We start from the raw sequence: 144,179 nt of genomic DNA, 5'->3' as shown, positions 1-144,179 counted from the left end.
CATCAGTCCATAACCCTCAAGAGGCGTACAATCTAAGGTCCCTAACCTACATTCATACATACACATACTAGGGCCAATTTAGACAGGAGTACCCAGAGGAACCCAGACACAGGGAGAACATGCAAACTTCAGGCAGGTGGTGCCGTGGTTGGGATTCAAACCAACAACCCTAGTACTGCCAGGCAGAAATGCTAACAATTTAGCCACTGTGCTGCCCATTACAACACACACTGCAGTCACATTGTTTTCTAATAGAAATATTTTCCTTGGCCAGCAGTAAAGTGATATTAAAGCTGGAAGTCTACTTTAATGCTGATGGTTCTAAGGCAAAGAATCAGGATGATAGCCCAGGGGCTTTCACCTTTTTTTTTAAAAGCAAGCCAGAAATGACAGCCCATATTTCGGTGTTTAGGAACTTCTGCAGACCAGGAATTACTAGCTCTGCCCCCCAAAACAACCTTTTGCTTGGACTAATTATGAATGTCTAGGCCATGTGCACTGTAAACTATGCTAAGCCATAGTCATTCAGAAAAAATAGACCCCCCCCCCCCCTTCCTTAGTCTCCTGAGATTATTTCTCAGTAAAGAGACTGCAAAGATTGTTTGACTCTGCAGTCCTGTAGGGAGCGGTGCTTGAAAGCCTTCCCAATTTGATTGAACAAAATTATATATGTTGAAACCTTAAAGGCTCAGTTTACCTTTTAATAAATAAATGCATGTTTTTACAGGAAATGTGTTTTTTTTTGTTTTTTTGTTTTTTATACACAGGAGCCTTTAAAGCATTGCACCCCATGATCAGTGTATTGTGGGTACATTTGTCAGGCTCCTGCAGACATCTCTATTGCTGGAACATGTTATACCCTAAATATGGGTAAAGCACTATGCAAACTGTTGGCGATATATAAATCCTGAATAATAATAATGAGTATAGCATCTTCCTATAGGTTAACTTTGCCTTTTTAAGCTCACCATTCGCATCACAAACGAACTACACAACCTTTGTAAAATCTCCCTTAGGCTCATCACATGCATTAAAATCTGATCATACAATCATCTTGTGTAGTACAAGGGCCTGCCTGATTGGATAGATTAGGTAGATCGTAAAGTGTTACTAAACTCAGGACCCTGCATTCACTTTGCCTGGTCTCCCACAGTACACAGAACATTGAAATGCAATTATTTTAGTAAATATAAACTGCAAAATACCTTTTCTCATCAGCAGTATAAAGCAGTCTTGTGACTTCTCTCAGTGTCCAGCAGTGCACTGGATAAAGCTTGTAGGAGGAGTTTTCTTTCTGCTCTGATTGTCCTATGAGATTGCATAACCCCTGACCCTCTGTGATAACATGCACCTTCCCAAGAAAAAGAAAAACTCTCTAGCAGTACACACCAAACTCAGCAAGTGCAGAGTGTCTCCGAGCCTTTGTTCTATCAGGAGATGAAATGGGGAACATGGAGGGAGGGGAGGATCAGAGAAGACAGGATCAAACATCCTTTTTACACAATGCAGAGGATTAACCCCTTAGGTTCCACCGTGAGTATAACAAGCATGCGTTACTGCATATACAGACTGATTTTACTGTTGTGGGTTTAGTAACACTTTAATATTCCCTAGTTTTGATAAATCTCAAGTTGATTATATGGTCAGGTTGTAACTTGGTGACTCCAAAGTTTATCAAAAATCTGTAATTAGGACCTACCTAACCTATGCAATAAAACGGGTCCCTGCAGTACACAGTTGGTAGATCTAAAGAAGTTCGTTCAGTAAGATTGTAACATGCATTGTGAACTGGATGGACATTCTAGCTCGTAGCACAGTTCAAATGTTGGTATTAGCAGTTAACCACTTGATTTGTTTCCTGGATATTGGTATAAAGGAGGATCTGGGTTTTGTTTTTTGTTTTTTTTTATTTAAAATTTTTTATTTCACTCTTCAACACAGTACAGATTACAACATCAAGGCAAACAATCCACCCAGCATGGTGGGACAACGGCAAACATTATAAGCATCGGTTACAGCCATAATGTACAAAAACCGTGCCTCACTGCAGCACACATGAAGCAGAGGGTAGACAGATGAAATGTCAGTACGACCAAAGGTCCGTTACCAGGCAAGGGACATGGTACAGGCTCCTTCCATCTCTCCCAAACGTTAACCTGAGTCCCAGCCATGTAGGTTTGGTCCTCTAGAGCCAATTATTTTTTTTTTTTTGCAAAAACCATAAGTAGGCAAAAGATAGCGACAGGAGAAAAGGGCGAGAGAAGGAACACAGGATGAGAGAGCGCAGAAAGGAGGGAGAGAGAAAGAGGACTTGTTGCTTTTTTAAAATCATTGTTTTTTTCAGTTTGGTACAAGTTGTGACACTTTTTTAATATGTATTTTATTTCAGCTATTTGCAGAGATGCTTTTTTCTATTAAAACCGTTATCCTGTTTTTGTGAATTAGTCCAAAACTTTCCTAGTCACCCTCTCTGCTCTTTCTTCATAGTTTCATATAGTTACATAGTTAGTCTGGCTGAGAAAAGACAAAAGTCCATCCAGTTCAACCATTAAAAAAAAAAAGTTATAATCCTATACCCACAGTTGATCCAGAGGAAGGCAAAATAACCCAGCAAAGCATGAGCTAATTTGCCCCTGCAAGGAAAAAAATTCTTTCCTGATCCCCGAGAGGCATTTGGGTATTCCCTGTATCAACTTTACCCACATGCAGTTGATCCAGAGGAAGGTAAAAAAAAAACCAAAGCATGATCCAATTTGCTCCTGCTAGGAAAATAATTATTTCCTGATCCCCCGAGAGGCAATCAGATATTCCCTGTATCAACTTTACCTATAAATGTTATAACCAGTTATATTCTGTGTATCTAAGAAAGAATCCAGGACTTTTCTAAAGCAATCCACTGAGCTGGTCAGAACCAACTCTTGGAGTCTATTTTCACAGCTCTTACTGTGAAGAAACCTTTCCGTGTTTGGAGATTACATTTCTTTTCCTCCAGACATAAAGAGTGCCCCCTTGTCCTCTGTGATGACCTCAGGTTGAATAACTACACCGAGTTCACTATATGAACCACTGATGTATTTATACATGGAGATCATATCCCCCCTTATGTATTATACATGGAGATCATATCCCCCCTTATATATTATACATGGAGATCATATCCCCCCTTATGTATTATACATGGAGATCATATCCCCCCTTATGTATTATACATGGAGATCATATCCCCCCTTATGTATTATACATGGAGATCATATCCCCCCCTTATGTATTATACATGGAGATCATATCCCCCCCTTATGTATTATACATGGAGATCATATCACCCTTATGTATTATACATGGAGATCATACCCCCCTTATGTATTATACATGGAGATCATATCCCCCCTTATGTATTATACATGGAGATCATATCCCCCCTTATGTAATATACATGGAGATCATATCCCCCCCTTATGTATTATACATGGAGATCATATCCCCCCTTATGTATTATACATGGAGATCATATCCCCCCTTAATCTCCTCTTCTCAAGAGAGAATAAATTCAGTTCCTCTAATCTTTCCTCATAGCTGAGCTCCTCCATGCCTCTTATCAGTTTGGTTGCCCTTCTCTGTACTTTCTCCAGTTCCCCAATGTTCTTTTTCTGAATTGGCGCCCAAAACTGAACTGCATATTCCAGATGAGGTCTTACTAATGATTTGTACCGGGGAAATGATATCTCTCTCTCTGGAGTCTATACCTCTTCTAATACAAGAGAGGATTTTGCTCGCCAGTTGACAATGCTCTTATTTTGGGGGCAGGTGTGTGATCTTGGGGTCCGTATCCAGGGAGGTTAATTTTCTCTGACTTTGATGAGAGGAGCTGGAGCAGACAGTATATATTCGAGTTGGTCTAGAAAAATGTTTGCGGCTCCTCATTCTGACACATCTGTCTGTTTGTCTAAATTTACCTAAAATGTCATTGCATAGTTTGAATAAATCGTGTACCTGTTAAAGAAAAAAAAAAAATGACCTAAAATGTCACCCAGTATATGCATGGGTAGTCACAATAAAAAAAAATTGAAGCCGTATAAATGCTATTACTATTAAATGAAACTTATAGAAGTACAGCCAAAGCTATTTTAGTCGTACTTCTCCTGTGGACCACAGTTTGTTCTGCACTCCTGTGACCTGTTTCAGCCCGCTGTTGGCTGATGTCACTCAGCTAGTCCAGCCTTGGGAAAGATCCACCCCAGAGTCTGGAGCGACACCTTGCTCAGCCTCTCGGTGATCTGTTTTGAACCTGAGCCAGCCGCTCCCTCCTCCTCCACAGCCCAACTCTCCAGTAAGCTGGGGCAGAGCAGACAGTGGCTCAGAGATCATCAACATCTCTGCTTAGAGCGGCTGTGAGAACTCAACGATCAGCAGTCATGTGATTGCTGAATTCTCACCCTTAGAGCCGCCATGGGACCGATGCTGCATCCACCTAGGTAAGTATGGGTTTTGATTTAAAAAAAAAAAGAAATACCATAATTCTTTTTTTTTTTTCTTTTTTTTTTTTTAATGTAGTTTTGACTTTAACCATTTTCTAATGTTGATATTTATTAAATTTTTGAAGGGACAGAATAAATGACAGTATAAATATTTTTCTTTTTCAGATGGCATCGCGGAATCTTACGAACGGTTTGGAAGAATATATTCGCGAGAGCTTTGTAAGGGATGCCTTGTGGCTTTTTTTTTTTCTACTTATCCCACACCTGTATCTCTTAAGTCCATGGCTTCCTCTGGCTGAAGGAGGAGATCTTAACATCATCCGTCTACCTCTCCACCTCAGGCCAATCAAAGGAAGCCTTGCATTCCCTGATTAAAAATACTAGGCTTCCTCTGAATGGCTGAGAAGCACTCAGCCCAACTCAGTTTTGTTCCAGTAGCAGACGGGATGTTGCCTGTGAGTGTGCTAGGATACAGCACTGCATACTGTACAGGGTGGATTTGATTTAATCAAACTGATTTAAATCACGATATAAATCACTAGTCAGTAAGGCTTGATTTAAATCCTAGTTTTCTACATAAAGACTAATTCTTGCTGGTATAACTTTAATATGCAAGTAGATGATTTTTAGAATAACAACTTTTCATATTAGTTTTTTTATCCCCAGTTTAATAGGTTAATCATTCATATTTGGACAACTTTTCTGTTGTACTTAGGAAGGAGAAAAATAATCATTACCTTAATAATAACAATTTAAATAGATTTATTCAACTGAAACAATAACATTCCAGCATATGTGATTTGCTTAAACATCCATGTTTGTTAACTAATTTGGCTAAACAAAATATATATATTTTAAGAAACTTAGACTGTCAGCCCCTTCCTCCTCACACTTAGTTTCACTTTCTTCTTGTGCAGATCTATTCTACTCTAAACAATCAGAAAAATATTGTTTCTATTCTATTCACTGAACTTCTTGAAACTTAGCAGTGAAGGGGTTGATTCTGTAGTCCTAGGTTTGTAGAAGTTAGGATGAAGGTCTTTTTCTTAACTCTGTTTATGTTATAACATTTTTGCTGTGAAGAAGAGGCATGTGATCTCCGCTGAGTCAAATTCAGTTTTGAGAACTGCAAAAGTAAACCGAGCATCTGTGATAATATCTTGTAGGCAGAGAAACTGCCCAATAATCTTACAAAAACCTCTGGAAGAGCATGACATTGTGAATGGATTCATGGAATTTTTTTACCAAAAAAATTAAACATATATAGCCTTATTCTACATAATTAAAAAACTAATCTTTATTTCATGATGGAATAACCTTTGGATGGTAATATATTTTCCTCAAAAAGCATTTTATACAAAAAAATCCGATTAAAAATCAAAAACATCCGATTTAAATAAAAAAAAATCTGATTTTTTTTTTTTTTATTTTTTTAAGAAAATCATTGATTTTTATCCACCCTGATACTGTATATAGCCAATTCTGATACAGTGCCGACAGCAGCAGATTTACTTTGTTATAGAAGTAGTTCATCTGAGCCAACTTGACCCAAACAAACTATTTAAAGTGAACAGAAACATGGACTTGGGCTTTAGTTCCTCATCACTTTGTCCCTTCATATGCAGGCCACCGCCCCTGTTCGCGAAGATGTCGACATAACAAGAACTAATCTGGAATTCCTGCAGGAGCAGTTTAATAGGATCACAACACACATCCTACATTGTGCAGGTAAATAACAAACGACAGGAAGAGCAGAGAAAGGTTAGTGTCTTGCTCTTTCCTTCCTTAACCACCTGAGCCCTGGTACACACCATAATAGTTGATGGCAGCATTGGCATATGAGTAATATTTTGATCCTTTTCTCACCTCTGTTGTGTTGAAATTAATTTAGGCCTGAGGGAAGGGATATTTTCCTATGATTAGACAATCTCTCTGTGCCAGTGTTTTTCAACCACCTTTCAGTCAAGGCACCCTTTGAAACTCTGCACAATCTTGGGGCACACCAGCCTGAGGACTCGTTTTTTTGCTTGTTCCACTGCGTCAAGTTTTTTAATGGGTTGCTTCATGTACGTGAAATAGGCACTGGCATAATTTTTAAAATCAAGCCACACCAAAACTCATGGTTCTGCGGTACTACGTGTTTTAGCAGGTGCAGATACACTCACATTTACTAGATGTGTGGGGGTGCTATTAACAAAATCATGGCATCTGCACATGGCAGTGCATTATTGTGTGATGTGAGAACGCACAAATACCCCCATATTCCCTCTCCTGGCATAAGTCTCCCCTCACCAATTCCCTTCTCCTGGCACCAAATCCCCCCCCCCCCCTCCCAGAGATGGGGGCGGTAATAAAATCTGTAAACTTCGACGATCTACTAGCACCCTGCAATACAGACTGGAGTGAGAGCATACCCTGCACCTACTCCCCGCTTTCTCCCCCTTTCTACTTCTATCTGTACTCCTACCGGCAGCTCAGAATGCTGGGCGAGCCGTCCAACCTGTCCCTAGCAACTGATGAACATCATCGTTTGGTGAGATGCAGGTGGGCCGCCCACAAAACATTCAGAGTGCCGACGGGGTACAGATAGGAGCAGAGAGGAGATGCGGAGTCTGTATTACAGGAGTTGGCATATAGCAACTGGTCCTTTTGCAACAGCACCCTGGTTGAAAAATGCTGCTCTGTGCAATGAGGATTTCCACCTGCTAGAGGCTTCTGTTATTACCACCAAGATGTCAGGAATTGCTAGATAATTGTGAGTAATGCTTGAGTCTCTGCAAGTGATGCACCATTAAAGACACACTGGGCGTTAGTTACTAAAACTGGAGAGTGCAAAATCTGGTGCAACTCTGCACAGAAGCCAATCAGGGTTTGTCAAAGCTTAATTGAACAAGCTGAAGTAAGAAGCTGATTGGCTACCATACACAGCTGCACCTGATTCTGAGTGCTCCAGTTTTAGTCAATCTACCCCTCTGTCTCCATACCATTCCTTTTAAACCACAATCTTGCTATAGCATTCTAGGTGAATTCAATAGGTTTTTTCTAAATCTACCTGTAAATTCTCCCTCGTGTAGACATTCAGAATCCCAGAGACTGTTGCTGGGTGCTGCCGTCTAGAATGTGATGTCAGCAGCCACAGAGCTATATGCACTATTTTATTCCTCTCTTTTGTGTGCTCTCCTGGAAGTTAGAAAAAAGGGTTATGTAGGGAGATGAGGGGATGGGTGGAGGAGATGGGCTAGCACAGACAATATTTAGACAATCCCAGAAGAGGAAAAGGGCTATGACGTGCAAGGAGATAGGGGGTTGTGCTGGTAATGGACTCGTCCTTGAAGTCATATTTGATAGGTTCATAGGCACATTGTGAGTGAATAAAACATTGTTTATGGAATGGTGGAAAAAACATTTAGGATACTTGATTTTCTTTATTGTACATCACGGGCCACAGAGCAGGCTATAATCAGGACTATTTGGGTTATAGGCCACCTATAGGTGAATGGATACTGGCAGATCAAACAGGAAGTCCTCTCCTATATAATCCCTCCTACACAGGAAGTACTTCAGGTTTTGTGCCAGCTTTTGTAAGGTGGATGGTCATTGATGTACTTGCATGTGCTCTTGGAGCACACCTTGAGGTTCAGAACAGAGAATCAAAGACTTCAATTGGATCCATTCAAAAAGCTGTTAGCCAAAATGGATGGTACCAAAGCCTCGCTTAATAAGGAGACAAGTCCTTCAGATTTTGCTTGTATTGCAGCCTTCTGGTGCTGGACCCTGTGTAACGGAACCCTGTGCAGTACATGGCTGACAAGGCGCTTTCTGGCAGGGTGCTGTACAGGTCCAAGGCAGTGGCGCCCATTTCAAGGTTGGCCCACTGTGGTGGTTGGTGAAGGTCCTAGTCCACAGTCAGCAGTGGAAAGATCGCTGTGTACTCTGAATGTAGTTCAGGTGGTCAGAATTTACTTGCGTTTGGCAGCACACATCAGGAATTCCTGTTGTGTGCTGTCAGAAGGGCAGGCGGCATCCAGGTCAACTATTTCTCATTGGATCCACCAGTTAATCATTCAAGCCTATGGTTTGAAGGGCAAGGTTCCACCCTTTTGGGTGAGAGAACACTCTACCAGGGGTGTGGGGGCATCTTGGGCTATCTGCCATCAGGTGTCTGATGCTCAAGTTTGCAAGGCCACTACATGGTTTTCGATTCATACTTTCACAAGGTTTTACCAGGTGGATGTCAGAGCCACGGAGGATTCTGCTTTTGGCCAAAGCATATTACAAACGGCTGAGCAAGTCCTTTGAGATTAATGGGGGGGTGGTTATTATGGTGTCACCCACCCTGAGATTTTTTTTTTATTGCTTTGGGACATCCCACATAGTCATGATCCTAGCCTCCTCCTGTCACGTGATGTACGATAAAGAAAACTATTTTTTTTTTTTCTTCATACTTGCCTGTAAAATCCATTTCTTGGAGAACAGAGGTCCCCCCCTCTTTCTGGAAAGTCATTGTGTGCTACAAAACTGAAGTACTTCCTGTGCAGGAGAGGTCCTATCGGGGAGGACTTCCTGTTTGATTGATCTGCCAGTGTTCCTTCACCTATAGGTGGCGCATAACCCACAGTCATTATTATTGCCTGCTCTGTGTCCTGTGATGTAATCCAAGAAATGGATTTTACAGGTATGTAGAAAAAAATCCAATTTTTCTCAGTTTATACCTGTTTATTTAAGTAAGTGACAGGGTCTGTTTAAACGCTTCTCTGCTAATGATGCACCATTATACTTTGCCACTGGACCCCACCCCTAAGTTATTTTATTGCTTTCTCAGGAAGGTAGAAGCAGAAGTAAAGCAATTATGGCTAGAAGAGCAGAGAAACAATGATGTGATCTGAAGCAGGCTTCAGGTGGCCATAGACCTACCTTTCTAAAACAGGGTGCCTTGAAGTCTCTTCAGGGGTGCCTTTGCAAAATGTCTAAAAATTGGCCAAAACTCGTATACAAGCCAGCGGATGGAGCAAGCCTGCCATTTAGTTATACAAAGCCACAGGTGTTCATTGTGTGCCATTACAACCTTCTAGCTGTCGGCATCCTGACAACCAATGACATCATCAGGTGATAAGAAGGATGTCAGCTGCCTTCACAGCATCCTAGCTTGACCGTCCCCTGCCCCTCTCCATCAGTGCTGGGGTCACATTAGCTCAGTGATAGAGAAAAACTGAGGGAGAAGAGAAACATTGGTATACTAGTCAGTACCAGTATGCAAAAGTGTATTCGCTTCGGAAGAAGAATAAATCACCTCTAATGTTGGGTGTCCTACATGTGTGGATGTTGCTGCTATTAGAATAGTATTTCACATTTTATAATGGGGTGCCTCAGGACTGTCCATAATTTTAAAGGGTGCCTTCACTGAAACAAAGTTGAGAAACCCTGCCATAGACGATGCAAACACCGAGCGAAAATGTTCGCATTTTTTTCATCATTAGCGTGCCAACTGCGACACACGATTTATGTGTGACAATAGAAAGTGCCTGATCCATCATGGTGGATTTTTATTAGAAAGACAAAACAATTGAAGACACAATCGTATGAGCTATTTTTGTTTTTCACTCAATAGAACTTTTGGATTTCCACTCGTCTATGGCCTAGCTGAGTTTGCCGTGGAAAATAGTCAAATGTTTTGTATTGTCTTGTAGACTCCACGTTCGGGCAGCGTCTTCTGGAGATGTGTAACCAATCACTGTTTGAATGGCTTGCCCTCAATCTGTACTGTCTGCGAGGAGACCAGCACGCTCTCACATCCGTCATTAATGAGAGAATCGTAAGTAGTGTCCTACACATGTACGGGTCACTTCGTTCATTCCAGTGATTTAACTCATTCCAGCTCATCCATTCAGTTGAAATGTATTTTTATCACAGTAGAGAAGACAAAGTTAGGGATTTCCAGCATCTGGTGCAGGAAGGGGTAACAGAATCTTTGCACCAGTCAGTTGATAAGAATGCAACAGCTTGTGGCTTTTGTGGATTCCTTCCTCTGGTGCACAGAAGTAGCATTGCTGAGCTTTGTGAGGAACATGGCATAAAAGTTGATGTACAGTGAAGGAAATAAGTATTTGATCCTCTGCTGATTTTGAATGCTTGCCCACTCACAAAGAAATGATCAGTCTAAAAATTGAATGAGATGTGTGCAAACCTGGTGGCCAACTACAGGAAACGTCTGACCTGACATTAAGGTCCTAGAGTGGCCTAGCGAGTCTGCAGACCTTAGTCCAATTGCAAATCTGTGGAGGGAGCTGAAAGTTTGAGTTGCCAAACGTCAGCCACCAAACCTTCATGACTTTGAGAGGATCTGCCAAGAGGAGTGGGCCAAAATCCCTCCTGAGACGTGTGCAAACCTGGTGGCCAACTACAGGAAACGTCTGACCTCTGTGATTGCCAACAAGGGATTTGCTACCAAGTACTGTCATGTTTTGTGAAGGGGATCAAATACTTATTTTCCTCATGAACATGCAAGTCAGTGCGTCATTTGTTAGATATGCATTTCTTCTGAATTTTTTGTTGCTATTCTGTCTCTCAGTGTTACAATACACCTACCATTCGATTTGTAGACCGATCATTTCTTTGTGAGTGGGCAAACATTCAAAATCAGCAGGGGATCAAATACGCATTTCCTTCACTGTATGTTAAGCCAAAATCTTTTCCTTCTTTTGCCTTGAGTATGGATGGATTAGAGAACCCCTCTCTGTAAATGAAGATGGCAATAAAAGGTATAGATTTCCCCCCACATTCTGTCCAAGGGACACAGAAATCTGTAAGCGTTTCTAGTCTTCCCCTACTCTGCTAAAGGAAAGTTTTTTGTTTTTTAGTTTTGTTTTCTTTTCTCTTTTACTGTGTTGCTGTTGGAAATCACAACTCCCTTCCTGTCTGTTAAACCAGCTGGACAGGAAGTAAAGGGAAATCTCTGTAATGGAGATAGTCGTAAACCTGATGGATTTTCTTTCTGCCCCACTATACAAAACTAAAACAATTGTGACTGGACATATACAGTACTTTTAACATAAAGGAAAAACCGTTAAACTCAAAAGCACAAATGGCAAATCAACACCAATCTTGATGCATGTATTCACAGAACATGCCGTGTTTGACTCTATAACTGGATACAAGATTCGATGGCCACGGGTCTTCATTTTATGATTAGCGGTAGCCCCAACATGATGGAAACATACAAAGCGTGAGGATGAATTTTCAGGACTATCCACCACCATGTGCTTTTTCCTAGCCTTGGGGAAGGATTATTGAATTATTTATTGGATAACCATCACAGTGAACATTTTCTTGCAGGGGATTGGTTATTCATGTTCCAGGCCTGTGACATGTCAGTTTGCTTTTACCATAAACCAACATCCCTCTTTTTTTTTTTTTCTTTACAGAGGAGACTGTCCACAGATGTTTCTCCTGCATTAGTTTCTTGGGTGACTTCTGTCTTGTCCCTGCGACTGCAAGCTCTTCTGGGCCAAATGCCGGTGACGGAAGGAGAGGTGCAGAGGCATGTCCGCAGAGTGGGAGACCCTCCTCGAGTGAGTTGGAACATTCAATAACAGACCAGATTCCTCCTTTCATGTTTAAAGCTAACGTGTTTTGCCCTTGCTGGCCCAACCAGCTGAACATCCACTTATTTTCCCTTCTCTTTCTGTATTTACTGGAGAGTTAAGGGGGTTGTAAACTCTTGCATAGAAAAAAAAAAATAATACATTTCTCCCTGCAAGTTAAAGCGGAGTTCCAGCCGTTTTGGGAGTTTATTAAAAGTCAGCAGATACAAAAAACTTTTAATAAGCACACACTTACCTGTCCCAGGGTCTGGCGATGTTCTCACCCGCGCTGTCCCTTCTCTCCATGGCGCCAGCATCTCATCTGTGGGCACCCAACGGTGACAGCTTGCGGCTTCACAGCCGGGTGCTTACTGCGCATGCGCTGGTCACGGTGCATATCCTGATTGGTCCAGCAGTCTTCTGGGACCTGTGAAGGTTCCCAGGAGACTGTGGGAGGAAGAAGGGGGCAGAACTTCCAGCTCACTTCCCCACGGCTCCCCTCCCCCCCAAAAGGTGTCATATATGGCGGGGGGGGGGGGGGGTGGCAAACAAGCGGAGCTTCCACTTTTGGGTGGAACTCCGCTTTAAGCACATGATGTGCTAATATGCATCACATACTAGCACATTATGAAAGAGTTTCCTTACAATGAAGCCCTTCAGCAGCACCGGGCTCTTATGCATGTGCATGCCGTCCCTTCAGAGCCCATGTTACAATGACGTCACTGGCTGCAGAAACGGTGAGTAATTTCCTAAATGGTGCACGTCTAGGAGATATTCCTTGTACCTACTGGTAAGCTTTACTATAAGTTTGCCTGTAGGCACAAGTGTCCGAGCAGTGTTTAACACCAACACATCATTAAAGCGGTAGTAAAGTGGTTGTAAACGCAAATATAAAAAAAAGTGCTTTTTGTCATAAATGAATACATTTTAATGTAAACCTACATACAGCTGTGAGTGTACCTCAGAAAAATACCCCCTTAGCTTTTCTCAGCCCTCTAAAAACTGCTGGTTTGTGGCCGTGACTTAGGAACAGAGAATAGTAGGCGGAGATGTGGTGTCACACAATCCCTCAGTTTCACATCCTCTATCCTCTGCTCAAGACCGTGAGCTATCTGACATCTCTATGTCTGCGATCATGTCTCCTGAGTGCCATTAGGGCAATACATAGGTGCCAGTGACTGTCAGCTCTGCTTACAGCACAAGATCTGTGCTAATCAGGAGAAAGCTGGTAGGAAGGGGTTAATGTTAAAATTCCTAGGAGTCCTGCAGCCTAAAGTGACAATGTGGACCAAGCAGGGGCGGACTGACCATTTGGGAACTCTGGCAGTGCCCAAGGGCCCGGGGTCAGAAGGGGGCCCCATGAGACGCCCCTGGTACCTTTCATAGGCTTTTTTGGGTGTGGTTTGAGTGTGGGCAAAGGACACAGGGGCCCCATAATCCCTATTGCCTGGGTGCCCCATGAGTTGTCAGCCCAAGGGCCCGGGGTCAGAAGGGGGCCCTATGAGATGCCCCTGGTACTTTTCATAGGCTTTTTTGAGTGTGGGCAAGGACACGGGCCCCATGATCCCCTATTGCCTGGGTGCCCCATGAGTTGTCAGTCCGCCCCTGGGAACAAGAAACATGTAAAACTCTGTAAACAGCAATTCACAAGCTAGGTGCTGTGAATAGAGCAGGACAATAATCAGCTGTCAGCAGACTTGCCTAGATAAATACAGCATTATTTATTTATTTCAGGTACTTATATAGCGCTGTCAATTTACGCAGCACTTTACACATATATATATATTGAACATTCACATCAGTCCCTAACTGAAGTGATGCCGATCTATGTCATAAATCACTGTTGCTGAGTTCTCGATCTTGTGAAGGCAGAGACCAGCAGGGAGAGGACACCCGCTCCCCCACCCCTTTGCAGTGTATTCCATGGAGGCTCAGGCTGGTCTCGTTTTCGGCACAGCCTGTCACTCACTGGAGAAGGGGAGTGGCGACACCATATTTCTGCTTGTCAGATTTATTTTGTTCAGTAGAGCAGGGGGGATTTCTGGAGAAGGGGCTTGCTTCAAGATACCAAACAAAGCTCAAATGCTTAGAAAAGGTAAAATCTGTTCAACTGTAGGATTAGATTGATTTTTTTTTTTTTTAGGTTTACAACCACTTTAAGCGATGATCTGGAGCTTACAAAAAGCTGGACACTGTCCCGCTGCTTCTATATGACCGCACTGGGTGCTGGAGTAGCCAAACACCAGCACTGTCACATGGGCACAAAGGAAATGAATGATGTGCATCTCCATACTTAGACGTGCCAGGTATTTTTTCTCTCCCAATGATGGAGGAATGAAAGGAAGGGTGCGCATTGGGTTGCCACTATTAAAGTGGACCTGTTGTTTTGCCCTGAATGGACAAAGCAATGGTTTATTTTCAGTAATATTATACGGTTGTGCTCTTAATTACTTGGGGCTGCAAGAATGGTTATTCTTCCAGATATAAACCACAGGAACATCTTTATGTCATGGCTTTCTTACATGGCCTCTTATTGTGTCCTCCTCTTCTGTTCTTGTCTCCTTAGGATACAGAGCTGTCCCCACAGGAGCAGCCAATGGAGACCTCTCCTGCTGAGGCTCAGGTATTACTAGCAAGGTCCTCTTCTGTGTGTCTTAGGGCCCAAATGCATTTCAGTCAGTATCTAGATTGTGCAGCACTTTTAATACTTTGCTCCAAAAAAGGCCATGCATCTCAGTTACCTTGAAGTTTGCATATCACAGATTATTTTACAACTAACGTAAAAAAAAGTACATTTGGATAATGTAGATTAATTTGTTCTTTTGATATGAATGGTGTGTGGCATACTTGGTAAAGTTGAATAAACACTAATCCATCCAGTTCAAACTGTATGCATGGGTGTGTTTTTCATGTCAAAAATCTTTCCCATATCCCTTTATACTGTGTTCGTCAAGATGCCCATCCAAGAGTTTTTTTTTTTTTTTGTTTTTTTTTTTTAGCGATCAATAATTCCCGCATAATCAGTTATCTATTTTTTTTTTTTGCAGTTATATTTTGCAAATGATAGAAACATTTTTTTTGCCTCTGCTTTGAACAAATTCAGATTGTATTGAAAGGCCTTTTAGGTGTTTGTGTGTGTGTGTGTTTGTGTATGTTTTTCAGTTGAATTTACAATACTCTGTTCAGAATTGTGTGTGAGGCTTACATTATTCCGGACACAAGTTGTGTGTTCACTGATACTAGTTTGGTGGGCAGCGACGACTCCAGTCTCTCACTCTGTTTCAGCGTTAAAGTAAAACTTCATCCTATTCCCTCCCCCCCCCAACAAAAACTGATGTTTTTATTTTTCCTGGGAGGGGGTACCTTTTTTTTTTTTTTGACAGGTATCTGCTCTCACTTCCAAAGTTCACACCTAGACAAGAATGACATCAGCTTGGCCAGCCCTCTTACCCACCCGCAACCTCCTGGGACATGTCCCAGAAGGCTGCAGGACCAGTCTGAAAGCACAGCGCGATCATGCATACACAGTGGAGAGCTGGCTGTAAAACAGCAGGAAGTCACAACTGGCTGTCACGTTCAGGATGCTGGCATCGAGGATCCCAAACCCGGTGAGGGATCTGCTCCAGTGAAGACACCGACTGTCAGAAGTCGGCAGCTGCAGTATTTTTGTAGCTGTTTACTTTTTTCATTTTTTTTTTTGTTCTAAACAAAACCAAAGTTCCTCTTAAGCTCTCTTCACATCTGTGCAGTCCGCGTTTTGTGCGGGCATGAGAGCCCATTCATTTGAATGGACTCCCGTGCCCTGGGACACGCAGGGAAGAAGTCCCTGCACTACTTTGGAAATCGTAGCCTGCATGGGAACCGAGGTTCCCAGTACAGTTGTGATTTCCAGTGTGGGCAGCATGCCATTAGAATTAATGGCACCCGCTTTCCTCTGTGTGGGTGGTGCAGCTGCAGGCATTTGTGCGGGTCCCACAGGGGCACCACCCACACAGATGTGAACCAGGGGTTAAGGTTGCCACTTTAATCTGACCCTACAGTATATAATTTTAGCGTACTTTTTAAAATTTTGTTCCCTTTATAATTGCCACATAAATGTGGAGGTGGGTAAGAGGGTGCTGAAAACTGAATGCTGAAACCCAGACGAACAGATAATGTGTAAATGCAGGAGCCACGTTCTTTTGGTATACACAAAATACATTTACAGGCGTACTTCGATTTACAAATTTAATGCGTTCTCCAGGACATTTCGTATTGCAAAAAAATTTGTAAACCGAAACGCGGAATGCATTGAAAACCAATTAATCCGTTCTGGAGGTCAGAAAAAAGTAAAAAAAAAAAAAAAAGTCTTTTATCTGTTCAAAACTCTTTATAAAGTGCACTTTAAAGGCATAAATACTGTACAGGGACATGATTAAAAAAAAATTAGTAAATGCATTGAAAATCAATTAATCCATTCTGGAGGTCAGAAAAAAGTGTTATCTGTTCAAAACTGTTTATAAAGTGCACTTTAAAGTCACGGGACCGGCGCTATAAACCTCCCAGGCGCAATGCATCCTGGGGAAACTTACTTCGTATTGCGAAAAAAAATTGTAAACCGAAGCATTATTTTCAATAGATTTTCATTCGTAAACCAGAAATTACGTTACCCGCGGTGTTCATAAACCGAGGTATTACTGTATGTCCTTTTTGTGGTTATTGAGGTTTATATTTATATGTAAAGCTTTTTATGCCTGGAGTTCTGCGTAATGTTGTTTAGATTGCGATGTTTGTGCCGCCATTTCCAGTAGCATTATATTACACAGTGATACTTTCCCTTTTATTCTGTCTGCTTCTTTGTCTCCACCCATGTCGTTCTATCTGTCCCACAGCCGGGTGCTTCTTCTCCAGCCCCTGCCACCACAGTGGAAGAGGTCCTCTTCATGCCCACTCAGGCTTCAGCACCAGCTCTATGTCCGGACTCAGAGCTCCCTCAACAAGAAGAGGCTGGGTCTGAGCCATGGGCAGCAGCAGTGCCACCAGTGAGTGCCATATGGTCCTTGCCAGTCATTTACTCTTCTGTCCCTTTTTTTTCCCCTACATTCCCATCTCCTGTGAAATTCTCGCTTTTTTCTGTTTTTGGCTCATGTTTTGGCATGTCACTGTCCTCTGCCTCTGCTTATGGCTGTTGCTTCTCCTTCTTATCCAGGAGTGGGTCCCTGTCATTAGGCAGGACATTCAGACCCAAAGGAAGCTAAAGCAGCAACCGCCACTGAGTGATGCCTACCTGAGCGGGATGCCCGCCAAGAGACGCAAGGTAGGATTCATTCGGCTGGAGCAATGTGTGTGCCTTTTGTTGTATTGTACTGGGATTCATTATGGCTTCTCTTTCAGACAATGCAAGGAGAAGGACCTCACCTCTCCCTCTCGGAGGCTGTGAATCGGGCCGTGAAGTGTACGGGAGCCAAACCAGAGACCAGTATGGAGAGTCTGAAGAGAGAGTTGGACAACAGCGAGGTACAAGGCCGATACAGAGAACAGGTGAGCGGATTTAATGGGTTCACAGTGAAGAGCAAAAACAGAGCTGGAAGTGCTGAGAACTGATTTTGATGGAGTGCATGGAAAGTGAAGAGCTCTTAAAATGGAACTTAACCCCTTCACGCCTAAGGGTAAAACCAAATCTAAATGCCTAAGCACAATTTTGCAACGTTGACCTGTGTTAGTAAAACCATACATATCATCACAACTACTTTGTACATCCAGGTGAATTATACCGTGTTTATTTCAGGACAAATTGGGATTTCATTTGGTGGTAAATGGTAATGAATATCTCCTGATTTTTTTTTTTTTTTTTTTTTTTAATCAAAGGAAAATGGCCCAAAATAGTAAAAAAAAATATTATTTTTTTATTTAGCTGTGTTTCTTGTTACCATAACCTACCACCAAAGAACAACCCAAAATACATTCTCCAGATCTTGACAATCGCAGCGATACCATATATGTGTATGTTTGTACCCGTAGTACAGCCCAGAAACAATAGTGCGCATTTTGTTTGTCTTTTTTTTTTTTTCTACCTAAATCACACTGACACTGATACCAAATTTTTTTTTTTTATTATAAATCCTGACCTTGACCCAAACACTAACCCTGGCACTGAACTAGATCAAACCTGATCTAGGTATTTATTCTTTGTTTTATTTTTTTTTAATATTTATTTTTTTTTTAAACAAACATTTTTTTTCCCTCTATGCCAAGAGTTAGGCTACGTTCACACTAGCCTTGTGTGCAGGCGGCAGAGAGGCGTTTGGGAAGCGTTTTTACCGCTTCCCAAACGCCTCTGCCAATTCTGCACATTACAGCACATGGTGCTGTTCTAACAGGAGCGTTTGCGTTGCGTCGCGTCGCGGCAAAACTGACGCCTCTGGTCGAGTCAGGAGGCTTTGAAGCCTCTTATTCTCGTCTATGGTGCCGCTCCGCAAACGCCCGGCTGGCGTTTGCGGTGAGGTTGCGGGGTGTTTGCGGAGTGGTAACACCACTCAAATGCATTATAGGCGTTTGTGGGGCGTTATTAACGCTCGGCAAACGCCTAGCAACCGCCGCTAAACCGCGCATGCGGCGTTTGCGGTGCATTTGCCGAGCGTTAAAAACGCTCCGCAAACACCGGACCAACGCTTGCCAAACGCTATAGGGGCGTTTGGCAAGCGTTGGCAAAACAGCCTAGTGTGAACGAGCCCTTAGAGAGATACAATGTATCTCTCTCCTCCATTCATAGAGAGAAAAAAAAAACAAGGGGGCCGGGCTGTACAGTGACTGATCACTGTGATAGCCAATCAGAGGCTATCACAGCGATCATGTGACCTGGAATCGGGAGTCCCGGGTCCCGATCATTAAAATGGGACACGGGGCTCTCAGTGACACCGCGGTCTTTGTGCCGGGAGCACGCCACCAGCAGAAAAACAGGTACGCAAATATGCGGCCCCACGGAGAAAAGCCCAGTTCTGTGAGGCCGCTCATGTTGGCGTCAAGGGGTTAAGCTAGCATACTGGTTTAATATTCACCTCCTGTCATCTATTGCATAGCTATTCTTAGACTGGGGGATGGGGGGCAGCACTTTGAATCGATCAGGTGAGAGCAGAGCTGATGACTGTCCAATCAGCAGGCTGTGGGCAGAAAAGTGACATCACTATATTTTTTAACTTAAAGTGGATGTAAAGGTTAAAGGATTTTTTACCATCATGAATTATATGCATGAAGGTAAAAAAAAAAACCTGTGTGCAGTAGTGCCCCCTTTTAAAACTTAACTCAACCCCCTCCGATCCGGCAATGTGCATACGAGCCTTGGCTCTCCCCTGTCTTTCCCTCTTCATTGGCCGAGACAGCAGTGGTAGTTATTGGCTCCCGCTACTGTCAATCACAGCCAGCTGAATTGATACAGCAGTGGCTCAGGAGCGAGCCTGCTCAGTGGCCCCATAGCAAGCTGCTTGTTATGAGGACAGGATGGAGGGGCCTGGAGTGCCAGCAGGGAACCCAAGAACTGCTCTGTGCAGTGGTTTTGGGAAGTATAACATGTTTGTTAGTTAAGGTCTGGTCTTTTTTTTTTTTTTAAATATCACTTTAAACAGAGAAAGTCGTGTCACCCTCCTGGCTGTGCTGTCTGGAGGAGGTGTATAAATCACAATAGTGACTGGATAGAATTACTACTTCTGGCAGATAGGTTCACCGGATTCTCCTTCACTTTCTGTCTCGGTGACCACCATCACTGGAGCAGGAAGCGATGATCCCCTTTTCCGCAGCAAGAAAAAAAGACTGCTCCACATTATACTTTATTTCAGGTACTTATATAGCGCCATCAATTTACACAGCGCTTTACATATATATTGTACATTCACATCAGTCCCTAACCCTCAAGGGGTGTACAATCTAAGGTCCCTAACTCACATTCATACATACACATATTAGGGCCAATTTAGACAGGATCCAATTAACCTACCAGCATGTCTTTGGAGTGTGGGAGGAATCCGAAGTACCCAGAGGAAACCCACGCAGGCACAGGGAGAACATGCAAACTCCAGGCAGGTGGTGCCGTGGTTGGGATTTGAACCAGTGACCCTAGTACTGCCAGGTGGAAGTGCTAACCATTTTATCCACTTGTGCTGCCCATTTATAAAACAAATTCTTCTTTAGCGTAAACTGTTCCCATGAGAAACACATGGACTGTCATTAGTGACGTTGTTCGGGAAATGCTAATTTGCTGTTTATGCTGATCCTCTGCCTGTGACTTGGAGGAAGTACGCAGATCAGGAACGTCAGGAAGTCTTCATTTGTATACTCCTGGATGAGTGTCGTAAAATACTGAAGCAAGAATATCAACATGACATACAGGCAGTACCTGAACAGCAGCGATGGCTTCTCTATGAAAGATTTTACTGAAAAGGTCCAGTCTGGTGACTACCGACTTTGGGACAGGAAGTGAAGAAAAATCTCAGCGGGAGATAGAAGGCAATAAAAACTTCACAATGAACAGCCTGTTTGCCTTTAGTAAATATGTGAAGGAGAAGTTGCACTTGCAAGGAAATTGGCCCCAGAGCTTATTGAATGAGGTGAAGCTCTGCTGACTTCTATCATCCAATCACATGTAAGCAGAAATCCGTTTTTTTTTTCTTGCATATGATTGGCTATACTTTTCAAAGTGCAATGTCAAAACATTTGCTAAGCTGTGGACACAATTCCTTTGCAGAGTGCAGCTTCCTTTGTAGAATAAACAACCTATTTGTTTTGTAGTAAATCAACAACAAGATCTCAGCCCCCAAAACTATTTTTGGCTGAAGTTTTACTTTAACCCCTTGCCTACCAGGCACTTATACCCCCTTCCTGATGGGCACTGATAGGTGGCACTGACTGGCGGCACTGCTAGGCAGCACAGGTGAGTGGCACTGCTGGGTACAGGTGGGCGGCACTGCTGGACACTGATCATCAGTGCCGATCCATCCTCTGACAATTGCCGGTTATCAGCAGTACTTTCCTCACGCTGTGACAGTGTGAGGAAAGTGCTGCCGATAACGGCAACTGCATTTACCGGTGATATGCTGTGTCATTGGACACAGCTGATCACATGGTAAAAGGCCGCTGTGATTGGCCTTTTTACCACATCACGTGATGAGCTGTGTCAGTAGGACACAGCAATCATGGAGATCGCCGGGTGCACGCCCACAGGAGGGTGTGCTCAGGGACATCGTTATGACGCCCTCTCAGAACTGGACAACTGTGCTGTAGCTGTCATTCGGTTGGCAAGTGGTTAAAGGAGATCTCTGGGCCATATGCTAGCATACGAGGGGCGTCTAAGTCAAACTGGAACTTTTGAGTTTATATAATAAAAGAAAAAATTGAAAGGAGTGGAAACTGCATTTATTTTTCCACATACTCCCCTGCTACATTTATACACTTATCCCAGCGTATAACTAATGCCTGGAAAGTGTCGGCATAGAAAGACTTGTCAGTACACCTGAACCATCCTAGGACAGCCTGCTTCACTTTGTCATTGTGTTCACCGTTCCCACAGGAAGATTCGCCTCTTGTGCAATTTCACGACGGGTTATGCATCGATTATCCAGGATCAGGCGTTCCACGTGCTGAATGTTTACAGGAATGACTGCTGTGGGCTGGGAACCACCATGACCTCCCACATGGAAGGAAAATATATTTGAAATGCTACAATTTTGGCCAAAGTGTGTGTGTGTGTGTGTGTGTGTGTGTGTGTGTGTGTGTGTGTGTAAAATATACATACAGTTGTGTTCAAAATAATAGCAGTCAGACATCACTAACCTGATCAATCACTGTTTTTGGTAGAAATGATATTTCTACATGGCAAATAATTTACTAGCAGGTGTAGTAGAGTAATAGAAATCCAACAGACCCAACAGTCATGACATGCATGCTGCTGATTCTGTGTAATTGAATCACTAATTGAAAGGGGCATGTTCAAAATAATAGCAGTGTGGAGTTCTATTAGTGAGGTCATTCATTCTTTGAAAAACAGGTGACAATTATTGCCCTTGTTTAAGGAAGGAAGGCAGCAAATGTTGTACATGCTGGTTACAGTGCATTTCTCTCTGAAATTCTGAGGAAAATGGGTCGTTCCAGACATTGTTCAGAAGAACAGCGTACCTTGATTAAAAAGTTGATTGGAGAGGGGAAAACATATAAAGAAGTGCAGAAAATGATAGGCTGCTCAGCTAAAATGATCGCAAATTATTTAAAATGGCAACCAAAACCTGAAAGACGTGGAAGAAAGTGAAAAACTACCATTCGAATGGATAGAAGAATAGCCAAAATGGCAAGGACTCAGCCAACAATCAGCTCCAGGAGGATGTAAAGTTCTCTGTGAGTACTGTTACAATTAGAAGACGCCTATGTGAAGCCAAGCTATCTGCAAGAAGCCCCCGCAAAGTCCCACTGTTGAGAAAAAGACATGTGCTGAAGAGGTTACAATTTGCCAAAGAGCACATTGACTGGCCTAAAGAGAAATGGCGCAACATTTTGTGGCCTGATGAAAGTAAGATTGTTCTTTTTGGGTCTAGTGGCCGGAGACAGTTTGTCAGACGACCCCCAAACACTGAATTCAAGCCACAGTACACTGTGAAGACAGTGAAGCATGGTGGTGCAAGCATCATGATATGGGGATGTTTCTCATACTACGGTGTTGGGCCTATTTATCGCATACCAGGGATCATGGATCAGTTTGAATACATCAGAATACTTGAAGAGGTCATGCTGCCTTATGCTGAAGAGGAAATGCCCTTGAAATGGGTGTTCCAACAAGACAACGACCCCAAACACACCAGTAAACGTGCAACATCTTGGTTCCAGACCAACAAGATTGACGTTATGGAGTGGCCAGCCCAATCCCAGGATCTTAATCCAATAGAAAACTTGTGGGGTGACATGAAAAATGCAGTTTCTGAGGCAAAACCAAGAAATAGAGAAGAACTGTGGAATGTAGTCCAATCATCCTGGGCTGGAATACCTGATCACAGGGGCCAGAAGTTGGTTGACTCCATGCAACACAGATGTACAGCAGTTCTCAGAAACAGTGCTTATACAACCAAATATTCATTAAGTGATTCAAAGGAAAGCAAAATCTTCAAACATTTTTCAGTTTATATAATGAATGTTTGAGTTTGTAAAGAAGAATAAAAACACTGCTATTTTTTGAACCGTCTAATATTCACTTTTCTTCAATTTTTTTAGAGGAACAACACAAATTTGATATATTTTCTTCATGTTTTGATTTGGAATAGAATGTGTAGTGTTCCCAATGCATTTGTGTGTATGGAAATAAAAGCTATTAGAAGGATTTTGAGGTTTATTCACTTTTTTCAACACACTGCTATTATTTTGAACACAACTGTGTGTGTGTGTGTGTGTATGTAGATCGATAGATAGATTATAGATAGATAGATTTAATATATATATATATATATATATATATATATATATATATATATATATATATATATATATATATATATATTAAATCTGTTCTTTAGATTTATTTTAACCTATAAAAAAGTCATATATTTGTAAAATTTGTAAATGCATTCCAAAAATGTAATTTTAATATATACTGCATGTTGAAATGCGTTTTTATTACAAAATATATGAAAAATATTTTTAAAAATAGTTTCAAATATACTGTATGTCTTATAGTTTTACATATATTTTGTAAATGCATTCCAAAAATGTAGATTTGTAATATTAAAGACAGCATATTTGAAATTGTATTTTTAAAAATATTTTTCGGATATTTTGTAATAAAAACGCATTTCAACATGCAGTGCATGTACAGTTGCAAGAAAAAGTATGTGAACCCCTTGGGATTATGTGGAGTTTTGCATGAGTTGGGCATAAAATGTGCTCTGAACGTCATCTGAGTCACAACAATAGAAGAACACAGTCTGCTGAACATAATACTACACAAACATTAGATGTTGCCATGGTTTAATTGCACATAACATGTAAACATTCACAGTGCAGGGAGGAAAAAGTATGTGAACCTTTGGACTTAATAACTGGTTGACCCTCCTTTGGCAGCAATAACCTCAACCAAACGTTTCCTGTAGTTGCAGATCAGACCCGCACAACGATCTGGAGTAATTTTGGACCACTCCTCTTCACAAAACTGTTTCAGTGTAGCAATAGTCTTGGAATGTCTGGTTTGAATTTCTCTCTTAAGGTCATGCCACAGCATTTCAATCGGGTTGAGGTCAGGACTCTGACTGGGCCACTCCAGAAGGCGTATTCTGTGCTGTTGCAGCCATTGTTTTGTTGAATTACTTGTATGCTTTGGGTCATTGTCCTGTTGCATCACCCATCCTCTGCGGAGCTTCAGTTGGCGGACAGATGGTCGTACGTTTTCCTGCAAAAGTCTTGATAAACTCTGGAATTCATTTTCCCATCAATGACAACAATCCGTCCAGGCCCTGAGGCAGCAAAGCAGCCCCAAACCATGATGCTCCCTCCGCCATGTTTTACAGTGGGGATGAGGTTTTGATGTTGGTGTGCTGTGCCTTTTTTTCTCCACACATAGTGTTGTGTGTTCTTCCCAAACAACTCAATCTTGGTTTCATCTGTCCACAGTATATTTTGCCAGTAGTGCTGTGGAACATCCAGGCGCTCTTTTGCAAACTTCAAACGTGCTGCAATATTCTTTTTGGACAGCAATGGCTTCCTCCGTGGTGTCCTCCCATGTACTCCTCCCATGTACTCCATTCTTGTTTAATGTTTTCCTTATTGTAGATGTGTCAACAAAAATGTTAGCATGTGCCAGAGATTTCTGTAGGTCTTTAGCTGACACTCTGGGATTCTTCTTTACCTCATGCAGCATTCTGAGCTGTGCTCTTGCAGTCATTTTTACAGGACGACCAGGCCTAGGGAGAGTAGCAACAGTGCTAAACTCTCTCCATTTGTAGACAATCTGTCTTACCGTGGACACATGAACATCAAGGCTTTTGGAGATACTTTTGTAACCCTTTCCAGCTTCATGCAAGTCAACAATTCTTGATCGTAGGTCTTCTGAGAGCTCTTTTCTGTGAGGCATGGTTCACATCAGACAGTGGTTCTTGAAACCAGTAAAGCCAAAACAGGTGTGTGTTTTTTAAAGGCAGGACAGCTGTCAGCAACACATCCAATATCATCACACTGATTGGAGTCAAGGTTGGCTCACTCCTGGCTCCAATTAGCTCTGGGAGAAGTCATTAAGCTAGGGCCTCACATACTTTTTCCTCCCTGCACTGTGAATGTTTACGTGTTATGTGCAATTAAACCATGGCAACATCTAATGTTTGTGTAGTATTATGTTCAGCAGACTGTGTTCTTCTATTGTTGTGACTTAGATGACGTTCAGAGCACATTTTATGCCCAATTCATGCAAAACTCCACGTAATCCCAAGGGGTTCACATACTTTTTCTTGCAACTGTATGTGTGTGTGTATGTATGTATGTATGTGTGTGTGTGTGTGTGTGTGTGTGTATATATATATGTATGTATATATATGTGTGTATATATATATATATATATATATATTAAAATTACAAATTACATTTTTGGAATGCATTTACAAATATATGTAAAAATATGTTAAAATGACTGTGTTAAAATAAATCTGAAGATTATATTTAAAAAATATATATATTTAAAATATATTCATATTTTTATATGTATTTATTGAAATATATTGAATATGGCCAAAATTGTAGCATTTCAAATACATGGCAATAATAGGACACACTACTACTGCATGTAGTACCCCCACGCTAGCATCCCTTTTTATACCTGGAAAATGAACAGTGTTGCTTTTGACATGAATGCTTCTTGTCGTAATACTGTAGTGAAATGTTCATAGTAATATTTTATTTTTACATTTCAGCTGTGTCAAGATATCCAGAAAATTCTACAAGACAACGAGTCATATAATCCTCAGAGATTCCCGAACACGCAGAGAGCATTCAAGGGAGACCCTTAGACCCCGGAGGCTGGGAAGACCCCTCTCCTGTGTATTCCTATATAATTGTCCTACGTGTACCTCACTTCTGTTGTATGGATATGGCTTACATGACTTTTACCCCAGTATCAAGACTCCTACTTGTTCACTGTGTCCCCTGACCCCCCCACCCCGTGTACCAAACCTATTGTGCTACAAGACTCACAAAGCTTTTATATGGAACTCTGTATCTGCATCATGAAACTCGCCAGGCTCCGTCAGACACCGGAAATCAGGACTTCATGTCAGTACGCTGAGATTCACCTGGAAACAGAATGCATATTTCTTACTGCTATGAATGGGACGACTTTCACAGTGTGTAATGGCTGCTCTACTTCCCTTTTAAAAGCAACGCACAGTTCCCCCCCCCCCTTCCCCCCACAAGTTCATTACCCTTTAAATAAAAGTCTTCTGAGACAAAACTGAAACGTGTGTTACATCTTAAGGTTGATACTTGTCACCTTGGTTTGTTTGAACATCAATTTTTCCTGGCCGAAATTCCTTTAATTTATTTTGCACATATTTATGCGTATTTGCGCACGAATTTCGGAGTATGCGTGTACACGAGTAAAATACATTCTAGCTCTCAGAATGCAATTCTAAACTCTTCAGATTACCAATTCATGGGCGTATTTGCAAGTGTACCTGTGTAAAATACTGACTGGCAACACAGATTTTTTTTTTAACTCTTCTATACTCACTTGTTAATGCTCATGTGTGTACAGGCACATTGAAAACAATAAGCTGCTTTTAGATTAGTAAAAAAAATCCTGTATGCCTGAGTTTTTAGGCAACAATGTGCAACAGACCTAAAATCTTAGAAATCTTTGGCAAAAATCAGCAAGGATCAAAATGCCCTTCAATGGGGACATAATTCCCACTAGATTAGCTAGATCAGTGGTCTCCAAACTGCAGTCCTTTTGCTTCTATCCTCCCACTGCCACCATTGAAGGGGCACAATTCCTCCCAATGATGCAAAAAATGTGAAACCGGTCCACTGACACCAACGATGGGGAACAATTCCTCACACTGACGCCAAGGGTGGGGTGCAATTCCTCCCACTGACACCAATGAAGTGGCAAAATTCCTTCCAATGACCACAACAATAAGGCATTGTTTATTCCCACTGGCATTAGTCCGGCCCCTCTACAATCTGAAGGAAAGTATACTGGCAGTTTCTCTACAAAGTTTGGAAACCTCCTAATCTAGATATATGGATGTCACATTGAGTATTGCTTCACGAATGTAATCCTCCTGGGGAGCAATCTTAATGGAAATAATCAATTTAAGTGCTAGCTTAAGTTTGATTAAAAAGTGTTCCTTAATGTTTTTCATTATACACGGCTCAAAAAAAAAAATCAGACTCTAGCATCAAGTCAATGAAACTCCTGGGATATTGATCTGGTCAGTTAAGTAGTAGAGAGGGTTGTTAATCAGTTTCAGCTGCTTTGGTGTTAATGAAATTAATAACAGGTTCACTAGATGGGCAACAGTGAGACCACCAGGGGCGGACTGACCATTTGGAAACTCGGGCACTGCCCGAAGGCCCGGGGTCAGTAGGAGGCCCCATGAGATGCCCCTGGTACCTTCTTTTTTTCATAGGCTTTTCTTTTGAGTTTGGGCAAGGACACAGGGGCCCTATGATCCCCTATTGCCCGGGGGCCCCATGAGTTGTCAGTCTGCCCCTGGAGACGACCTTCAAAACAGGAATGGTTTTACAGGTGAAGGCCATTATTTCCCTACTTATCTTTTCTGACCGTTTTTCACTAGTTTTGCATTTGGCTAGGGTCAGTGTCACTACTGGTAGCATGAGGCAATATCTGGACCCTACAGAGGTTGCACAGAAATCAATACGTGCCATTGCCAGAAGGTTTGCTGTGTCTCCCAGCACAGTCTCAAGAGCATGGAGGATATTCCAGGAGACAGGGAGTTACTCTAGGAGAGCTGGTCAGGGCCATAGAAGATCCATCTGTAGGACCGGTATCTGCTCCTTTGTGCAAGGAAGAACAGGATGAGTACTGCCAGAGCTCTCCAAAATGACCTCCAGCAGGCCACTGGTGTGAATGTCTCTGACCAATCAGAAACAGACTTCATGAGGGTGGCCTGAGGACCCGACATCCTCTAGTTGGCCCTGTGATCACTGCCCGGCACCATAGAGCTCGATTGGCATTTGCCATTGAACACCAGAATTGGCAGGTCCACCACCGGCGTCCTGTGCTTTTCACAGATGAGAGCAGGTTCACCCTGAGCACATGTGACAGACGTGAAAGGGTCTGGAGAAGCCATGGAGAATGTTATGCTGTCTGTAACATCGTTCAGCATGAATATTTTGGTGGTGGATCAGTGATGGTCTGGGGAGGCATATCCATGGAGGGATGCACAGACCTCTACAGGCTAGACAATGGAACCCTGACTGCATTAGGTATCGGGATGAAATCCTTGGACCCATTGTCAGATCCTACGCTGGTGCGGTGGGTCCTGGGTTCCTCCTGGTCCACGACAATGCCCGGCCTCATGTGGGGAGAGTATGCAGGCAGTTCCTGGGGGCTGAAGAATTGATACCATTGAATGGCCCCCCACGATTGCCTGACCTAAATCCAATAGAACACATCTGGGATATCAGGTTTCAGTTATCCGACGCCGCCAGGTTGTACCTCAGACTGTCCAGGAGCTCAGTGATGCCCTAGTCCAGATCTGGGAGGAAATACCCCAGGACACCATCCGTCGTTTCATTAGGAGCATGCCCTGCCCCTGGGGGGGGAGATAGAGATCTGATGTGTTTTCAGAGTGTTCCTTTAATTTTTTTTTGAGCAGTGTGTGTTTTTACAGTATGAGTGTTATCAGGTCACTAGTCACCTTTACCATTATAATCATTTAAAAGTAAAAGGTTCCGCTAAAGTACAGACGCTGTATCGCCAAATGTGTGTGGACATGTGACCATCGCATCTGCTATATGTCCAAAAGTATGTGGACTGTCCTTGAAATTGAGTTCAGGTGTTTGCAATGAAGAGTACTGTTAATGCTGCAGCATATAAAAAAAACCTATGTGAGTTCTTCCAACCTTGGGCAGCAGTTTGGATTAGATTGCATCTCTTTTGTCCACTGAGGGACAAAGCTTGTTAATAATAGGCAACATAGGGTTATACTGCTGCCCACAGGAGACATAGACACTAGCCTCATAGAAAACTGAAGGTCGGCCAGCTCATCCTCCTTAAAGTGTTACTGAACTCTGGACCCTGCACTCACTATATCTGGTCTCCCAGGGCCCTGCACTCACTAGGTCTCCCAGGACCCGGCATTCACTATATCTGGTCTCCCACAGTACACAGAACATGGAAATGACATTATTTTAGTAAATATAAACAGCTAAATACCTTTTCTTATCAGCAGTTATAGCAGTCTTGTGACTGCTATCAGTGTCCAGCTGAGCACTGGTTAAAGCTTGTAGGAAGAGTTTTCAGTCTGCTCTAGGAAGATGCAGAACCCCTGACCTCTGGACAGTGCTGATTGGTTCTGTGCTGATCACGTGCACTCCCAAGAAAAAAAAAACATTGCACATGCTCAGTTTAGTGTATATGTCTTATGAAGAGATAAGAGGGGGGACACTGGAAGAAGGGGAGGATCAGAGAAGTCAGAATCAAACAGCATTTTTAAACACTGCAGAGGATTAACCCTTTAGGCTCCACAGTGAGTATAACAAGCATGCTTTATTGCATATACAGACTGACATTATTGTTGTGGGTTTAGTAATACTTTAAGGCTATAACCCCTCCCTTGAATAGGAGGGACATAGGGTATCTTCATCTCTATTTTGATAGGCGATGCAGCCACTTTCAGGTGACTGGTAAAAAGACAGGCAATCCCCTCCTAGGCATAACTCCTCCCAGTTAAGCAGTTTTTCTTTTTTCCAGTGCCTTGGGTAATAGCTAGATTTTTGTGCAGAGACTGCACAGACATTACTATCTTCTTAACAGTTCCATCTGGGATTAGGAGATTAGTTCTTTCCAGATCCATGTCCTACGGCTTTTCCACACTCTGAGGAATGGTACCTGGACCCTGCTCTGATCATGCAGGGATGGCCTGTAGTGTTGCCGGTCACCACTGAACCTTGCGGAATCATATATTGCCTTGCAAACCAGTAGCATGCTTTACAGGTCCAGGGCAGTGATCCCCAGCTGGGGAGTCCCTGAAAGCCTTTGTGCTTATTGCTAGCCATGGTGGGTGAAGACTGGACCCCATAGCGGGTCCTGCGGCATGGACTAGTGAGTGTGCTGTGGTAGTCCCTGCTGGTACCCTCCTTTTTGTGACCCCCCCCCCACCCCCCTTCTTAGGGAACAGGACAGGAAAAGTGTCTATGAGTTTATTAGTTTTGAATACACTTTATGTCAGGGGATTAGCAGCCAAGCTATAATTAAAATGACCGGTTTAAAGTGGTTGTAAACACTTACATATACCCATTAAAAGTGATTGGCCTCAGGCGATACACAGAGATGAAACAAATCATCCTACAAAAGTTGTACCTGTTTATCTGAGTCTTCTCTACCTCTGTTCAAAGTGCTGAATTTATAAAGCTTGAGTGAGCTGTCAAAAAAAGGGGGAGGAAGCTGAAGTTACACTCTGCAGAGCTCAGTGAAGAGAGCTCAGAGAGCGGATTGGATGGAAGTTACACACCCCCACCTTCACACAGCTTACAGGAACAGAGATGAGGCTGTCAATCTGCTGGCGATTCCTCCTGTCACCATTTTTCTCTGAGGAAAATGTGTCAGAAAAGATTCATACTGATAGCAGAGGAATGAAGCAGCAGACAAAAATGACACTTAGTGCTCTTAATTGAGGCAAGTACATACTATAGAGGGAAGTGATTTGTTCATATTCCTTGTCTGGGTTTACAGCTGCTTGCAATTCACAATACATGAGTGTGTTATTGTAACATAATGGTGTGAAAGGGCTCCTTGGCCTTATTTGTATAGACATTTGCTTTCTGATATTGAAACTTTCCAAAAGCTTTGCAAGCCCAATGCCAGTTTTTTTTAACAAAAACTGAACAATCTACACATAAAATTCAAAAAGCATTTGCATCACCTTTATTCTTGCCAGCAATGGTTTGCAAGTATTGACAACTTAAAAAGATTCAAGTCAGTGTCCGCACACCCTAAATGTTTCTAGAAAAAGCATGTAGGCAGTAACATCATACCTACCCTTGCTGGCTGGCATTCAGGTGAAACTCAAAAAATTTGAATATCGTGCAAAACTTCATCTATTTCAGTAATGCAAGATGACCAGAGGCTGGAGAGGATTGTCAGGAAAAGGCCATTCAAAAGTGTTGGGGACTTTCACAAGGAGTGGACTGAGGCTGGAGTTAGTGCATCAAGAGCCACCACCCACAGACGGATCCTGGATATGGTCTTCAAATGTTGTATTCCTCCTGAACAACAAACAATGTCAGAAGCGTCTTACCTGGGCTAAAGAAAAACAGACCTGGTCTGTTGCTCAGTTGTCCAAAGTCCTCTTTTCTGATGAGAGCAACTTTTGCATCTCATTTGGAAACCAAGGACCCCGAGTATGGAGGAAGAATGGAGAGGCACACACTGCAAGATGCTTGAAGTCCAGTGTGAAGTTTCCAGTCTGTGTTGATTTGGGGAGCCATGTCATCTGCTGGTGTTGGTCCACTGTGCTTCATTAAGTCCAGGGTCAATGCAGCCGTCTACCAGGAGATTTTGGAGCACTTCATGCTTCCTTCCGCAGACGAGCTTTATGGGGATGCTGACTTCATTTTCCAGCAGGACTTGGCACCTGCCCACACTGCCAAAAGCACCAAAACCTGGTTCAATGACCGTGGGATTACTGTGCTTGATTGGCTAGCAAACTCGCCTGACCTAAACCCCATAGAGAAAGATGAGAGACATGAGACCGAACAATGCAGAAGAGCTGAAGGCCGCTATTGAAGCATCCTGGTCTTCCATAACACCTCAGCAGTGCCACAGGCTGATAGCTTCCATGCCATGCCGCATTGAGGCAGTAATTGCTGCAAAAGGGGCCCAAACCAAGTACTGAGTACATATGCATGCTTATACTTTTCAGAGGTCCGATATTGTTCTATGTACAATCCTTGTTTTATTGATTGCATGTAATATTCTAATTTTCTGAGATTGTGGATTTGGGGTTTTCATGAGCTGTAAGCCATAATCATCACCATAATCATCACAATTATGACAAATCACGGCTTGAACTATCTTGCTTTGCATGTAATGAGTATATTAGTTTCACCTTTTAGGTTGCATTACTGAAGTAAATTAACTTTTGCACGATATTCTAATTTTTCGAGTTTCACCTGTACTGAGAAGTGGAGTAATTTAGGCCATACATGGTTCGAATGGCAAACAATTTTTCGTCCGAAAATCGAAAACATCTATCGCTCGGTAATCTGATGGTAATATCAATCATTTTGAAAATCGGCCAACCAAGTCATTTTCAGAAAGATGATTGTACGATTTGACCATCATTGAGTTGAAAATCAGTCGTTTTTCACAAATTTTCCAGCATGCCCGATCACCGAAAAGGGGAGGAAGCACAAAAATCGGCCGGTGCCATTGACCCACTAACAGCGAATATCAGCCGATTATTCTTAGTTCCAATTTTTGGACGGAAAAAATCGGTCAGATTTCAACCCATGTAGGGCCAGCCTAAGCCTTCTACAAAAGCTTTCCCGAAGACCAGGGTCCAAGTACACCAAAATCACCAATTTTACAAATTCAAGTTCTGCTGGACTGGTGAGCTCCTGGAAAGCACTGACCACTTTTTATGACTTTTACAGATATTAATTAAAAACTTGTCACCTATATGTCAGTCATGTTCTTCTACTTACGGAAAATGAGGACACAGTCTAACAGCTGAATGACTTCATTTGTCATCTTTGAATTCTCTCGGTTTGGCTATCATGCTGGAAAATCTTCATCTTTCCTAACAAGATGTTACTCAAGTAGCTTAATTCCTAAGGATATATTTATTCCATTGGTCTAGTTTGCAATTGTTTTTTTTCTTGAGATGAATTCGAAGCATGTCTCAGCTACTAAACCCAGCAACCTCACCAATATTCCTTCTCACACTGAGATGGTGTCAGAGGGGGAGTAGACAATTTCAAAGGTCCAATATCCCAATCTTGCACTTGACACCTCTTCTGTTTCCCATAAAATGGCCCGGGGGTGAAGCTGGCACTAGAGAGGCTTCCCAGCCTTTACACAAAATTGGATGTGCTGTGTGACTGGGTGTCCTCTGGAAGTGGGTGGTGTGGGCACTGTTAGGCCCCTGTCACATGGGCATTCCCTTTGTCTGTTTTTCATCTGTCCGTTTACAGATGAAAAACAGTCAACCATGTATTTCTATGGACTAGTGCACACATGTCAAACTGGCGGCCCTCCAGCTGTTGCCAAACTACAAGACCCATGAGGCATTGCAAGGCTGGCAATTACAAGCATGACTCCCAAAGGTAGAGGCATGATGGGACTTGTAGTTTCACAACAGCTGGAAGGCTGCCAGTTTGACACCCCTGGACTAGTAGATGTAAACAGATGTTCATCTTTTTACACCCATTAAAAAAAAAAGCAAAAAAGAAAAAAAACATGTTAACAGAAGAAAACCCTATTTTTTCCTCCATTAAAAAAAAAAAACAGAACGTACAAAAAAACAGATGTAAATAGACAAAAAAAAAAATGTAAATGAATGAAACACGGATGTCAATGAATGAAAAACAGACAAAAAACAGATGTAAACTGATCCATTTTTTTTCTTGGAAAAACATGACTGATGAAAAAAAAAAATGGAACGCCCATGTGAAAGGGGCCATACCTGCAGCAGTGCTGCTGGAAATTTCCCATGATGCGCCCCCCAGTCTGAGGACCATTGCTCTAGCCTAGTGCAGATACTACCAGCAAGAGCTTAAAATTGCTGGTATGGTTCTAGGCCAATCCTTCATTCATTTACAGTGAAGGAAATGCGTATTTGCGCCCCTGCTAATTTTGAATGTTTGCCCACTCACAAAGAAATGATCAGTCTAACAATTGAATGGTAGGTGTATTGTAACACTGAGAGACAGAATAGCAACAAAAAATTCAAAAGAAATGCATGTCTAACAAATGATGCACTGATTTGCATGTTCATGAGGGAAATAAGTATTTAATCCCCTATCATTCAGCAGGATTTCTGGCTCCCAGGTGTCTTTTAGACAGGTAACAAGCTGAGATTAGAAGCAGTCTCTTAAAGGGAGTGCTGCTAGTTACCTGTATGAAAGACACCTGGTAGCCAGAAATCCTGCTGAATATGAGGGAAATAAGTATTTAATCCCCAATCAAACATGCAAATCAGTGCATCATTTGTTAGACATGCATTTCTTTTGAATTTGTTGTTGCTATTCTGTCTCTCAGTGTTACAATACACCTACCATTCGATTTTTAGACTGATCATTTCTTTGTGAGTGGGCAAACATTCAAAATCAGCCAGGGATCAAATACTTATTTCCTTCACTGTATCTGTGGTTTTCAAACTGTGATGATAAAACAGAAGATTGTGTCAAATACTGTCATTTTCCTCTCCTGGCACTGATCCATGGCAGCAAACTAGCTCATGTATGATGGTGTCAGGAAAGTGCCTTCAGGACATGTCGATTGCATGCGTGTCTCCATCACATGGCACAGATATCAGATCCAAACGATCATCTACAACAGAATAGAAACATATTCCCCAATTCTATTTGCTGAGCAGACATGATAATCCTAAGATGTGGAGGGTTCCAAGCCTCGGGAAATGTCATTTTCTAGTTATGGAGAGATTTTACTATTTGTAGTATGCTAAAAATCAGTTTGCTGCAAGAGTGATGAACAGAAGGCAATGAGGAGATTTCATTGTCCATGCAGCCCTTGGGTTTTAGCTGCTAATGCCTACTTCAGATTAATGATCCTGTTACTGCCAGCAATTTACCAACAATAACTTTAACCCTTTTACTGTCAGGTCCATACGCCATACAGACCCGATTCTATCAGCTCAGGTGACCATGAACTTATAGCAGAACTGTTCAACAGACTCTGCTAAACAAAATAGCTCTGATCAGTTGGATTGTCATCTGCTGATCAGAGCTATTCAACTACACTGCTCCAAAAAAAAAAAAAAAGTAAAGGACCACTTTTGAAAACACATCAGATCTCATGAAGTTTGTTTCTGATTGTTGGGTCAGAGACATTCACACCAGTGGCCTGCTGGAGGTCATTTTGTAGGACTCTGGCAGTGCTCATCCTGTTCCTCCTTGAACAAAGAAGCAGATACCAGTCCTGCTGATGGGTTAAGGACCTTATACAGCCCTATCCAGCTCTCCTAAAGTAACTGTCCATCTCCTGGAATCTCCTCCATGCTTTTGAGACTGTGCTGGGAGGCACAGAAGACCTTCTGACAATGGCAAGTATTGATGTGCCACCCTGTAGGTGTTGGACTGCCTGTGCAACCTCTGTAGGGTCCAGGTATCGCCTCATGCTACCAGTAGTGACACTGACCCTAGCCAAATGCAAAACTAGTGAAAAACAGTCAGGAAAGATGAGTAGGGAAAAAAATGTCAGTGGCCTCCACCTGTAAAATCATTCCTGTTTTGGGGGTCATCTCATTGTTGCCCATCTAATGCGCCTCTTGCTAATTCCATTAACACCAAAGCAGCTGAAACTGATTAACAACCCCCTCTACTACTTAACTGAGCAGATCAATATCCCAGGAGTTTCATTGACTTGATGCTAGACTCTGATTAAAAAAAATTAAAGGAACACTTTTTAATCAGTGTATAATGTGACACACACCGCTGCTGCCTGCCTGTTACTTACCATGCTCTGTCCCTCCACCTAATCTGCTGCCCTGGCTACTAAAATGCCCTCACCCCTTCTTCTGGCATGGATCCTTCCCCCCTCCCAACACCATTCTCCCACCAACATAAGCTATTCCCTACCCCCCCCGATCTCTGTGGCTGGATGCAACTGTCTGCCCCCACTGCCTTTCCCAACTGTGCACAACAATGTGATAAATGTTCAAATAAAGCCCCTAGGCTGTGACATCCCTTCAACCCGGGTCCCCTCCCCCCCCCCTCACCGATCCCCTAGCAGTCCCATCTATGCAGCTCTGCTAGCTGGCTCTCTCTCCTGCCGGCTACAGCTGCTGTGTCCCGTTCTGTCAGTCCAGGCAGTGAAGTGCCAGGATGGAGATTGGGGGGGGGGGGGGGGCTGGTAATGTGTGTACCAGCCCCCTTTCTTTCCTGAATGAACAGAGCAATTGGTACCCATCACTTTCTTTCCTTCATTACCGAATTACAGTAAACAGTTCAATTTGTGAATGAATAGGAGTCTCAATGTAGACTGTAGACTCCTATCTCATTCACCTACAGTGCAGCTCAAGCTGCAGACAAAGTGACTGTCTTCAATCCCTTCCTCTATCTCAAAAAAAGAGCCATTAGGGGTCTATAATCTCTAAAATACATAAATTTATGCCTATTAAGAAAAAAATAAAATAAATAACCCATAGTAACACCTCTTTCATATGGGTAGACCAATTGTGTCCGCCTGTCAGTTTTTTAGGTGAACCAATGAGACCCTCCGTTAACATCCGCTGCGCTATAGAGGATAATGGACTTACAGTTGTGTTCAAAATAATAGCAGTGTGTTGAAAAAAGTGAATAAAGCTCAAAATCCTTCTAATAGCTTTTATTTCCATACACACAAATGCATTGGGAACGCGACACATTCTATTCCAAATCAAAACATGAAGAAAAATAGATCAAATTTGTGTTGTTCCTCTAAAAAAATTGAAGAAAAGTGAATATTAGACGGTTCAAAAAAATAGCAGTGTTTGTATTCTTCTTTACAAACTCAAACATTCACTATATAAACTGAAAAATGTTTGAAGATTTTGCTTTCCTTTGAATCACTTAATGAATATTTGGTTGTAGTCGCACTGTTTCTGAGAACTGCTGTACATCTGTGTTGCATGGAGACACCCAACTTCTGGCCCCTGTGATCAGGTATTCCAGCCCAGGATGATTGGACGACATTCCACAGTTCTTCTCTATTTCTTGGTTTTCCCTCAGTAACGGCATTTTTGATGTCACCCCACAAGTTTTCTATTGGATTAAGATTCGGGGATTGGGCTGGCCACTCCATAACGTCAATCTTGTTGGTCTGGAACCAAGATGTTGCACGTTTACTGGTGTGTTTGGGGTCGTTGTCTTGTTGGAACACCCATTTCAAGGGCATTTCCTCTTCAGCATAAGGCAGCATGACCTCTTCAAGTATTCTGATGTATTCAAACTGATCCATGATCCCTGGTATGCGATAAATAGGCCCAACACCGTAGTATGAGAAACATCCCCATATCATGATGCTTGCACCACCATGCTTCACTGTCTTCACAGTGTACTGTGGCTTGAATTCAGTGTTTGGGGGTCGTCTGACAAACTGTCTCCGGCCACTAGACCCAAAAAGAACAATCTTACTTCCATCAGTCCACAAAATGTTGCGCCATTTCTCTTTAGGCCAGTCAATGTGCTCTTTGGCAAATTGTAACCTCTTCAGCACGTCTTTTTTTCCAACAGTGGGACTTTGCGGGGGCTTCTTGCAGATAGCTTGGCTTCACATAGGCGTCTTCTAATTGTAACAGTACTCACAGAGAACTTTACACCTTCTTTCATCTTCCTGGAGCTGATTGTTGGCCGAGTCCGCGCCATTTTGGCTATTCTAATATCCATTCGAATGGTAGTTTTTCACTTTCTTCCACGTCTTTCAGGTTTTGGTTGCCATTTTAAATAATTTGCAATCATTTTAGCTGAGCAACCTATCATTTTCTGCACTTCTTTATATGTTTTCCCTTCTCCAATCAACTTTTTAATCAAGGTACGCTTTTCTTCTGAACAATGTCTGGAACGACCCATTTTCCTCAGAATTCCAGAGAGAAATGCACTGTAACCAGCATGTACAACATTTGCTGCCTTCCTTCCTTAAATAAGGGCAATAATTGCCACCTGTTTTTCAAAGAATGAATGACCTCACTAATAGAACTCCACACTGCTATTATTTTGAACATGCCCCTTTCAATTAGTGATTCAATTACACAGAATCAGCAGCATGCATGTCAGGACTGTTGGATTTCTATTACTCTACTACACCTGCCAGTAAATGATTTGCCATGTAGAAATATTATTTCTACCAAAAACAGTGATTGATCAGGTTAGTGATGTCTGACTGCTATTATTTTGAACACAACTGTATGTCCCAATCCGTATAGCAGTCAGGTGTAAGCGGACATGCAGTCTGTTTACATCCCACCGCCCATAGAGGACAGTGGGCTGTGTCTGTTCTGCATAGGTGGAGCAGACACAGACCAGCCATGCGCCTGCTTCAGCAGGGATCAGCAAACAGATTCCCCACATCTAAGTCTCCCTCGCCTGCGCAGCCCAATCCGTATTAAGTTCACACTCCAGCAGCTACTCACAGGCAGCGAGGAAGCGATGCGCCTGTTTTATTCCCATTTATGCTGACAAATGTGATGCAACCACATGTATTGCACGCAGTTAGTGTTCGTGGGTGCAAAGCAAAGCAACTTTGCCGTGGGCTCAAAGTGAAACATTGCAGCTGTAGCATGTAAACACCCCCATCTGCTGCCTATTGCACCTTAAGGGGGGGTGGTTTGGCGTGTGGCAGAAACGCAGCTCAACAGCATATTTTTGCCCCCCCACCGCAAGTCTAAACAAGGCCTAAGGGCCCCATTCACGTGGGACATACTACAACAAGGCTGTGTTTAATTGCACAGCAATGCACAAGTGTTCTGTGCATCCCCATTCATGTCAATTAGGACACAGCGGCTGCATGGACACGGAGTACAGGGACATGCACCCACAGGGATGTCAAGTTGGGAGCACACTGTCTGCGTTTTGGGGCCATGCACCTACACAGATGTCAGATCTGTCCTTGCAGCCACTGCATCCCAATTTACATGAATAGGACCGCCTGCACAGGAATGCACCGAGCGCCTGTGCAGGTAAACATGGCCCTCCATACAGCCTTCCATGGCCTTAAGTACACCCCATATGAATGAGGCCTTAGTAGGAGTTTGTAAGTTATGTATGCTAGTAAGGATATTAGTGTTTTTTTGAGATAAAACAGTGATTTCATAAGCATTTGCATTGCGCAACTACTACGGGGCCTAAAAAAATCAGTAGCATCTTCTTTTTATTCTACTGGTCATGTGCTTTCAAAAAATGTAAAAGACCCCCCTGCCCACCTCAAAACCACAAACTCTAAAAGCTGCATGTAAAAAAATGAAAGCCTCCAGATTTATATAAAAATATGCTTGTTTACAGTTTTGCATATATTCGATTTTCACCATTTCGCAAAAAGGTGCATTTTTAAATTTACAAATATTCAAATATGCATTTGTTATCTCAATACAATTTAGTGGAAACCTAGCAGGAATTTTGTAAAAATTGCTAGTAATGATTTTAGTGTACTAGCGAAAATATTGTTTTGATAAACATTTGCACAAATATCATAGGGTCCTAAGATTCAGTATCACCTTTTTATTCTACTGGCCATGTGCTTTCGGAAAATATATGGTTTGGGGGGGAGGGGGGTCTTCTACAAACTCTGAAAGCTATAAGTGAAAAATGAAAACCGCCAGATCTTTAGAAAAAATTGGATATTTACAGGTTTTGTGTAAAGTTGATTTTCACCACTTAAATATTTGGAAATTTTAAATTGCGCTTTTTTGCAATTTAATAACTCAATATAGGTTAAGCTTTTATGTTCATTAGGAATGTAGTAAAATTTGCTGATTTTTATCTGCTAAAAAGTTTAGAATATTTTTTAGCAAAAATATTGTTTTGATAAACATTTGCACAAATATCATAGGGCCCTAAAAATCAGTAGCACCTTTTTTTTTATACTGGTTATGTACTTTCAGAAAATATATGGTTTAGGGGGTCTTTTACAAACTCTGAAAGCTGTAAGGGAAAAATAAAAAAGCAATGGAAAAATTGCAAAAATGGCCCAGCCAGCTGAGTTTAAAAGTGGAGCGCGGGACCAGCTAGCAAGGAGTTGCACCACAGAAGCAGTTGAGTGATGTGTTTAGTTGTGATCCTACTCTTGGTGAATTCTAAAAATCGCCAATGTATTGCAGGTCTAAAAGGACCATGGTTGCCATAAAAAAACAAACAAACCTCTCATTGACAGTTGCTTGCTACAAGGTCCAGAAGTGACAAATACATTAGCAATGCCCATCGCTGTGCTTGATAAATGTGTATTTATTTATTTATTTTTTAACAGCCGTATGTCTTTGGTAAGGGATTTTTTGCTGCTTTAGGACCAAGCCCTCAAGTGGCCATTTTTTCTGTTTGTTTGGAGAGGGTTATCAGTCCACCAACTAGATTTTCTTTTTTCCCCTGTATCTGCCATTCCAAGAAAGTTTGTCCTTAACTACTTCCATACTGGGCACTTATACCCCCTTCCTGCCCAGGCCAATTTTCAGCTTTCAGTGCTGTCACACTTTGAATGACAATTGCACGGTCCTGCAACACTGTACCCATATAAATTTTTTTTATATTTTTCACACAAATAGAGCTTTCTTTTGGTTGTATTTAATCACTGAGTTTTTTATTTTTTGCTAAATAAAACAAAAAGCACCTTAAACTTTTGAAAAAAAACGCACTTTTCTGTTTTGGTTATAAAATTTTGCAAATAACATTTCTTCAAAAATTTAGGTCAAAATGTATTCTGCTACATTTCTTTGGTGAAAATAATATTAACTGAATTTGTATTTTTTTTCAAATGTTTGTTATTTATTACATTTTTTCTTTTTTTTACTATTTTATTTTTCAGCACACTGTGACCAAAGCAATACAATGTTACCATGATAAACAAAAACAAACAAGGGCGCACTCCCATCGTGCATTAACGTGGTATACCACGTATTTATTGAAAAATTGTAGATATATACTCACAAACCAAAAAGGGATAAAAACAGAATAGGTGATCCGTAAGGACAGTCCAATGGATTCAAACACCCTATAAGGGATAGGCTAACGCGTTTCGGGGTACGAACCCCCTTCCTCAGAGCCACGTTAATGCAGGATGGGAGTGCGCCCTTGTTTGTTTTTGTTCACCATTACCTAGATTTCCAGATCTCTGAAGGGTTGCACCTCAACGTTTGGAATTCAGAATTTCCTTTAGTCTGCATGAAGATTTGAGCCCTGGTTTTGTTTTGTTCTTTTACAATGTACTACTCTGGGCAAGTGATCAGGATTTTTAAATTTTTTTTTAACACATTATGATTGCTAATACCAATGTATTTAATTGATATTGCAATCATTGTTACTGAATGAAACTGATTCATTCAGTCTTTTGTTGTGATTAGCTGTGATTGGGCAAAGCTGATCACATGATACAGATGGGCTGTGATTGGCCCTGTCTGTATCATGTGACTGCCTTGACCAGTCACAGCTAACAATTCCTTTATTTTCTTATTCTGGAAAAATGAAGAGTAGATTGGCTGCTATATACCACAATCAATACTTCTTTTAGACACTGGGACATGTGACCTACTGTTTTTCCATTGGACTATTATAGCAGGGACCAAATTACACACGTTGATGTACTGGTTTCCGGTGGCCAAATGTTTCCTGACCATAGCACCCATCCTTCTCTATATTAGGTCACACAAGAAGATGATTTTAAAAAAGTAACAGAGCGGGAGAAAATACTCTTTATTTATCAGAAAAAGGGGACAAAAAACAAAACAAAAAAAACAAAATATAAATTTGTTGAGGAGCTTCTGGATGTGGGAAAAATGGAGCAAAACTCTGATGGTAAGAACTGGACAGGGACTTCTATTGTCAGTCATGAGCCTCTCAACAATCGTTCCCCTTAACAACTGGGCAAGGGGACATGATTTTAAGTGACAAGGACCATATTATGAGGTGAAAAGAGAGTCAAGGTGCCGCTTTTCCCTCTGTGTGGGAATCTCTTGTATTCTGAGTTTCACTATCCTGGGTCGGTGGTCTTTCCCAAGATCTGAGGGTCCAGCGGGAAGCATCTGGAGGAAGCACCTATAGAACAAAATTATAAAAAAAAAATTAAATAAAATTTTAATAAAAAAAATAATAAAAAAAAGAAAAAAGTAATTTCCAAGTCACTACAGCTTGATAATGGAGGCAATTTTAAAAAAAATCATGACACCAGACCATTCATTTCAACAACAATCTTTCTGTAAGATACTGGGGACAATTCACAAAGCAGTATTGTACTGCATCTAAGTATGCAGCAAGTTACTGCACAGTGTTTAAAAAAAAAAAAAAAAAAAAAAAAGTCACTCACTAAAAAAACTCTACTAAAATATTGCATTAGTTAGTCGTGGTATTTTAGTAGTGAAAACACGTGCCAATGTAATGAGTCATCAGCTGTCAGCAGGTTTCTCGCTGACTGCTGAATGTAAAAAGAAGAATTTCTGACAATTAAAAATTAAAGGAAAAAAAAAAACAAAAAACAAAAAAAACCGGTGTGGGCCCCCTGATCCATACCAAGCCCTTTGAGTCCACCCCCTTGTGACGTCTTCGACCAGGCCGCCCCTTTATTATTTATAAACTGTCAGATGGCGGGAAGTGGTTTGGGAGTTGTCGGCAGTGGGCATTGTGACCAACGATGGATCTACACTGGGAGACATATACACTACACTTTTTTTTGGTGAATGAGTAGGGGTACCATGTATCCCATACATATTCACACTGGGGATGGGGAGGGGAGCTGTGGCAGGATCTGGGGCCCCCCTTGTAAAAGGAGTCTTCCAGATTCCGATAAGCCCCTCCACCCACAGACCCCCACAACCATCGGCCAGGGTTGTAAGGTAAAGCCCCTTATCCCCCATCAACATGCAACTCTTGGTTTGGTTGAGGAGGGGTGGGTGTTTGCGCTTGCTTGTCCCTCCCTTTCCTGACTTGCATGCTCAGATAAGAGTCTGGTGTGTATTTTGTTATTAGAAGGGCTTGGTATACACACCAAGACAGGAAGGACTTGATATGGATGGGGGGGACCCCACGCTGGTTTTTTTTCTTAAGTTTTTTTTATATGATCATAAACCCCACCCCCACTTCCCAGGAGCAGAAACCCCTTAAATGATAAGTTCGCCTTTGGAACATAGTACACGTTTCACCAGTTTTTAGGGCCAGCAGTGCCCGCCCTCCCCCTCCCTCTGACAGATAGTATGGGGAGAAGTTTCCCTGTACTATCTGTCAGATTCCTCCCACACTCCAAAAACATGCTGGTAGGTTAATAGGATCCTGTTTAAATTGTCCCTAGTATGTGTATGTATGAATGTGAGTTAGGGACCTTAGATTGTACACCCCTTGAGGGTTAGGGACTGATGTGAATGTACAATATATATGTAAAGCTAGATTGTAAGCTCTAAGGAGCAGGGCCCTCTGTTTCCTCTTGTACCAAATTGTATTGTAACTGTCATGTCTGCCTTCATTTTGTAAAGCGCTGCGCAAACTGTTGGTGCTATATAAATCCTGAATAATAATTACAATTCTACTATATGGCAGGTCCACCCTCACTCCCATGTATACAGGGTCTTGCTGCTGTGGAATTACATAAAATGAAGTGCAGAGAAATATAATCAGCACTATTTAGGATGAGATATGGGTCTTGGAGGGCCATATTCCTCACTAGCAGCACTGCATGAGGAGTATATGGAAGGGATGATGGACTAACCTGCTGATAAACATCTAGGCGCTGATTTCGGGCAGCTCCATAGCTTGAGTGTGATGATTTTGTCCTAAACACAATAAAGAAATGTGAGAGATAACGAAATAATACCTGCATAAAGGATAAGGGGAACTAAAAAAAAAGGTAAATCACTAGATCCTGAATCATGACTATAGAAAGTAAACCTTTCCGGTACCTGCAAGCAAACAACTTCAGCTGAACTTCAAATAAAAAAACAAAATAGTTTCAACTGCAATGTCCTTCTTATACTAGAAAATCCCCTAAAAAAACAAGACTTTGTGCCGGTTCACATTGATGTGGTGCGGAATTTGCACCGATGCCCACACCGCATCAAACTTGCACCCCGTTCATGCAAACCATTGAGGGTGTGTATGTTAAGTTAATGACACCCCAAAATCAGTTTGCCCATGCGATCTGATTCTGGTGTAGACAAAAAAAAAAAAGAAAGGAGGGTCCTGCACGATTTTGGTGCTGTTTGAGCCATACAAGATGTATGGCTCAAATTGCACCGCACAGAAATCGTGTGCGATTTGCACCAGAATGCGGTGCGGTTCCTGTGTGAAGCAATGCGATGTGCAGTGGGAACCGGCACTAACACAGCTGGTAAAGCTTCCTTCCCTTAGCTCTGGACAACCTCCGATTCATGTAACGTGCGGCCACTTCTACTGGCACTTGTTCCACATGTCCTGCCCCCACGGCTTTGCTCCTGCATTATGACAGATGGAGCCAGTAGAAGCTGCGTTTTCCAGCCCCCACCTACTGTTTTTTTTTGCTTTTTTTTGATCAGTTTTACATTACACAGGCTGGGGGATGCAGTCCAGATTTGTTTATTCTACAATTCGTCCCTGTTTAAATAACCACAGAATCCTTGGTATTCACATGACAACTAGTCTGAGTCGCTGCTGATGCTTTTCATGGAACAATGTCCAAGTCCTGATAAAAGGTATCGGGAATGTTCAATAAACAGAGCTGTATAAATAAAAATGGGGGAAAAAGTAACTCACACCTCATCTAGAAGCACTAAGCACTTCGTCAAGAGTACTGTATGTAGCAGCTTTTTCATTTATTTATGGACTTTTGAATGCAGATTTAAATATGCCTAGGCATTACCCCAATTTACTTCCAAATCTCCCTTCCCCCCTCTAGAGCATGTTTCTGTTATAATTTTTCTTTTACCTTGTTTTTGTAGATGAAACAGCTGTCCGGGCAGTATCCCAATAACACCATCAACATGCTTTAAAAATGTTTGTAGAGGCAGGTGCAGGAAGGTCAGTTCCTAATGACTTGGGCACACCACCAGAACTACATTTCACAAGAGCCTTTTCCCTACATGGAGTATGTGGGGAAGCTCCTGGGAGTCAAGGCAGCAGCATAATTTTGCTGGAAAAGAAATCAAAGTATGCATGTGGAGAGGGGCAAGGATGGGAAGGGATTTCTAGTCCAGCAGGCAGAGTGGACATCACCTTTTGAGATTTCAAAGCAGAAATTATACGGTGTGGTCAGGCCCTGACGGGATATTTGGAGCTCACTGGATTTCTGGCAGATCATCAGGTATATTTCTGTATTTGCAGTGTTTTTAAGGAATACAGCGCCTTGAAAAAGTATTCATACCCCTTGACATTTTCCACATTTTGTCATGTTACAACCAAAACCGTCAGTGTATTTTATTGGGATTTTATGTGATAGACCAACACAAAGTGGCACATCATTGTGAAGTGGAAGGGAAATGATAAAATGATTTTCCAAATTTTTTACAAATAAATATCTGAAAAGCATGCATTTGTATTCAGCCCCTTTACTCTGATACCCCTTACTAAAATCTAGTGGAACCAACTGCCTTCAGAAGTCACCAAATTAGTAAACAAGAGGCCACCTGTGTGTAATTTAATCTCAGTATATATACAGCTGTTCTGTGAAGCCCTCAGAGGTTTGTTACATAGTTAGTCTGGCTGAAAAAAGTCAAAAGTCCATCCAGTTCAACCATAGAAAAAAAAAAGTTATAATCCTATACCCACAGTTGATCCAGAGGAAGGCAAAAAAACCCCAGCAAAGCATGATCCAATTTGCACCTGCTGGGAAAACAATTCCTTCCTGATCCCCCGAGAGGCAATCGGATATTCCCTGGATCAACTTTACCTATAAATGTTAGTATCCAGTTATATTCTGTGTATCTAAGAGAGAATTCAGGACTTTTTTGAAGCAATCCACTGAGCTGGCCAGAACCAACTCTTGAGGGAGTCTATTCCACATTTTCAAAGCTCTTACTGTGAAGAAACCTTTCCATGTTTGGAGATTAAATTTTAAACTGTCACCCCTCTGTCCAAGTATACCACGTCCACCACCACCCCTCTGTCCAAGTATACCACGTCCACCCCTCTGTCCAACTATACCACGTCCACCCCTCTGTCCAACTATACCACGTCCACTGCCACCCCTCTGTCCAACTATACCACCGCCACCCCTCTGTCCAACTATACCACGTCCACCGCCACCCCTCTGTCCAAGTATACCACGTCCACCCCTCTGTCCAACTATACCACGTCCACTGCCACCCCTCTGTGCAAGTATACCATGTCCACTGCCACCCCTCTGTCCAAGGTATTGCTCACCTCCTCATAAAAAGAAATCAGATTTGTTTGACAACTTCTGTCTTTCATGAATCCATGCTGTCTTTTGCTTAAAATATTTTCTTCCAGCAAGAACTCATCTATGTGGTCTTTTATTAAACTCTCCAGTATCTTCCCAACTATAGAAGTTAAACTAACAGGTCTATAATTACTTGGTAAAGATTTTGACCCCTTTTTAAACATTGGCACCACATTGGCCTTACACCAATCCAATGGTACTATGCCAGTCATTAAAGAGTCCCTAAAAATTAGAAACAATGGCTTTGAAATGACAGAGCTCAATTCTTTAAGGACCAGTGGGTGTATGCCATCTGGTCCAGGTGCTTTATTCACTTTTATTCTGTCTACATATTTTTGAATTGTGAGCCAATGTGGACCATCTGGAGCTGTGCCAATACCTCGCACATTATGGACAAGAGCTCCCCCATGCTCCTTTGTATACACAGAGCTGAAGAAGGTATTTCATAAATTTGCCTTCTCTTTGTACCCAGTCACCCACTCTAGATAATTTTGTAAAGGGCCTACATGCTCAGACCGGACCTTTTTACTATTAATATATTTGAAGAATTTTTTGGGGTTGGTCCTTCTATCTTTTGCAATATGTCGTTCATTTTCAATTTTTACGCCTTTATTTCCCTTTTGCATATTCTGTTATATGCTTTGTTATGTTTAAACAATGATACCGTTCCTTCATTTTTATACTAAATAAAAGCTCTTTTCTTATCCATAGCTTTTCTAACTTTGGTCGTAAGCCACATAGGTTTGATTTTTAGCCTTTTAAACTTGTTGCCCATGGGAATATATTTTGCAGTGTGTTCACATACAGACTTTTTGAAGAACTGCCATTTCTGTGTTGTGTTCATCAGTGTCAATATTCCCTCCCAGTCTAAGTCTTGGAGAGCAGCTCTCAGCCTTGGAAAATTACCTCTCTTGAAGTTGAGCATTTTTATTTTTCCCGTATGTGCTCGCTGTTTACAGCTAACAATAAATGAAATCATGTTATGGTCACTGCTACCTAGGTGTTCTTTTATATGGACATTCATAATAAGCTCTGCATGGTTTGAGATTACCAGGTCCAGCAGAGCATCATTCCTAGCTGGGGCCTCTATGAACTGTACCATAAAATTGTCCTGTAGTAGGTTTAAAAATGTTTGCCCTTTAACTGTTCCTGCAGTGCCATTACTCCAGTCAATTTCCAGGTAGTTAAAATCCCCCATTATTATCATCATTGTCCCAGCCCTTTTGATTTGTGCAAGGAGCTGAGTTTCCATCTCCTCATTAACACTGGGAGACCTATAACAAACTCCAATGATTACCTTTGTAGTACGCACCCCCATGTGCAGTTCCACCAATAATACTTCAGCCTCATCACACTCTCCATCAACTAGGTCCTCTTTCACACTCGCTCTGAGATCACTTCTCACATAGAGACAGACACCACCACCTTTCCCATTTACCCTGTCTCTCCGAAAGAGAACATAGCCAGGAATACTAATGGCCCAGTCATACGAAGAATGAAGCCAAGATTCAGCAATACCAATTAAATCATAGTTCTGTTCATGCAACAAAGCTTCCAAGTCACCTATTTTGCTTGGTAGACTTCTGGCATTGGTGAACAAAACACTTTAATTGATTGACACCTTGTTCACACATATTGTGCATATTTTTTATTTTCATACAAATGGTACCAATTCCACTGGTTGTTTGTAACATGGAAACCTTCTTCTCATCTGCCATAGCCTTCCCCCCATCTTTCCCCATTCCACCCACCAATAAGTACTGACCCCTATCTGATCTGTCTACCCTGTTATAATCTAATTCTCCCTCCCCCCTCGATCCTAGTTTAAATACTCCTCCAGCCTTCCCATAAACCTCTACCCCCTGAGGACGTGTTATTACACGAAATGCGTTCGGTGGAACCCCATTGCTGAAGTCTAGCCGCTGCTACAGAGGAGCAGCGGCCATCTTGGTACTCTATTTTATTGATTTTTGTTATCCCAAGTGGATACTTTTATGTTACTTGCTATCATTACTATAATAAAATACTACACTATAAGCACCAGTCTGGGTCCTGTGGCTGAGCCGATTCCTCCCCAGGACCACCAGGCACCCACCCTGACGGATGGATGACCCTGTAGCTGCCAGCATACCGCTGCACCCCCAGATGTGCGATGTAGTATATCTCATGCGCATTATTATTTATGGTCTGGTGAGCGTACATCTGTCCCAAGGGTGGATTTCCTTTCACAAGTTCTTGCACCATTGTTCTTCACGGATAACTACACGTGCCAAACATAGGCACTACTTCACCCGATATCTTTGCACAAAAGACATTTTAATATTCACGAATAAGTCTACGAACTCCTTTTATTGCTTTTTACATCATTTTCATTTATATTGATATTGAACTTTATTCACATATACGCTCAATTCACATGCGTTTATGAAATTGTGACATGCATAGTTAGCGCTGCACTGCGCTGAATACAAATGCTGCCACTCTTTTCACATATTTGTAAAAAATGTTGAAAACCATTTATCATTTTCCTTCCATTTCACAATTATGTGCCACTTTGTGTTGGTCTATCATGTAAAATCCCAATAAAATACATTCATATTTTTGGTTGTAACATGACAAAATGTGGAACATTTCAAGGGGTATGAAAACTTTTTCAAGGCGCTGTAAAAACAAATTGGGGAATGTGCATTTTTTCCACAGACTTTATTTTTGTTGTTTTCTTTGCATGCAGTTGCACTACATGACTCCAGACGTATTTACTGATGTTTGCTGGCACCAAAAAAATGTCCTATTTATTTTACTTTTCAAGATAATTCAGTTGAAATATGGAAATATATAAAAGACCCCATTCCCCCACAAATGACCAGATCAACATCGTTACCTTCGTCCTGCTGCATGGATACCAGCTCCGATTCCTGGAACACTCTGTAGATTATCTGGCTGCTTCACATCCAGTGAATGGCTCTGGTACTGCAAACGAACAAACAAATGTATGTGATTATACAGTAAATATGCTACAAGTTATACATTTGGTGCATAATATTCACTTTGGAGAAGAGTGGCAGTGATCAGGTGTATATAATGTTCAACGGACTAAGGCAGCCCATAAATGAGTCGATTCTCCCCCATTAACGCAGTCAGTGCTGATGGGGGGAAAACCCTCCCACAGCACTATTGTGTTCTGCCTGCAGGGGGCACACGGAGCCTTCCCAGCCACCAGAGCACGATTACTGGTAGCGGCTATAGCTGCTGGCACTGATCAAAAGTAAAATAAAATCTGAAAGGCTGGATGCACCAAAGTCAATCCATCGATCAGCTTGGGTACAATCCGCTGCCAATACATGGATCGAAATTCAGCTGGTCCCTGCTGAAAAGGCCAAATTTTAATCCATGTATGGCTGGCTTAAGCCACGGAATCTTGTCACTTACAGTCCCACCTGATTCAGGATTTGTACAATTCGGCTACAGAGCATAAAAGGGAAAAGCGATTGTCCAATTCCCAGGATAACCCCTAAGGTTATCAAGCCACCAATAGCAAACCAACCAAAGCCTTAACAGATAAGCTCACCTCATTTCTGACATTGTGCGATATCGGGCGGCCTGTAGCAGAAAGTTGGTGAAGTGGAGGCAATGTCTGACCTAGAGTGACAAGTGAAGGCTGCTGGGTTGCAGATGATAAGGAACCAAATCCCATGACTGGAAGAGGAGCGTCCATCATAGACAGAAGAACCTGAACAAAGAGCAAAAATTCAATAATATAGCAAGAGGAAGGGCAGACATGTCCTCCTCAACATGTACACACAGCACAACAGTGTCACCTCCTCCTCCTCAAACACTGTTACCAATACACTCTGCATGAAGCTGAACACACATGTGCCTGTTGTGTAGGAGCTGTAGGTAGGTATCCACTCTGACCAGCGTGAAGAGAAGAAAAATAATCAGATGCAGATGTCATATCCTGCCGGACCTGCAGCGGGAGAAACAAACATTACAGTCCACTCTATCTGTGCTCAAACCGAATACTTCTAATCTGTCCCTAAGTGATAAAAACTGCTTGTCAGTATTCAAAACACTAAAATAATAAGGAATCTATAAGTGTGGCTGACAAACTTCTCATCTAATATGATCAACCAACCAATGGCTACACAGGTCTTTTTTTATCTCGGAAATTTGTTTCTACCGCAGGAGATTGTTAGACCATTAGTCCAATGAGATTATCATCCTGGGGTACACTTAAACTGCCCATAGATGGTTAGAATCTCAAACGGTTCAGCAGGAAACGGCCAAGATTTGATCCATGTATGGGCAAGCCGATCGTACCCAAGTTAAACATTGATCGACTTGGGCACAACCATCATGTCGGATTCCTAGAGTGCAATGATCGCCAGTGGCTATAGCCGCTAGTAACCACTGTTCTCCTGGCAGGGAAGGCTCACCAGGCGTCCATTAACATCATCTATGGCCTGCATTAAATAGTACAAATTGCACAAGAATCCTTTAAATGGGGGAATGTTAAATTAAGTAATCTCCTGCTCCAACTGAAGTTCATGGAGAAGAGAAAAGATTGAGTAATAGTTTCTGCTACATAACTGATCTGCAGCACTGCGGAAAGGTGGGAGACCAAGTGCACTCTTATGTACCATCGCACGTTAAAGAAGATCTACAGTGTACATACTGTGCCCAAAAAAAGTCAGGGAGAGGAAAAAATAATCACTAGTATTAGCTGCAAGATCCTAACAGCTGATCTTTTCCCCCATTCCGACTTCTCATGCCTTATTTTACACCCAGTCTCTGTTAGGAGGTGGCCATCTTGCTACCTCTTTTCAGAGTTCCCCCCTTATACTGGTGATCTGATGAATTATGGCGGAAGGAGGAATAATCAAGCAGAAGCAGGAGAGAGAATAAATGAAGCAGATCCTTTGACTACAGATCCTATGTACAGGTTCCTTTCCAGCAAGAATTGTCAGCAGAATAGTGACATCACCAGATCCCACCCCAAATCTTATGCGACTAGCAGTCAGATGCAGCGGAGTCTTATATCTCATTGTGGATATGCAGTACACACTGGCATTTCAGAAGTGCTCTTCTATTTTTTCAGTAATTATTCAAGACACACACACACATACGTACATACAATATATATATTTGTCATTAGATTGAAACTAAATTGAGATCCAAAAATCTTCCACATACATCCAGTACCTAATAGCCCTGTAATCCATTTTTCATTCATTCATCTCTTACGGTGTTCTTTGCCCTCCCTGTAATGGCCTCCATGAGCTCCACACCTTTTCTGAGTATTTAGCTATTCAGTTTTTAGTTCATGTTGAACTCCAGCCAAAGTTTGTGTGCTATTCCTGACTCACTTGTAACAGTTGCTGTTGTTGGTCAGTGCTGACTTGGGCCGGACAGTAGGGACCGCTGTAGAGGAAGGCGGGTGCCTGATACAGTAAGCTGCCGGCGGACACCTTACCCAGGTCACTAAATTCCAAGTACTGGCCTTTCAGGGCGATGCCAGAAAGAAGAGCAGACGTCGGCAGCAGAGCCGGGGATGAGCCCGGGGTTGGTGCGGTGTGCAGGTACAGAGGCTGCGATCTGCCATAAAGCAAGACACAATGTTACTTTACAGGCCGACAGTCTCATAGGAGACATAGACTTTGTACATACAAGCCTCAGCTTGTATAAGAGAAGTGTGTACAGCAGACGTTTACAAAGTATTCAACCAGTTTAGTGGAAGCCTGTAAGAAATCTTTAGCTCTAGTATGGAAATGTTAAACACAGAACTGAATGAGTGTCACTCAATAACTTAAAACAAGCTACTAGCTTCTGTGTACTGTAAAATACATACCTTCATTCATGCCAGATAGTACTTCCGGCCAGCTGGGGCTCTCATACAGGAAAGCAGCAGTGTAATTTATCTGCTCTTCCTCTACATTTTCCCATTAACATTCCTTGGACAGAGGGGTGGCGGTGGACATGGTATACTTGGACAGCGGGGTGGCGGTGGATGTGGTATACTTGGACAGAGGGGTGGCGGTGGACGTGGTATACTTGGACAGAGGGGTGGCGGTGAACGTGGTATACTTGGACAGAGGGGTGGCGGTGAACGTGGTATACTTGGACAGAGGGGTGGCGGTGAACGTGGTATACTTGGATTTTGCAAAAGCGTTTGACACAGTTCCCCACACACGGCTAATGTGTAAGGTAAAGTCTACAGGCTTGGAAAAATCTGTATGTAAATGGATAGAAAACTGGCTAAAAGATGGTATTCAGAGAGTAGTGGTTAATGATTCATACTCTGAATGGTCTGGGGTCATCAGTGGTGTACCCCAAGGTTCAGTGTTGGGACCCTTACTTTTTAATATATTTATAAACAATATAGGGTCTGAGATTATAAATCCCATTTCAGTCTTTGCAGATGACACCAAGCTGTGCAGTGGAATAACGTCCTCACAGGATATCTCCAATTTACAAGCCGACCTCAATGCTCTGTGTAATTGGGCAACTATGTGGCAAATGAGGTTTAATGTTGATAAATGTAAGGTTCTGCACTTGGGGGCCAAGAATATGTATGCATCATACATACTAGGGGGGGTACAACTGGGGGAATCAATGGTGGAGAAGGATCTGGGAGTTCTGGTAGATCACGAGCTTAATAATGTCATGCAATGCCAAGCTGCGGGTTCTAAAGCGAGCAAAATCCTCTCTTGTATTAAAAGAGGTATAGACTCCAGAGAGAGAGATATCATTTCCCCCAATACAAATCATTAGTAAGACCTCATCTGGAATATGCAGCTCAGTTTTAGGCACCAATTCACAAAAAGAACATTGGGGAACTGGAGAAAGTACAGAGAAGGGCAACCAAACTGATACGAGGCATGGAGGAGCTCAGCTATGAGGAAGGATTAGAGGAACTGAATTTATTCTCTCTTGAGAAGAGGAGATTAAGGGGGGATATGATCACCATGTATAATACATAAGGGGGGATATGATCTCCATGTATAATACATAAGGGGGGATATGATCTCCATGTATAATATATAAGGGGGGATATGATCTCCATGTATAATACATAAGGGGGGATATGATCTCCATGTATAATACATAAGGGGGATATGATCTCCATGTATAATATATAAGGGGGATATGATCACCATGTATAATACATAAGGGGGGGGGGTATGATCTCCATGTAGAATACATAAGGGGGGATATGATCTCCATGTATAATACATAAGGGGGGGATATGATCTCCATGTATAATACATAAGGGGGGATATGATCTCCATGTATAATACATAAGGGGGGATATGATCTCCATGTATAATACATAAGGGGGGATATGATCACCATGTATAATACATAAGGGGGGGGATATGATCTCCATGTATAATACATAAGGGGGGGATATGATCTCCATGTATAATACATAAGGGGGGATATGATCTCCATGTATAATACATAAGGGGGGATATGATCACCATGTATAATACATAAGGGGGGATATGATCACCATGTATAATACATAAGGGGGGGATATGATCTCCATGTATAATACATAAGGGGGGATATGATCTCCATGTATAATACATAAGGGGGGATATGATCTCCACGTATAATACATAAGGAGGGATATGATCTCCATGTATAATACATAAGGGGGGATATGATCTCCATGTATAATACATAAGGGGGATATGATCACCATGTATAATACATAAAGGGGGATATGATCACCATGTATAATACATAAAGGGGGATATGATCACCATGTATAATACATAAGGGGGATATGATCACCATGTATAATACATAAAGGGGGATATGATCACCATGTATAATACATAAGGGGGATATGATCACCATGTATAATACATAAGGGGGGGATATGATCTCCATGTATAATATATAAGGGGGGATATGATCACCATGTATAATACATAAAGGGGGATATGATCACCATGTATAATACATAAAGGGGGATATGATCAACATGTATAAATACATATAGTGAACTCGGTGTAGAGTTATTCACCCTGAGGTCATCACAGAGGACAAGGGGGCACTCTTTATGTCTGGAGGAAAAGAAATGTAATCTCCAAACACAGAAAGGTTTCTTCACAGTAAGAGCTGTGAAAATGTGGAATAGACTCCCTCAAGAGTTGGTTCTGGCCAGCTCAGTGGATTGCTATAAAAAAAGGCCTGGATTCTTTCTTGGATACACAGAATATAACTGGATACTAACATTTATAGGTAAAGTTGATCCAGGGAAAATCCGATTGCCTCTCGGGGGATCAGGAAAGAATTTATTTCCCTGCAGGAGCAAATTGGATCATGCTTTGCTGGGGTTTTATTGCCTTCCTCTGGATCAACTGTATGTGGGTATAGGAATATAACTTTCTTTTAATGGTTGAACTGGATGGACTTTTGTCTTTTTTCAGCCAGACTAACTATGTGACTATATTAACAGAAAACCTTGTTTTCTGTGAACTATAAACAGAATACAAGGCATACAGTGAATGGATTGGAAGAGAGGAGGGGCAGATAAACAACACTACTGTTCCCCTGTATGAGAGCAGTAGCTGGCCAGAAGTACAGCGAGACCATTACCTGGCATGAATGAATGTATGAATTTTACACTACACAGAAGAAAACCAGACGTGGCATAAACATCAGCAGAGGTAACATGCCCCCTCCTTCTTTCCCCCAACAGATATGACCAAAAGCTCTCCCCTCTGCCTGGGGTTCCACTCAAAATATCTCCATAGCAAATTAAAGTTTGCTTTAAGGGGTTCTAAAGGCTCAAGGTTTCTTTTTACCTTCATGCATTCTATGCATGAAGGTACAAAACCTTCTGTGTGTAGCAGCCCCTTCAGCCCTCCCAACATTTACCTGAGCTGAATCCCGATACAGCAATGTCCACAAGAGCCTCAGTTCTCCAGGGACCTTCACTCTTGATTAGTTTAGGCAGCAGCGGGAGCCATCCTGCTGTGGTCAAATCACAGCCAGTGAGCAAATCAGGAGAAAGAGGGGGCAGGAGAGCGCCTGCTCAGGTGCCCTTCTTAGCAAGCTGCTTGCTGTGGGGGCACCCAACAGGAGAGAGGGGCCATGAGCGTTAGTGGGGGACCCGAGAAGAGAAGGATCGGGGCTGCTCTGTGCAAAACCATTAAACAGAGCAGGTAAGTATAACATGTTATTTAAAAAAACAAAAACCAAGACTTTAGTATCATTTTAAGGGCTTCAACAGCTGCTAATGGGCCTGTGTTGACAAGCTTTTACTTATGTTAGAGCTGCTTATGTCCCCTACAGAAATGTATGGGAATACAAAAGCAGCCTGAAGCATGTCAAATGGATGGCAGAGGTCAACTGACTGAAGACGCTCCCGACGGAGGCAGAACACTGAAATATGTGGCATCATTACGCACTCTGCGCAGCATGGTGTACCACTGGCTCTCTGCAAGCTGGTGGAAGGATGAGATGGATATACACACTCTGGTGGCTAGAAGTTGTGTTTTTTTCATGAGCTGTAATGGCCATATTGCAATGCCTATGGATAAGATGTGCTGGTTAGAAATTGACATAGAATGTGACTGCATAATTGGTTGTTTTTAAAGCGAAACTAAAAGGTTCATTTTTTTTTTTTGTGTAAAAATAACATGTCTATACTTGCTAGCACTGTGTATCGGTTTTGCACACAGCAGTCTGGATCCTTCTTCTCGGGTCCCCTGCAGGCTCTCCTGGCTACTGTCAGGTGCCCCCATAGCAAGCAGCTTGCATAGGGGGCACCCACTGCTCCATGTATCCATTCACACACAGAGCCGTTGCTTTCCCCCCACCACTGGCTGACTTGCTGTGACTGACAGCAGCGGGAGCTAACGGCTCCCGCTTGCTGTCTCAGCCAATGAGGAGGCAGAGACCCGGAAAAACCAAGGCTGTCATGCACATCGCTGGCTCAAGATGAGGCTTAGGTAAGTATTGAGGGGGCTGTGGGGATGCTACACACAGGTTTTTACCTTCATGCATAGAATGCATGAAGGTAAAAACCTTGAGCCTTTACAACAACCACTTTAATACTTTTAATCAAAAGTATTATACTATATGTGGTCTGTTCTATTTCTGATACCTCCGTGACTTCACTGTGATGCTGAGGAGACAGGGGACAAATCCCCATGGTTTTACATTGCCTTTGATGACTTATTTTGACCTACCTATAATCTGGAGGTGACAAATATCGGCGAGTACGGTTCTGATGAGTGATGGATTGCACAGACTGAAGTTGTGCAGAGGATTTTCTCACATATAAAATTGGGACTTTTGTACATTGAGACTTTGAGGACACTGAATATAGTTCTATTCTCTTTGGGGTATAAGCAGTTAAAATGTACCTCTAATGCATTGTGAGCTCTCCGAAGCATCTCAAACTGTCAAAAGCAAGCTCGCCGATACAGCTCAAAGCCTGCTAACAGGCTCTAGAGCTGACTAAAAGCATTGCACATACTTTACAAAGGCCTGCTCTACACATTTCTCATGTCACAAGCTGAAGCCAGTATATGTTAGGCCTAATACTTAAGGTGGTACTTCAGCCAAATTTTTCTTTATGGAGGGACTAGATCCTCTGTCAGGGTTATACTATTGTCTAAGTCCCTGTGGAAGTTTCCCCCGATTTCGCAGCTAGGAAACAAAACAGCAATTAAAGCTTAATTGGGGTTCTAATCCCTTCACTTTATCCAACAAGGTTTTGGCTGGAGTTCCACCTTAAGGAACAAAAGGAGTAAAAAACAGGAATATTTAGTGTGGGCGAAAAAAATGGTCACCTGTAGGGCTGCAGGGAAGGAGTTCCAGGTCTGTAGCCACTGCCTGTACTTGTGACGTGGACGTCCACCTGATACAGAATACAACAATCAAGCAGAGCGGAGGAGCACAGACTTGCCACAAGCCAACAAAGCTTGTACAACAGGTCTCTTGCATGGGACATTACCGAAGGGAAAGAAAGTCACCTTACTTACCTGATAGTACTGGTTTGCATACGCCCTTTGGCTCAGATCCTCTACAAAGAGAAAACCACAAAAAACATGATTTGTATGCTATACAGCCAAAAGCACGTGGACACCCTTCCAAATTACTGTGTTCAAGTGTTTCCAGTGAAGGGTACTGTTAATACTACATTATACAGAGACAATTTAGACAACTGTGGGATTCCGACCTAGTGACAACAGTTTGGGGAAGGCTCTTTTCTGTTCCAGCATGACTGTGCCATGTACAAAGCCAGCTCCATAAAGACATGGTTTGATGTGTTTGGGGTGAGAGAACCTGAGTTGCCTGTACAATGCCCTGACCTCAACATTACTGAACACTTTTGAGCTGTACTGAAATACCAATTGCAAGCCAGGTCTTTTCGTCCAACACCTGACCTCACTAATGGGTTTTTGGCTAAGGCCACTTTACTCAGCAGGGAATCTGTCCACTGATGCCCTGCTGAGCAGAGCAGGCGGAAGACAGGTCCATGCCAGCTAAAGTTTGTGCAGAGCAGTCACAGACAAAGCCCAGTCTGCTCTATGGGCTGTCGGGTGTAAACAAACAATCTGTCCGTTTAAACCCGACTCCCCTATGATCTGATCTGCCTAGATGGATGGTTGAACAGATCCCCCATCTGTCTGTTTTTAGCAGATCGGATGTAGGCAGACGTAAACGCTCACATGTCCATTTACATTTGCTGCTCCAAAGAGGGCGATGGATGGATGGATTGGAGATAGGCAGGTGTAAAAACAAGTCCGTTTATACCTGCAGGTCCATAGGAATACAATGGCCATCTGACGAGATCCCCCTGACAGGTGTATACAAACGTTTGGCCATCCTAGTGCATATAATACCTACAAGAACGTTTGTATTGCATAAGGCAGGATTAAAAGCTTTCTGCAAACACATACCTGGCAGCTGAGATCTCGCCCCCTCAGACAGAGCAGGGGACTGGCTGATCTGCAGAGGATCCATGGAGGGGCCAGTGGAGGTTGAATGCGCTTGGAGATCCCAGGACTGAGTGGAGGGGCCAGTCTGCAAGTTAACAGGGAACTTTTGAGGAGGAAAGTCAAAAATATTATTAAAAATTTAACTAAAGGCAAAAGTGATATTTTTAGTTTTGTTTCGAATGGAGAGGAATTAGAATACCTGTGTGTTTTTCCTATACAAAAGAGCTTATTAGCAGAATTAGGAAAAAAAATGTACATTCAAAATGCAACAGAACATTTCGCACAATGGTAAAGATTGTGGTCTATAAACCTCAACATAAAAAAAAAATGTAATCAGGATATACAGCTTACCAAGCAGGGGAGGCTCAGAAAACTAGCTTATGTAAACTGTAATGGTGATCAGAACCCCTGTCAGTTTTTATTGCTGTCTGTACTCCTGTTAGGGAGCTTCACTCTCCCTATTTGTCCTGTTTACCATTGCCATTGAAAGTGAAAAAAATTCCCAAATTTTGGGTTTACATCAAAACACTAATGGACGGGAAGTCTTCCAATGGGGACATTAGTTTTGGTGACACTCCAGGATTCCCTCACTTCCTTTTTTTGGTTATGGACAGGAAGTGAAGGGAAATATCCCCAAAGGGACAAAGATGGAAAAACAAAAAACTGATGGGGATTATAACCCTCCCTTACTCTATTCAAAATTAAAAAAAAAAAAAAAAAATTAAACAATTTTGCCTTTAGTTACACTTTAGGCTGCAAAGGGGAGGAATATGCTGAAATAACTGAAACATAAAATGGGAAATGTAAGTAGGCTGTAAAACAGACAGCATGGCTGGATCCTTCTGAGATTCCCCTAATGTTTGGGATAGCAGAGGAACCACCTCCCCAGCTCACAATACAGCACTAAGCCAATAAATGTAAAGCATTGTTAGTGCAAATCCTGATAGAAGGTAAACGGCTGCATGAGAACCATAAAAGTCCAGGAGAGCTGTCTGCAGGCATACTGTAACATGTACAGTACAATCTGGCCTCAGGTGGTCTACTATTCATCAATAGTTTTGGTAATTTTTTGCCACTACAGGTCTAAACACATGAGATGCCAGGGGACAAGAGGAACAGCAATATTACAAGAGCAACAGGTCACAGCAAAATCCTTAAAGACTTACCATGCCAGAATACCGGCTTGCAGTGCCTTGTGTGTGTCTGCCATGCTTGGCACCTTCAGCGGGAGCACGCTGGTCCTTTTGATGTGCCAAGAAATAAGAAATTGCAGGTCAGATAAAAAGGAGATGAAGTCAGGCACATGGCACAGACCTTAGGAGGTGCGCCACGTGGAAGAAAAATATATTTTAAAAATATTCTTCCCAAATATATTGACATATATTTGAAATGCTAAAATTGTGGCCATATTCTATATATATATATATATATATATATATATATATATATATATACACACACACACACATATATATATATATATATATACATATACACACATACATACACACACACACACACACACACACACACACACATATATATATACACACATACATACATATACATACATACACACACACACAAACACTGCATGTTGAAATATTACAAAGTATATATACATTTCAAATATACTGTGTCTTTAAAAATACAAATCTACATTTTTGGAATGCATTTGCACATATATGTTAAATGACTTTTTTATATGTTAAAAAAAAATATGAAGAAAATATTTGTAAAAATGTTTTTCATATATTTTATTTTATATATATATATATATATATATATATATATATATATATATATATATATATATAATGTTGCTTTTTTTATATATATATATTTTTAATTATATTCTTCAGATTTGTTTAAACATATAAAAAAAAGTCATTTTTACATAGATTCGTAAATGCATTCCAAAAATTTAGAATTGTATTTTTAAAGACACACAGTATATTTGAAATGTACTTTTAAAATTATTTTTCATATACTTTGTAATAAAAACACATTCGTGTGTGTGTGTGTTAAAATTGTAGCATTTCAAATATACGTCAATATATTTTGGAAGAATATTTTTAACATATATTTTAAATATATTTTTCTTCCATATGGGGAATCAGGCCAGTGCACAAGAAACTGGGGCAATTTATAAATAGCAACGTAAATATTTTAGTCCCTACCTTAGGATTTGGAGACTGAGGAGCCGAGCAGAGAGAAGAGGGTGTGCTGGGTCCTCGTGGACATTCTGATGCAGGTTTCTGGGCACGCTCCATCCCGATTGGATCAGGAGGCATTCCTGCTAACTATAAACACATGGCAAAGATTTGTTAAGAGTAGTTTAGGAACATCTGAGGAACAGCAGACAAATAATCAACAGGTACAGGGGTAAAGACACTACAGGGGCAGAACCCTCATCCCATAGATAGGAATATACCCAAATACATGTGCAAACCTAGGGTGCTGTGTTCCTCAATGAACAAAGGAGAAAACGGTCTTCTGTAACTAGGTAAATACGTTCTGACACACAGGGGGTCAGTGATCAGCTTGCATATGTCGAAACTTTGTGTGCACTAAAAATGAAAATTGTCCTTCATAATCCAAAAGTCCATATTAATAATGATCATCAGCACCGGTACCAGCAGCAGCCATCCTATGAGTCTGGCTGTGTGTGTGTGTGGCTACCTAAGTGCAGTATTGAAATTAGGCGTTTATTCACAAAAGATTAAAAGACACTCACAAGATGTGTGATATAAATTCACTTATAAAGGCCAGTAAGGCATTGGCTGGTCACTCCTATCCTGCAGGCTCTGCCGCCGCAGAACAGATGCTTAGATGGAACTGAAGGGGCTAGGACGCCCTGTGTACATCAGGAAGTCCACCGGAACCATCGTGGAACACATGACATCATCGGAAAACAACTGACAGGCTATGTGCTTGAAGCCTCCTGCTCCTTCTACAGGCCTGGGGCTGTATTGCTATTAGTAACTAGAAAACAGAAGACCGTGGCCTTGTAGTTCCATCTAAGCATCTGGATTACGGCAGTGGAGCCTGCAGGATAGGAGTGAGCAGCCCATGCCATACTATCTTTTGATGAGCGATCAAATATCACACATCTTGTGAGTGTCTTTTAATCTTCTGTGAATAAACACCTAATTTCAATATTGCACATAGGTGGCACCTCCCCCCATCTTCTTTTCATTTGGAACCCCAGCCCCAGGGAGAAAAAGCAGCCAGATCTGTCAGTAAAAGCACATTACACCTGGTAGGCACACAGCTAACCCATTGATTTGCCCCGATGTTAACCCTTTCCCAGCCAGTGTCATTAGTACAGTATTATCACTGATCACTGTATTGGTGTCACTAACTATGTCAATGTCAGTCAGTTTGTGTCACTGTCAGCCAGTGTCTGTTAACGCCAGATTGCCTGCCACACTATGAAGTCACACTAAAGTCACTCATCACCGCCATTACTATATACTATAGTGTCTATAGCTGTGTAAATTCCAGTATCTATACCATAGTTTGTAGATGCTGTAACTTTCACACAAAATTAATTACACTTATTGGGATTTTTGCCGTGTAGCATAATACATTGTGGACTAAATTTATAAAGAAATTTAATTTTATTAAGTATAAAATATCTTTACTCAAAATTTTTTGTCTTTTTTCCGTTACATAATAAAAAAGAAAAACCCAGTGGTGATCAAATACCATAACAGAAAGCTTTATTTGTGTGAAAAAATTGATACAAATTTAATTTGGGCACAGTGTTGCATGACTGAGCAATTGCCAGTAGGATAGTGCGGAATAGCAAAAAATGCCCAGGTCATGAAGGGGGTAAAACCTTCCCAATCTCAAGTGGTTACATTACACCCGTATTTAGAGACCACTGTTGACCTCCCAGGTACCTACGCTGACCTGTTGCTTTGCCCAGTCTGGCTCACTGACCTGCAGTAAGCATGCAGAACAGGAAAGTTCAGATCCTTAACCTCCCTAGCTGTCTGATTATGTCAGTATTTCTGTGCTCAAAGCTGTAAATTTTTTTGCATGGAAATATGTAGTTTTTTTTATTGTAGGCCTGTAATTTTTAGGAATAACTCACTGAAATCTGTCCAAACAAGAGTCTAGTAAACATTCCGGGTATGTTAAAATTTGAAACACGAAATCATAAATTATAATTTAATAAATAATCATAAATAATATAATAATAATAAATTTAATTCAATAAAATAATATATCAAACCAAAAACACTGAAATTTGAATTATAGCGCCAAGTTCGCACATCGCTGAGCAAAGTCGCAAAATCGTTTTCAGTGTCTGATGATGAATTTCCCCCACGAATCATTATCACTCAATTCTGCAAGTGGTTCTGATTTACTATCGCTGTTCTCTAGCCGGTCTAAAACCGATTTTGACCTAAAGGGACGCTTTTTGGACGCCATGGACGTTTCTCAGTTTCCAGGCAGAAAGAACAGACAAAATGTAGGCAGGGCACAGGACAAAGCACTCGGGACAAAACGTATGTGAAATGTTTCATACAGTAATGTTTTACTATGTGATTTTAGTGAATTTAGTGAATGTCACTTTTAAAATGTTCAAATTTCCCGCCAGTTCCGTCCCCCGTACATCCCGACATCGCAGGGAACAGAACCCGGAAGACAGATGCTGGCATCGGCCGGAGGACATTACAGGGGACACTGCAGGAGGGACATCGCGGGAGCGCAGGACAAGGTAAGTGCAGAAGGGATCCCAGAGCAGCGCTGCAAGGTATTCCCGAGTGTAGCTCGGGGTTACTGCTTGTGGTACTGAAACTTTACCCCGAGCTACACTCAGGAATACCTCCAGGGAGGTTCATTTACACAGGTCAACGGCTCAATGTACTGACCCAACATGGCCAGCATCATGAAGAGGCAACTAGCATCTTCATGCTGCATTGTCAGAAACCAGAACCTTCAAGTTTCTTTTAAAACTCCGTTCATTTTGCAAATAGCGCAGCAAAGAGGTAAGTACGGTTGCAGAACACTCAATGGTCTTGTATTTACCAGAATGTGTCCATGCGGAGGAGGAACGGAGGATCCTGGGCGCACTGCTCTCTTGCCCATTTCAGGCTTCATACCACCATCAGGAGAGCTGCGCTGACTACAACTACTGGAAGAGAGCTGTGAATCACTACTCAGATCAACGCCACTGTCCGACTGGCTCATCTGAAAGTAAAAGGAGGAAAAGAAAAGGTTCGTATTGATCGCATAATATTCGTCAATGCAACAAACATTTTTTACAATGACATCAATGCCGCCCATGTTTGTATTGTTACCTCAGTATGAATATGGTCTTCATAAGAGTTCATCCATGGCTCCACTGGGTAGTGACGAACGAGCTTCCCTCTGTCATCTATGTGATCATAGTAAAAGAAAAAAATATATACACTGAAACTAATGAAAAGAAATTTAGGGCTGAATAAAGAAGACAACTGGGAATGTTTTATGAGGCAATACAAAGAAAATTCTTGAGCAGTTGCAGTCTGTATATGCAGTAAAGCATGCTTGTTATACTCATTGTGGAACCTAAGGAGTTAATCCTCATTGTGTAAAAAGGCTATTTGATCCTGTCTTCTCTCATCCTCCCCTTCTTCCAGTGCCCCCCTTATCTCCTGATAACACATATCGTGTGGAGTCACTCTGCACATGCTCAGTCTGGTGCATATTGTTGAGGTTTTTTGTTGTTTTTTTTTTCCTTGGGAGGGTGCATGTGATCAGCACAAGGCTGGTTCACAGCAAGATTGCATGGGAATATGCACATTCTCACATGTTCCTGTGCAGTGCGTTTTGCAGCCCATTCAGATTGCGGAAAAAGTAGTGCTTGCGTTGCTGCATTGCATTTATAATCTGTGTTTGAGTGCCGTTACCAATACACTGGCACCCACATGCAGATCACAAGAGCAGTGCGTTTGAATTCAGTGCAAGAAACGAGCATGGAACACAACTTTCCTGCATCGCGTTCTGGTGTGAACCTGCCCACAGTGTATATGGAGTCGCTGTTAAATGGGATCTGTCAGTGCAACTAGCCTGAATCTCTCATTGCAACTATACCTTTTAAAGTGACCCTCAACTCAAAAAGTTAATTTATTGCAATCCAATTTCTGTCTTGGATTCCTCCTGAAAAATAGCAGTGCACTCTGACATGCAGCTTTGCCTAGGCACACCTGTTCTGCAGCCTCAAAGCTGTATATGTGCAGTGTGAGATCACCTAAGGCAGTGTTTCTCAACTTTTTTCCAGTCAAGGCACCCTTGAAGAGTATTTTCAGTCTCAAGGCACCCAAGTCTAACACTTGTTTCACATTACTGTGTGTCGCAGAACACATGCAAAATTCTCACCAATTCTCTGGTACCTCTATGCAGTGGCAAACAGTGCCTTCTCAGTGGAACGTGATTTTAACAAGGGGTTTCAGAACTACTTTGCCTGTGTCCATTGAAATGAAAGGGCTGCCCTAAATGCAGCACGCAGCCCTTAATGCAGCACGCAGCCACACCAGATGTGAACCAGAGTTCATTCACATGTGAGGCGGGAGGGGATAAAACCATGAAGTTGAGCCGTTTTTACCACCCAATTTCTCCCCCTTGAGCTGTAGGGACAGCAGCCAAGGTTAAACACATGCTGTGGACGTGGCTGGAAGGATACCCCCTGGTGAATGGGGCTGCACAGAAACTGCCCCGCAACTGTGTGGTTGCAGCGCAGTGATGCTGCATTTAGGTGGCTAAAACAGGTGTTGAGGTGGTGACATACTGCCTCTTCACTGCCTGGAAAATGCCTCTCAAAAGCGATCTGAGCATGGATTGCTTTTCAGAGAAGTGGCAGTCCTTGCTGTTATTATGAACACATTTCACATTTAAAAACAATACTGCAGACTTCACTTTATTTCTACAACTGACTTATTTAATTAGACTGCCATTAAAGGCCAACTCCACCCAAAACAGACTTCAGTTTTACCATGTTGCTGTCGCACGCTGGATATGTAACCCCAGTGGGGAGATGCCCCCGATCACAATTCCTAGCTGCACCCAGCTATTACAAAGTCAAATGATGATACACTAAAAAAAAGGTAAAAAGTTTGCAGACACCTGATGATCACACAAATGTGAGCTTGTTGGACATTCCATTCCAAAATCCTGGAATATTTGGTATTGGCCCCCAATTCCCAGCTATAAGAACATTCCCTTTTCTTCGGATGCTTGCCACAAGATTTTGGATTGTCTGTGGGAATTGTGCCCATTCAGCCTTTAGGGCATTTGTGAGGTCAGGTGATGTTGTATTTCAATGTTTTTTATTCACTTTTTAACCAATTCAATACCGGGCAATTTTCCCCCTTCCTGCCCAGGCCATTTTTCAGGTTTCAGCGCTCTCACACTTTGAATGACAATTGCGCGGTCATACAACATTGTACCCAAACTAAAATTTTATCATTTTCTTCACACAACTAGAGCTTTCTTTTGGTGGTATTTAATCGCCACTGGGGTTTTTATTTTTTGCTAAACAAAAAAAGACTGAAAATTTTGAAAAAAAACACATTCTTTCTTTCTGTTATAAAAGTTTGAAAATAAATAATTGTTCTTCATAAATTTAGGCCGAGATGTATTCTGCTACATGTCTTTGGTGAAAATAACCCAAATTAGGATGTATTTTTTAGTCTGTAGGAAAGTTATAGAGTTCACAAACTATGGTATAGATCTGAATATTGATCAATCCTGAAGTACTGACAGCCAATCTAATTTCTTGAGGTCCAAAAATGTCAGAACAGTACAGATATCCCCCAAATGACCCCTTTTTGCAGAGTAGACAGTCTGACATACTTCATAAGAGGCATGGAGAGTTTTTTGAAGTTGTATTTTTTTTGTCATAATTTTTTGGGAAATTAAAAAAATTATTTTCACTATTTTTTTTTTACATACTGTCACCAGTGCAGTACAGCGTCATCATATAACTGGCATAGCGGTGAACAGGGACACTGACTGGTGACAGTATGAAAAAAAAAATATATTTTTTTTTAAATTTGTTTTTATTATTTTTAATTTATTACTTTTTTTTAAGATTTTTTTTTCATATTTCACTATGACCAAAGTAGTACGTTACCATAGTAACATTGTACTACTTTGGAGAAGTGATCAGTATTTTTTTTTTTTTACACAATTTGCTTATAGCAAAGAATTACTTTGCTATAAGCAAGCATTTACCAGAATGAAATCGATTCATTCAGGTTTTTTTTTTTTTTTGTGCTTAACTGTGATTTGGCCACAGCTAATCACATGACATGTGCATGTGACCTGCTGTGACCATTCACAGCTAGGCACTAGTATACAATGGATGGCATGAATGAAGCCATCCATTGTATACAACTGTCATGTGACCTGCTGTGATTGGTCACAGCAGGTCACATGGTACCGGCAACGGGGCCGGTATCAGATCTGTCATCGGCCGTGTCCGAGGTACACGGCCGGTGACAGATCGCGCCGCTGCGCGGCTCTGCAACCGCGCATGTGCAGGAGCACGCCAATTGGCGTGCACCCGGAAAGGTGAAGCATTTTTGCTGCTGCCAAACGGCTATAGGCCGGGCGGCTAATGGTTAAACATACTGTGCTTACCTCCTCGTGCTGGACATCGACCACTTGGCAGTTCTACATTTTGACTGGTGGACACTGATTTTACATGCTTCTGTCCTAGCTCACTAAGTGCCTGTTGTATGCCGGCAGGATCACTGTGAATCACACGATCAACACGATAGACCACACTTGTATTGGGAGGCGGATGAGGAATTGTTAGAGACTGTGAAGGACGATCGTCATGGCTCCTGCCGCTGAGATGATAAAAATGACAGTATAAAAACACAGAGAACATAGTATATATTTAGGAAAAACAGGGATACTGAGTAACACAATAGTGACTCACCCTCTGTTTCTTGGAGAGGGCCAGCTTCTCTTCTCTCCACTCCTACCGCTACCACCACCTCCTCCTCCTCCTCCCCGACTTGGTCTCTGTCCACCAGGATGCAGAGGTCTGCGATTCTGCCTCTCCATGACCGGCCTCTGGCTAGAGAAGCTCCTTTTTGAAAGATCTTTCCTTTGATCTCGTCCTCCAGTGGAAGTTGGACTGGCTACTCCATTTTGGACAGGAATATCTGCCCTATCTTTCTTTTCTGTAAAGTCACTGCTTTCAGATGCAGTCTCCCATTCCTCATTGGCCTGATCGGAGTTGGCGTTACATGGATCAGGAGATTTATGTCCACGGCGGATCATGACACGTTCTTCTTCAGGCTGTGATGAGCGCTGATGGTGCTCTTGTGTTGATAACTGTTGCGGAGGTGGCGGTGGGCCTCCCCCATTTCCTGCTCGGGCAGCATTCTCCCTCTCTTGCTTTAGTCTCCGGAAACGAGGTGGTTTGTCCTGCTGCTGAGCCCTTCCATGTCTTCGTCTCCTAGGCGGAGGTGGAACCCGTTCCTCATTGGGTGCTGGAGGACTTACAGCCACAATCACTTTGTCATTTTTCCTCTCTATTTTGTGAGGTGGAGGTGGTGGTGGCTGCACAAGAGGAGCCGGAGGTGCTGACTGCTGATGCTGCTGCTTTGGGTTCGCACTCCAGGTCATAGACAATGAATTTCCACCTCCTCTACCTCTTCTTGAAGGCACACCCCTTGGTGTGAAAGTGCGCCCCCTACCAGAATCTCTGCCTTTTTCTTGGTGCCTTGGGTTGCCAGTAGACAATATCTCTGTTTGCTGCTGCACAGAAGATCCACCTTTCCCAGGATCTTTCTCAGAAGGGATTGGCTCCGTCTCACTACCAGTTTCAGAGCCACGCTGCCTCCTCCTTTTAGGAACTTCTTCATACTCTGAACCCTCACTGCGTGTTTCACTGGTATTCCGCTCCCGTCCCCCGGATCCGGGTGCAGGTTTATGGTCTGCATCCCCATCGTCTCTGTAGAAAGGGCTGTCTCTTCTGTACCCACCACGAAATTCGCGACTTCTGCCTCTGCCACCCCGACCTCGGCCACCGTAGGCCCCCCGAAAGCCTCTTCCTCTTGAAAAGTATTCTCCTCTGCCACGGCCTCTAGGGGCTGAAACCATTGCAGGAGAGCTCCGAGGTGGAGCAATTATAGTCTCTTTTCTTCGCCTTGAAGGCGAACCTGTTATCTGTTCAACCTCCCTGCTGGTGTGGTTAGCTTGTCTAGGTTTCTGTGGCTCAGATACTACAGGAAGAGGTTGACTGACCTTAGCATCTTGATGCTCTTTGGGCACAACCTCCTCTCGTCTGCCACCCTTCTTGATAGGACCTGCCCGCCGCTGAGCAGGAGCCTGGTTTAGCACTCCTCCCATACCAAAGGACTCCTCTTGTCTTCGCTTCCCTCCTTCTCCAGGTCTAGGTCCCCAACGAGTTTCAGTCTTGGACTCCCGGCGAGGAGGTGGTCTATGGTACTCAGGCTTTGTAGGTGGTTTTTCAAACTTTGGTTCCTCTTTGGCCATTTCCTTCCTTTCCTCCTTTGGACGCCCACTGCCGACTTCCGGACGAGTGGACGAGTGTGTGGATGGGTTATCTGGCTGTGAAGGTGGAGCAGCAGCTTCCCTCCGGAGCATAGCCGGTTCATCATCAGTCCTGTGTTGCTGCGATGAGGGGACAGACAATGGAGGTGGTTGAGAAGGAGCAGATTCTGAACGCCTCTGTGCAATAGGTTGCTGTGGTACTTGGGAACCCCCAGTGTGGTTATGCTGCTGATGCCAAGAGCGCTGCTCTTCCCCAGGGTAGCGATGCCCTGCGTGTGGTTGTTGGGTTGGTGCAACAGTAGTTTCTTGGTAAGAAGAGAAGGTTCCCAAGTATGATGGAGGCTGTGCCTGCTGGGGAGCGACAGAACGAACGGTTTGAGCCTCACTCCTAGAATTAAAAAAATAAAAAATTACAACCAGCCACACATTTTCAGACCATAAAACAACATTATAGTAAACATGTAGCTATGCCATACACAATGATCTAAGATTTAGGTAGCGGGGATCTCAGGGAACCCTAATCTACACATGTATTCTAGCAGACTGGTTCCCAAAAACCTTCTTCGCAGACACCAACTTTCTGAAAGTCAGTATTTACACAGCTCTAGATACGACCCTCTGACAAAGTGACAAAACTCAGACCTTTCAATCTGTTATCTAGGCACAAAGCACTCCTTTTGGGAGGAAGGGTGATGATAACCTGTTTGGGATGTACAATAAGGACAGCCATCCTCCTAAGACACTAGGAAAAAGCTGTCCAATCCTCCCATAGGCAGCTGTATGGTTAAGATTTCCTGTGGCCTTTAATGGATTAGAAAGAAACCCAAATTAAAAGGTATTTTTTTCTATACTCATAATTCATATTATAAAAAATGTTAGATTTCATTTTTTAATGGTTGAACTGGATGGACTTTTGTCTATTTTCAGCCAGACTAACTATGTAACTATGTGTGGCCTTTAAATTACTGTAAAATTAGGCTGCTGGGTGTCTGTTGAGACTCTACTAGCAGCTGCAGTGAGATGCATGAACCAACATGCTTGGGGGAGAGATACTACCTCTTAGGACACCAAGTCTCCGTTTCACCTGTGTGACTGTCAAGCAATGTGTGACTACATAGAAGAAGAAATTTCCATTTTGTTCTATGGGCCTGATTCACACATGTGCACTATATTTTCTGGCATCTAGGAAAACACTACAGGTGCTTTGTTTTAGGTGGATCGATGCGTGTTTTTGGCTATACAGATTTCAAAAGCAGCACATGGAAAATGTGCAAGAAAAATACAGACATTTTTGCCTAAAGTGGTTATGAAGGCTCAAGGTTTCTTACCTTCATGCCTTCTATGCATGAAGATAGAAAAACCTTTAGTTGGCAGCAGCCCCCCCAATGCTTACTTGAGCACCCTCTTGATCCAGGGATGTGCACAAGAGCCTTGGTTGTCCCGGGTCTCTTCCTCCTCACTGGCTGAAACAGCAGCGGAAGCCATTGGCTCCTGTAGTTATTGTCCAATCACAGCCAGTAAAAGCCAATAGGGCGAGAGCGGGAGGTGATGCTGATCTGCCTCTGTGTGTGAATGGACACAGAGAGCAGCCGCTCAGGTGTAAGCTTGCTTGGGTGCCCCCATAGCAAGCTGTCTGCTGTGGGGGCACTTGGCATGGGCCAGAAGCTCCGGCAAGAGACCCAAGAAAAGGGAGATCGGGACAGTTCGGTGCAAAACCACTTCAAAGAGCAGGTAAGCATGACATGTTTGATATTTTAAAGAAAACAATATGCTGTTAAAGTAACCTATGCCTAGCCTAAGCTAAAACAGAGCTCTTACAGCCTGTTTAGAAAGGTAAAGCCCACAGATAGGAGATATCCCTTTCTGCCTCAGTCTAGTGTCCAAACTCCTAGAGGCAGGGCATAGAACACCAGAGGTCTGCTATTCCACAGAGAATCCTGGGAGAAACCTCAATTTTTTCTGATTTACAATGAAAGTAAGATATGCTAAAGCCTTCAGCTTTAAAAAGGCTCCTACAGCTGTATGCAGTTTTAAATCAGTGACTCTGTTACATAGGATGTATCTGTGATGTAATTCAGGTTTTCTAGGTGCACAGATTGCCCAGAGGAAAGAGGATTTGGATGGCCAATATTCTAGAAAGAGAAATAAAACCCTTTTTGGATTTGTAATGAAAGTAAGACATACAGCTAGTTTTGATTTCAAGGAAGCTCTACCATGTTTTAAATGACAAGCAGAGCAATATCACCCGATAATGTCAATAGGTCTGGTCACCCTTTCTCTAATAATATATTACATATACTGCACATTCAGTTAAAATGATAGAAGACAAGCTTCTATCATACAATTCTGCTAGACTTCAGGTTTAAAAAACATATAGCAAAGACTTGAGCAAATATTCTACAGAACATGTGAAAAAGAACTTGGGCTTCAATTAAACTTCAACATGGAAGCCATTAGCGGAACACCAAGTTAAAACAAGTGCACAAAGATCACCTCCTCACCACAAAAAAAAAAATCTCCAAGTAGATGACAACAGCTCCACCACCTACCTCAAATCCCGCTCCTCCTCTTCAGCACTCGGTCGTAGTGGTGATGCAATTGGGCGTGCTTCAGCAGGATTGTACATTTCACTGCCCCACATTACTTTGGAGTCTGCTGGAGGAGTCCCTCGCTCTCTCATTAGTGAAGGATGCCGCTCATATCCATCTGATCCTGACCCTCCGCTGTCTGATCGTTCCCGGGACATCAGTCCTAAATAAAAGAATTCAATAAGCCATAATAAATTGGTGGCACATTATATAACAGGCCCTGCTGCCGATGTAGACTAGTATTCACTCCCAAAATAAAGAAGCCAAAATGTTTTCCTCTTGTTATATAGTGGGAAAGGTTTGGAACCTGGCAGGATTTTACAGCTGTATGTGTAAGCAATAAACACTTTACGGAGGTCCTCCTTTCTATCCCAATCAAAGTTTTTCATGTTTTAATGTATTTGGCTAAAATATACTAAAAAGCCAGCATGTACTTTGAGTGTTTTGGGCTTTACTGCTTGGTACAATATAGTCATTCTAATCCAGGGTTCACTAAATGGCAGACCACGGTCTGGACCTGGACCAAGCAACAATCCTGTACAGACCGCAGCCCTGCCATTTATCAGCCTGGGTGTTTTCCCTCGGGTCTCCTGTCCAGCTGCCGCTATCATACTCACAGCAGGCATGGGTGGGAAGTGCTGCAGATCTGCAGAGAATGGAAATCTTTTCACATTAACAAGCCAGAAATGACCTGCTTGTTAACACAAGCCCTGTCCCGGTCTGCAGCACCTGTTGCCCCTGCCTGCTGTGAGTATGATAGCAGCAGCTGGGAGAGAGACCTGAGAGAGAACACCCATCTGCTATGGGTCTCTGCCCTGGTAGGACTGTGCAGGAGAGGCTGCAAATGAAAGGGGCCCTGGGATAAAGGAGAGGATGGCTGTGACTGCAAGGGGCATGGTGATGTGTAAAGGGGGCACTGAGAGGGGCATGGTGATGTGTAAGGGAACATTGCGGTGTGTAAAGGTGGCATGGTGATGTGTAAAGGAACACTGCGGTGTGTAAAGGGGGCATGGTGATGTGTAAAGGAACATTGCGGTGTGTAAAGGGGGCATGGTGATGTGTAAAGGAACATTGCGGTGTGTGAAGGGGGCATGGTGATGTGTAAAGGAACACTGCGGTGTGTAAAGGGGGCATGGTTATGTGTAAAGGAACATTGCGGTGTGTAAAGGGGGTATGGTGATGTGTAAAGGAACACTGCGGTGTGTAAAGGGGGCATGGTGATGTGTAAAGGAACATTGCGGTGTGTAAAGGGGGTATGGTGATGTGTAAAGGAACACTGCGGTGTGTGAAGGGGGCATGGTGATGTGTAAAGGAACATTGCGGTGTGTGAAGGGGGCATGGTGATGTGTAAAGGAACGTTGCGGTGTGTAAAGGAACATTGCGGTGTGTAAAGGGGGCACGGTGATGTGTAAAGGGGGCACGGTGATGTGTAAAGGGGGCACGGTGATGTGTAAGGGAACATTGCAGTGTGTAAAGGGGGCATGGAGATGTGAAGGGGAATTGAGGACACTGAGTGCTTCAAAAGGGGGACTGTGATGTGATATAAAGGGGAACTGTGGACACTGATGTAAAGGGGGGGGGGGCTATGATGTTGAGGGGGGTTGTGATGTGAAGGAGGGGCTGGGGACAGCCATGTAAAGATGGCAAGACACGGATATACAGGGGTGACTGATGTAAAAGGCGGTAGTGAAGTGAGAGTCAGACCTCTGCTGGAAGAAAACTTTACCAACTGAACCTCCACAAATTTTAATTCAAGACCCCTGATCTAATCCCTGTGGGTCGGAAAACAGAGGTGTGTACAGCATTTAAAGGAGAAACAAGGACAGCAATACATCATAGGGGTGAGGATGAAGAGCAAACTGGAGGAAGGGAGACACAAAGTAGTAGTCACCCGCTAGCTGAAGGTCACCTTCTACCTACCTATGGGGTTTGTTAATAACATAAGTGTCTGAACAGAAGTACAAATCATTTGGCAGGTAAACAGTTTACAGCTCTGCTTTAAGCCTCAGACTAATTATCTGGACAAGAAGTCCCTTAGTGCTTCCAAATACATTTAAGGTAGAACTTCAGCCTTGCATTTTTCATGCATTTCAAGGAGAAATCCATAATTTTGTGTTTGTGTTAATGACCCTTAAAATGCAGAAAAGCACACAATAAAAGCAAACATACATAATTAAAAGGATAAGCCCTAATGTTCATGCACACTGGTGTGAAGGGGGCCCTTGGGGTTTAGATCTGAACAATTCTATTTATGATCTACCATTTCTCACCTGAAGGATGGACCCCCGCTGTGGGAGGGTAATAATCCATGGGTCTCCCTTGAATGATGCGTGGATCAATGAAAGGAGGAACCATCACCCATCGAGGGTCATAGCTGACATGAGGTGGTGGCAGTGGGGCAGGTGGTTGTTGTTGCGGGGTGGCCACGGGAGTAGTCCTTCCCATTGACCCTCCTCCGTAGAGTGTTTTCTGTGGAGGCTGTGATGCAGCTGCTGATAGAGGTTGTGATGGAGGAGGTCCAGCAGGGGAGGGAGGTGTGGGCACTCTGTTCTGCTGCCACTGCTTCATCAGCTGCTCCTAATACACATACAAAAAAACACAACAATCAGAAAGCAAACAATGCTATGATTTCCTTCTGTTGTGCTACTTGTTAGTAAACTTTCAATTTTTTTTTAAATGCAACTAGGGCAAGTATCACAATCCAACACGATAACAGCCTTTTGCAGTTTCCTGTACTGTAGTACCGATAGTTCGAGCAAATGTGTACTGACAAGAGCCGTGCTAATAGTGAGCAGACAGATGATCTTATCAGTGTTCTGCTGTTCTTTCACTGTTTAGTCAGGGTCTGGAGTAAGGACACCACTGCATCCCTTCTACAGGGAAGGATGAAGTACGGGTACCTAGAAGTAGAACACAGCTGCAGCAATCTCCTAAACCACTTTTTGCTGACAGGCAAATCTCAAACCAACTCAGATAGTGTTGTAGCTTGAAGAAAAGCCCCCTCATCCCACTCACAATCCTACCTGCCTATCACTATTAAGGGCAGCCCAACTGGCTAGTAAACAACTAACATGCAGGAGGTAGGAAAGGGCAGGCAAGTATCTGCACAGATCAGCCATGACCAGAAGGTTTGGGAGGCCAATGACGCTATATGCAGACACCTATTCCTTATTTTACGCCTAAAAAAGTTTCTATAATAATACAACTTGTATGTAAAAGTGCTTATTGTTTCTTGCTATGAGATACTATGGCCCTATGAGGAACAAATGCAAACACTTAAGGCAGGGGTGGGCAATTCATTTTCCCAAGGGGCCACATGAGAAACTGGGACTTTTGTGGAGGGCCGAACATAATTCTGCTCAACATAATTCAGGACCTGGGAAGGTCTGTGAGTACATAAATATATAGAAAACAAACACCTGGCGCTAGAAATAATAGGTATGACTGCTCACGAAACAGGTCTCTCTCAGATCAGGGAGTGGTAAAAATTGGCGCCTGAGATATGTTTCTACCATCCCGGCTGCCCACTCAAACTGTAAAATACCAGCCAGACAAAGGCTTTTCACATGCCACGGCTGCAGAGTTAATTTCATTTTTAACAACAGGGCCGAGCTGCAAACGTGTACAATGCACATGATTGCAGCGCAGTAGTACAGCATTGTAAGGTTAAATCAGATACGAGGAGGCACCAAATGCCCTCTGAAAAGCAGTGTGACTGGAAGGAGAGAGCCTGAGATCAGTATCACAGGGATTTCCGCAGATCCTGACCTGGAGTGAAGAACAGGTGTATGGCTCCTTGGGCTTGCAGAGTGCAGGCGCAAACATAAGAAGAACTTAGCCGCGTAGCAGGGTGGCGGAAGAGCGTCAGGACATCTCTTAGGCAACATTCTCCCAGCAGAACTGAACCTTCCTGCTGCACGGATCAGCTCCTCATGCTTTCTCCTGCCAGTTCTTGCAGCTCTCCACATAGACATCTATCAGCGTACCCCTCTGAGCCAGTTTGCTCTGAGGAAGCCTGTAGGTTCAGAGAGAGGCATGCGGACAGTGGAGGCCTTAAGGGCTGGAGAGGGACAGCAGAAAGGTCAGATGTTACCCTGGGGCCGCTATTTGCTTAGGTCTGTCTTAGGATGTCTCCAATCTGAGCTGGACAAACCCTCTCTGCTTACTTCATAGGGAACTCCTCTGACAAAGAGGCACAACGATGTGCAGCAGGGGGAGAGAAAAAAGGGATTTTTTAACTGACACTTTGAAAGTGAAACTTCCTCTCCTACTACCTGCTGCTGACGCTGGAAGCGAGGTGGCAAACTCTTCTGAAACTTGTTGTATCCTCCCTGGGAAGGTCCTGTAACTGGCGGGCGGCTCACAGTTGGTATCGGCTCTTGTTTAGGCTCTGGTCGTGGAGGTGGGCTTGGTTCACCTTTCACCTGGGGAACTTCAGCCTGTGGTTGCGCTACTGTGGGCTGCGGAGGAGGCTCAGGAGCTGCCACTGGTTCCACCACTACAAGGAAATTAGAAGTGATTTTAGGCAAATACTGAAAAAAACAAAACAAAAAAAACACACTACTAAGTTTGAAACAGGTGAAAGAATTTGCTCATTTGGCTAGTGTGACTATACGATATTTAATTTTATATTTACATGCAACATAAACCTTCCCCTCATCAACTAGTAATACGTTTTGTTATAATTGCATATCTTATTTTAGATCCAGTGACATCATCACTGAGTCCCTGTGCTTTTCCATGTAATGGAGACAGATCATGGCTGGTGGAAGAAGCCAGCAATGTGCTATACATAGCTACCAGACACCACCACAATAATCTGCCTGAGTACTTCCTTCCAGAACCCTCTGCCCTGATGCACTCCGCTTGGGAAGATTTATGCAAATAACATTTCTTGATGGGTAGATGGGTCAGTTTGGACCTGTGAGCAATCCAAGGAAAGCTACATTTACAAGCAGACTAATAAGACTACTAAATTGAAAGAAGTTTTCCAGAGGCAGTAAGGCAGGGGAGAAAAGCGCTAAATGATGCTGGACATCCTCTAGCCAAGAAATGAGGCAGGTTTTAACAGGAATGCTGCAGCTTCTAAAGCAAACTGTAAAGCTCATCGTGTGCGGTGACTTTAACCACCTCCCGTCTGGCCGTTGTATATAAACGGCCTCCCCGCACCCTGCTTGTGCGCGCTGCACCGCGATCCGGTGCCTGCTGAGTCCTCCAGGAAAAAAAAAAATCTTCATCACCCCCCACAAGTAGTACAGTGTCAACATGGTGACACTGTACTGCTAGGGTGACAGTATGTTTAAAAAAAAAAATAAATAAATAAAATGATTTTATATATATATATATATATATGTTTAAAAATGATAATTTTGGTTATAAACTAATTTGGGTTATTTTTTTTTTACTAAAAATATAACGGAATAAATTTTGTCCAAGATGTATGATGAAATACTATTTATTTGCAAAATTCTGTATAAGAAAAACACTAAATTCATATGGGTACAGTGTTGCATGACCACGCAATTGTCATTCAAAGTGTGATAGCACTGAAAGCTGAAAATTGGCCTGGACAAAAAGGGGGGAAAGTGTCCGGACTGGAAGTGGTTAAAGTAAGCAATTTCTGTAAAAAGGAGAAGCATCTGTACAGATATACAAGACTGAAGGTAAGGCTGTAGGTGGGGTGGTTACATTTGTGAGAATGGAGTCATTACTCCGGCCCTGCCACATTTAATTGGCCAGTGAGGCAGTCCATTACAGCAACAGGCCAACAGGGAGATGAAGAAGAAAACTTGCTTACTCCTGACATAGCTAATAGACGTCCAGCTTTGGGGTTCCTAGGGCACTATTACAATATTTGCAGGTAAGTGCAAGACAGTTCCAAATGGCCAAAATTTCAGTATTTGCTAATTGCTCTTTATGCATACTTTTTCTTCCAACACCAAATCTGTACACACGTGGCTTGTATAACATGATATCATACCAGGGGAATTCTGGGCTGGAGGCTCCGGAACATCACCGGCCCCGCTTCTTCCTGCCAACTCTGCCTCTTCTGGTGCAGTTCGGCGTTTCATGTCTAGACGCTTGAGTTTCTCAGCGCAGGCGGCTCTTCTCTCTTCCTCCATCCTGCGCTCCTCCTCTTCTCTCCTCCTTCGAGCACGCTCCACTGCCTGGGAGATCTCAGAGGAGGACTGCTTTCTGCGCTGACGCCAAGCTTCGTCCTCATCTTCTACAGGTGTCCCTGCTGAGGGAGCCAACGGCTTTTCCTTAAAATGGGGATAAAACATGAAAGAATTGAAGTGAAGCTACTAAGAGAGGTATGGAGGCAGACACTGCTCTTATTTCATTCAGTGGTAGAAAAATTGAATTCTTAGAGTTTTAAAAAGTAAATTATGACCATCTTTAAAGCAAATACTCACATCTGCCCCAACGATGCGACCACTGGATCTTTTGCTGGCCGCTAATATCTTTTCCCAGGGTTTCTTGCCTCCTGATTGGTCAGCAGGAATGACATGACTCCTGTTCATCTGCATGGGAGTCATTTATCCCTGCACATTGGCACTGTGCAGAGAATGTATGCTGAGCTGCACATACCCAAAAGAACAGCGCTGTGAAGTCCGTGATTAAAATCAATCAACATGCAATACAGTCTATCCCAGGACTGTGTGGTGGAACGTCCGCTCACCTGCGTCCCCGGACCGGGAAGGGATGCTGTTCCTCAGTGTGTGCCAGAGGCGGTCGGGGATTGCGGCGCTCTGGAAGTGACGTCACTGCGACCGGGGCGGAGGCGGAAGTGGAGTCCTGGGCATGAGACGCAAGCTAGGAAGGTAACCGTGACGTGATTCGCGCACATGCACTTTTTCAAGTATGAAGAATATGCGGTTATGAATTAAGTGAACAAAAGGGCCGCGCAATGATGGAAAGGGGAGGGAGGAAGAGCAGGAACGGACATTCCCCCTTTATGGCACCATCCCTTCCCTTTCCATCATTGCCTAGCCCGGTCGCAGTGACGTCACTTCCAGAGCACTGTGATGTCCGGCTGCCTCTGGCACACACCAAGGAACAGCATCCCTTCCTGGTCTGGGGACGCAGGTGAGCAGACGTTACACTGCACGGTCCTGGGATAGACTGTATTGCATGTTGAATTTCACAACGGTTTTATTATTGGATCAATAAAGGTACACCTCCATGGGAGGTAAACATTGATTTTAATCACGGACTTCACAGCGCTGTTCTTTTGGGCTTATACACCATACTTTCATTCGTGTTACATCAGCAGCTCTGAAATGTGATCCTCACCACTGAGCTCATGTGCTTTGACCTTTCGTTCTAGTGAGCTGCACAAGCGCAGCTCTTGAACGCTCAAAAGGTGAACAGGCAGGTAAGTTTTATTGCAGAGGAGGCAGCATGTCTCTTCTGCAATAAAAAGCTACCTGTTTGCAATTTTTTTTCACTAAAAGTTTAGTTCCATTTTAAAGCAGGACTCCGGTGAAATTTATAACAAAAAAGTAAAAAAAAAAATCTGCCAAGTGTAAGAATGTTAAGCCATCTTGAATTATCTGGTGCAAGGTGGTGTAAGAAGCAGCAATAACAGATTGATTAGGGACATCACAATTGTTGTAGGGCTACCTTTGGCATGTAAGTCTGCCATAATGTTTAAATATGCTGTGCTTACTTGTACAATATGGCAATATTCTTGACCACAGGCAGCAGACTTTAGTTCTACTTTAATCAACTGCAAACACTCAGCAAAGTATTCTGTGCAGAGGATATATTCCTGACCACAGACATGAATTTCTGTTAGGTACTCCAGTTCATAGGCAGTTTATAGCAGCAAGTTAAAAAAAACAAACAAAACAAAAAAACACATCAATGTTAAGTCAAGCTATGTGCTAACTAAAAAAAAGTTTCCTTTTTATAGATTAGGGGTTGATATGTTTTCAGATAACAATATAGAGTCTGGTTAAAAAATGATTCTTGGAGTGGGACCTTAGACCTTTCCTATATACAAAAAGACTAACCTTGTGCTCTGGTGGTGGCCCTCGATGTGCAGATTGTCCCCTCTGAGGAGGAGGAACAATGGCAGCAGGTGCCGGCAAGGGCTCCGGAGCTCGAGACACCTCTGTCCATGCAGCTTTAACTAGTGGAGGCTTCTCCTCTGTGGGTGAGGCTTTCCTTGTATCAGAGGTTTCCACAATTTTCTGAGGAGGGGGAACAGGTGACTTTTCAGTAGGGACCGGAGTCTCTCTGTGGATACAATTGAAGAATCATAGCATGAAGATCAGAGGACGGGACATAATACCTAAAACAAACAAGGAGGGGAATTTACTAAGACTGGAATAGCCAGAATAAGAAGCAGCTGTGTATGGCAACCAATCAGCTTCTACCTTTCATTTTCAAAACGTAAAGTGTAAGTTCACCTTTACAGAAAATCTGTAAGGTGACCTTACACTGGACCTCCTCCCCATCCCCCTGGTTGCTCTGTATTGGAGTCCTGTGAGTCTCCACTGTTGGACACTGGCATGTTGTTTCACCGGTCCAGGGATTTGAAATCCCCGTGGCTTAATCTCCTCTCTGTACTGCTTTGCCAGTATGGACCAGAGGCATTCTATTTGGTCAGCACAGTCACATAGGCGGTGCTGACCAATTAGAATTTGTCAGAACTGCGAGGAGAGGAAAGAAAGCCACTGGGATTTCAAAATACCAGACCAGTGAAGCGGCATGCCAACACTTCCAACGCAGGATTGTGGGACTTGGGGGTGGAGGAACAGCGGGACTGGGGGGTTGGGGGTGGAGAGGGGGACCAGTGTAAGATCACCTTACAGATTTTCTGTAAATGTGAACTTAAACTAAGTGAATAAGCTGAAGATAGAAGCCAGTTGATTGCCCTACACAGCTGCTCCAGATTCTGTCTGCTCCAGTATTAGTAAATTCTCCAAGGTTTTTCTTCTTTATAAAAACATGCAACTTGGAAAACCAAAAGCACCTCTTTTCTTCTGTGTCTGTATCCTTCCCATCCTCATCATCGCTGAATTTCAGCTTTTCTGTATAGTCTACCTCTTCATGAGCCCCTGGAAGATTGAAAAGAATCAATGAGTCACTCCAATGTGAAAAAGAGATTAATTGTGACCAATGACCAGTTAATCACCTGCCCATCCGTCGTCTGTCTCTTGATCCAGCTCATCAAATTCTTTCAGGTCGTCTTGCTTCAAGATAGATGGGCGGTTCACAGTTTCAGACAACCTGGGTGCAGTTTGAGGAGCACGTGGAGGAGCCAGCCGTGGAAATCTGCACAGGAAGCCAAAGACTAAATATCTTAACCATTTATAAAAGTGAACTGGCCTTCAAATAAATGATTTACATACAGATCAGAAAACCAGAGGATCAGCAGAGCTGGAGGTTACTACTGAGCAGGGGAGCTGAGTAATGAGCTGGGAATCTGCTGAGTAGGGGTACTACTGATGCAGGGTTCTATTGGGCTCCTTAACAAATATAAAATCAACACACAGGGCATTTGCCAAGCTTAATTAAAAATCAAAAACACGTCACAGAAGTATCAAAAACACATCAAAAAAGCACATTGAAGCGGTTAGGTGCTTTAATGTGTGTTAAAGTCAAAGCAAAAGAATGTTCATTTGATTTCTAACAGTCAGTGGGGTGAAATCCACAGTCATTTGAAACCATAATGACAAGAAAACCCAAAAAAGCAGAATGGAAAATTTCTCTAACAAATTTTTTTCAGTGTATGTGATTTTTCTTCGGGAAATTACATTGATTCCAAAATCAAACGTTACAAGAAAACAAAACTTCAAATTTTAGTACGAATATTCTTATTACTTTTGTTCGAAAATCTACTGGTGTACACCCAGCTTAACTGCTGTGCGCACACAGAAAAACGCAACACACTCCAGCCCAGCTCCCTCATGTAGAAAGGATAGTTTTGGGAAGAAGGACAAAGTCCACAATATTTAAAAATGGTTGCCGGGGGGGGGCTGAATGGGATAGACAAAAGTTTCCAAACACCCCTAGCAGAATTTCCTCTGCATAATTAAAGGGCCAGGCACTTATTTAACAACCTTCAGTAATTAGAACAGTCGTTATATTTAAGGGTGAACACGGCAGCCCTGCATCACTCACTTTGGAATAGCATATCCCTGGGGTCTTCAGGGACTGGGTCACACTTATTTATTTCAGGTACTTATATAGCGCCGTCAATTTATGCAGCACATCACATATATATATTGTACATTCACATTAGTCCCTAACCCTCAAGGGGCGTACAATCTAAGGTCCCTAACTTACATTTATACATACTAGGGTCAATTTAGACAGGATCCAATTAACCTACCAACATGTCTTTGGAGTGTGGGAGGAAACCAGAGTACCCGGAGGAAACCCACACAGGCAGAGGGAAAACAAGCAAACGCCAGGCAGGTGGTGTTGTGGTTGGGATTCGAACCATCGACCCTAATACTGCCAGGCGGAAGTGCTAACCATTTATCCACTGTGCTGCACACTTGTGCAGGACTGCCACTGCTGCCAACTTTGCAGAGTGAACTGAAGAGCAGCGTCTAATGCAGGGTCCAATTCCCAAAGCGATTTTACAGGCCAGACCCACAGATCTACAAATTGTGCTGAATCAGATACTCCATCAGGAGATTAAAAAAAATAAAAATAAAAAAAAAGACCATCACCTAAGGACACTGGAAAACCTTTAGGTGGGAATAATTGTATGGGAGTCCTAACAGTTCTGTTTGTCAGTGTCCAGTCACTTGAAAATAGCATCAAGTAACAAAGTTTTCTAAGACGGTGCCTATGTTCTGTATGGTTTGATCAAGAAAAGTATTTTGGTGCATTTTGTGTCCCCACTGACTCATCAACACTATTGCACATAAAAGTACAGTGGGTATAGAAGAGAATCACCCCTTTTAAAATAATCACATTTTGTTGCTTTGCAGCCTGATATGAAGACAGTCTTTGTTTTATCTAGCTGTATTTACTCAGTGCAACTTATACTATCCAAATGTAAGATAGAACACCAACATGTCAGAAAAAAATGTAAAAACAAAATCACCGAGTTGGGAACAGGATCACCCCCTTTGTGTCAGTATTTTGTTGAACCACCTTTTGCTTTAAATTCCAGCCTTTAATCTGTTGGAATGTGTCTCTACTAACTTTGACTATTTGCCCGCTCTTCTTTGCAGAACTGCTCAAGTTCAGCTAAATTTGAAGGTGACCATCAAGTCATCCCACAGATTGTTCAATGGGGTTCAAGTCTGGGCTCTGGCTAGGCCATGCAAGGACATTCCCGTTTCACCTCCAACCACTGTATGGTAATTGTTGCTGTGTGCTTTGGGTCATTGTCATGTTGGAAGGTAAATCATCTTCCCATTGACAACTTTCTGGTAGAGGGCAACAGATTTTCTTCACGAATTTGACGGTATTTTGCCCCGTCCATTTTTCGATCTATCGTGACAAGTGCTCCAGTCCCTGCTGCAGGGAAACTCCCCATAACAGGATATTCACACCTCCATGCTTTACTTCAGCAATGGTGTTATCTGGATGTTGAGCTGGATTGGATTTCTCATCATTTAGTGTTGAGGCCAAATCATTAAATTTTAGTCTCATCTGACCAGAACACCTTTTTCCATGCGGCCTCAGAATCTACAAGGTGCGTTTTGATAAAGCTCAGCTGTGACTGCATGTGGCCTTTTTTTGATGAGCGGCTTATTTCTTGCCACCCTCCAATACAAGCACATTTGTAGAGAATTTGTGATATTGGTGTCACATGCACACAATGACCATTCTTTGTCATAAATTCCTGCATCTGCTTCAGAGTTGCTGTAGGCCTCTTGGTGGCCTCTATGACCAGTTTCCTTCTGGCTCTTTCATCCAGTTCGGAGCGACAACCTGATCCAAGGAGGGTCTGTGTTGTACCAAATACCTTCCACTTCTTAATAATAGACTTCACTGTGCTTCTAGGCATTGATAAAGCCTTTGACATTTTTTGTATCCATCTCCTGGCTTGTGCCTGTCCACAACTTTATCCCAGAGATCTTATGACAGTGCCTTGCCACCCATAGTTGATTGATTGTTTAAGTTGCACTACCCAGGGACTTAAATGCTCCAGGAAAGCTCTTTTCATGCTGAGCTAATCAAATTGACCACAGCTGGCACAGCTGAAAGTCAAATGGCTTTGTGTGCAATTGAGAAGGTGATTAACTACACCTGATTGTGTTTACAGGTTATATTTAGGAGGGGGTTCTTTTTCCAACTCAGGGATTGTTTTTGAATTTGTAAAAATATTTTCTGACATGTCAGTGTTATATCTTTCACTTGGATGGTATAAGCGGCACTGAGTAAATACAGCTAGATAAAACAAAAACTGTGTTTGTCTTCATTTCAGGCTGCAAAAGCAACAAAATGTGGTTATTTTAACGGCTTCCTGTCCGCCCTATAGCAGATGTACTGCTACAGGGCGTCACGGGTGCACAAAATCATGTATATATACACGTGATTTTGCATTTCTGGGTAGGGGGCACACACGCACAGCCATTCGCGGTCATCAATCATCGGGTCCCGGCTGGTGATTACTCGCTGGCACCCAATGCTTGCCGAGCATCTCCAATGGGGGGGAGGGGGGGGGGGAACTGTTTGTAAACAAAGCGAAGCACAAACACACAGCCCCTAGTGAAACAGCACGAAGTTAACCCTTTGATCTCCCCAGATGTTAACCCCTTCCTGTCCAGTGTCATTAGTACAGTGTCAGTGCTGTTTATTAGCACTGATCACTGTATTGATGTCACTGGGGACTTGGTGTCACTGTGACACCAAGTCAGTTCCCCCCAGTGTCAGAATGCCCGCCGCAGTCCCGCTAGAAGTCGCTGATATTCCTAGTAAAATTTAAAAATAAAATTAAAAAACCCCAGTATATATACCGCCATTTGTAAACGCTATAACTTTCACGGAAACCAATTAATTTACAAGTATTGGGATTTTTTTTTTTTGGCAAAGACATGTAGCAGAATACATTTTGGGCTACATTTATGACGAAATTAGATTTAAAAATTTTTTTACTGGACATGTTTAATAGCAAAAAGTCAAAAATATTGTTTTTTGCTCAAAATTGTCAGTCTTTTTTTTTTTATAGTGCAAAAAATAAAAAAAAAAAACGCACAGGCGATCAAATACCACTGAAAGAAAGCTCAATTCGTGGGGAAAAAAAGGACGTAAATTTAATTTGGGTGCATGACCTCACAGTTGTCTGTTAAAATAATGCAGCACTGGAATGCAAAAAGTGGCTTGGTCAGGAAGGGGGGTAAATCTTCTGGAGGGCAAGTGGTTAAAGGGGGGGGGGGGAGATTCTCTTCTATACCCACTGTATTAGACCTTTTATATTATTAGATCATGTTTTCTTTACAAATGCACTCTGATCAGCTAAATATGGAGCAACATTTCCTCATAACAAATCATCCCCTCAATGTCAACACAGTGTGTGTAAAAGTTCTGTAGTACCTTGGTGCATCTGGACCATGAAAGCGAAAGGCTCCTTGTGGCCCATACGGAGGAGGGAACGGCAAATATGGGGGATACATCTAGGGAAAAAAAAAGTAATAAATGTAAGACTACAAACATTTTTTGGAACGACTAGCGGCTGATAATTTCAGATTCCTATCATGATATGAGCTGGGCAATAAAAAGACACTGATACTTTTCGCATTCAGGAAACCCTACTCCATTGATACCTCTCCAGCGCAGCTCCTTCCTCTAACTTAATCATCATAAAATACCTGGTGGGGGTGGGGGGGTTAGCATGTGACCTATGTGACGGAGCTCAGGCCTTGCAGCCAAATGCATTGACACAACGTGGGAGGCATTACCGTTCCCTCTAGGCTCAGACATCAGATATTTTAGTGCTCGTTGCTGTGTAGGAAGAGGTGAAGAGGGTTCACTGGAAGGGAAGGGGGGGGGGGCATCTCAGATACTGAGACAAGAAGAAAGAAAATGTGTGCCATAAGGAAAAATAACCAAACTTCAACAAAGTACTGCCTTTAAAACAGCACTGCACAGTTTTAGTTGAACATCAAATAGATGTCACTGGAACAAGAACAGATGGTGCAACACATTAGTAAATCAAAGCTCAAGAATTAAAGTGATTGTAAAGCCCCTTTCACATGGATTCCTTTTTCTCAGCAGGGGATCCATCTGCTGATCCCCTGCCAAGCTGAGCAGAGTGGCCAGATGACAGGTCTATGTTCACTGCTCTCCGATCTAAGCTGGCCAAATGGAAGAAAAAAGATCCCCTTCCTGTTTTTTTGCCAGATCAGACTGGAGGTAGGCGGGTCCACCGCTCCATAGACAGAAAAGGTCCAATCAGACCCAACTGTAACGGTGGACCTGATTGGACTGCTCGTGTAAAAAAGGGCCTATAAGGTACAAAATTAAAAAAATAATAATAAACATGTCACATTTACCTGCTCTGTGCAATAGTTTTGCACAGAGCAGCCCCAAAGCTCCTCTTCTGAGGTCATCCACCGCTGCTCCTGGCTCCTCTTCCCATCTGAGTGCCCCTACAGCAAACTGCTTGCGATGGGTACACCTGTGTGGGCTCAATCCGGATCCAAAATGTGCACATGTATTGACACAAAAAGTGCGGCTCGGTCCTGCCCCCTCATCACACGATATGATTGACAGCAGAAGAAGGCAATGGCTTCCTCTGCTGCTTAACCGCTGGACCGAGATCTAGCTCAGGTAAGTATTTAGGGGGCCTGGGGAGCTGATCACAAAAGGTTTTTTTCCTAAAGTTGTTCTAAAAGCAAAAAGGTTTTTTTTACCTTAATGCAGTCTATGCTTTAAAGTAAAAAGCCTTCTGAGTTTTCTGTAACATGTTGTCACTTCTCCATAAACTTTTACGGAATAAAAAAAAAAAGCCTTCTGAGTGCATCTCCCCCCCCCCCCCCCCCAGCCCTCCTTATACCTATCTGAGCCCCATCTCAAGCCAGCGATATGTACAAGAGCAGCTGCTCCTCCGGGTCTCTGTCTCGTCATTGGCACATACAGCAGTGGGAGCCACTGGCTCCCGCTGCTGTCAACCACAGACAGTGAGCCAGCGAGGAGAGATAGCAGGGGTGGGGCCAATGTCCACTCACAAGAGCCTGCTCGAGTGCCCCCATAGCAAGAGGATTACTATAAGGGGCACTCGGCAGGTGGGAGGAGCCAGGAGCGGCAGCGGGGGACCTGAGAGGAGAATCGGGGCTGCTCTGTGCATAGAGCAGGTAAGTAAAAAATAAAAAAACACAAGCCTTTAGTATTACTTTAATGCAGATAATGCATTAAGGTAAACAACCTTCTGTCTTTACAACCACTTTTTTTTTTCCATAAATCTCAAAGCAATAGTCAAACATAACTACTTTTGTTACACATAATGCGCTTTATTCTTTCTCTGTAAATCTCAAATACCTGGTGATACTGGCAGTAGCTGAAGCTTCCTAGATGGTCATAACAAAACAGGTTGCAATGTTGCACCCCCCAGCAGGTTCTCTGCATCAGTGTACAGGATGTTGTACACGATTGTAAGTAGCCTGCAATTACCAAAGGCAGCCAAGCTTGCAGGCCCTCCCCTAGCTGTAGATTGACAGTGCTTCCTGTACAGAGTATTGGTGTCAACATAGCAGCATTCAGCACAGCGACACACGCTGTCTCCATCCCTAGAGCTGCTGGTGGAGAAGGTAACCCAACTTCCATATAACTGCAAATAAATAAGTTACAAATGAATGGAGCAGTATTATTGTAGGTGGGTTACATGCCAAGACTTTACAGATGCTTTAAAGCAACCTATAAAAATATGAACCTAACCTATGTACCCCCTTGTAATTAGCTGCTAGTGACAGCTGCTGTCTTTATACTGCTTAAAGTATTACTAAACCAACAGTAAAAATCAGTTAATTCTCTGCATTATGTAAAATGGTTGTTTGATCCTGTCTTCTCTGATCCATCCCTTCTTCCACAGTCCCCAATCAATCTTCTGATAGTACAGAGCAGTAAGAGACACTCTGCACATGCTCAGTTTGGTGTGTATTGCTAGAGTGTTTTTTTTTTTTGGGTGCATGTGATCAGCCCAGGGCCAATCAGCACTATCCAGACAGAGGGTCAGGGGTCATGCAGCCTCATAAGACAAGTGGCTCTGAGGAAGAGGCAAGTCCTCGAAACGCATCAGTTATTGGATGTCTACACTCCCTATTGCGGACTATTACTCAGTGCGGTGTTGACCCAGCTGTCCTTTTATGACGTGCCTTGACTTTATTGTCGTTTGTGAGTACAACACCTACTTTATTTCTTAATAAACATTTTTTATGGTAATGCACTAGGCCTGTGCATCCTCTGTTTGTTCTTTCCTCATTCAGTATATTTGGATTCCCCCGGTCTATTTGAGGGCAGCAAGGTGTGCATGTTCCAGGACATTCTTAATGTGGTTGTAGCCTGCATCGAGTCCATCCCCCAGCGCAGGAGCATTTGTGTTTGCAGCCTCATAAGACAGTCAGAGGACAATGACACCTCCTCCTACAAAATTAAGCAGTGCTCAGCCAGAAACTGACAGAAGTCACAAGACTGCTATATACTGCTGATGAGAAAAGGTATTTAGCAGTTTATATTTACTAAAACAATTGCACTTCCATGCTCCGTGTACTGTGGAAGACCGGATATAGTGAACTCAAGGTCATGGGTTTAGTAACACTTTGTGGTGCCACCTGCAGGATATACAATTTATTAGGGGGAATGGTTTGAAAAAATAATGATAAGATGGAAAGCAATCTGTTCCCAGAAAGAGAACTCGCGCAGCATTTCTCTAAACAGATAAAACATCAAGTCTGGCAAAGGTTATAATTAGAATCTCAGGGGTAGGCAACCTGCGGCCCTCTAGCTGTTGTGGAACTACATTTCCCATGAGGCATTGCAACATTACAAAACTGACAGTTACAGCTATGACTTGCAGAGGCATGATGGAACTTGTAGTCCTGCAACAGCTGGAGAGCCGCAGGTTGCCTACCCCTATCCTATGCAATTCAGCCTGTGTTTTGGAGTTATCTCTAGTGTTTGGACTCCGTGTACCATGCAGATTCCTAATATAGAGCGAAGAATAGAATTTCAAAGAAAAACTGGATTTTGGCCTACCTGTAAAATCCCTTTCTTGAAGTACATCTCAGGAAGCAGAAGAATACATTCTTCGATCATAAAGGTTATGCCGCACCTCCAGGTAATTGGACAAAGGCAAATAAAGCTTTGCTCAGCCCTGCATAGCCGCACCTACTTCCTCACATTGCTTTAGTTTTGTCAGCAAGCAAGTGTGAATGAGTGAATGAAGAGGGGAGGGACCTGTGTCCTGTGATGTACTCCAAGCAAAGAATCTGTGTGAATGAGACCCAAAAAGGAAAATCCTGCCTCTTTGCCTTGGCCATCTACAGGCACAAGCCTACTGTGCTTAAAGTGGTTGTAAAGGCTGAAGGTTTTTAACTTCATACATTTTATTATGCATGAAGGTAAGAAACCTACGTGCTGCTCGCCCGACAGCCTCGGCCCCCTCACTACTCTCCTAAGCCTGAACAGGGCTCGGAGCGAGCATGCACCAGTGCAAGCATCTTGCTATCGGGGGCACATGTCAAGGAGGAGGAGCCAGGAGTGTCGGCAGGGGACCCGAGAAGTGGAGGATCGAGACTGCTCTGTGCAAAACCACTGCATAGAGCAGGCAAGCATAACAGAACGTGTTATTCATTTTTTAATGAAGCTTTAATATCACTTGGCACAACCGGAAATGGTATGTAGCGCTCCATCACTGTTGAGTGGCGGCACAGTCAGAACCTGTTACTGTAGTATAATCATGCTGAAGAAAGATATGTGTTGATATACAATACCACAAAAGTGTTGTAACTACACATATCTGCTGCTACCAATAATACTCAACAGTTAAAAGAGTGTTACATAGAAAAGCAAAAGACTGTTAATTTTAAAAGAAACTATGAAATAAAATGTTTGCAATTAAAAAAACAACTTCTGTAAACCAATATATAGACGTGAAAAAACAAGAAAAGAACAGCAAAAAGATGTTTTTATACTCACAAATGGTGCTATCATCCCCCGATATGGAGGGAACTGTTGGGGAGCAGGGGGAGGTAGCCCTGGACGGGGGGCTGGCTCATTGCTGGGGGCGTGTGCCGTGTCAGGAAGCTCACGGCCATCGCCATCCAGGGAGCCTGGAGCCAGCCCCCCCCTCCCGCCCCCATCCCTCCAGGAGGTGGCATCTGTGAAGAAGAAACAGTAGATACTCAGTAACATCAACTACATAACAGCCCATGACAAACAAAAGTGGAAAACATAACCAGATCTGACAAAAAGGGGACACTAGAGGATCAATTCTTGTTAGACTAGATAACTCAAGAGCCTGTTACAAGGCTTCTCCTATAACTTGACTGGTTACACAATAAAAGAAATTCTAGGAGACCAGCATGATGGGAGGCCCATGCACAACATCGGCCTTACTCTGGGGGCGGAGGCTTGGTCCTGGCCCATACGACACAGCGGAGGTGCTCTGGTCGTGCCCACTTTTGTCCTGGTCCCCAGCCGCCTGCAGGGTTGGAAATTCCTCGCGAGAGAATGGCGACAGTTGGCTTGATGCCTTTCCACCTACAATAACAGCAAAAAAAAAAAAAAAAAAGATTACACAAATTACAGTATATTCATCTCATTACAATATATGGACAGGCAACATGGCATGGCCTCGCTTAGAGGAGACTGCCACTCCATATCTGATGAAATGATAATGCTGCACAGATCAAATTAACTTTATAGATCATTATTTAAAAAACAAATTCTCACCAGAGCTATTCAATGACCTCCTTAAAGCAGAGTTCCACTCACTCTGTTAAAAAACAAAAAGTCAGCAGCTACAAAAACTGTAGCTGCTGACTTTTAAAAAACAGCTACTCACCTGTCCCTCGATCCCACGTTGCCCCCGCTGCAGCTAGTTTCACCGGCCGTCCTGTATTCCAGGCGCCGGCATCTTCAGTGTGGGCAGCCGGCTGTGACAGCTTGCAGCTTCTCAGCCAGGTGCCCACTACGCATGCACATGTAGCGCTGCACTTCCTGAATGGCCCCGTTGTCTTCTGGGACCCGTCACGTGTCCCACAAGACTTCGGGAAGGGAGGGTAGGAGGACAACTTCCGCTTTCGATCGCCTAGGCCAGGGGTGGCCAACCTGCGGCTCTCCAGCTGCTGCAGGACTACAAGTTCCATCATGCCTCTGCAAGTCAGTAACTTCCCATCTTTGCAATGCGTCATGGGAAATGTAGTTCCACAACAGATGGAGAGCCACAGGTTAGCCACCCCTGGCCTAGGCAATCAAATTCGGGCCCCCAAAGGTGCCAATCCTTAATGGGGAGCGGGGGAACCAATCTTTAAAGTGGAAGTTCCCCTTTGGGGTGGAACTCTGCTTTAAGATGGAAACCATTATCTGCAGCTGACTATAGGTCAGGCTCTCCTACAGTTGGGTCTCTCATTGGCCACGACAAAACAACCTTTAAACATTATTATTATTAACTGCTCAACCTTAAATTAAATCCATACGGGTGCAGGTTATTTAACCAAGACCAGGGATTGACGGTGGTGCCTGCTCTTACTTTTAGCGCCCTCCTTGGCGCTAAATGCCACCATAATTCCAATGCTATTATCAACTTGGAGCAGCTGCACCCATGACTGCGATATTACCGCTCCCATCCAAAGATGCATGGGTACGTCCTATGGATAGAAATGGTTAAAGCAGTTAAAGTATCAAATTCATTTTATTGTGTGTGGTGAGCCTTAGACCGGATGGTTTAACCAGCAATACCGGTAACTTCCACCCCATTCCTGCTCAGGCCAATTTTCAGCTTTAAGTTCACTTTGAATGACAATTACATGATCATGCAACACTGTACCCATTACATTTTTTAGCATTTTTTTCAGACAGACATAGCTTTCTTTTGGAGGTATTTAACCACTTGCCGTCTGCCTGCTGTTTATAAAACGGCAGGGCGGTGGCACTCCAGGGGCGGGTTGCCGTTCATAAACGGCACCCGCCTTTTCTAGCTGTGCGCGCAGCACTGCGATCCGGTGCCCGCTGTGTCCTCAGGACACAGTGAAACACCGATCGTAGGACGGGACCTCGGTCCCGATCATGTGATCACTGATTGGCCAGGAAGTGGTTAATCAATAGTGGGATTTGTTACTGTTTGCTAAACAAATGGAAAAAAAAAAAAAGAATATTTTGTGGAAAAAACCAAACGTTTCTTAGTTTAAAATAAGTAATTTTTCTACTTCACTGATGTGCGCTGATGAGGATGCACAGAATGGCATTGATCTGCTGCACTGCTGGGGCTGCACTGATGATCAGTGCCCTGATTATCAGTTTATACCATGTACTGATAAGACTTACCAGTTATTGGCTCTCCTTTCATCAAAGACACTGTATGGGAGGAAAGGACTGCAGAAAGCCAGCAAGTCCGTTTGCATGTGATCAGCTATGACTGAACACTTCTGATCACATGGTAAAAGGCCACTGTGATAGGCCCGTTACCCTGACCTGTGATCAGTGGTGTCCAAAGGAGACAGAGGTCACAGAGCGTGCCCTGGGGGCAAGGTTCTGGGAGGACGTTCATGGATGCCAACCCAGAACTAGACAACCGCACTGTAGCAGTCTTTTGGCTATAGCATGGTACTGAAGTGGTTAAGACTGAGCTGGTCAACTGGAGCAGATGCCAATATATTTTGGAGGGTGCACAGGTGACCAGGTTATGGTCTTTGATTACATTGAACCAGTAATGTGCATGTTATGAGTTACATACCATCTCCTGGTGCTACAAGTGTGGTACTGGCTTGTGCCCAAGTCTTTACCACGACGGCGGCTGGTTGGGGGGGCTGAAATAAAAGAAATGCATTATTAAGCAAATGCATTTAAGATAAAAAACAAAACAAAAAAAAAACAATATCTTCTATTTGTATAAGGTGACTCCACTTTTCTGTAGATTACCTATGGCTGGATTTTAATATGAAGGGCACAAGCTATTCCTAAAAAGATTCATAAAAAGAGCTACATGACATTACCTCTTGTGGAACTGGGGGGCGCTTCGACTGGTTTGATGCAGACGTCTGTGAAGCCAGCGGTGGCTGCGACTCCTGCTGCACTGCTGGAGAGACATCGGTACTGAAGTGGGAGAGAATGGATTTGGAAAAAATTATTAAAATAAAGAAAAAAGTGAAGTACATGTAAACTCTTACTGTTTGTGTGTGAGTATATATATATATATATATAGATTAGTGTGTGTGTGGAGAGAGAGAAAATGATTATATATATATATAGTGTGTGTAATTTTTTTTTTTTTTTTACATACAGTAGGGAACATAATTGATTTGATCCCCTGCAGATTTTGTAAGTTTGCCCACTTACAAAGAAATGAAGGGTCTATATTGTTATCATAGGTGTATTTTAAATGATAGACAGAATATCAACCAAGAAGCCAGAAAAAAAAAACATGATAAAAATGTTATCATTTGAGTTGCAGTTCAATGAGTAAAATAAGTATTTGATCCCCAAGCAAAACATGACTTAGTACTTGATGGAGAAACCCTTGTTGGCAAGCACAGAGGTAAGACATTTCTTGTAGGTGGTTACCAGGTTTGCACACATCTCAGACGGGATTTTGGTCCACTCTTCTTTACAGATCTTCTCCAAATCCTTAACCTGTTCCCGCCTGGCCAATAGCAGAATGATGGCCAAGCGGGACTCTCGTCATTCTGGGTGGGCATCATATGACGTCCTTCCCCGGACCGTGGCAAGATCTGTCACCAGCTGTGTACCTTGGACACAGCCAATGACAGATCTGTGTACCGGCCCATTGCAAGTACCCTGTTACCAATCACAGCAGATCACATGACAATTGTAAACAATGGATGGCTTCCTTTCATGCCATCCACTGTGTACAATTGTGTCACTAGCGGTGATTGGTCAGTTATCACATGTACGGACTGGGCTAATCACAGCCCATCTGTGTCATATGATTAGCTGTGGCCAATCACAGATAATCACAACAAAAAAATCTGAATGAATCGATTTCATTCAGTTAAATGCTTACTTATAGCAAATAAATTCTTTCCTATAAACAATCTAATGTGTAAAAAAAAAAAAAATACTGATCACTTCCCCAAAGTAGTACAATGTTACTATGGTAACACTATACTACTCTAGTCACAGTGTATTATGAAAAAAAAAAAAAGAAAAAATAAATCAAAAAAATATTTTTTTTCCCCCCATACTGTCACAAGTTAGTGTCCCTGATCACCGCCACAGCAGTTATATTATGACGCTGTACTGCACTGGCGACCGTATGTAAAAAAATTTAAAAGAAAAAAAATTGTGAAAAAATGTTTGTGTGTTTTTTTTAATTTCTTCACTTTCCAAAAAATTTACAAAAAAATTACAACTTCAAAAAACTCGTCAGGCCTCTTACCAAATACCTCAGACTACTTTGCAAAAAGGGGTCACTTGGGGGATATCCGTACTGTCCCGCCATTTTGGGGCCTCGAGAAATTAGACTGGCCGTCAGTACCTCAGGATTGATTGATTTTCAGATATATTAATGAATTCTATAACTTTCCTACGACTAAATAAATACTGGTTTGAGTGATTTTCACCAAAGAAATGTAGCAAAATACATCCTGGCCTAAATTTATGAAGAACGGTTATTTGCAAAATCTAAAAACAGAAACAATAAAAGTGTTTTTTTTTCACAGTCTCCAGTCTTTTTTCCTTAATTTAGCAAAAAATAAAAATATAAATCCCAGTGGTAATTAATAGTGTTACTAAACCCAGGACTCTACATTCACTATATATGGTCTCCCCGGACCCTGCATTCACTATATCTGGTCTCCCACAGTACACAGAACATGGAAATGACATTATTTTAGTAAATATAAACTGCTAAATACCTTTTCTCATCAGCAGTTAGAACGATCTTGTGACTTCTATCAGTGTCCAGCATAGCACATGTTAAAGCTTGTAGGAAGAGTTTTCATTTTGCTCTAGGAGGATGCAGAACCCCTGGCCGATTGGCCCTGTGCTGACCACATGTACTCTCCCAAGAACAAAAAAAAAACCTCTCTAGCAATACACATCAAACTGAGCATGTGCAGAGTGACTCCACATGATATGTCTTATCAGGAGATAAGAGGGAATCACTGGAAAAAGGGAGGATCAGAGAACTCAGGATCAAACAGCCTTTTTACACAATGAGGATTAACCCCTTAGGTTCCTCAATGAGTATAACAAGCACGCTTTACTGCAAATACAGACTGATATTACTGTTGTGGGGTTAGTAACACTTTAAATACCACCAAAAGCAAACTCTAATTGTGTGAACAAAATGATAAAAATCTAGTTTGGGTAAAGCATTGCATGACTGCGCAATTGTCAAAGTATGAGAGCGCTGAAAGCTGAAAAATTGCCTGGGCTGGAAATGCCCGGTATTGAAGTGGTTAAGGTTTCTGGGCTGTTGCTTGTCAACTCGAAGTTTCAGCTCCCGCCATAAATTTTCTATAGGATTAAGGTCTGGAGATTGGGTAGGCCACTTCATCACCTGAATATGCTTCTTCTTGAGCTACTCCTTTGTTGCCTTGGCGGTATGCTGGAAGACCCACCCATGACCCATCTTCAGTGTTCTGGCTGAGGGAAGAAGGTTCTCATCCAAGATTTTACAATACATGGCCCCATCCATTGTCCCCTCAATGCGGTAAAGTCGGCCTGTAACTTTAGCAGAGAAACAGCCCCAAAGCATAATGTTCCCACCTCCGTGCTTGACTGTAGGGATGGTGTTCTTAGGGTCAAAGTCAGCATTTTTCTTCCTCCAAAGAGGAATGCCAAAGAGCTCAATTTTGGTCTCATCTGACTACAGTGCGTTCCCCAATCCTTCTCTGAATCATTTTGATATTCATTGGCAAACTTCAGACAGGCCTGTACATGTGCCTTCTTGAGGAGGGGGACCTTGCGGGCACTTCAGGATTTCAATCCATGGCAACTTATTGTGTTACCAATGGTTTGTTTGGTAACTGGTCCCGACTGCCTCGAGAAGATCATTCACAAGCTCCTCCCGTACAGTTCTGGGCTGATTTCGGAATTTTCTCATAATCATCCTTATCCCATGAGGCAAAATCTTGCATGGAGCTCCAGACTGAGGGCAATTGATGGTTATTTTGTATTTCTTCCATTTACGAATAATCGCTCCAACACTTGTCTTCTTTTCACGCAGCTTCTTGCTGATGGTCTCGTAGCCAACTCCAGCCTGGTGCAGGTCTAGTCTTGTCCCTGACATCTTTTGACAGCTCTTTGGTCTTGCCCATGGTGGTGAGGTTTAAATGGAACAAAGAGATTCTGTGGACAGGTGTCTTATACAATTAACGAGTTGTTGTTAGGAGCACCTTCTTAAATTGACAGAACTAATTTGTGTACCACCTGAGCACATAGCCAGTCTGTGGGAGCCAGAATTATTGTTGGTTGGTAGGGGATCAAAGACTTATCATACTCACTGAACTGCAACTCAATTTAAAACATTTTTATTCCTCTTAGATTGTAAGCTCCAAGGAGCAGGGCCCTCCTAACCCTCTTGTATTGTTGCTGTATTGTCTCCCGTTATATTGTAAAGTGCTGAGCAAACTGTTGGTGCTATATAAATCCTGTATAATAATAATAATGTGTTTTTTTCTGGATTTTTGGCTATTATTCTATGTCTATCATTTAAAATACACCAATGACAAAAATTATAGACCCTTCAATTCTTTGTAATTGGGCAAACTTACAAAATCTGCAAGGGGATCAAATAATTATTTTCCCCACTGTATAGCTTTATTTATATTTCTAAGTGGTTACATAATTGGTGTTCTCAGCTGCATAAGGGGCTGAAAGAACTGGGGGGGGGGGGGGAGAGACAACAGGACATTGATCTTCCCAGTGGGGGGGGGGGGTTGACAGCACAAGTCTGCCCATTGGAGGACAAGCAGGCTGTTCTAGCACACCTAGAAAACTGACCACGCTGAGCTCTCATGCCTAGTGAGGTCAGTTTAAAATAGGAAAGCAGAAGGACTGGCAGGAATACCAAATATTTTACACATAGGAAGCAATACAAAGAGAACAGGATACTTTTTAATACAAGTACATGGTACAACAAAAACATAAAAAAAACTCTATAGTGCAAATGGAGAAAAGAGTGATTAGGTCCCAAGCAAGAAGCTGTAGTCTCTGTATGGTAGATCCAAGTGTGTTCATCCACTTCTAGAATGGCTGCAGCTCTTCTAACAGGGTATTGTATATCTCTGTGCAATAAAACAATAAACAAACAGAAGGTGCCGCCATCTAAGTGTATCAATTTAATTAAAAACAAGTAAAGGGAAGGGTTAAAATGCATGAGAGTAAATGGGCATATCATCAGTCCTTATTCACTGGCAAGCCTCAGTGGACAGCGGGTGGATGGATGGATGAGATGCATCTTTAAAACAGCTCTGCAGGATAGGTGGAATAAAGCTGGACTCTGTCAGAATGCAGATTAAGTCCATATGATAGGCTGGGTCTTCCTCCAGCAGCAAATATAGCTACACTGGAACACAAGCCAGCGCTAGGACCAGAATCAGAAGTGACGTCTGGACGTATTGACATCAAAGCGCGATGGGTGGTGACATGTTTCGGAGCCCACAATTGCTCCTTTGTCAAACCATGAGAGGGAAAGGGAGGAAAAGATAGCTATTAGTCACTGAAAGAGGAAGAGGAGGGGAAATGTAGCACACATGGAATACTATTGATAGTTACGTATGGGCGGATAAGGCTTAAATAATTTGGGTGGAACTGACTGAATAAATTAATACTATGTGCATGACTTTAAAAAAAAAAAAACAAACCCCAAAAAACAAAGGGAAGCTCTAGCGCAAAAAAAATAAAACAATGAAAATAAAATTAAAAATAGATGATACAAATAGTAGTGCAGAAAACGTTTGACTCAATATAAACAGAACTAGATTAGGCACTATATAAAACGAGGGAAAAAAAAACCCAAAACAAGAAAAAACCCAAAGGGGAACTCTAGCCCCTAAAATGAAGATCACGATGTAAATAACATACCAAGAAGAGTCTGCTATTTGCTCTCTGTACATAGATAGATTAGGAGGGAAAGAAATGACTATATATATATATATATATATATATATATATATATATATATAAAATAACAGTATAAATATTATAAAAGGCTTTATATAGCTTAAATATAATTTAATTGTCAAAACAATGGAACTAAATGATAGTACTGGTTTCTGCCTCTTGAATTAGCCCTGCTGGTGTAAGGGTATTCAATGCGATGATCCAATATGTCTCCTGTTCACACAATTTTTTATACCTTTCGGCTTTGGGGAAAAGTATTAGAGATCTGCTTTATGAGATCTGTAGTCCCAATGTAGATCTGGCATACACTTGTAGAAAGTTCCTGGGTACACCATATTTGTTATTGTTATCTTTAGCCCCTTGTTTGATGGCTCTCCTGTGTTCTCAAAATCTTGTCCTCAGGGCTCTGATGGTCTTACCAATAAAAAGTAGACCACAAGGGCACCCGAGGGCGTAAATAAAATCTGTAGAACACGTGAAGAAATGGGAAATGGAATAATTTTTACCATTGGCCTCAAAACTCTTGAGGCCATTAGGAACAAAGGCACGTTAGGTATTTTTTCTTGTTGCATCTATACATTCCCGATAAGTTGGAGAAGAAGCTGGTTGTCGTGCGGCCAACGGGCACTGGATTTTGCAACTTGCTTGGAGCTACCTGGCTTTTTATATTACGAGCCTTACAATAAGAGAACATAGCCTGGGGAGGTAATGTGTGTTTCAAAATAGGGTCCTGTAACAAGATTCCCCAATTTTTCTTGAAAATATTTTCCATCCATTTATATTTGGAATGGAATTGTGTTCTGTTTCAAGGATACATCTCATCCCTCCACCAACCCGCTGTCCACCGAGGCTTGCCAGCGAATAAGGATTGATGATATGCCCATTTACTCTCATCCTTGTGAGTGCATTTTAACCCTTCCCTTTACTTGTTTACAATTAAATTGATACACTTAGATGGCGGCGCCTTCTGTTTGTTTATTGTTTTACATGGTACAACAAGCACATATCAGGAATATGAAATGTTGGGGTAACATATTTAAATAAAATTAGTCTACGTGCAACTGCTGACTTGGTTTTAAAGATGCAAGCTTCAGAGTTGTCATCCTGATCCTTGGTTCCACTGTCAGAGAGTGAACACCTTGGAATGGGTTTGTATATACTGAATATATTTTGACATGTAGCTGGTTTCGACACACCAAGTTTTAGAGCTCCAACCATTAAAACTGATTCAACAATGGCAGCTGCCATACTTCTGAGTAGTTTCCTTTAAAAATCTAATTTAAACCGGAACTTTATCCAAAACAACTTAATAAAAAGTAATATTCTTTAGCAAGGAACACACATACACTCCACATGAATAATTATGTTACCAAAATTAGTGTGCGCCGGAAATTGCCTACAGCTTGCCTTCTGTTTCTTCTAGCTGGAGGCTGTTTTGCTGAAGCCCAGAGCTTCTGAGCAGCAGTAAATCATAAAATCATAATGCACCGATACTAGTTTTTTTAAGGCTGAGTACAAGTACCAATACATTTTTCTCAAATACTCTGTCATTTTACGTGGCCTACCACTTGGTGGCTGAGTTGCTGTTGTTCCCAGTTTCTTCCACTTTGTTATAATCCCACTAACAGTTGACCGTGGAATATTTAGTAGCCAGGAAATGTCATGGATGGATTTATTGCACAGGTGACAACCTATCACGGTACCATGCTTGGAGTCACTGAGCTCCTGAGAGCGACCCATTCTTTCACAAATGTTTGTAGAAGCAGTCTGCATGCCTAGGTGATGATTTTATACACCTGTGGCCATGGAGGTGATTGGAACACCAATGACTTTGAGGGGTGTCCCAATACTGTTGGCAATATAGTTAAAAAATTAAGTAACTATGTTATGTGTAATAACATGGAATGACACGGGAACAAATATTGAACACATGAAGAAAGGGAGGTACAAAAATGCATAGAGATGCATCAGTAATTAGAAAGCATTCCTGCCCCTTGTCATTACAAATTATCAGCTGGTTCACGCTCAACTGATGGCCTATAAAAAGGTGTCTCATCACCAAGGTCTCACAGAAGAAACATCTCATGATGAGTAAAAGCAAAGAGCTCTTTCAAGACCTTCACAATCTTATTGTGGCAAAACATACTGATGACATTAGTTACAAAAAGATTTCTAAACCTCTGAATGTTCCAGTGAACACTGTTGGGGCCATAATTTGGAAGCGGAAAGAACATAAGTTCACCATAAACCGGCCACGACCAGGTGCTCCTCGCAAGACTTCTGACAGAGGAGTGAAAAGAATTATCAGAAGAGTTGTAGAAAGAGCCAAGGACCACTTGTGGAAAGCTTCAGAAATACCTAGAATTAGCAGATACAATTGTTTCAAAGAAAACAATAAGTAATGCACTCAACCACCATGGCCTGTATGCACGGTCACCACACAAGACTCCATTGCTGAAGAAAAAGTATGTTCAAACTCGTTTAACGTTTGCTGCACAACATTTAGACAAGCCTGTGAAATACTGGTAGAATACAGTCTGGTCAGATGAGACCAAAATGAAACTCTTTGGATGCCGGAATACACACCATGTTTGGAGATCAAATGCACTGCACATCACCCCAAAAACACCGTACAAACTGTGAAGCATGGAGGTGGGAACATCATGGTGTGGGGCTGTTTTTCAGCATACGGTACTGGCAAACGTTGTTTCATTGAAGGAAAGATAAATGGAGAAGTGTACCAAGGCATTCTTAATAAAAATCTGCTGCCATCTACCAGGATGATGAAGATGAAACGAGGGTGGACATTTCAGCAAGACAATGATCCCAAACACAAAGCCAAGGAAACTCTCAACTGGTTTCAAAGAAAGAAAATAAAGCTTCTAGAATGGCCCAGCCAATCACACAACTTGAATCGAATAGAAAACCTATGGAAAGAAATAAAAGATCAGAGTTCATAGAAGCGGCCCACGGATCCTTCAAGATTTGAAGATATTTTGTGTGGAAGAATGGGCCAAAATCACCCCTGAGCAATGCATGCGACTGGTTTCTCCATACAGGCGGCTTCTTGAAACTCATTACCAACAAAGAATTCTGTACCAAGTAGTAAATACATTTCAGTTAGCGTGTTCAATACTTTTTCCCTGTGTCATTCCATTACACATAATTTGTTTTTTTTTCTTTGTATGTATGGATTGCATGGGTTGTTACTGACATGTGGTGATAATTTCATGTCAATGGCAAATATATTTACTAGTAGAGAAAAATTGTGACGTGTTCAATACTTACTTTACCTGCTGTATGTATGTATGTATGTATCAGGGATGTTCAATTTATATCGCCCGACGCCCAGGACATGTAGTTCTGGGCAGGTAGTTTTTTTTCCATCCTTCAGCCCTGCTGCGGGCAAGCAGCAGGGCTCATCTGTCAGGTGGAGGCATTCGGGCAGCAGCGCTGCCGCCGATTGCTTCCACACAGTGCCAGCCTCCGCTCCCTACGCGTGAACCACCCACTATCTACCCGGCTTCGCTTGCCCATCTGCGGGCACAGGACCAGCTCACTGCCGTTGGCTTGAGGGGAGGGAGGAGACGGACACACCACCTCCCCTTCTTGTCCTGACCCGGGAGTGACGTTATGATGCCACTTCCAGGTCACCGTTCAAAGATTTCCCAGCCATCGAGGTCGGGAAAGAATGCAATGCAGTGCAATGTGCATTGCATTACATTCAGGGGAGGCATCCAGGGTGTTAGACCTTGAATGTCTCAATAAAGAGAACCTGTCACTAAAAATCATCACATAGGGGACTTTGTACCCGTGATGAAAAAAAATAAATTTAGGAAAAAGGAAAAACAAAAAAACAAAACAAAACTTTTTTTCTTTTTTGTTGTAAAACATCAGTTACACCCAAGCACATAACAAACCCCCCTCCCAAAAAAAACTGAGGCCCCAAAACATATACACACGTACAAATGTAAAAGCACATGCTGGGGGGCCTATGCATGAAATCGCTGATTGTGATACACGTCACATATCGCCGCGCACGCCAGAACGAGAGCAATAATTCTAGCACCATTCTCCATAACACTCTTGATGCCCTATAAGGGGCTTTAAAAGTGTCACCTATAGAAAATATACGGTACTGAAGTTTGTCGCCATTACACGAGCAAAGCACAAAGATTTGATGTGCTGGGTATCTATTTACTCAGTGCAACCTAGTATTTTATATTTTACCAAAAAAAAAAAGGGTAATTTATTGCTTTTTTTGTGCCCTAAAATTAACTTGTATTTTTTACTGAAATTTAGTGTTTCCTAGACCTTTGTGGTAATATCGTGCGACATAAAAAATTGGAAGAACTGCCAATTCATTCTCTAGGGTCTCTGCTTTCAGATAATATATAATATTTGGGGGGTTTGTGTAATCTTCAGGCCTAAAATGATTTTTTAAACTTGTGCAAAAACCCCTCACAAAAACGGCTCTGGCAGCGAAAAGGGATAAAGGGTAAGCCGCATACTCCCCTTTCCTGACAAGCACCCAATCGGTGCTCATTGCACTGCAAGGTCTCTATGCTCCCTGCCAGTCCCCAGGTGCGGTGCTGGAGACAGGCAGGGAGGGGAGGAGGAGATAAACAGTGCAATGTTAAAATTATTACTTTTAAGTCGCCATAAAGCCCCTTTTGATTTTGAAAGTCCCAGACACCCCATAAAGCACCTCCGATTCAAATATGGTTTTGGTTAAAATTTTTTTTTTTTTTTACCTGGACAAGTAGATTGGGACACAGATTTAGTCCACACCCCTGATGTATGTATGTAATATACACACACACACACACATACACACATTTTTTGTACCTGATGGTGGACATTAAGGACTTTGTTTTTGTTTATTTGAATTTAGAACTAAATTATTATAGATATGTTTGTTAACTGAGCTGCACAATATTTTGAATGTGTATATTTTGTTTATACATTTTATATAGTATTTTTTTTTACAATGTTTCTTGTTTTAGGGTAGTTTAACACTTGAGATTTTGAGCTCGGTCATACACATCTGTTTCTTTGCACACGCCACAGTAAGTTTAGTGACTGCAGCTGGACAATTATTTATCATATCTTTGGCACAGAGCTTTTCATATTTATATTGTCAACCCAAACATATACCATTGAAAGTGTTACACTACATCAGTTTGCTAAGGGGGGAAAACACCAGTCGCTCTGGCCAGAAATCCAGCGAGCTCCTGACTTCCTGTGCACACTGCCTCTGCTGCGCTATAACCTCAAGCAGTGTTACCACCCCCCACCCCACACCAGGTTATAGAGATGAGCGGATGGAGAGATGCTCTGCTGCCCCTTCCTATCCTGGAGTCACAACATTGATTCTCCATAAACACAGTATACCAAGTTAGCGCTGTCATTTTATTTTTGTTCTTGACTTTAGATATATTTTAGCATCACAGTAAGAATCCAAATACCAAAACAAGATTATGCAGTAGGTCTACTTAAAACAGTTGTAAACCTCAGGCATGAAATATGAACAAAGAATATCCCTCTATGGTAGCGGTGTCCAAACTATGGCCCTCCAGCTGTTGAAGTACTACAAGTCCCATCATGCCTCTGGGTGTCTTGCCTGTGGATGTCAGAGCCTTGCAAGGCCTCATGGGACTTGCACTTCCTCAACACCTGGAGGGCCATAGTTTGGACACCTCTGCTCTATGGTGTGTACTTGTCTCAATTAAGAACATTGAGGGGTTGATTTACTAAAGGCAAACAGGCTGTGCACTGCGAGTGCAGTTGCTCTAGATCTGAGGAGAACATGCAAGGAAAATTAAAAAAAAAAAAAAAAAAAAAAGCATTTTTGCTTGCACATGATTGGATGAAAGAAATCAGCAGAGGTTCGCCTCATTTCAGAGCTTCCCCTCAGATCTAAAGCAACTACTCTTGCAGTGCACAGCATATTTACATTTAGTAAATCAACCCCAAAGTGTAATTTCTGTCCACTGCTTCATTCTTCTGCTATAAGCAACAAGTTGTCCTAACACCAAGAGGAAAAATAGTGACAGGAGAGGCATCTCCAGCAGATTGACAGCCTCAGCTCTGTTCCTGTGAGTTGTGTCAAGGGGGTGTGTCTTCTTTCTCCAATCAGCTCTCAGAGCTCTCCTCATTGCTGTAACCTCTACTCTCTTCCCCCTGCTTTTCAGGGCTGAGAGATCCTGTGTAAATTCTGCACATTGAATGGATGTGGGGGAAAGATGGCTATAAATAAACAGGTACAACTTATGTAGGAGGATTGGTTTCATCTCTGTGTATCACCTGAGGCCCATCACTTCACTGGGTATATGTAAGGGTTTACAACCATTTTAACCTCTTAGCGCCGGAGCTTCCCGGCCCTTTAATAGGTTTCAGAAGCCAGGAGGTGGGCGGGGTTTTAAGGTCATGTGACCACCGTGATTCGCCATCACATGATCGGAAAAGGTCCCGATTGAAAGGGGAGATTGGACCTTTCCGAGAGTCACGAAAATATGTGCTGGGAGCACAAACTCTCAGCACATATGTATTTTCTAATTTCACGCAAATATGCGGCCGCTTGGAATCAACGCCCAGACGCCAAATATTTACGTGCATTAGGCGTCAAGGGGTTAAGTACAAAGTATCACTAAATAGGAATACCACTTGTGAATAATATGAACTTGTGCTCAACCACAGACAGCATTGCAGCTTCTCACCTCTTTGGCTCTGTTGTATCCTGCTTGCTTGCCCATCCTGATCCGTCTTTGGGAACTAGTGAGACGTTTGGGTCATTCCCTTTGTTTTCTGCTTTCAGACTTGGCAGGTTTGCTGGGGGGGGCATACGCCTGGCAATGGCAACTTTACCGAGACTCTGCAGGCCATGGCGGGGGGTTACTACGAAGAAAATTAGTATTAAAATATTAGGTTTATAACTGTAATAGTCCAAGGGGCAAAACAAAGAATTATTGTGTTACTAAACCCAGGACCCTGCATTCACTATATCCGGTCTCCCACAGTACACAGAACATGGAAATGCAGTTATTTAGTAAATATAAACTGCTTATTACCTTTTCCCATCAGAAGTTCAATGACATCATATGGCAATCATAATGTGTAAAACAAAGAAAAAAAAAATCACTTCCCCAGAGTAGTACAATGTTACCTGTTAGAAAAAAATTAAAAAAAAAAAAAATTATATATATATATATATATATATATATATATATATATATATATATATTTTTAGAACTGTCACCAGTCAGTGCCTCTAATCACCGCCACACCTGTTATATGATGGCGCTGGTGATAGTATGTAAAAATTCATTGCTACAAGCAATCATAATGCGTATAAAAAAAAAATACTGATCACTTTCCCAGAGTAGTACAATGTTATTATGATAACATTATATTACTCTGGTCACAATGTGTTATAAAGAAAAAAAAATAAAAAAATAAAATTTGAAAATAATTTTCTTTCGTACTGTCACCAGTCAGTGTCCCTGATCATTGCCACACCAAGTTTATGATGACTCTGTACTGAACTGGTGACCGCATGTAAAAAAAATAAAAAATAAAAACTTTAGAAATAATTTTTTTTTTAAATTTCTTAATTTTCCACAAAATGACAAAAAAAATTACAACTTAAAAAAAAAAAAACTCGCCATGGCTCTTACTAAATACTTCAGACTGTCTACTTTCCAAAAAGGGGTAATTTGGGGGATATCTGTAGTACCCTGACTTATTTGGGCCTCAAGAAATGTGATAGGCAGTCAGTACAGCAGGATTGATTGATTTTCATATATACAATTGACGGTTATCGGCAGTACTTTCCTCACACATTTACCGGTGATCTGCTGTCTCATTGGACACAGCTGATCAAGGTGGTAAAAATGCTGCTGTGATTGGCCTTTTACCACATCACATGGTCAGCTGTGTCTGTAGGACACAGTGATCATGGAGATCGCTCGGGGCGCACGGGAGAACATCTTATGATGCCCTCCCAGGACTGAACAACCACGCTGTAGCCATCCGTTCTGCTATAGCATGGTTGGCAAGTGGTTAAAGGACTATGACACATAGGTATTTTTCTCTCTTAGCTAATCCAAATCTTATTAAACTGCTTTGTGCTTATAAACTTTTTTTTTTCCTAATGTCTGTGACGATCGCGGCGTCAGACCCCTGACCTTCTCACCAAACTCGTGACCGAAGGACTAGCCAATCTAAAACAACGATGTCACGTGCGTAACAATGCCACACCCCGCTGCACCCTGCACAACGATTTTCCAGCTAATGGATCACCAATCGATGTACCGGCAGCCTGAATGCAATTGTTACTGGGTCAGGTTAATTACGCAATTAACCCTTCACACTGCCACCACCTCTTTTTTGTACAGAGAAAGAGGAAACTCGGCAATACCAGCAATAACACTAGGATGGTTGAGATAATCATCTGTATAACACTGTCACCGCAGACCAGTTATACGGAGGGTTAAACACACACAGTAGCACTCTTTTAGAGGCAGGAATTCGTAAGTTGCAATAAAGAGCTATAGAAACAGTTCAACACTTTCAAAAGGAAAGATTTATTATTAAAAGGTCAAAAGGGTGCAATATTTACAGAAAAAAGATGTAACCAATATATATATAAATATACAGAGAACAACAGCACAGCAGAGGTAACAGAAAAGAGGTTAAAGGGTTAAAGTACTTGCCAATCAGCCTTGGGTTTGCAGATCAAGTTTCAGAGCAAAAGGGCATGTCTCCCAAGTTGGTTCTGATGTTAAAAGGGAAAATTCTTCAACTTTTTTCTCTTAGGCCTGACAGCCCATTTTGTAGTCCCCCAGCAGAGGGTGTCTCTAAAGCCAAGGACCAATGCCTCGTTTAGGGAGATACCTAAACTAGAGCCAAAATCTCTCATAGTTCATATTTTGCTCATAACTTTCCCTATGCACAAGTGACATTCCACCCGCGGGCAGATTACTATCCAGACGCTTCTGAGGAACGGTTAGGTATGAAAAAAATACACACTTGCATGGTTCAAGAGATATAATGCTCTGCTTTCCTAGGTCTTCCAGTCAGGGAGTGTGACCTATCAAACGATTTGTCTTCTCGTGGCCAATCCGAAGATATGCCTGGTTTTTATGTAAGTCTCTCATATTCCAAGATATGAGACACAGGGAAAAAATTGATTTTAAAAGTGTTATCTAGTCTCTACGCCTCTGGAATGTGTTTGAACTCAGGGGAAGGCCTGGGTTATCTTTTACAATGTGCCAGATTGCACAGGTTCTTTGGACAGCAAGGCCCCAGCTCCCTTGGGGGTTTTATAGCTCGGGTTCCCTGCTGTGCTCTGGCCTTCTGTGACACTGCCAACACACAGGCCATATGTCACTGTGGCTGAACAGAGAGGAAGAATGAGAATGAGGGGGATATGTTTGTACAAGATGGAGGATCCTTTGCCAAGATGGAGATTGGAGCCAAAATGGTTGAACCGCATCCATCTCTGTGGGCATGATTGCAACAATGTCCGTCCCCCTTTAAGCATTACCAAGAGGACTACTTATGTCTCATGAAGGTGGTTTAAAGAAGTCGTGTTCATGAAGGTCATCTCCTAGATTGTAAGCTCCGAGGAGCAGGGCCCTCTGATCCCTCTTGTATTGAACTGTATTGTTGCTGTATTGTCTCCCGTTATATTGTACAGCACTGAGCAAACTGTTGGCGCTATATAAATCCTGTATAATAATAATAATCTATATATGCACCCTGTTTGCTTTAACAGTTCAAAAGCATACTGTGCAGCACAAAGCATTAACTGTCCTGAAGGGTAAAAGATTCTATTGCAGACAATGGACAATAGTTTAGCTGCAGGTGAAGACACACAGGACAGTGCTAAGGTATTAAAGTAACTTTCAATTCAATGAGTACCAACCATCTTCTTTCTTGGGGGCAAGGCCTTTCACCTATTGGGCATTTCCATGTGCTGAAAGGCACAAATGCGCCATGTGCAATTTCATAGTCCACGGCCGGAAAACTACAGATGTGACGATCGTCGTGACATCATCACACGCCTTAAGAATCCAGAAGAATCTACTTTCTATACTTTTCTGAATATTTCAATTACTTTTAAAGAGGTGGTCTACGGTCCCCTCACATAAATTAAATGTCAGCAGCTACAAATACTGTATAAGGACACTTACCTGCCAAAGGGTCCAGCGTCGTCACCTGGTCTAGTTCTTCACTAGCCTCCAGGTTCCCAACAGACAAGATTATTGCTTAGGTGCTGCACGTTTGCACTGTTCATTTCGCTTTTGGATGGTGCACTTTATTGCACAAATTTGGACTTTTTTGTATAATTGTCTCACACTACTCCACAGCGTGTGGCATCACATTGAGCCGAAAGATAAACAAACCATCTAACAATTCTCTTACCTGCTGGTTTCTGCACCTCTAAGGACTTGCCCTTGTATGTATCAAACAGGTTGAGGGACGAGTACTTCTTGCCATCCTTCCCTTTTGCATTCTGCCCCGGCCGCTCTGACATTGCGGGGGAAGCTCATTGAGTAAGGACTGGAAAACCATATGAAAAAAAAAAAAAAAAAAGTCAGTGGGGAAAAAAACTTAAATCTAGCAATTCTAAAACTTTATTAGATCACAAACAATTAATCTACCATGCCAAAGAGTCAATTACAACCAAACTATTCCTAATCTGCAGCTATTGCAGGCCATTTAAATCAACTGCTTCAATGTGGCAGTTTCAGCGGTTCAGTGGTAGTTGCTATACCGTTGCCATGATTGTAGTCTTTGTCATGTCCAGCAGAAACCCCTGATTTTGATCACCAAGTCTTTTGGATCTGTTTGGAAAAGCTGACATCTATTTAGACACTACTCTCTCCAAAATGGCACAATGAGTTAGTAGATTAAAGCAGAGCTCCACCCAAAAAGGGAAGTTCTGCTTAACCCTTTGAGGACCAAGGGATGTATTTGTCCCATGTTTGTAATTGCGTGTATCATCTGATTAAGAACTTAAAACTCTTTTTTTTTTTTTTTTGTTTGAGTCAAAATATTAGTTCTTATCAACAAACAACAAATGGATCTAGCTTTCTGCCAATTATTTCATGAAATGGCTTAGTTACAGCAACTGAAGTGTACGAACTTTAAAAACAAAAAAATTGGTTCTTTTGGCGTTCCAAAACCTTACGGTCCTCAAAGGGTTAAAAGGACTGCTCCTCCACTCCCCATTAAGGATTGGCACCTTTGGGGGGTGGGTGGGGAGCGGGTACCCGAAATTTGACAGGTACCCGCTCCCACTTCCGGTCCGATTACCTAGGCGATTGGAAACGGAAGGTGTCCTCCCTCCCTCCCTGTAGTCTTTTGGGACACGTGAAGACTACAGGGCCATTCATGAAGCACAGCGCTACTGGAGTATGCGCAATGGGTACCCAGCTGTGAAGCTGCAAGCGGTCACAGCCGGGTGCCCGCACTGAAGATGCCGGCCTCCTGGAATACAGGACTGCCGGTGAAAACGGGCTGCGGGGGACACAACGCGGGATCGAGGGACAGGTAAGTGGCATTTTTTAAAGTCAGCAGCTACAGTGTTTGTAGCTGCTAACTTTTATTTTTTGACAGGGTGAGCGGAACTCAACTTTAAACCATCACCCTCCTTCTAGAGGCTAACCATGGTCAGTATGGAGCATACACCAGGAATATTCTCACTCTTGTGAGGCCTACCAAGCAGTAAAGAGAGTTCAGATATAATCTGTGTATCCACAGACACAGGAGGGCAGTTCAATGTACAGGAAAAATCCATCTGACATTATGCAGCAGCAGACGAATATTGCCCACTACCATATCAGTGGTTTGGCTGGACAACAAGAATTGGACTTACAGGTTCACTTTGCCTTTAAATATTTTATTTGGTCCAAGCTGGCCAAAACAAACTGTTTCCATTACTAGCTGCTGCTGGGTGTGCCATAATATACTGTAGTAGAATCAGATACATACAGTATGCAGCGGTACTGCAGCAGTACAGGCGCTGCCCCATCTCCTGCCAGAACTAAAGAGTCGGCCCGAATGCTTCCTCTCCATTTAGGAGGAGCCTACATCTTATACTTTTGTCTACTGATTTATTATGCTCAGGACTAAAGTATATATAAAAAGCCTATTTAATGCCTTCAAGTCAGTGACACCATACCGCTTACAAAAATGTCTCTGCCCATCTATTTATGGCAGGAAATGAAAGGTTACATATTGTACCCAAAGCAACCCTCAGTATAGTCCAACTCAACATAACATCAATGCAGGGAAATCCAGGGTGGTAGTCTGTGTGCCATCCAAAGACTCAAGAAATGGGTAAAGATAATCTGACATTTTCCTCCTTCTCCAGGACACACATCACTTGGAGAACAGATTTCTAGTGGCCCAATTACACCTGAGCAGTATGAGCCGAAAGTCTAAAGAGCAAAAGGTGGTTTTGGTGCTTAAAGCGGATCTTCACCCATATTTACAACTTACACTGATCATAATGCCCCGCCGCAGTACAATAATAAATGGATATTATCAATATGTTACATTAATTACAATTACTTGGCTGCTTAGGTGATTACATCATTAGGCGATCCATTTGACTCTTTGGATATCAGCGTCATCTATCAGAGTCTTTGGGGTAACCTAATCGTATAATCTCACGGTCTTTCCAGACGCAATGGGGTCAAATCACTAACTGTTACCGCATGCGATATGAAGGTCACGCAACTAATTTTTTGGAAATATTGCATGAGATAATAGAAGCGACAATTCATCAAAGTAAAATATTGAATGTGAGGTAAATACAACACATTTGTTAAAATCCTTTACTACTGCAAAAAAAAAAAAGTAAATTATTAAAGTCAATTCACAAAAAAAAACAAAAACAAAAAACAAACATTCATTACCTGGGGATTGCTGGCATTATTTTAGAAATGTACAAAATAATTAAAGGAACTCTGCTCCGGCCAGGAAGTGAAAAGTATACAATGTATCAGTGTGAAAAAGTTCTCCTCTGAGTTCAGGAATGTAAATAAATTGTAACATTTAATCAGAGTGAGATTGTTTTGTGAATGAAAGCATACTAGAGTGTTTTAATAGTTTCACAATATTGCAGTGTGCCTTCTGGTGCAGTGATAGCCTGCAAAAAACAAAAATAACGCAAAATGTAAGCGCTAAATATTACGAAACATAAATATTTAACACAGGACTCGACAAATCCCAGGCTCCAGGAAGTCATGGTGACTAGAAGTTGTGTCAAGGCGCCTGGTCTTTTTTCAGCGCATTCCCAGTTACCTAGCTGCCAACTTTGCTATAGCCAAATGAAGGCTATAACGCGGTTGGCTAGTCCTGGGGGGGGGGGGGGGGGCATCTATTGATGTCCTCCCAGAACCCCGGACCCCTGTGATCGTTGTGTCCTTCAGACACAGCTGATCACAGATCGAGGTAAAGGGCCAATCATAGCAGCTCTTTCCCATGTGATCAGCTGTGTCCAATCACAGCTCATCACATTGTAAACAGATTTGTCTGTTAGCGGCAGTCCTTTCCTCACTCACTGTCACAGCATTAACCGCCTCCCAACCACCCAATAGCAGAAATACTGCTACAGGTTGGAAAGAGTGCGCAAAATCACACACACACACACACACACACACACACACACACGTGATTTTGCATTTCCGGGTAAGGGGCGCACACGCCCTACCTGCACCATCATTAGAGGCAGCGGCTGTCCCGGCCGGTAATTACTCACTGGCACCCGGTGAATTCTGAAGATCTAACAGGGAAAACTGTTGTTCACTAACAGTCCTCCTCCCTGTCAGCTCGGGCACACTGCTCTTTTGACCTTTTCATTATTAAACCCTATTTTGAAAGGTGTTGAAATTGTCTCTAACTGCACTAATGCAAACAAAGAATCCCCGTCTCTTGAAGAGCGCTACTGTATATGATAAATCTCTGAATATACCTGTCTGTGGTGACAGTGTGTACAGACGTTTATTTTTCATACTTGTTCTTGCCAATATTGTGAAGGGTTGATAGACCCAAAGCTATCTGGTAGAAGTTTGGAGTTTAAAGGGTTAATTGCTTAGGTAATTTAACCCAGTGACAATTACGCTCACTGCTGGCACCTAGACTGTGGTCCTGCGAGCTGGAAAATCTTTGTGGAGGGTGCAGCTGAGAGTGGGATTGTTACGTGACAGTGTGGTGGGAGACTGGCAAGAAGGGCAGGGGTCTGACATCCGCGTTTGTCACAGAGGCCAGAGAAAGAACGGCGCACAACGGGGGACATGATCCTCTGACACTCACGGAAGTGTCATAAGCCAAAGAACCTTTCTGAGGCTACAGTACTGGAATGGAAAAGCAAGAGAAACAGGCTAAGGGAGAGGAGAATATATGCTGACAGCTACTGTAGGGGATCGCTGCATCTAAAACTGCAGAGACCTCCTTAACACGCCACACAATAGGTATGTACATACATGGGTCCCAACTGTGTGCATGTCTGTGTAGATACAGTATACACACACACACTATATATACACATATATCTCTCTCATATATATATATATATATACACACACACACACACACACATACAGTATATATATACACACACACCTCTCTCTCTCATATATATAATTATCTCTCTCTCTCTCTATATACACATATATATATACATATACATACATACATACATACATACACACACATATATATATCTATCTCTTTATAACCACCTCAATACCGGGCACTTTTACACCCATCCTGCCCAGACCAATTTTCAGCTTTCAGTGCTGTCACACTCTGAATGACAATTGCGCGGTCATGCAACACTGCTATTTTTAGCATTTTTTTCACACAAATAGTTTTTTTCTGGTGGCATTTAACACCACTGGGTTTTTTTCCTTGTGCCATAAATGGGAAAAAAAAAAAAAAAGCAGAAAATTTGAGGGGAAAAAAAAAGTGTTTTTCTTATTTTGTTAACAAATTTTGCAAATAATCTTTCTTCAAAAATTTAGGCCAAAATGCATTCTGCTACATATCTATGATGAAAATAACCCAAATCTGCATTTATAATTTAGTTGGTAGGAAAGGTATAAAGTCCACAAACTATGGTATATATATCTGAAAATCGATCAATCCTGATGTACTGATGGCCGATCTCATATCATGAGGCCCAAAAATGCCGGGACAGTACAAACACCCCCCAAATGACCGCTTTTCAGAAAGACAGTTTGAGATATTTAGTAAAAGACATGGTGAATCTTTTGAAGTTGACAATTTTTGTCATAAATGTTATAACATACTAGTGCAATATAGGGTCATCATATAACTTGTGTGGCAGTTATCAGGGACACTGATTAGTGACTGTATGAAAGAAAAAAAAAATGATTTTTTTTTTCTCCTGTGACCAGGAAATCATAGTAACATCACATTATTCTGGGGAAGTGATCAGTATTTTTTTTTTTTTTTTTTTTTTTTTTACACACATTAGGATTCCTTTTACCAGTGAATTTCACTGGTATAAACAACCATTTTTACTGAATGAAACTGACTCCTTCAGTAGTTATTGTTGTGATTAGCTGTGATTGGCCACAGATGATCACATGGTACAGATGGGCTCAGATTGGCCCTGTGTGTACCATGTGATTACAACTAGCAACACAATTGTAAGCAATGAATGGCACGAAAGGAAGCCATTCATTGCTTACAACTGTCATGCGATCTGCTGTGATTGGTCACAGCGATCACATGGTACTGGCAGCGGGCTGGTACAGTGATCAGTTATTGGCTGTGTCCGGTGCCAGAGCTTTCTTTCGGTGGTATTTGATCACCGCCAGGTTTTTATTTTTGGTTATATAACACCAAAAAAAAAAAGCTCAATTCTGAAAATAAATAATTTTTACTTTCTGCTATAAAACATATCCAATTAAAAAAGATTTAAAATATAAGTTTAGGCCACAATGTATTCTGCTACATGTCTTTGGGGAAAAAAATCCCAATAAGTGTATATTAATTGGTTTGGGTGAAAGTTATAGTGTCTACAAACAATGGTAAATATACTGTAATTTTTATTTATATACTAGTAATGGCAGTGATCAGAGACTTATAGTGGGACTGTGATAGTGCGGTGGGCAATCTGACACTGGGTGGGAACTGCTGCTGACACAGTGATCAGTGCTAATACTGTACATGGTCACTGTACTAATGACACTGGCTGGGAAGGGGCCAACATTTAGGGGCAATCAAAGGGTTAACTGTCTGCCCAACGATGTTTACTGTGTAGTAGGTTTTGTTTTGACCAAGCAAGGTGCCTGTTTATGCTCCCTGCTTTGCATCCAACAATTTGAATGACAGCCTCGGCTGTCTCGGGTCTCTGCCTCCTCATTGGCTGAGATAGCAAGTGGGAGCCATTGGCTCCTGCTACTCTCAATCACATCCAGTCAGCCAATGAGGAGAGGGGGCAGGGCCAATCCATGGCTCCATGTGTGAATGGACAAACGGAGCAGTGGGTGCCCCTATAGCAAGCGGTTTGCTGTGGGGGCACCCGACAGACAAGAGGAGCCAGGAGAGCCTGCGAGGGACCCCAGAGGAGAATCCAAGCTTCTTTGTGCAAAACCACTGCACACAGCACGTAAGTATAGACATGTTTGTTAATTCACAAAAAAATAAATAACGAACCTTTAGAATCGCTTTGAGAAAAATCTAAACAGTTTTCATGACCTAATTTCTGTAATTCAAAAGATAACAGCATCTGCTCTGCCAAGGATTAGCTGTATCAGCTGGGATTACATGATATCCTGTCCTCTCTCTCTGCAATAAAAGGAAACTGCAGTTTCCATCATCCAAAGGAAATTGTAGTGAATGTGGGCGGGTACACTAGGCCATGCTGAACGAATCTAAGTCTGCCCACCTCTGCAAGTGGGACTGAATGACATTACTGCTTCCTGGAGAAAGGACTACAGAAGGGATTTGCCAAGACCAGTAGCTGGGGGAATAGGAGGCATAGCAGCCACCGGTCTTACAAACGGGACACCAAACAAAATTAACGATTTGATTTGAAAATGAATAGGCTATTTCAGAGATAGATGGAAGACATATTCAGTGACGGCAAGAAATCAACAACAAGGACATGTAAAGAAGTTTTTGTCCAAAGTTCTACTTTAGGTTACAAAAATTCTCAAACAACAGAACACAACTTTGGAAGTGATATAATGCAAAGCTCAACGCAGTGACCAGAAATCATGTCCCAGCGCCTGGGCTTCCGCCAGCCCATCCACTGCTGGCACCAGGCATCAGCAACTCCTTGGGTAGCTGCCCACTGAGCTCCTCAGCTTCTCTCCTCCACTGGCCCATATCACATGTCTACCTTCCGTGGGGGAGTGATGATTGGGCAGGACGATTGCTCCAAAAGCAATTTTTTTTAAACCCGATATTCTCACCGTGTGTATGGGGCATAATTTTCACTTCCTGTTGCATCTTCAGAAAACCAAGGGAAGTGAAATGAGGGCACAGATAGCAAATAAACTTCTAGGGGTGTTAACCCTTCCCTACTATTGCACATACACTAAAACCTTCCCGCCCGGCCTATAGCAGATTGACAGCCAGGCGGGACACTCGCCGTTGTGACTGGGAGTCATATGATGTTCTGCCAAAACGAGCTGCTCACGTGGCCACACAGCGGCGCGATCTGTCACCAGTTGAGTCCACGGGACACAGTCGATGACATATCACTACACTGACCCGTTGCCATTGTCCTGTGACCAATCACAGCAGATCATGTCAATTGTATACAATGGATGGCTTCCTGTCATGCCATTCATTGTATACAAGTATGTTAGCTGTCACTGGTCAACATGATACAGACAGGGCCATTCACAGCCCATCTGTATCATGTGATCAGCTTTGCCCAATCACAGCTAATCACAACAAAAGACTGAATTAATCAGTTTCATTCAGTAAGAATGATTGCAAAAATCAATGAAATACATTGGTATTAGCAATCATAATGTGTTAAAAAAAAAAAAAAATCCTGATCACTTGCCCAGAGTAGTTCAATGTTACTATGGTAATATTGTATTGCTTTGGTCACAGTGTGGTGAAAAATAAAATAGTAAAAAAAAAGAAAAATAGAAATATTTGAAAAACAATTATATTATTAATTTTCACCAAAGAAATGTAGTAGAATACATTTTGACCTACATTTGAAATGTTATTTGCAAAATTTTATAACAGAAACTAAAAAAAGTGCGTTTTTTTCAAAAGTTTCAGGTGTTTTTTGTTTTATTTAGCAAAAAATAAAACACTCAATGGTGATTAAAAAGAAATCTCTATTTGTGTGAAAAAAATGATAAAAATTTCATATGGGTACAGTGTTGCATGACCGTGCAATTGTCATTCAACGCGCGACAGCGCTGAAAGCTGAAAATTGGCCTGGGCAGGAAGGGGGTATAAGTGCTCGGTATTGAAGTGGTTAATGAGCTCTCCCCATACATATTTATAAATATACAGCATGCATGGAAACAGTTTTTTAAACGATTAACAGACTAATAACACTATTGGTATTAAAACTCAAATTATATATGAAGAAGTCTATAGAAACAAGGACAGCTTGGAATCATTAATCACCCCGAGTGATACCTTTAGTTTTATTGTAGTGATTTATCAATAGGTGAGCCAGCACTAATGTCTACTTGAGCATAAATATATGAGTGCAAACAAGATACTGACTGGATCAATAAACCGACAAATAATCTGGACCTGGGCAATCAGGTCTTCTGAGTTCACCTCTAATGTATGACTTATTGAACAGAATTTTGTCTTCAGCCAAGACTACACAATAAAATAAAAAAAAAGTAAATTGTTGTACTGTATGCAAAATGTGGTATTCGTTTACTGCACACCATTTAAAGTGCATGTCCAATCCTTTTAGGAAGCCACTGACCTGTTGCTTAGCAACACAAGACCGAATATTTGTTAACTTTTAACAAGAGAAACATACATACAATCAATAAAAAAAAAAAAAAAAAATCAGTGAATTCCAAACCTGTGACTTCTCATTGCTTAATAATTATCTTTGGTGCTCGCAGGCAAAAAAGACGTAGAACAGATAAACACTTTCATTTTGCTTTCTTTTAAACCTGGCCACAGGAGACCGCCAGAGGCTGCTGTAGACAGGCGGCGGGACACAGAGACCGGGGGAAACAGGCGGCGGGACACAGAGACCGGGGGAAACAGGCGGCGGGACACAGAGACCGGGGGAAACAGGCGGCGGGACACAGAGACCGGGGGAAACAGGCGGCGGGACACAGAGACCGGGGGAAACAGGCGGCGGGACACAGAGACCGGGGGAAACAGGCGGCGGGACACAGAGACCGGGGGAAACAGGCGGCGGGACACAGAGACCGGGGGAAACAGGCGGCGGGACACAGAGACCGGGGGAAACAGGCGGCGGGACACAGAGACCGGGGGAAACAGGCGGCGGGACACAGAGACCGGGGGAAACAGGCGGCGGGACACAGAGACCGGGGGAAACAGGCGGCGGGACACAGAGACCGGGGGAAACAGGCGGCGGGACACAGAGACCGGGGGAAACAGGCGGCGGGACACAGAGACCGGGGGAAACAGGCGGCGGGACACAGAGACCGGGGGAAACAGGCTGCGGGACACAGAGACCGGGGGAAACAGGCTGCGGGACAGGCTGCAAGACACATCTCTGAAAATGAGGCATGCTCTCACTTGCTGCAGCTTCGGAGTTTGGAGTGGGGAGATCCAGTAACACTGTAAAAAGGCTGCTTTCAGGCAAATACAGTACAATTCAGAGTGGAGAACTAGGGGTCTTCCTGAGTGCTCCCATGGGCATTTGATGGCTGTTTGTTCCCCCTGTCCCCCGCCTCATTCTTTTTCACCAACACTTACCTTAAAAGGTGGTATCTGCACAATTTCAGATGCTCACCCATCCAGCATTGTCCAGCTGAGATCCTCTCATGCACAACCACAGCTCTCATGCCACCATGTTCTTTCATTGAGAGGCCTGCCGCCTCTTCCTGGTTCAGCAGGCCTCCTCCTCCTTTTCTCAATGGAAGGCTATGCCTCCTGGGAAATGTGACCTGCATGTCCTGGAAGGCACAGCGGGAGGTCTATGTCTGACATGTATGGGGGGAGGGGGAGGCCAGACATTTTTGCCTAAAAAAAGTTTAAAAAAAAGTTAAAAAAAAAAAAACCCACATCAAAACAGTGGGATAAATAAATATTGTGTATCACCAATAATTCAATATTAATCTATAACCATGATGCTTAAATCCATAATTGCATAATATTTAAATCCATGATTAAAGTGAATCAAAAAATTTAGTATGCACAAAAAACTGCGTGCATGGAAAACTCATAAAAGTGAAAAAATGAAGTGAAAAAAAAATGTAAAAAATAAAATAAAATAAATTGAGAAAAAAGTATATATAAGTGAATAATAGTTCAATTCATACAAGTTGAGATGGTAATGTAGTTCAATCTAATCTGCGTGGTAAGTCAGTGTTCATGACATGAACCTCTCTCTCCTTCCTCCTCTCCTTTCTCCTCAATACAGCCTTATTTCAATAGGGACTTTATCCTCTAGTTGCTTGGCTTATTCCTCCATAATCGATACCTGGTGGCAATGATGATCTTTTAAAGGATCTTGGCAGAGTGAATGAAAAATGACGTGGTTGCTGTGAAATTTCTGGCTGGTCACTGACACTTTTAGATCTTTTCTTGCATTCCACAGAGAGTCGGTCTTTGCAGTGCTTGTGGCAGGTAACACCACATGATTGCCTCACTGAGCCAAATCCTCCATTTGTTTTTCACATGTTCCCCCCTTCCATCCAGATTTTGCAGCTCATAGTGGGAGGATTTCAGTAACAGAGGCCTTGTGGTCAATCTAGAAAGAAACACAAGTGTTTCTTTCTAGATTGACCACAAGGCCTCTGTTACTGAAATCCTCCCACTATGAGCTGCAAAATCTGGATGGAAGGGGGGAACATGTGAAAAACAAATGGAGGATTTGGCTCAGTGAGGCAATCATGTGGTGTTACCTGCCACAAGCACTGCAAAGACCGACTCTCTGTGGAATGCAAGAAAAGATCTAAAAGTGTCAGTGACCAGCCAGAAATTTCACAGCAACCACGTCATTTTTCATTCACTCTGCCAAGATCCTTTAAAAGATCATCATTGCCACCAGGTATCGATTATGGAGGAATAAGCCAAGCAACTAGAGGATAAAGTCCCTATTGAAATAAGGCTGTATTGAGGAGAAAGGAGAGGAGGAAGGAGAGAGAGGTTCATGTCATGAACACTGACTTACCACGCAGATTAGATTGAACTACATTACCATCTCAACTTGTATGAATTGAACTATTATTCACTTATATATACTTTTTTCTCAATTTATTTTATTTTTTACATTTTTTTTTCACTTCATTTTTTCACTTTTATGAGTTTTCCATGCACGCAGTTTTTTGTGCATACTAAATTTTTTGATTCACTTTAATCATGGATTTAAATATTATGCAATTATGGATTTAAGCATCATGGTTATAGATTAATATTGAATTATTGGTGATACACAATATTTATTTATAATTTATTTAAAGCACTTATAGTTATATAGTTTGGAGCGCGGTACAATATAGATATATGAAATTCACATCCATACACCTGGAGAGGGTGTAATAAGTACCTAGCGATCTAAATATTTCAATTAAGCACGTTAATTAATTTAGTAGGGGTTCACTTTATTCAGTACTTAATAATATTTCTATACACCGAATTTATTGCTGTACAAGTAAGAAAACTTCTAGTGGCTCACAAGTATTTAATTAATTTGCATTTTTAAAACAGTGGGATACCTACAGAGGATGAAAGGAGGGGTGGAGGGAAGTAGTGGAAAAGGGTGAAGGTCCGCTTTAAGAGCAAGTGACCAACAAGTAACCCTGCTTCCAGCGTCTTCATGTATGGGCTGGGCAGCCCAATTAGTTCAGTTCACACCGCAGGACAAAAGTAGGACATGCTTCATGTGCATGCAGGGCAGGGTGTTGAGATGCCCCCAATGTCATTTTTGTGACATCTCAATGAACTTAAATAAAATAAACCATGTGATCACCTGACACGGCGGTATAACACGGCCACTGATGCATTTGGACTACCCCGGTCCATTGAGGGCAGCAAGGAGTGCATATTCCAGGACATCCGAGATGTAGCCATCGCCCTAGCTGAGCCCACCCCCAAGTGCAGGAGTATTTGTGTTTACTGATGTAAATGAGCCCTAAGGGGTCAACAGCCGCTTACATTGTCATCAAAACTGGAACTTAAACAAGATGAAGACACCAGGAGTGTATTCCTTCCCTTGTAACAATGATACATGCTGCTTCAAAACAATGCTCCATTCTGACCAGCTGTTTACAAGAAATCATCAGCCTTGGTCTTCCCATCAATGTTACAATTTAACAAGCTCAGCAGAATTCAAAACACCGACAGTAAAGCAACAGTAAAGCCCTCGTTCCCTAAAATAACACTTAGCAACGTGTTACCATAATCACGGGCTGATCTCCAAACCCAAGCACTGTAAATTATTAATCAGCAGAGGAGATGGAGTTCAAATGAGTGGAACAGAGGAATATCAATAACCTGAAAATGTTGCAGCTGATGCAGAAAAGTACATTTCCTAAACACAGCTGTACACAATGTCTCCCCCATGATCCACACCAGGGCTCCTCCAGAGGCTGCTAGGGGTTCCTTGAGTAATGGCTGACTGATCCGTCACCTACAATAACTACCAAAGTAAGGGGCACATCTACACTGATCACCAATATAGGAGGCATTCCTTCCACTGGCCATGTGAGGAGCACCCTGCCCAGTGACCACCAAACGTGAGGAGCACCCTGCCCAGTGAGCACCAGCGGGAGCAGCACCCTGCCCAGTGAGCACCAAACGGAAGGAGCACCCTGCCCAGTGCCCACCAAACAGAAGGAGCACCCTGCCCAGTGCCCACCAAACAGAAGGAGCACCCTGCCCAGTGAGCACCAGCGGGAGCAGCACCCTGCCCAGTGAGCACCAGCGGGAGCAGCACCCTGCCCAGTGAGCACCAGCGGGAGCAGCACCCTGCCCAGTGAGCACCAGCGGGAGCAGCACCCTGCCCAGTGAGCACCAGCGGGAGCAGCACCCTGCCCAGTGAGCACCAGCGGGAGCAGCACCCTGCCCAGTGAGCACCAGCGGGAGCAGCACCCTGCCCAGTGAGCACCAGCGGGAGCAGCACCCTGCCCAGTGAGCACCAGCGGGAGCAGCACCCTGCCCAGTGAGCACCAGCGGGAGCAGCACCCTGCCCAGTGAGCACCAGCGGGAGCAGCACCCTGCCCAGTGAGCACCAGCGGGAGCAGCACCCTGCCCAGTGAGCACCAGCGGGAGCAGCACCCTGCCCAGTGAGCACCAGCGGGAGCAGCACCCTGCCCAGTGAGCACCAGCGGGAGCAGCACCCTGCCCAGTGAGCACCAGCGGGAGCAGCACCCTGCCCAGTGAGCACCAGCGGGAGCAGCACCCTGCCCAGTGAGCACCAGCGGGAGCAGCACCCTGCCCAGTGAGCACCAGCGGGAGCAGCACCCTGCCCAGTGAGCACCAGCGGGAGGAGCACCCTGCCCAGTGAGCACCAGCGGGAGGAGCACCCTGCCCAGTGAGCACCAGCGGGAGGAGCACCCTGCCCAGTGAGCACCAGCGGGAGGAGCACCCTGCCCAGTGAGCACCAGCGGGAGGAGCACCCTGCCCAGTGACCACCAATGCAAGGAGCATTCTTCGCAGTGAGCATTTTGTCAAGTGTTACTATGCTAGATTAGAGGCAATGTAAATCCTGCAGGAATGCAGCCGCTGCTGGATGTCTGCTACTGGTCAAATCTAGAAATAAAGGACCGATAGCCAATCAATAACAGGTTGTTAGTGGTAAAGCTGTAAGGCCAAGATTGCTATAGGAGATTCCCCACAGGGAAGATTTAAAAAAAAAAAAATAACAGGCCCAATCCTCCTCCTTCTTGGAACCCTCACCAGTCCCTCTCCTCCTGCTTAGTGCCCCCAGCGCAAGCAGCTTGCAATGGGGGCACCCAAGCAGGCTCGCTCCTGAGCTGCTGCTCTGCATGTCCATTCAAACACAAAGCCCCACCCGCTCTCTCTTCTCATTGGCTCACCGGCTGTGATTACCGAGGCTCTCGTGGACATCGCTGGATCGGGATGGGGCACAGGAAAGTATTAGAGAGGAGCTGGGGGTGGGCAGCACACAGAAGGTTTTTTACCTTCATGCATAGAATTCATGAAGGTATAAAACCTTGAGCCTTTACAACCACCTTAACCACTTGCAAATACAATAAAATTAGTGTCGCGCTCAACTGGAAACATATAAAATTATATAAACTCCAAACTCATAAGTCTTTCCAAAATGTATATATCTCTTCCAGAATTGAAGGTAAAGTGTCCATATTACATCCGTAATCATACATTCCCTTTCAGTGATGTGGACAAAACCGACTTATACTTGGTTCACCTCTGTTGTGTTTAAGCCACGTGACCCGGTGGCGTAACGCGTAGGGTAGGGGGTCTGACGTCATGACGCTCATGCGGAAGGAGACAGATAACAGCAAGTATACAACATCGGATTGCTAGCGAGTATTTGCAGTAATACAACAGCGGTTTTTACAGCATGTATATGTGAGTGTAATACAATGTGATAAAAAGAGGATAAGGCACTATGTTATGATTATTTCTTGTGGCACACGGACAAATGGAGGAAGATCTTTAAGGAAGCGTGGGGACCCTAAAACCCTGTAGGATAATTATCCCATCCAGCCACAATCCACATAAGGGACACAAGCTTTTTATGACCTCACTTAACGGTTTGGTCATATTTACCAGGTGAGAGCACAGCTGGTGAAGGAGCACGTATGGATGTCATTTTAAACACAACAGAGGTGAACCAAGTATAAGTCAGCTTTGTCCACATCACTGAACGGAGTGTATGATCACGGATGCAATATGGACACTTGACCTTCAATTCTGGAAGAGATATATACATTTTGGAAAGCCTTATGAGTTTGGAGGGAGGACAACGTCCGCTTCTAATCGTCTAGGCCAGGGGTAGGCAACCTGAGAGCCGCAGGACTACAAGTTCCATCATGCCTCTGCAAGTCATAGCTGTAACTGTCAGTTTTGTAATCTTTGCAATGCCTCATGGGAAATGTAGTTCCACAACAGTTAGAGAGCCACAGGTTGCCGCCTACCCCTGGTCTAGGCGATCGCAGTGTGAGCGGGTACCTGTCAAATTCGGGTACCCGCTCCCCCAAGGTGCCAATCCTTAACCCCTCCACGCCGGCTGCACGCAAATGTGCGGCCTCCCGGCGTCTGGGCCTAGACGCCGAGCGGCAGCACATTTGCGTTCATGTAACAAAAAACATATGTGCTGAGAGTGCGTGCCCTGCGCGCTCCCAGCACACATGTGCGGTACTCACGGAAAGGTCCCGGACCGCTCTTTCGATCGGGACCTTTCCCGATCATGTGACCGGCCGTGACGTCACGGCGGCCACATGACACTAAGCCCTGCCCACCTCCCGGCTCAGGAACACCTCTTCACGCTGGGACGATCCGGCATGAAGGGGTTAATGGGAAGCGGGGGACAAAGCATTAAAGCAAAACTTCCCCTTTTGGGTGGAGCTCCGCTTTAAATTTTGACAAGATTTTATTTATTATTTTTCACTTTAACCACTTGCCCCTCCAGAGGATTTACCCCCCTTCCTGACCAGGCCATTTTTTGTGTTATGGCACTGCATTATTTTAACTGACAATTGTGCGGTCATGCAATGCTGCACCCAAATGAAATTAACATCCTTTTTTCCCCACAAATCGAGCTTTCTTTCGGTGGTATTTGATCACTTGTGCGGTTTTTATTTTTTGCGCTACAAAAAAAACAAAAAAAAAACAAGGACCGACAATTTTGAGAAAAAAACTATATTTTTGACTTCTTGCTATTAAACATGTCTAGTAAAAAATTAAAAAAAAAAAATCAAATTTTGTCATAAATTTAGGCCAAAATGTGTTCTGCTCCATGTCTTTGCTAAAAGAAATCCCAATACATGTAAATTATTTGGTTTCCGTGAACGTTATAGCGTTTACAAATGGCGGTATAGATACGGGAATTTTTTTACTAATAATAGCGGCGATCAGCGATTTACAGTGGGACTGCGGTGGGGATTCTGACAATAGAAGGAACTGACACCCCCAGTGACACCAATACAGTGATCAGTGCTAAACAAAAGCACTGACACTGTACTAATGGCACTGGGCAGGAAGGGGTTAACTGTGTGCTGGGTGGGTTTTACTATGGGGCTGTGTGTTTGTGCTTCATTGTAATCACACTGTTTTGCAGGAATGTGCTGTGCACAGCCATCCAATGCAGTGTGCATGAGCTGACAGGGAGGAGAACTGTTTTGTTTACAAACAGTTCTCCTCCCCATCGGAGCTGCTTGGCAATCTCCGGACAGGACCTGGTGATTGGGAGCCACGAATGGTGGTGCGGGTAGGGCGTGCGTACCTCGCACGCGCCCCCTACCTGGAAATGCAAAAATCACATATACATACGTGATTTTGCGCATCCATGCCACCCTGTAGCAGTATATCTGCTATCAGGCGGTTGGGAAGCGGGTAAAAGGATAAGTTCACCTTTTCGGGCAGAATTTCACTTTTCCTAAAAAAAATAGAAGCATTTTCCAATGGCATTTCTGGCCCAGCCATCCCAATGTGCTTTTCTCTCACCTCATCCACAGGACATTTTATTCTTTGTCAATTTCTGTGAGATTGTGATTGGATTTTCAGATTGCATCATTTCCTGTCGATGGTCTCTCAGCATTCACTTCCTGTAGGCCACTTCCCAGAAGCCTTCACTTCCTTGTTGCATCACAGAAGAGGGTGTGTTCACTACTCTGGACCACACCTCCTTCATTACAATACTACCTTCCTCCCATTAGCTATGTAGTACAAGGGCCCGTCTGATTTGATACCAATTGAATAGATTGCTCAGGTGTGTCCTCCTATTCCATAGTTCTGGTAAATCTAAAGGAAATTGTACAGAGATTGTACAATCAGGTTGCATAGTGTATTGCAATATTGATAAGTACATAGGAGGGAGTAGATGGAAACACTCAGTTCTCAGGTCACGTTCACATCCCCACGTAGTGAAGACTCCTATTCCCGTGTGCGTTTGTTTTGAAGCGGTTTCACTCGTCACGCATAGGGCAGCATATTCACTTGAACGGGCTGCCATACACACAATGATCGCCCCAGAAAATCTACAGAACTTTTTTTGGAGTGGACCTTACCGCAGTTTTTGATGGGTTTGCCGCACTTGGGGTTCTTTAACACGTAATGACAACACAAGCATGATGCATATTTGCAGCGTGTTTCTGAATCGCATGGTAAAGCATGCATTTTCTGTGCAGATTGCCAGACATTTGGAAACACACCGCAATGCAATGCAGCCTCATTGTTCTGTGTAAACGCACCAATTTCACTTTTAGGCCCCATTCACACAGAGTAGAGGGAGCGCATGTTTTTTGGCTGGTTTTTCCAGTCACACATATAGGGCAGCCTGTTGATTTCAGTGGGCTGCGCTACACGTGGCAAAGTAGCTCATGGGACATTTTGGCGTGATGAGAGTTGCACATCTTTCACTGCGTGTTTTGCTGCATTTGTCACCCGTTTTTTCATGTGGCAAAATGTGTGCTTGTTTCTAGGGATGCACCGAAATTTTGGTGGCCGCAAAAAAAAAAAAAAAAAAAGCACCGATGCAGGTACCGAAAAAACCCCGCCCCGTACTTCTCAGCCTTACCTGAAAAACCATCGATCCCGGCGCTGGGCATACAGATGAATGAAGGAAAGATGGCCGCCACTCATCTCTATGCCCCTGGAGGACCAGAGAGATGTCACTTTCCGGTCCGGCCATTTTTTTTTTTTTTTTTTGTAAAGAACTAGATCATTGCTTTTTTGATCCAATGCTTTACATTGTAGGAGGAAAGATGTGGGATCTTATTGACCCCATAACTCTCCATAAAGAGGACCTGTCACTAATTATTTCTATCACAAGGGATGCACGCATTTCTTGTGATAAGAATAAAAGCTATTAAATTTTTTTGAAGGGACTGTGCAAAAAAATAATAAAATTTAAAAAAACATTTAAAGTGCCCCCGTCCTTGCACTTAATGGTGAACGCATACGTAGGCCACGCCCACATATGTAAACTGTGTTCAAACCACACACGTGAGGTATTGCCACGAAAGTCAGAGCGGGAACAATAATTTTTGCACTAGACCTCCTCTGTAACTTCACACTGCTAACCTGTAGAAATTTTTAAAGCACCACCTATGGAGAGTTTTAAAGTACTGCAGTTTCACGCCATTCCACGTGCGTGCGCAATTTTAAAGCATGATATGTTTGGTATCTATTTACTCGCCGTAACATCCTCTTTCATATTTTACAAAAAAATTGGGGTATTGTTTTTTTCTTATTTGTTAGTGTATTTTTTACCAAAAAACATATATTCATTTTCAAAAACTGAACATTTTGGTTTTTGGCCAAGTGCATTTTGAATTTTTAGTTTCGGCACCAGAATTTTCATTTCAGTGCACCTCTACTTGCTTGTGTTTGTTGTGCCTATAACAATTAATGAACTGAAAGCAAAACTAGTTAAAAATTAGGTGTATAAATGTGGCCATGCACTATACAATCTGATTGAACAAACTCTGTACAATCTACTTTAGATTTACCAAATCTAAATAATAATAATAATAATAATAATAATAGGAGCACACAAGATCTATCCAATCACTCTATATCTATATCCAATCAAGCAGGTCCTTGCACTACATCAAGGGTGTCCTGTGCGCTCCATGTGGCCTGTGTGCAGATGAAGGGACGCTTGGGTATGTGTGTGCTAATGAGATCTGCTGGTAATCTGCTTCCGAGGTCCTACTGGCTCCTCTGTCCACATTCCAAGAATTGAAAAAGCTTTTTAAGAAATTTACCAAGGGCTAAGGTAAGGCCTTGCTCTCCAGATCAAAGAAAGCTTGTATATTTTTGCCATTGCTGTACATCAATGGTATATTGGTGCATTGGGGAGCTGAATTTTATTTAAAAAAAAAAAAAAAAAGTAAACTTGGCCTTTAAAGAAGATTATAAAAGCATCAATAGTTTAGGCCTAAAACGTCTGCATCCGTTGTGTAGGGGTGGTGCTTTGCATTGTTGCAACCCAAAGCACAATTTCTATTTTACTTTCTTTTTTAAACTTTATTGAACTGTCACAAAATGACACGTCAAGGCTCCTTCACACAGCATCAGTTGAGCTGCAATGATTTGCATAGATCAACACCAAGGCATATATAAAACAATTATTCACATCATAAAGCTGGGTAGTTTTTTTTTTTTTGGGGGGGGGGGGGGGGGAGGAAAAGCAACTCAACTGCATCATTTTACCATCCCCCAATTGCTAGTGTAAACAAGCCCTTAGAATGCGAGCTGGTGTGTACAAGTCCTTTCAGTTCAATGCACTGCAGCATATTCCGAAGTGCTGCTGTGACATGTAGTGCAATTTGTGCTGCATAAATGTATTTTTACACAATCCACCACATCCTACCTCAAGGCAGCTGTGTGATGTGAACTGGACTCGTAGAAAAAAATTGTTTTCTATGCTCTGGTCTTGAGCCTGCAATGATTTATTCCGCTGAAGGGAGATAGTGTGAATGAGCCGCTACATTTGCCAAGGCTGCTCCTACATCGTACAATAGCTAGCACTGTCCTAAGCACTGTAGTAAAAATCATCAATAGCTAAAAAATAAAAGCCACACAGGATATGCAAAAGTGACGCTATGGGGTTTATTTACTATAGCTGGAGAGTCCAAAATCAGACTCCCTTCTGCATAGAAACCAATCAGCTTCTAACCTCAGCTTGTTCAATGAAGCTTTGGCAATGAAACCTGGAAGCTGATTGGTTTCTATGCAGAAGGGAGTCTGATTTTGGACTCTCCAGCTTTAGTAAATAAACCCCTAGGAGTCGCTGATCGCCGCCATTACAAGTATAAAAAAAATAAAAATTCCAGTATCTATACCGCCATTTGTAGACGCTATAACTTTCACAGAAACCAACTAATTTACACGTATTGGGATTTTGTTTTTAGCAAAGACATGTCGCAGAATACATTTTGGCCTAAATTTATGACGAAATTTTTTTTTTTTAATGGATGTTTTATAGCAAAAAGTCAAAAATAGGTTTTTTTTCAAAATGGTCTGGTCTTTTTTTGTTCATAGGGAAAAAAAAATTAAAAAAAAACCGCACAGGTGATAAAATACCACCAAAAGAAAGCTCAATGATATAAATTTCATTTGGCTGCAACATTGCATGACCGCGCAATTGTCAGTTAAAGCAATGCAGCGCCATATCGCAAAAAATGGCCTAGTCAGGAAGGGGGGTAGGGGTAAATCCTCTGGAGGGCAAGTGGATAAATATTCACCAATAGGATCCACCAGAAAAGGTGAATGATCACAGAATAATGATCAGAAATATATAAAAAAAAAGAAAAAAAAACACGCAACTAAATTTTGTGAACCTTAAGCACACTAAGCATTGCACCCATGCATCTAAACCCGATCACCTGTCTGATAGACAATCAATATTTTTTCCAGAACCTCAGTAGGTAAAAGCATCTGCAATGTAAATATTCGGAGCCTGCACCTGCAGCATCACCCCCACCCCCTGTCATATCATTGGACCAATAGCTGAACGATCAGAACATCATTTGTTAATCGATATGAAAGACAGTATTGGAAACACGTCCTTATAGCCATATCAATGCCACTCACCCAATATCCAGTAAAGATCTGGGGGGGGGGGGGGGGGAAGGAAGATCTTTTGCAAAGGCCATTATATTTTGGTAAAATCATCTGCAATGTAAGAATTCCAAGCCTGCATGGACAGCATCATCCCCACCATTAAAAGGGACCAATAGATGTTCAATAACTGACGGTAATCAAACATGATAATGGATGAAATCATTTCAATTTACAAATTAACGTATTATAAAAAAAAAAAAAAAAAAAAAAAAAGGATTGTAGAGAAGAGACGTAGCACAATAATAGTATATTCTGATAGGCACACTCCCCACCATACCCACTCCCCACCATACCCACTCCCCACCATACCCACTCCTCACCATACCCACTCCCCACCATACCCACTCCTCACCATACCCACTCCCCACCATACCCACTCCCCACCATACCCACTCCCCACCATACCCACTCCCCACCATACCCACTCCCCACCATACCCACTCCCCATCAAGGGCAATTAAAGGGACTGATAGCTGCTCAATAACTGATAATCAAATGATAACGGCTTGACAAAATTTCAATAAATAAATAAAAATTTAAAGATTATGAAACAGGAAAAGGGCATTATAATAGGCACCTGTACTACCATACCCACCCCGTGTCATGTGCATTGAAAGGGGCCAATAGGTGATCAATAACTGATAATAATTAGATGTGCAAGCAAGCTTTACAGTAGAGAACAGATAGAGGATGGTGATATAAAATTGTTTCGATAGGCACCCATGCCCAACCAACCCGTCATAGGTATTGAAAGGTACCAATAACCAATTGATAACTGATAATCAATAATGAGAAGTACAAACAAGTAGTATGGTACAGAACAGATAGCGGATGATATAAAATGATTCCAATAATTTAGGACGATATAAAATTACTAAAATTATATAATATTTAATACTAAATATTACAACTATAACCCCATACCCACCACCTGTCATATGAATTGACAGCTGATCAATAACTGATAATCAGAAATGAAAAAAAGGTTATAGTAAAGAGAAAAGTAGCAAAATAAAATACATTCTAATACGTACCTATACCACCAATACCCACCGCCAATCAACTACATTGAAATGGTCCAATAGCTGATAATCAATAATAAGAAATGCAAAAAAGCCATAAAGTAAATGACAGAGGATGATGGTATAACATATATTCTGCTGGGCACCATTACTGCCATGCCCATATCTAGTCAAAGGCATTGAAAGGGACCAATAGCCGATCAATAACTGATAATCAATATTGAGAAGAGCATACAAGCATTATGGTGGAGAACAGAGGATGATGATATCAAATCATTCCAATAGTAAAGGATACCAATATAAAATTATTCTGATAGGCACCTCTTCTACCCAACCACTGCCATAGGTATTGAAAAGGACCAATAGCCAATCAATAACTGATCAACAATAATGAGAAATGCAAATGAGAATTATGGTAGAGAACAGATAGAGGATAATAAAATAAAATTATCCCAACAGGCACCTATTCTACTATACCCACCTGCTGACATATGCACTGAAGGGACTGATTGCCGATCAATTACTAATAATCAATCATTAGATATCCAAAAGCACATTAGTTTAACAAAAAAAAAAAAAAACAAACAAAAACACACAAAACAAAAGTAGCAAAAAATAGTAAAAATACATAGGGACCTATACCCCATACCCACTCCGTATCAAATGCATTGAAAGGGACCAATAGCTGATCAATAACTGATAATTATTAGAAATGCAAAAGCACATTATTAGTAAAAAAAAATATAGAATAAAAAAATAATAAAAATACATTCTTACCATACCCCCTCCTTATTAAAGACAACTAAAAAGGACTGATAGCCGATCAATAACTAATAATAATCAATCATTGGAAATGCAAAAGCACATTATTAGTAGTAAAAAATAAATAAATAATAAAAAAAAATAAAATTGCATTTTGATATCACCATTCATACCCACCCACCTATACCCACTCCCGATCAAATACATTGAAGGGGACCAATAGCCGATCAATAACTGATAATCAATCGTTAGAAACGTAAACAAGCATTATAACTGATAATCAATCGTTAGAAACGTAAACAAGCATTATAGCAGAGAACGCGAAGATATAACATATATTCTGAGAAGCACCCTAAACGCCATACCCACCCCTGTCAGAGACATTGAAAATGAACCGATAGGTGATCAATAACTGATAATCAATCATTAGAAATGCAAACAGACATCATAGTAGAGGAGGGCGATTATATAAAATATATTCCCTTATCGCCATAACCCACCCCCCGTCAAAGAAAATGGTCTGATAGGTGATCAATAACTGATAATCAATCGTTAGCTATGCAAATAGGCACTGTAACAGATCACAGATGTGTGTGTGGGGGGTGGGGGGACAGAAGGTCCCCTGCCTGGCACCCATCCCACCCTACCCATGTCCTGCCAGGTGCATTGGAGAGGACTGATAGCCAATCAATAATTGGTATTGATAAGGCTGCTGGGCTGTGATTGGCTGGCCCTGCACCCCCAGGTATCTATGGCAGGGTGGGGGAGGGGATGTGGCAGTATTGGGTACCAGTGATGGAGAGGTGATGGGGGAGGGGAACACACGCAATGCACACTAAGGGTTAATGTGGCCCCAGGAGGGCTGTAGGGGCCCCTCAGGGTGTCCCCATGCAGGGAAGGGGGTACATATGATGCATCTGGGGGGTTATTAGGATGTAGGTGACTGATCAGAAAACAAAATGGCGTCACTACGTCTTGTAGGGGGGTTCTATGGCCAGGGCTGCCTTCATCGGGGAACAGCTGAGGTTGGGAGGAAAGCCCGCACCCCATACCCACCTGGGCTCGACGCGCCGGGTGAGGGGGTTCCGATGAGCGGGTTTTCGGGATGGGGAAAGGCGGCCGGGAGGAGGATGGCGGCGGATTGTCTTTCCCCCCCTTCTGCCTTGGAGCTCGATGGGGGGAGGGGGATAAATGACAAGATGGAGTAGAGGAGGCCCCACACAACGTAGACAGAAGGCGTCACGGCATTCCAGGCCTACCGGCTGGGAGGGCGGGGGCTGCGGCGGCCGGAGGAGTGATTCGCCGAGGAGTAGAGAAGGGCGGGACTTCGGGCCAGTGGCGGAGAGGATGTAGATGGATTATCCAATCCGCGCATTTGTTGTCATTAAACGTGTCCGAGCTAAAGCGAGGCTTGGTAACTGGGAAGGCTTTTCCGCATCCGTGCGGCCATATTGGTACTCACTAATAGCACCTGTGTGGCTGACTGGGCACGCCATGTTGGTACACCTCAAGTACAGTTACAATAACAACATATGATACAACGAGATAATGAGAATGTTGTTTGTATTTCTTACTGACCACAGCTAAAGGCTTACTAAAGACTTGAAATAGGCTTTATATCTTGGGTTTGAGTAGGCTTGTTTTCCTGGCGCCAACATGGCAGAATATGTGGCAATATACGGCTCAGATTGGCACCAGGACTGGGAAATTACAGAAAGTACGATACAATACAATTCTCCATCGTTTGGATAGAAAAAAGGAGGGTTACAACCCCGTAATTTTTTGTTCGTCTGTGTCCCATCAAGGAGATTTCCTCTCACTTCCTGTCCCATAGCCACAACAAGAAGGGTGACAAAAAACCCTCCAAAGTGAGGTAAATCCCCAGTAGCCATCAGAATTAGTGTCCCCTATTGGAAGATTTTCCCTTATTCCTGTCCTGGTGATCACTCATAATTAGAGCTTTCTTTTGGTGGTATTTGATCACCACTGGGTTTTTTAACTTTTATTATATAAATAAAAAGGACAAAACATTTTGAAAAAATTTTTTTACTTTCTGCTATAAAATATATCCAATACAAAATAAATAAAAAATAAAGTTTCTGTATAAATTTTGGCCAAAATGTATTCTGCTACATTTCTTTGGTACAAAATCCCAAAAAGATGATATTGATTGGTTTGCATGTTAGAGCATCTACAAACTATGGGATACATACTCGAATAGTTGTTTTTTTTTTATATACTACTAATGGTGGTGATCAGCAACTTGTAGTGGAACTGTGATAGTATGGTGATCAATCTGACACTAACTGATGCTGGGTGGGAACCGACTAACTGCCACTGATATCTCCACCGACACTAAAACAGTGATCAGTGATAATATTATATACTGTCAGTGTGCTAATGACACTGGCGGGGAAGGGGTTAACATTTTTACTGTGCTTTCGGTGCATTTTTTATAGAACATGTGACTCAACGCAATGTGGATGTTTTTGGTGCATTTTTTCTGTGTTTTCTATTGATTTCAAAGGTGAGGTGCATTTTGGTGCCTAACAAGTGTTTATTTCTGTAATGTGTGCTGCTTTTTAGTAAAAATTGCTTTGTTTCCTCTCTCTGCTTTGCAGGGAAAAGAAAAAGAGAGATTGTTTCCTCTGTAAAGAGCCCTGTGTTGATTGTCAACACAGGGCTCTGGCTTGTGATTGGACACAGCCGATCAGCAGGTCCCAGCTGGGACCTGCTGACAAACAGGCAGATGGGGTGCACATGTTGCTGTGCCTGTATTGGCTACCCGACTGCAGTACATTATGGGCAGATGATCCGCATGTGGATATATAAATTCAGCTAGCCATGGCTTCTGCTGCTGCTCCGAATCAGAGCCTGTAAGGAGGGAGCAGGGGCTGGGACAAAGCCACGCTGTGTGTGTCTATGGACCCATAGAGCACAGTTCAGGATCGAGCTTGCACAGGTGCCTCCATAGCAAGCGTCTTGCTAGGAGGAACAAATGTGTTTCTTCTGATAAGCCAGAGGTAAAGGTGTCTTCAGCACCATCAACCCTGTCATCCTGGACCCAAACACAACCAGTCACCAGAACACATGAACAATTGTTGGACAATCTAGATTGATGAATCAATCACCTTTCTCTATTTTTTTAAACCTTTATATTTTATTGCAGAAAAAGACAATAAAAATTAATATTTAATTAACTTTCTTTGAGGGACACAGGAATTCAGAAACAGTCCAGGTATCCAGTTCCAGACCACTTTACCCTGCTGCACTGGATTGTGGTGCTTTCCAGGCCTTTTTGTACTGTGTTAGTTAGCCACTAAGTGCCAAGTCCAGAGCCATCGCACAGCCCCAAGCGTGACCCTGTTTCTGAAGATTCACCTAGTACAGTGGTCGGCAAGCCGCGGCTCGCGAGCCACATGCGGCTCTTTACACACTTTAATGCGGCTCTTGTGTGCCGGGGCGCCCGCTCCCCTCCCTCCTCTCGGGCGGCAGGGACTCTACAGCGTGATCCAAAAAAAAACAGCCAGGGCGGCGCGCTCAAATGCAATGATTGGCCAGTCTCGCTGCCACTCACATCCTGATAGCCAGTGATTGGCTGTCAGGATGTGTGTAGGCGGGGCAGCGTGACGAACGTGAGAGGAGCTAGGCTCCTCTCACAGTCCGCCCTGAAGACCGGAACGGCGCGGGAACACGGCGAGAGGAACGCGCGGAGCAAAGGTAAGTGAATTGACACAGGGGGGACTTGGCTTACTACTTGCTACTTACTTACTACTACTATATGAGGGATGAATTAATATGGGGGATGAATTACTATAGGGGGGATGAATTACTATGGGGGATGAATTACTATATGGGGGATGAATTACTATGGGGGATGAATTACTATAGGGGGGATGAATTACTATATGGGGGATGAATTACTATGGGGGATGAATTACTATATGGGGGATGAATTACTATAGGGGATGAATTACTATATGGGGGATTAATTACTATATGGGGGATGAATTACTATGGGGGATGAATTACTATATGGGGGATGAATTACTATATGGGGGATGAATTACTATGGGGGATGAATTACTATATGGGGGATTAATTACTATATGGGGGATGAATTACTATGGGGGATGAATTACTATAAAAACTTATTGAAACTAAAAACAGTGTACCATCCTATGTATTTTCAGTTTTAAAAATGTGGCTCTCAAAATAAATTTCAATCGTGGTTTTGGCGAGATTTGGCTCAGTTGAAAAAAAAGGTTGCCCACCACTGACCTAGTAAGTAAGCTCAGTAAGACTGGGAACTACCTTATCATTTTGCACCATTGGATACCTTTTCAAAATCCCCACAGCTGCCAGTGTGAGTTAAGGCTGAGGGATCAAGTGCTGACATCATTAGCTAGGACTCAGGGGTGTCCAAACTATGGCCCTTCAGGTGTTGAGGAACTGCAAGTCCCATAAGGCCTTGCAAGACTGACATCCACAGGCAAGACACCTAGAGGCAGAGGCATGATGGGACTTGTAGTACTTCAACAGCTGGAGGGCCATAGTTTGGACACCCCTGAGCTTGGAGGATTGTATGCTCCACACTCTCTTTTTTTCACTATTCAGCCTGGAGGAAGCACCATTGCACTGCTGTTCCTGCTCCAGAAGCACCACATGGATCTCCACCTTGGTTCTACAGCTCGCTTACAGGGATTTGGTCACCTCCAGCTGCCTGAACCTTCATCAGTACCAGTTGCCTGGGTTTGTAATTGAGATCTTGCGTCACATTGAGCTTTATCGCTACACGGTGCAACATGTCTTTCCAAAGACACACAGAGGACAGTTCTGCTGCCACAGGTGACCTCAGCCCATAGTCCTTGAATTATCCGTTTTAACCCAGTATACTCTGTTATAACCGACACCCGTACTTTGGAACCTAGAACCCATGTTGTTATTATATTGTCCAAATCAGAGGCTGTTTCAGCTCCACAGGCTTCCTGCATATCCACTGTGGACTTTTGTTTGTGCCCAGGTCCTGAAACAGTTTGAACACAGAGGCTCTGCACCATCTGCTTACCATCTCCATCAGACAGGGTCTCTGACTATCCAACTGACAGTTGAATTTCCTTTTTAAATCCAGTTTGGCCCTTCATCCTGTGCTGGTGGTAATTTTGACTCAAGTCTTACCTTGCATGGGACTGACTTTTGCATAAATGACCAAGCACTTTAGCTATTTGCATTGCACGGTGATTGGACTTCCAAAGAACTTCTGAACTGCTTATACTTCAAGGGGCATCGTCTCTTTGGACCTGCTCCTGACACTGTCATTAATAGTGCCACAGTTGGACAGAGTGTGCTACTGCCTCAGCGCAGGAGATCTGCTGGAGGAATCCCATCTTTTCCCCTTATCTATTTTGGCAGTAAGTGCTCATAGGTCTTCAGAGCCTGACTACTGCTAAGGCCTTAGGACCCAAAGCTAGAGGTAGGCTAATCCCTCTGTTAAGCCATCTGCATGAAGGGGCACCCCCAATTCTTTAAGTGGTGGGCTGTGTGTACATCTGGATGATTGTTTGGGTTGTTTGGTGACCACGTGGATGCTAAGGATACCCCTTTTAGCCAAGCCACTTCCTTTAGCTTTCCCCATCTCGCTTTTTGTGTTATTGCACTTAGAGTCTTCCTAGGTTCTCTGCACCCTGGGACCATCTGTTCCCCTACAGATGGGACTTACTCTGAAGAGTTGTATCCCATCTAGAATTACACTCCTCATACCAGAGTATTAGGTCTGGTTATCCCAAACAGTCTCTGTTTCTTTAAAGGATCCCACTATCAGTTAGTTCCTTGACTGGGATTCCATTGGCATCACTTGGGTGTAGTAAGACCTTCATCTATGGGAACATTTAGAACCTCTCCTTGTGAAGGACTGTGTGACCTGGTCCCTACGTTGGTTGATGCTTCCGTAAAGATAATGCATTGCCATCTGGCTCTCATCATTTAGTAGCCTCTTCTCTGAAGAGAGAGGAAGACACCACTGTTGGAGGACCTTGTATCCCCATGGACTGTCAAGAGACAGCACACACTAGGATCCTGCTGCAGGTAGTCCTTGTTGGGGACAGAATACATCTGGAGGCCTTTGTGGGGCCTGATCACATAGAGCTAGGTCTTTCTTCCATGGCTGATTTGTGTCCTCTGGAAGAAGTTTCTCTAGGATACTTGCTCAGTTGTGGGCTTTATCAGGAGAATGTTTTTAGCAGTTTGACTAAGGTTCCTGTCCCTTCTTCCTCAGCTGTGGATGCTTCTCTGGATCAGGATGGGACAGATGACTCTTACAACCATGTTCTGTGTTCGGGGTTAGGCAGTGTTCAAAATTGGGTATGGGTTAGAACCTCTGTCTGTGGTCCAGTCTAGTACAGTTACCCCTACTTCTGGTCTGGTCTCCAGGACAGTAAGTGAGGGAAAATGTATTCTCAGAGGGACACAGAAAGCAGTTAAAGCTCTTTCTTTAAACAGAGTGTGAATGGTCAGGTTTCTATTGATCACAGTGTCCCTATTGGAAAGAAATACCCTTACTACGTGTGAGGTCAGTGGGACAGGAACTGAAAAAGAGTGGGAACACAGTAGTATATGCATTTTCATATTTTATCAAACCTTTTATTTGAAGGTTTTTGTTGGAGTTCTGTTTTAACTTTCTAACATCTCAACAGAATGTATAGACCAGTGTTTCTCAACCTTTTTTTTTTCAGTTAAGGCCTCTAAAATTATGGACAGTTCTGAGGCATCCTTTAAAATTATGGAAAGTCTTGCAGCACCGCATTCTAAAACATAAAAAACTATTTTAATAATTGTATATAACGCAGCAACATCCATACATGTAGGACACCCAGCGTTTATTTTATTCTTCCAAAGAAAATACACTTTTACACACTGGTACTGACTAGTATTCCAATGTTTCTCTCTCTCAGTTTTTCTCCATTACTGAGCTAATGTGACCCCAGCACTGATGGACAGGGGCAGGGTAGAGTCAAACAAGGATGCTGTGCAGGGCAGTTGACATCCTCCATTTCAATTGATGATGTCATTGGTTATCAGGATGCCGGCAGCTAAAAGGTTGTAATGGCACACAATGAAGACCTGTGGCTTTGTGTAACTATAAGGCTGGCTTGTTCCACCCACTGGCTTGTATACAAGTTTTGGGCAATTTTTAGACATTTTGCCAAGGCACCCCTGAAGAAACCTCAAGGTCCCTCAGGCACCAACCTGGGCACCCTGGTTGAAAAAGGCTGGTATAGACCAATGGTTTTATCCAAATGTGCAGTATCCACTTATGGACCAGCGACATACCCATAATTCACTAGACTTTTGGTGGTTATACCGGGATGATGCCTGCAGCTGCAGGCATCATCCCGGTATAGTTTTTTAGAGCCAACAGTTAGCCTCCTTGTAAAAGCAATCCAAGCAGCAGCCGCTGGATTGCTTTTACAAGCAACAGGAGGAGACGTACCCCCCATCCTGCTGATCTCTCAGGCTCTCCTGTCCCACCGGGAGTCCCAAGTGATCAGCCAGCACTTCCACCGGCTGATCATAGAGGCAAACAGAGGACAGATCGGCTCTGATTGCCTCTATGATATAGGAAACTGGAAACGATGAGCTTTCATCATGTCCAGTTTTCGCAGATGTAAACAGCCCTATTTTTTAAAATGGGAAAGCATCTGATCACACTGATGTTGGTGTGATCAGATGCTTTTAGAAGCAGAGGAAAGATCTGGGGGTGTAACTCCATAAAGAGTACCTGTCACTGCCTATTGTTATCACAGGGGGTATTTATATTTCCTGTGATAACAATAAAAGTGATAAAAAAAATGTAAAACGACAGTGTAAAAAAAAATAAAAAAATTTAAAGCGACAGTGTAAAAAAAAAATAAAAAAATTAAAGCACCCACTGTCCTGTGCTTGCATGCAAAAGGTGAGCGTATTTGTCAGTCCCGTACGCGCACAAGCAGCAATCGTTCCACACACATGAGGTATCACCATGAACGTCAGATCGAGGGCAGTAATTCTAACACCATACCTTCTATGTAAATCGAAAGTGGTAACCTGTAAAGGCTTTTAAAGCGTTGCATATGGATAATGGAATTTACATCGTTTGGCACCATTGCATGGGTGTGCACAATTTTAAAGCATGACATGTTTGGTCTCTATTTACTTGGCGTTAAATAGTATGGGATCCTCCTGCGCTCATGGGAATAACTGACACAATACAGCTGCTGTCACTTTAACTAATACCAATAAGTGCAAGAAATAAACATAAAATTAGTGAAGCGCTTGTATCTCATGAATACAATCATGTGTCTCCATAAAGTATAATAGTAAATCAAAGTGACCACGATATATATTAAAAATATGTGAACTCCCTCTAGTGGATAGAAAAAATAATGTCAACCGAAATGACTATAATGGCAAAATATCACACATTAAGAACCTAAATAAGTAGTGCATAAATCAGATATACTAAACAAAGTATATATACATGAAAACAGAATAATTGGCCACATACAATGGTGTCTAAATCAAACATAACTAATATATGCCATAAGTGAAAAAGACAATATCAAAGGTGAAAAAATATTCCATGCATGTGACTGTGCTTTAAGCTGGAACACACACGTGATCTCCACTTCTAAGTGCAAGTACTCTCCTTCAAATGGCAGCAATGCCTGCTCACCTCCCTTCCTCGACCCACACAGGGCCTCAAAGCAGTTACCACCTCAGTGGTGTATTCCTCTGGCAGACTCCTTAATCCTCCTCCTCTCTTATGCAACTCATAAAAAGACAAGAAAGCCTTCCATAGTGTAGTAAGTTTTAATAGGCAAAGTAAAAAGTGACAAAGTAAACCACTCACATGCTCCTTTCCATAAACAAGCGTTTTTCCCAGCCTGTGGGTAGATATGCATGCACCTGGGGGAATCCAATATGGCCACTGTGTCCGGACATACGTCACCAGGAAGTAGACAAACCGACGCGTTGCGTCACGTGCGTCGTGACTTCATGAATGACTGATGAAGTCACGACGCACGTGACGCAACGCGTCGGTTTGTCTACTTCCTGGTGACGTATGTCCGGACACAGTGGCCATATTGGATTCCCCCAGGTGCATGCATATCTACCCACAGGCTGGGAAAAACGCTTGTTTATGGAAAGGAGCATGTGAGTGGTTTACTTTGTCACTTTTTACTTTGCCTATTAAAACTTACTACACTATGGAAGGCTTTCTTGTCTTTTTATGAGTTGCATAAGAGAGGAGGAGGATTAAGGAGTCTGCCAGAGGAATACACCACTGAGGTGGTAACTGCTTTGAGGCCCTGTGTGGGTCGAGGAAGGGAGGTGAGCAGGCATTGCTGCCATTTGAAGGAGAGTACTTGCACTTAGAAGTGGAGATCACGTGTGTGTTCCAGCTTAAAGCACAGTCATATGCATGGAATATTTTTTCACCTTTGATATTGTCTTTTTCACTTATGGCATATATTAGTTATGTTTGATTTAGACACCATTGTATGTGGCCAATTATTCTGTTTTCATGTATATATACTTTGTTTAGTATATCTGATTTATGCACTACTTATTTAGGTTCTTAATGTGTGATATTTAGCCATTATAGTCATTTCGGTTGACATTATTTTTTCTATCCACTAGAGGGAGTTCACATATTTTTAATATATATCGTGGTCACTTTGATTTACTATTATACTTTATGGAGACACATGATTGTATTCATGAGATACAAGCGCTTCACTAATTTTATGTTTATTTACTTGGCGTAACATCATTTTTTAAATTTCACCAAACAATTGGGTATTATATTATGTTTTTGTGCATTAAAATAAAAAAAGTGTATTTTTTCCTAAAAGTTGTATCTGAAAAACTGCTGTGAAAATACCTTGTGACATAAAAAATTGCAACATGGACAGTTTTATTCTCTAGGGCAGGGATGTCAGACTGGCGGCCTTCCAGCTGTTGCCAAACTACAAGTCCCATGAGGTATTGCAAGATTACAGTTACAAGCATGACTCCCAAAGGCAGAGGCATGATGGGACTTGTAGTTTCACAACAGCTGGAGGGCCACCAGTTTGACACCCCTGCTCTAGGGCCTCTGCTTTAAAAAATATATAATGTTTGGGAGTTCTAAATAATTTTCTAGCAAGAAAAATGATTTTTACATGCAAACAAAAAGTGTCAGAAAAGGCTTGGTCTTCAAGTGGGTATGCAAATTTCTAAAGTGTATCCAGCCTTGCTAAAAATAATTACCAAGGTACAAACTAGCGATTTTCCATAATGTATGTATAGTCCTGAGATGTATTATGTATTATACCTTTTATGCAATGTGATACCCATGAACATGAGGGAAGTCATATTTGCACAGCACATACGAGGTGGTTTCAAAAGGTTTTGAGACTTGTTTTGTAACATGACAACTGATGGCAGAACAAGGTTACACAAACAGTCACAAGGAGCATCGACCTTCATGAGTCAGTGTGCCAAAAGACATCATCCTTAGTACATCGGGAGCTGTGCAGCTGGTACTATTCTGACCACATGAGTTACCACGGCTGCCATTTCATCATGGACAGCAAGTTAGAACAAATGTGAAATTCTGTAACTTATGAATGTTGGTGCTCCTTGTGACGTGACTGTGCGTGCAGCCTTATGCTGCCATCTGCTGGCACATTACAAAACTACTCTCAAAACTTTTTGATACCACCTCGTACAGATACTGTATTGTGTTGCACAGTGAATGTGCTTTACAGTTTTCTCTCTTTGAAAGTAATGTGGTCTACTGGGATGGATTGAAAACAATATGCCATGTAGCCTGTGCTGTCATTGATTTATCTCAGCAGGTGTCCAACCTGGGTGCTGAATGGACTGATATATATACAGAAAAGTCTAGGGAATACGGCGAGTAAAATAAGTATTGAGCACGTCACAATGTGTCTCAGTAAATATATTTCTAAAGGTGCTAATGACATGAAATTGTCACCACATGTCAGTAACAACCTATGCAATCCATACATACAAAGAAAGCAAAACAAACAAGTTCAGAAATGGTAAGGTAAGTTGTAAACCAAGCCGACGATCCCCGCAGGATGGATCGGATCTGCGGATTAAGCATAATAGATCGGAGTCCGATCCATTATGCTCCCCAATCCGCAGATCTGATCCATCTTGCGGGGATCATCGGCTTGGTTTACAACTTACCTTTACATGGAGACATCAGTTAACCCCGTATAGGTTGCAAGCCGACGATCCACGCAGGATGGATCGGATCTGTGGATTGGGGAGCATAATGGATCAGACTCCAATCTATTATGCTTAATCTGCAGATCCGATCCATCTTGCGGGGATCGTCGGCTTGCAAACAATACGGGGTTAACTGATCTCTCCACGTAAAGGTAAGTTGTAAAGCAAGCCGATGATCCCTGCAAGATGGATCGGATCTGCGGATTAAGCATAATAGATTGGAGTCTGATCCATTATGCTCCCCAATCCACAGATCTGATCCATCCTGCGGGGTTTGTCGGAGCGGTGACACCAAGTGTTATCACACCGGGTGACACCAATCCTAGGGATGCCCCTTCATAAGCCCTAAGAGCAAATTCAGCAAGTACAGAACCAGGGGCGGACTGACAACTCATGGGGCCCCCGGGCAATAGGGGATCATGGGGCCTCTGTGTCCTTGCCCAAACTCAAAAAAGCCTATAAAAAAGGTACCAGGGGCATCTCATGGGGCCACCTACTGACCCCGGGCCCTAGGGCAGTGCCCGAGTTTCCAAATGGTCAGTCCGCCCCTGTCCAGAACATACCTGTTGATCTTGCCAGAAAGGACATGTCCTTGTCACTTACTGCAACTTGATTGAAAGCCCAAACAATCTTAGCTATCTTCTGTAAACTACAAATTGTGCCCTGCCCCCTGTGTAATGGACATAAAAAGAGGAAGACATGCTTGTAGTTCAAATCAGAGCATAGCTGTAGTGGGACAGGACATGTGGTATTTACAGGATTACCAGGTGAAAATAAAGGGAAAAAATGAAAATGAATGCAGCCACCACAACTAAGGACTGGTAGCTGCAATGTAGAACATTTTTGTTTTTTGGCTTCAGATACGTTTTAACTCAAATGAATCCGTCTAAAATGACTTTTTAGGTACTATATCACAAAGTAACTCACAATGTGACTTTTCTGTCCTGTGGTCATATATGTGGCTTCACTGAAGCGTCGCACCACACACATCACATTGCGCCTTGTCCTTAATCATAGTCTTGTAGCTTACTTAGACAGGAAGTGGGAAAGGGTATATTAACCAACAGACTGCTTCACAGGTCGACAGGGCTGATCACAAAGCTGAACTTTAGTTGAAAAAGATATATGTAAACTGTTTTACCTGCCGCAAGATTTGTCATTTTGTTCAGCCAGTCTTACGATCCAGACACCTGCCAAGCAACACGGCCATGTTCTTTATCTCTGATCGGTCAATGACACTATCCCAGCCTGCTGACTCGATGCTGTAAGGGTAGCAGCGTGCCAAGATGTCATTACTGTCACATTCAGAGACAACATAGACGGCCATGACTGAGGGACATGCAGAATATTGAGGCTAATACTTACCACCTAACCAATAAAACAACCACCCCCTCAACCTTCTCCCACCTGAAATAACCATGCGACTCTCATTTTGGGGTAAAAATGGCCATAGCAGCCCATTTATTTAACATAACTCTTACATAACACTTCATACAGTACAATCAAATAATAACTGACATTAACCTCCCTAGTGGTCTGATTATGTCAGTATTTCTGTGCTCAAAGCGGTACATTGTTTTTAATGGAAATATGTTGTTTTTTTATTGTAGGCCTGTAATTCTTAGGAATATCTCACTGAAATCTGTTCGAAAAAGAGTCTAGTAAACATCTCGGGTATAATAAAATTTGAAACAGGAAATCATAAATTATAATAAATAATCACAAAAAATAATAATATAATAATACATTTTAGTCAATAATGTAATCAAACCAAAAACACTGAAATTTGAAATAGAGCTCCAAGTTCACACATCACTGAGCATAGTCGCAAAATGCCCCCCCTCTCTTCTCCTCCCTCTCTCTCTCTCTTCTCCTCCCTTTCTCTCTCTCTCTCTCTCTCTCTCTTCCCCCTCTCTCTTCTCCTCCCTCTCTCTCTCCCCCCCCTCTCTCTCTCTCCCCCTCCTCCCTCTCCCCCCTCTCCCCCTCCCTCTCTCTCCTTTCCTCCCTCTCTCTCTGTCTCTTCTCCTCCCTTTCTCTTCCCCCCTCTCTCTCTTCTCCTCCCCTCTCTCTCTCTTCTCCCCCCCCTCTCTTCCCCTTCTCTTCCCCTTCTCTCTCCCCCCTCTCTTTCTCTTCTCTTCCCCCCTCTCTCTCTTCTCCTCCCCTCTCTCTCTTCTCCTCCCCCCTCTCCCCCCCCCCTCTCTCTTCTCTTCCTTCTCTCTATTTCTCCCTCCCTCTCTCTCTTCTCCCCCCCCTCTTTTCCCCTCCTCTCTCTCTTCCCTCCCCTCTCTCTCCCTCTCTCTCTTCTCCCCCCCTCTCTCTCTTCTCACCCCCTCTCTC

At 42.7% G+C, this 144,179-nt stretch overlaps 2 protein-coding genes across 5 annotated transcripts in view; one reads left to right on the top strand and one right to left on the bottom strand.

Moving 5' to 3' along the window:
- Positions 1-26,495, top strand: part of BAG6 (BAG cochaperone 6) — a 65,159-nt gene extending 38,664 nt beyond the window's left edge. For all 3 annotated transcript variants that reach the window (XM_089659135.1, XM_089659136.1, XM_089659134.1), the window contains 9 exons: positions 4,641-4,694; positions 6,101-6,203; positions 10,163-10,287; positions 11,897-12,043; positions 14,622-14,678; positions 16,927-17,076; positions 17,244-17,351; positions 17,429-17,575; positions 25,960-26,495. In XM_089659135.1, coding sequence (XP_089515261.1) covers positions 4,641-4,694; positions 6,101-6,203; positions 10,163-10,287; positions 11,897-12,043; positions 14,622-14,678; positions 16,927-17,076; positions 17,244-17,351; positions 17,429-17,575; positions 25,960-26,055 — 987 coding nt within the window. In that variant the 3' untranslated portion in view covers positions 26,056-26,495. The remainder of the gene's footprint in view (positions 1-4,640; positions 4,695-6,100; positions 6,204-10,162; positions 10,288-11,896; positions 12,044-14,621; positions 14,679-16,926; positions 17,077-17,243; positions 17,352-17,428; positions 17,576-25,959) is intronic.
- A 15,338-nt stretch (positions 26,496-41,833) lies between these two features.
- PRRC2A (proline rich coiled-coil 2A) lies at positions 41,834-131,775 on the bottom strand. Of its 2 annotated transcripts, none has more exons than XM_089659132.1 (30): positions 131,619-131,775; positions 108,244-108,381; positions 104,535-104,712; positions 92,721-92,820; positions 92,462-92,534; positions 90,124-90,267; positions 89,704-89,885; positions 85,105-85,184; positions 80,738-80,877; positions 80,576-80,660; positions 79,611-79,836; positions 77,573-77,855; positions 75,867-76,090; positions 73,863-74,169; positions 71,554-71,755; positions 67,419-69,392; positions 67,115-67,326; positions 63,793-63,869; positions 63,521-63,682; positions 60,658-60,780; positions 59,644-59,718; positions 58,439-58,580; positions 57,518-57,558; positions 57,326-57,393; positions 51,878-52,106; positions 50,383-50,478; positions 50,080-50,241; positions 49,393-49,481; positions 43,851-43,914; positions 41,834-42,190 (listed from the first exon to the last, which is right to left on the bottom strand). In XM_089659132.1, the coding sequence occupies exons 2-30, from the start codon at positions 108,353-108,355 to the stop codon at positions 42,074-42,076; spliced, it is 5,967 nt and encodes a 1,988-aa protein (XP_089515258.1). In that variant the 5' UTR covers positions 108,356-108,381; positions 131,619-131,775; the 3' UTR covers positions 41,834-42,073. The 2 variants fall into 2 exon arrangements, with proteins under 2 accessions (XP_089515258.1, XP_089515259.1); XM_089659133.1 differs by having other exon boundaries at positions 58,439-58,562.
- Positions 131,776-144,179: the final 12,404 nt, after the last annotated feature.

This window comes from Staurois parvus, unplaced genomic scaffold (genome assembly GCF_062004578.1).
Source record: "Staurois parvus isolate SC_StPar_1 unplaced genomic scaffold, SC_StPar_1.0 ptg001133l, whole genome shotgun sequence".
NCBI lineage: Eukaryota > Metazoa > Chordata > Amphibia > Anura > Ranidae > Staurois > Staurois parvus.
The sequence above is the reverse complement of the archived record's forward strand: the minus strand, read 5'-3'. Positions and strand labels throughout refer to the sequence as shown.

What these genes read in the sequence shown, in the direction of transcription:
- PRRC2A (XM_089659132.1), bottom strand. Translation starts at nt 108,355, where the DNA reads ATGTCAGAGCGGCCGGGGCAGAATGCAAAAGGGAAGGATGGCAAGAAG. An exon ending in GACAGACGACGGATGGGCAG is followed by an intron (nt 80,661 to 80,737) that starts GTGATTAACTGG and finishes TCAATCTTCCAG; the next exon opens with GGGCTCATGAAGAGGTAGAC. An exon ending in CCCTCTCCAAGAAACAGAGG is followed by an intron (nt 67,327 to 67,418) that starts GTGAGTCACTAT and finishes TTATCATCTCAG; the next exon opens with CGGCAGGAGCCATGACGATC.